Consider the following 121,896-nt stretch of genomic DNA (forward strand, 5'->3'; position numbering starts at 1 on the left):
AAGACCCACCTCCTAACCACACCCTCTTTTAGGTAGGCACCTTGGGCTAGATGCCTACCCAAAAACAGTAGGTACCTACTGAATAAGGTGCCTACCACCCAATTCATTTTAATTTTTGCCAATGATGAGCTCTTTATTGCTCATTAACAGTGCCAATTAAACTCATTATAAAATTAAGTTAGGCATCTAGACACTGATCTAGGCGTCTAACTTCAGGCACCATTTATAGAATCTGGAACTTAATGCAGAGAAAAATGTTTACCATCTAATTCTATAACCTTAGTACCTAGTTGTAAGCATCACATGCACACTAAGGGCTGGATTCTGTATAGGACCTAAGCGGCTTTTAAGAATCAAACATGGGCATCCTATATAGAATTGCATCTGTAACCAGCTAAATTCTCTAACCGGTGTCCATGTCTCAGGCGCTGGTTAGAGAACTGCATTTCCACTGAGCTGATCGCAGCAAGGGAATCACCCTGCCACGATCAGCTCACGACTGCGGAAGGAAACCTTCAAGCCGTGAAGTCATTCGGTGGGAGGGATGCCCAGTCTCTCCTGCTGGAATCCCCCTTACAAACATGCTCCCACCTCAACATACCCAAGCCCATATGGACCCCTCCCCTGTACCTATCTCTTGCAGGCTGCTGGAGGGATGCTTACTCCCTCTAGCCGACAGGCCTGCCTCCACAGAATGGCAGGTCTTCCCTTCCCAGTGCATCCTGGGACCTACATTTCAGGCACCTATCAAGGCCCTGGGGAGATGCCTAGGGCTGCCTAAGCTCGCCTAAGGCCACTTCCGGGCAAATCCATGCCCATGCGTAGCCTTGGGCAAGCTTAGGCAGCCCTACGCGTCTCCCTAGGCTCACAAAATGCCTACAATGTAGGCTGCCTGACTTGGGGGTGGTTTTTTTTTTTAAATGTGTGTTCCAAATGGCTGGTTAGACAGCGATAGGACGCCTAGTGCCACCTACAATCTGGACACCGTTTATAGAATTAGCCCCTAAGATTAGAGAATATGAGCACTTATTTGAATGAATGTCACCTTCACATTAATTAAGTGCTATGTGCGCACACAGTAGTATTCTATAATGTGAGCATAGAAGTCACAGGCCCAGATTCTGTAAATGCCGCCTATATTTGGGTAACAAAAAATTAAGCACTAATTTTCCTAAAATCCTATCTGTAAACCCGAGAGAGATGATAAAAAGGTACTTTATGGAGATATTTAATATTCCTGAGGAATCATTGCCTCCTCTCACTCGAGTATATTATTTGCCTATGAACGTAAGGGGCCAACATTTGGAGGATAAGAGACAGGAAATACAAGACATACAAGACCTTCAACAAAATTTGACAGCAATTTTGGAAACATCAGATAAAGATTTGGTTAAACCAGCAACTCTTTTACTATCTGTGGCTTTGTTGCCGGATAAAGATTGGATTTTGAAATTGTTTTTTAGGAACAAGAGTAAGGAGTTTCTGGATTTGAAAATTCAAATGTTTCCAGATGTTAGTAGAGAAACTCAGAATCGTAGACGTCAGTTTCTTTTGTTGAAAGCAGGAGTTACACAGCTGGGTGGCATTTTCTTTTTACGTTTCCCATGTAAATGTATAGTAAGATATCGAGATAATAAGTATGTGTTTTTTGAGCCATCTCAACTTACAGCTTTTCTGACACTGAAACGTCTGGAAAAAGAGGGTACAACAACAACTACCACAATAACAACTATGTAATTGTTGGACTTGGTAATAGAATAATTCCTCAAGTCAGACACATGATACTGTTCTTTATTATATAGAATTTATAATTGATTTCCTTAAAAGTTCACTCTCGTATATATCTTGGATCACATAATTATTGAGGACTTGAGATTGTCCGATTAGAATTTTGTTCTTATTATGTTAATGATTTACTTATTATTTTGTGTTCGATCTGACAATCTTTCTGTACAAAATGTTTTGATTTTGTTAAATTTTTAAAATGATAAATAAAGAATAAAAAAAAAAAAAAAAAAAAATTAAGCACTGAGGCCCAGGTTCTATAAAAGATGCGTAAAAGGTGGGCACCTAGGTCGGCGCACCTAGCCGATCTAGGCACCTAACTTAATTGTTTAAAAAGCACATAATTACATATAATTAGATGGTAAGCGCCTACCATTTTGAGGTATGCACCTAGCCAAGGTGCCTACCTGAAAGTAGGCATGGTTAAGGGCAGATTGTGGGTGTGTTTATCATGTAGGAACTTGTTTTGGACTTAAAGGGAAAAGGAGATGAGACTTAAATACCACTTTTTCTATGTGGTTTACACAATCAAAGCGGTTTGCATATTTTAGACAGGTACTTGTTTTATACCTGGGGCAATGAAGTGTTCTGTGACTTGCCCAGAGTCACAAGGAGCTGCAGTGGGAATCAAAACTCACAACTTCAGGTTGCTGAGGCAGCCATTCTAAACTAGGCCACTCATGGCATAAATAGGATGCACCTAAGATTAGGATGCCCACCGGCGCCTAAGCCCACGTTAGGCTTCGCTAGGTGTGATTCTATAAAACGTGCCTAACTTGTGATTGACATTCGTTAAGTGTTGTACTCCTTGGGCCCAAGTGCTATTCTCTCAACGGTGCTCTGAGTTGGGCACTGTTTATAGAATAGTGCATAGTGCCGAGATCTGCGCCTAACTATGGGCACAAGGATTTATGCCAACTGAAACCTGGTGTAAACAAGGCAAGGAATCCTCTGAATTCTATAACAGTGCCCACTTTAGTGGATGCCCCAGACCTGCCCATGCTCCTCCCGTGGCCACGACCCCTTTTCATTTGCACGCTAAAAGATTTATGTGCAGATCCTTATAGAATAGCGCTTAACAAGATGCATGTGTAAATCTAAATTGTTACCAATTAGCACCAAAAGTTGATTATTCATGCCCAATTATTGGTGCTAATTGGCTTGTTACTCAATTATGCCTGAACCCAAATTTGCAGACACAATTTAGAACTCTATATACATAATCTAGGGCAGGGGTGCCCACACTTTTTGGGCTTGCGAGCTACTTTTAAAATGATCAAGTCAAAATGATCTACCAACAATAAAATTTTAAAAACAAAGCACACTGTACGCAGAGAAAATATTAATTATCATTTATATTCCATGGGTTTTCAAAGAGGTCAAGGCAGATGATTTTATGCAATGTCACCTCAGTAACAACGATACAAAAATAGACAAGTAGACCCCCCTCCCTTTTTACTAAACCGCAATAGCATTTTTTAGCTCAGGGAGCTGCGCTGAATGCCCCGCGCTGCTCTCGACATTCAAAGGCTCCCTGCGCTAAAAACCGCTACTGCGGTTTAGTAAAAGGGGGCCGTGGTGCAAACTATAGACAGCAGATATAACTTCTCAAAATGGACACATTTTGATCACTAAATTTTTTTTAAAAAAATCTTTATTCATTTTCAAACTTACAATAAGTGTGTCAATAAGTTAAAAAAAGATTAACAATAAATATATCACTTAATAATCATCAATGGTACAAATGATATGCTCTTATCTCCCACCCTTCCCACCTTTTCCTATCATATAATCAAATACCTTGTACAATATGTAATAATAAAATTACTCCCTCCCCCCTCATAATTGAACCTGTAAATTTAGGGGGAAAAATGTCATCTAATCAGTACAATATTTTGTTAATGGCTCCCACACATCTTGAAATTTCTTGAAACATCCTCGCTGTATTACAATAAATCTTTCTATTTTATAAATATGACATAAGGAATTCCACCAGAAATTATAATTTAATCTACTCCAGTTTTTCCAATTATACGTAATTTGCTGAATGGCAATCCCAGTCATTATAAATTGAAAATAAAATCGTTTTTCCTACCTTTGTTGTCTGGTGATTTCATGAGTCTCTGGCTGCACTTTCTTCTTCTGACTGCATCCAATATTTCTTCTCTTCTTTCAGCCTCCTGTATGCTTCCTCTACTCCAGACCTCATTCCCTCCCCAAACTTTTTCTTCCTCTCTCCCTGCCCCCTCCCCTTTCTTTATTTCTCCCTGTCCCCTTCTTTCTTTCTGTCTGTCTTTCTTTCTGTCTCCCTACCCCCTTTCTTTCTGTCTTTCTCTCTCCATGCCCCCATTCTTTCTTTCTGTCTCCTCTTTCTTTCTGTTTCCCTTCTTTCTTTCTGTCTCCCTGTCCCCCTTTCTTTATTTCTGTTTCCCTTCTTTCTGTCTCCCTGTCCTCCCTTTCTTTCTTTCTGTTTCCCTTCTTTCTGTCTCCCTGCCTGCCCCTTTTCTTTCGTTATCTTTCTTTCTCCCTGCCCTCCTCCAAGCCACTGTTGCCGCCATCGGGGAACAAGCCCCCAAGTCTCCCGCTGCTGAGTTCTGAGCTCTCCCTGCTTCCCGACACGGTAAACAGAAGTGCAAGGCCGACCAGCCTTCCACCCGATGTCAATTCTGACATTGAAGAGGAAGTTCTGGGCCAGCCAGGCAACAATTGGCTGGCCTGGAACTTCCTCTCCGATGTCAGAATTGACGTCGGTGGGGGGGGGGGGGGGTGAGGCGAAGCTGGTTGGCCCAACGCTTCTGTTTACCACATCATGAAGCAGGTAGAATGCGAAGGCAACGTGAGTCTATCATAGAGCCTGGGATGGGCTCCGCGATCAACTCGCGTTGCCTTCGCGATCTACTGGTCAATCAGGATCGACCTTTTGGGCACCCCTGATCTAGGGGATAGCATGTAACTGCAAAGCACCAAATATCCATGAAGGGTAGCATTGGAGTGATTGTTGAGTTTATCAGAATCTCAAGTTGGCACCTCAGCAGTGGCATAGCGAGGGTGAGAGGTGCCCCTCCCCGCCCTCATCTCTGCACCCACTCCTTTCCTGACCCCCCCCATGCAACATGCCCCCTTCCCTTTCCCCGTACCTCTAGTTGTTCAACATCATGAGCAACAAGAACTTCAACATGCTCCTTTAACCACATCGGCTCTTCTTCTGATGTCACTTCCTACGCACGTCACCCGGAAGTGACATCAGTGGGAGAGATGACACAATTGTGAGGAGCATGTTGAAATTGTTGCTCACAGCGGTGAACTAGAGGTACGGGGTAAGGGAAGTGGGGCATGCGCATGGCAAGGGGAGGAGTGAGAAGAGGTGGGGTGCGTAGGGAAGGAGGGGTGCTGGTGCCCCCACCAACATGGCGCCCAGGGCAGACCATCCCCCCTAGGGTTACCAGATGTCCGGATTTCCCTGTACATGTCTCACTTTGTCTGGGTTTTGAAAAGCTTTCCAGGTAGAAGTGACGTCGTGACGGCATCTGCACATGCGCGGATGCTATGCGATGATGTCACATACATGCGTGCGACATCATTATGTCACACCAGCGCATGCGCAGATGCCCTTCCGACAAGTAGCCAGGTTGAGGGGGGATGGGCTGGCGGTGGGGTTGGAGGCAGGTTTGGGGGCAGAACAGGGCATGACTCAAGCGGAACGGGGTGGTCCTGGGGGCGGGGCCATGGGTCCGAAATTTTGTTCACCCAAATCTGATAACCCTGGCCCCTCCCTTACTAAGCCTAGCACCTCAGGCCTATAAATCAATTCAGAGGGGTCGCACAGCTAGAGTTTTTCTTAGGGCAAGCCCTAAGCAAAAAGAAAGTGGAGTCAGGAAAGAGGACAGTCAAACCAGGATCAGGAACAAGAGTGGAAGAGGGATAGATGAGGGAGCAGAGAGATTTTTCTCTGTTCTGTTCTAGGTTGCCCCTTTCCTCTTTTCTTCCCTGCAGGCTGTCTGAAAACAGTGGCATAGTGAGGGAGGTTAGTGCTGCCCCTCCCCTCCCCCACACACAACCATTCTCCTCTTACTATGCCACTGTCTGGAAGTCAGAGGATCAAGCAGAGCACCCCTGCTGCTCAGAAGTCTTAAAACAAGTGGTGGATTTGTGCTCCAGGCCGTTCCCCCAGAAATTAAGCCCTGGCCTTGTGCTGGTTCTGCTAAATTATAAAAAGATTTTGCCCATTTGTACAGAATTAGAGAAATCCATATATAGACTTTGCTTGTCACATCTTGCAAATGTGTCTGTGAGTTCCATTTAAAAATGATTATATTTGCTGACCTCCCTATCATTGGTGTGTACTGCTATAAAAGTCACACTTGTGCAATTAGTGTTCTTGAATTTATTTAATACAGCCTTATTAATTACCTTGGAACACTAATTCTATGACCCATAATTAGTAGCAGGCAGCATGTATAGGCTTCCAGAATATTTCTAATAGATACCATTTGCCACAGAGATATTGCTCAGTTAGCATGGTTGATTAAACTATTTGCAGAACAGAATAAACAGAAGCAGTTTATAGATAACCACCATATTAGTCTTCATACTCTGTGCATTATGAAGATAAGTAGATTCACTATTATTATCTTTTGAATGTGCTTTCTAATTTTCAGATTTTCCATATATACTGCAACACATTTCTAGACAGTCTTGAGCTACTCAGAAGCCAGATGATATATTTAATAAAGCAAGATCACCTGCTGCAAATGTATTGTAGTTCTGGGCAAGAACCCTAACCCTCCTTTGCCCCAGGTACAAAACTTGCATTGCAAAACTTACCTCCCTTTTTACAAAAACAACAAAAGCAGTTTTTAACGTAGGCTGGTGCTCACAGAGTTCCTATGAGCGTCGGGAGCAGTGCAAAACATTCAGCGTGCCAGCCTGTGCTAAAAACCACTTCCGCGGTTTTGTAATAAGGGGGGGGGGGGAGGTTAGCCTACTAGGGACAGAAAAAATGCCTGAAAGCAAAATGAAAACTGCTTTGCTTGAATCACAGCACAGCAGTATACAAAATATCTAATAATACTAAAAAAATTATATTTAAAAAAAAATGATAAACAGCAATCTCCATTAGGGATAGGCAGCCAAAAATTTTGCATGTTGTTTTGTTTTTTGGTTGTTTTTTTTTAAATCATTCCAGAATGAACATCATCAAGAGTAAAATTCAAAAAGTCAGGGAACAGAGGAAAAATATCAAACCATAAAAAAAAACTCTCCATTAAAATTGCACCAAAACAGCTGTGTCAATGAAGTCTTTCAAGCGAAAGAAAAAGCCTCAGATAACTGGAGAGGTGATTCCACACTCTATTTTTGCAGAGAAAGGACTATTAGGTGAAAAAACAATGAAACTTTAATGAAAAATAGTTAAAGGAAACTAGCCCCCTCTTTTATGAAACTGCGATAGCAGTTTCTAGCGCAGGGAGCTGCACTGAATGGTCCGCGCTGCTCCCGACACTCATAGGAACTCAGTGAGCGTCGGGAGCTGTGCAGGCCATTCAGCGCGACTCCCCGCACTTGAAATTGCTATTGCAGTTTCGTAAAAGGAGGCCTAGGTTTCTCAATAATCACTGCAAAAATCATGAACACAAGGTCATGACCGACGATCGTTTCGTGGCAACCGCCACGGCTTCAGGGTCACCAAATCAGCTAAATGTTCAATAGATAAGATGTCAGTTCAAAGTTTTCTTCCACTGCTTATAAGCATGCTTTGAAAAATAGTGTGATTTTAATGTAGGAATACTTTGTACTGCACATGAGTATCTTCCTAAGTGTGCCTATGCTAAAAACCATGGGAGCTACTAATATTGTGAACAAAGGTCTGAAGGGAAACATTTTTGATATGAAATGCAAAGTGTGAATATGTAAAATCCAATGACTATGTGCTTACAAAAGAATGTATAAATCAGTACCTCATTTGTTAATTTAAATAATATGGACTAGGAAAGAGGAAACTAGGTGACAGCTCAAAAGCGCGCTACGACAAAGGCGTGATGAAAACCCAGCGCAGACAATTGAGCGCAAGGCGGAAGCGCGCCAAAGAAAAACAGTATTTTAAAGGGCTCCGACGGGGGTGGTGTGGGGGGAACCCCCCCCCCCCCCACTTTACTTAACAGAGATAGCGTCGGCTTTGTGGGGGGTTTGGGGGGTTGTAACCCCCCACATTATACTGAAAACTTCACTTTTTCCCTAAACAAGAGGGAAAAAGTTAAGTTTCCAGTAAATGAGGGGGGTTACAACCCCCCAAACCCCCCACAACGCCCCTACAGATGAGAACATAACATAAGAATAGCCTAACTGGGTCAGATCAATGGTCCATCATGCCCAGTAGCCCATTCTCATGGTAACCAATCCAGGTCACTAGTACCTGGTCAAAACCCAAACAGTAGCAACATTCCATGCTACCGATCCAGGGCAAGCAGACACTTCTCCCATGTCTTAATAACAGACTATGGACTTTTCCTCCAGGAATTTGTCCAAACCTTTCTTAAAATCAGTAACGCTATCTGCTTTTATCATAACTTCTGGCCACTTCATTTTTAAGCTTAGATCTTTCCTTCCAAACAGAGACCTTGCTATATGTCAAATACAGAAAGAACAAGGTAACTTCACAAGGACTTAGCTGTGCAGGAAATGTGAATCTCCTCATACACCCACCATATAGTGCAAAAATGTGCAAAGATCTGGTTTTTTTCTTTCGATCACTACATAGCCTAATGCCACACAAGCAACGCTGTTACAAACATATTCTGAAGGTCAATGATAAGGTTAACAAAGTTTCCTTCCTTGGACCACAAGGAGATACTGACAAACCGCTGGAAGAGATCCCAAAACAACTACCCAGGCACAACACCCAAAGACCCACTCAGTGTGTGAACCAGTTGAGTGGAGTAGACTAACTGGGGGGTGGAAATGGGCCCGGAGTTTGCTCAGCAGAATTTCCCAGACCACCTCTTCCTCTCAACACATTGACACGCTGCCACCACCACCACCATTAGGAACACCTCACCGGGTAGGCCAGCAATGCTTATAAACTTTATAAAACACATTATTATATTTTCTTATAAAGCACATATTTTAACTGAACTCTCTGACATCCTCAGCCTTGCCATTCACAAAAATAGAAGGAAGAAAAGTTCCCGTTCCTGCTGTCTCATGTCCCCAGCCTATACAATATTTTTCTTCTGCAGACCCTTCAAAAGTCTGACCAAATCCTCGTTTCATTATAAAGTACTAAGGATGACATCTCTCCCCATTCCCAGGTCCTAAAGTCTAAGACAGTAGCTCAAACTAGTGCTGCCCGATTCAAGAAAAAAAATAATTTTTGATTCGATTCAGCCTATTGAATTGGTTTTTCGATTCAACTTTCCTGCCCAATTGGGTGTTTGTTTGGTTTTTTTTCAAACATCCTGGTGGGTTTACTTTATAGCTTTTTCACCCCCCTTTGGCTTCTCCTAACCACACTGGCGCTGTGGTGTAAGTAAAATAAAGAAACAAAAAGGACTTTTCCTCTCTCTGTTAAATCCTAGCTCACGTTTGCGGTCTAACACCAGCTCTGGCAGGATACATATTTCAAATCTGACATATTGTAATCACAAAACAGAAAACAAAATTAGTTTTTCTACCTTTTGTTGTCTGGTTATTTTTCAAATCTTGTTGTTCCAAGGCTCTGGTTGTCTTCTGATAACTTGCTTGCCAGGGTCTCCTTCTTCCTTCTTTCTGCATGCTATTCATCCATCTGCCATCTCTGTCCTCCCCATTTCCCTTCCCTCCCCAGGAGGTCTGGCATCTTTCCTTTTTTCGTCTCCCTCCACAGATCCATCTTTTCTTAACTACCCTTTCATCCAGCATCTCTCCCTCCTTCCCCACCACCACAGGGTCCTCCATCTCTCCCTTTCTTTTCCCAACTACCCTCCTATCCAGTAGTATCTCTATCCCCCCCTCCACACCATCCCTTGTGTCCAACTTCTCTCCCTTTCTGTTCCTTCCCTCTCTAAAAACCATGGTCCATCATCTCTCTCCGTCTTCTCTATTTTCAGACCCATTATATCTTCCCACCCAAAGTCCGGCATATGCGCGTCTCTTTGAACCCCCCCCCCCCATTACCTCCGTGTATTTCTACACCAGGGCCCCCCTCCCTGAAGGCCTGTCCCCCCTTAAAGGTCTGCATCCAACCCCTCAAGACCTGCATCCCCCCCGAAAGCCTGCACTCCCCGAAGGCCTGCCCCCCCGAAGGCCTGCCTGCCTGCCTGTCCCCCCTATGAAGGCCTGCCTGCCTGATCCCCTTGAAGGCCTATCCCCCCCTTGAAAGCCTGTCCCCCCCTTGAAGGCCTGCACCCCTCGAAGGCCTGTCCCCCCCCCTTGAAGGCCTGTCCCTCCCTTGCAAAACTGCCTGCCTTTCCCCCCCCTTAAAGGCCTGTCCCCCCTTTGAAGGCCTGTCCCCTCCTTGAAGGCCTGCCTGTCCCCCCCCCTTGAAGGCCTGCCTGCCTGTCACCCCCCCTCCCCCTTGAAGGCCTGCCTGCCTGCCTCACCACCCCACCCTGAAGGCCTGATGCCCCGACCCAACCCGAAGGTCCGCTCGCCCCCTGGCCTCCCCGCACCACGTACGAAGCAGCCCGCAGCAGGATCGCGATGCCAGCGATCCCTGCGCTGCTTCGGAGCTGCTTCCTCTGCTGCGGTCCCGCCCCTCCTCTGATGTCAGAGGAGGGGCAGGACCGCGGTGGAGGAAGCAGTGCCGAAGCAGCGCAGGGATCGCTGGCATCGTGATCTCGCTGCGGGCTACTTCCTAGGTGGTGCGGGGAGCCCATGGGGGCGAGCGGTTCTTCGGGGGGATGACTGAACGCCAAGGCTGGGAGCACCCCCTCAGGGCTTGCACCCGGTGTGGAACTCCCCCCCACCCCCCCTTTGGTATGCTACTGCATTCTGATAATGTTCGTCCAGAGTATGTGCAAATTTCTAATTTAGCATAACGCTGAATCTGTTGGAGCCAGCAACCAAACTGAGGGGAGTGAGATGATGACCAGCTCAGCAGAAATGTATGTAGCAGAGAATAGTACCAGGAGAGTTCAAAGGCACTCACCTTTCTTTCCGATTTTTTTTTTTCCAAACCGTTACGGGCCCCGGCATTGACAGCAAGTAAGAAGATCGGCAACGGGCCCTCCGCATCAACAAGATGTAAGATCAGCAACGTGGTGCTCAGCCCAAAGCTTCCCTCTGACGCAGCTTCCTGTTTTCGCCCAGGCAGTTCATGTCAGAGGGAAAGCTTTGGGCTGAGCACCGCGTTGCTGATCTTACATGTTGATGCCGGCGGGCCCGCTGTTGATGCTGTTGATGCTGGAGAGGGGGCCCATAGCCGATCTTAACTACCCGGCGGGGGGGGGGGGGGCATAGCTGATCTTACTTGCCATAGCCGTATGAGAAAAAAAAAAGTGAGGTGAAGGGAGACGGTAGGACAGCTGCTCTCTGTTTGTTCTCCTTCAGCGGGGCCCCCTGAAATTTCGGGCCCTAGGCACATGCCTCCTGGGCCTATTCATTAATCCGGCTCTGATCATGATCTAAATCTGAATCATGAAATATAAAAAATAATGATAAAAGAAACAATATAATTGAAACCTAGATATATTTTTGAGAAGGTATAATGAGAAGTGTTTAAATCATTATATAATTAGACTGAACATAACCACAAGAGTAAGAATATAAAAAAAGAACTAAAAAAAAAGAAAGAAAGCAAAAAAGAAGAAAAAGGAGAAACAAGAAAAAGAACCATGCATTGAGTATTCATACCACTAGACATCATTTCTAGAGAAAATGTATCAATTCTAATTCTGCATTTAATCCTTTTGGATTCACAGTGTCATATTCGTATATTAATCTCTGCTCATTTCGCCAAAGTCTAATTCTGCATTTAATCCTTTTGGATTCACAGTGTCATATTCGTATATTAATCTCTGCTCATTTCGCCAAAGTCTTAAATCCATATTTCCGCCTCGCCAATTTTGTTTGATCACTTTGATGACAAAAAACTTCAAATCAGTTATAGCCTAGGCAGCGGAACGCTGCTTGGTTTGAGGGGGACCCAGGAGCTCCGCCCTAGCCCCGCGGATCCTACGGTGCGGACTCTCCCCAGCTCCCGACTCCCCACCTACCTCCTCCCGGCGCTGTACTTTTAAATCTTCAGGCAGCCGTTGTGCAGCGTCAGTGAGCAGTTCTGGCCCCGGAAGTAGAGTAAAGTGCTCCGGGGAAGGCTTGGTCACTGACGTTGCGCGCCAGCTGCCGGAAGATTTAAACATTAGAAAACCAGGAAGCGGGTGGGACGGCGGGCACCAATCTTTGGAGAGGCCAGGGCCCCTGTAGCCTCCCCCGTTCCAACACCTATGAGTTAAGGTATGGTTATTCTCTATCCAATGTTTGACAAGAGAATCTGACTCTATGTGTATTTATTTATCTCCCCCCCCCTCCCCTTTTACAAAAGTGCAGTAAAGGTTTTAAGTACCGGCCAGTGTGCGGAATGCTCTACGCTGCTCCAGCGTGAGCATCGGATAAGTGCAGAGCATTCAGCACGCTGGTTGGCACTAAGGGCTCTTTTAACGAATCCGCGTTAGCGGCTTTATCGCACGCACCTTTTTAGTGCACGCTAACCCCCGCGCTAGCCGAAAAACTGCCGCCTGCTCAAGAGGAGGCGGTAGCGGCTAGCGCGGCCGGCAAATTAGCGTGCGCTATTAAGTGCGTTAAACCGCTAACGCGGCTTCGTAAAAGGAGCCCTAAAACGCTCTTCTGTGCTTTTGTGAAGGGGAGGGGGGTTATTTTCTTATATTACCACCTAAAGCAAATGCATGATCACAGATCAGTAAACAGGTTCCTAGATGAACTATATGTCAACTATTCTTAATAAGCCAGAAAGATATATGATACATTGAGATACAATTAATAGTATGTTTTCCTTAGAGTATTTCCCAAGCATACAATAATGCTACTAAAGTGACAGGCTTTTGTTTTGCTTAATAGCAAATATTCAGTTGGACAGAAAGTAATCAAGTTTTCATTCTGCAGAGGCAGATGCATTTGTGGTTTAGCAGCGAAGGCTCTAATAATTAACTTTCTGCTTTGAAAATAATTACTGTTTAAACATCTGTACTTCTGAACCCAGCAGGCTGCACACAGTGTTGATTTTTGTTTTGTGGGTTTTTAAATAAAATAAAATGTCATTCTGTAAATTCTCAAGTCACTAGTAAAACCCAGAGCCCTGCACTGTACTGCTGAAGTCTTCATGCAGGTTAATGAGCTGATATGAGGCACCAAAGAATTAATAAAATGGCAGAGATTTAGTCACTTTCAGTCCTCGACATTTGACTGGAAACAAAGAAAATCAGGTAGTACTACACAGCATCTGGTGTAAACATTTTGGTGACTTACTGTCAACATATTTACTTTACACAAAGAATAGATTAAAGCATACTCTTCATTTAAGATATATATATTTTAAAGGGGACCCAAATCATTAGGGTCTGCATGCACTAAAGATAGTAGTTCCGACTGGATCGCTGTTGGCTGATTCTGAACTAGCAATCAATGCACTACCAATGCAGTGAGCAATTGACACATGCACAGAGTCCTAACAGCAGTGACAGGGGAAGCAGCCTCCTGTCACTGCTGTTAGGCACAGTGACCCCCCCCCCCCCCACACACACACACATATGGCAGCGAAAATGACATGAGGGATGCCTCCTGCCAATGCGACTCCTCCCCCCGAGGCAGTGATGCAGCAGGAGGTATGCCCACTCCCTCCTGCTAATGTGGCTCCCCCCCATGGAAGCAATATGGCAGGAGGGATGCCCATTCCCATGCCAGGTGCCCCCCTAAACATTCTGTACCCTTTCTCTCTTCCCCCCCCCCAAAAAAAAAAAAGGCATGAGGGATGTGCATGTGTGCAAAATATCTGTGCCATGCGGTGTACAATATATAATACACATTAAGAAAGGAACTCCATTTAAAAATAGGATAGAAAAGAATAAAAGCAAAAGTTAAACATTTGGGGGGGGGGGATCTGGCATACGTGTATAGCTCTGACTAGTGGCTTGACTGCAGTCTGGATTGATGGGACTGAAGAGATTGCTGCCTGTTTCATATGAGCATGTATCCAGACCCATAGGTGTTGGAACGGGGGACCACAGAGGCCATGGCCTCCCCAAATTTGATGGTAGGAGGTCAGAAAAGTCAGTTATGGCTCTCCTGACTCCCCTACCTACCTCCTCCCTGGCCATTGTAATTTTAAATGTTCGCGCAGCCAACCGCGGCAATGAGGTGAGCCTGCTGCCATCGGTCTGCACCAGAACCCATTATTCCATAGTTTCCTGCCTATGTGGGAACAGGAAGTTGCTGCAGAATGAAGATTTCTGGAGCAGGACAATGGCAGCAGACTCACTTTGTTCTTGCTGCCCAAAGATTTAAAATTACGGCAGCCAGGAAGGAGGTTGGTGGGGGAGTTGGGAGTTGGAGAGAGAGGTCATGCCACAGGATACTGCTGGGAGTTGGGAGGAGGTTGGGAAGGACAGATGCTGCATGGCTAAGGGGTTAGGAAGAGAGGGACTAAAAGATGCTGCATGGTTGGGGTAAACCGCTTAGGTTATTATAAGCAGTATGTCAAGCACCAATAAACTTGAAACTTGAGATGCTATTGATGGGGGATGGAATAGAAAAGGAAAACTGTTGGACATAGGTGCATGGAGTGGGAGGGAAAGAGACGGTATATATGGGGAAAGGAAGAAAGAGGGAGAATTGTTGCACATGATAGTGGTGGAGAGGAGGGAGGGAGAAATATTGGATGTTGTGGGAAGAGGGGAGCGTGGGACAGATGGAGAGGGATACAAGAGGAATGAATGTTGAACATGGTGGTGGAGGGAAGGGAGGAAGAGATGCAGCATGGGGTTGGAGAGGGCTGATAGAAGGAGAAATGTTGGGCATAGGGCTGATAGGGAGGAACAAAAGATGCTGTACAGATTAGAAGCCAGGGGATGAGAGAAGGAGAAATGTTGGCTTTGGCAGTAGCAAGGGTAGGGGAGTTATGCCCTGGATCTCCTTCTCTCTCTCTCCTTTCCCACTCCCTTTGCAGCAAGGGAGGGAATGTGAAAGAGATGATGAACAGTGAATGAGAGAGAGAGAGACATGTTGTACATAGGGGTGGAGGAGAGAGAGAACGAAATGCAGAAGACAGAAAAACCAAAAAAAAAAAAAAAAAGAGAAACTGGAACTGACTTGGTAGAGACAGAAAGCATCAGAAAACTGCATCTTGCCAGCACAAACAAAATGTTCAAGAGCCATAAAAAGGCACAAAGTTATTCTTCACCATCAGTCCAAAAAAAGACGTGGCTTTACCTAGCCTAGGGAAAGAAAGTGAGCAGGTCCATCACTTCCATACTTCTCACAGAAAGAAGAGGCTGGTAATGTTCTTTGGACAAATTCCAATTTTGCTACTTTGGGATAGATATTGTAGTGCAATAAGGCATTTATTGCACTATGAAAGTGTCTAATGAGCAACAGGTATTCTGATCTATGACCTAACACACAATAATTGGGGCAATCCTAGCTATGATAAATGTCATCACAGTTGCCTTTGTAAATATGGTAAAGGGCATGCAAATGAAGAACAATGAGCAGATTAGTGCATGCCTGCAGAATGTCTAAAGTTTAATGGGCATGGAAAACTTCTCATATGCTGACAGGCTGAAAAAGCTGGGGCTATTCTCCCTGGAAAAGCAGAGACTTAGAGGAGACATGATAGAAACCTTCAAAATCCTGAAGGGCATAGAAAAGGTAGACAGGGACAGATTCTTCACACTGTGGGGAACCACAAGTACAAGGGGGCACTCGGAGAAATTAAAAGGGGGCAAATTTAGAACAAATGCTAGGAAGTTCTTTTTCACCCAGAGGGTGGTGGACACATGGAACGCGCTTCCGGAAGCCGTGATAGGTCAGAGCACGTTACAGGGCTTCAAAGAGGGTTTGGATAGGTTCCTAGAGGATAAGGGGATTGAGGGGTACAGATAGGAGTTGAGGTAGGTTATAGGAATAGTCAAGGCCCATTGCACAGGTGATGGGCCTGGAGGGCCGCCGCGAGAGCGGACCGCTGGGCGGGATGGACCTCTGGTCTGACCCAGCGGAGGCAAATTCTTATGTTCTTATGATGTTTGATATTTAAATCATAAACTAATCTCTCACTATGGAGAGTGGTAAAAGCAGATTGATAGAGGAAGAAAAGTCCATACCTTATTGGTTTGCCTCTTTTACTTTAATGAAGACATTTTATCTCCTCAAACATTTGTTTGAGGAGTTTCAGAACCTGAAGATCAGTGACTCATACCGCTAGTCTGTACACTAAGAGGGAGACACTTAAAAGCGTTCTGTGGAAGTCAGCGGTTGTAGCCAGTCTTACTTGCAAGGCAGCTCAGCCTCTAATACTCCAAATGATTCTTATGGGTTTCTATTAATTGCACCAGCAGCCACCGAGAACCCTATGCAAATGCTTTGGATTGAGCTCATTAGTATTAAAACGAGCATTCCTTGTAATGCACAGAAGGGAACATCCACATCTTACCAGGCAAAATTTTTCGGCAGGTCTGGAGCTGCCAATAGATGTTTGCGCATCTGTTGCGCATGTACATCCCGCGCCTATGGTCAGAGCTGTTAGACACGGGACACACATTCACACAACAGCTGTGTCCATATTGTGTGTGAAACAAAAAAAAGACACAAAAATAAATTGCTTATGAGCTCCGGCGATCAGGAAATGTACTGGTTCTGTGCAGAAGATTTGTGCCTACTGCTTAGCTCTTTTGCTCAGGCGCAGGGCACAGTTCCTTCCCCTTTTACTGGGCTACTCAACACAAATAACATGCATATGATTTGCATGCTATTTGTGCTGAGCATGCCCAGGACAATCAAAACCAACCCGATATTTTTTTACCAGATTGTCAGAGCTTTATGCATCCTGCCCTAAATGGTTTTGTTTCCCAGCAATGCAGGTCACTTGAATGAATATCTGATTTAGGAGAAAGAAATCCCCCCTATTAGCACTGATGGTATTGAAGGTGGCTGCCACGTCTAAACTTTCATTTATATCAACACAATCTTCCAGCTCCTTCAGCATTAGATTTTCTATCACCTTTGCCAGAAAAAGGAACAAATAAAGTGGCTGAAAATTGTCAGGATGCTGGCTATCAAGTTTTTCATTTTGCTAAGAATGGATGAGCAAACCTTTTTTTCAATGCACCAGGCATATCATCTTTCTCAAATGATAGGTTAATAGGGATGACCACAGAATCTGCAATATCTTCCTTTGTAGAAAGAAGTAGAACTTAAGTGTAAAGGACTGGATGAATAAGATCATTCATGGGATACATGTTTTACTTTTTGTATTGAGCAGCCCTTGCTAATGTGGACTTGGCATAAGTTTTAACTTTGAATTTTAAGTTGTTTCCTTCAAATGTTTTTTTTTCTGCTTTTCCTGATTTTTGTTATTGATGTAACAAGTGTTAATAAAATATATAATAAGAACATAAGCAATGCCTCTGCTGGGTCAGACCTGAGGTCCATCGTGCCCAGCAGTCTGCTCATGCGGCGGCCCAACAGGTCCAGGACCTGTGCAGTAATCCTCTATCCATACCCCTCTATCCCCTTTTTCAGCAGGAAATTGTCCAATCCTTTCTTGAACCCCAGTATCTTACTTTGCCCTATTACGTCCTCTGGAAGCGCATTCCAGGTGTCCACCATACATTGGGTAAATAAGAACATGCCCCTTTAACCAGAGTACCAGAACCCGGGCATGGCTCCCTGCCGGGCGCCCACCCCCCCCCCCCCCCCCCCCCCCCCCCCCCCCCGCTCATCTCCTGATGAGCTCCACCATACCGTAGCTCGGGATAACCGCCAAACGAAACTCTGCTACCTCCCAAACCAGACAAATATGGGGCGGGAGGGTGGGCAGGAAAAGCTGCCTCGGAGGACCCAGGAAGACGCCAAGTCCTCCGAGGTCCTGGCTTTATAAACTCCGCCCCCTCCGTTAGACGCTCGCCTCACCTATCAGGAGGCAGCCCCGCGGCGGGAAAAAACCCTGCCTATCACTAAGCTGCCTCCTGCCTCTTACCCCCACCCTCGCGCAGAGCGCTCATTTCCATGGGAGGCTGCGCGGGCCCTCCATCCCCGCGTTACAGCCGCCCATTGAGACGAGACTCTCGGGCTCTCCTTTGCAAATGCAATGTTGTGAATGTTTTATTTATTTTTTTTGTAAGCTGCTTAGAGGTGTTAGATTTGCAGTCTATAAATACTGTAAATAGGGGGCTGTTTACAGTTGTAAAACACCAGGAATGAGAAACAATAAGAACTCCACACGTGTTTTACAACTGTAAATAGAGTTCTTATTGTTTCTCATTCCTGGTGTATCTTTGTGGCGTACTTCACTTTAAATCAATAATTGCAAAAAATAAATTAATTCTGAAAGTTGGTTCCCATGTTTTCAAAGTAAAAAGTACCCACAGACTGTGCAGCAATGTGAAATTGCCCTCTGCATGCTTCCTTATTCTGATATGCGCAGGGAGGTGTGCCAGCTGTTAGACTACAAGTCTGAGTGCAAAGATTGTATGTCGACGCACCCCATACAAACTGCATCTGAAAACAAAAATTCTGGAAAAAATGAGATAATCCCGGCACTGAATAGTCAGGAACTTTGATGATGGTACTAGAAAAAGGTAATTCTAAAGCAAACAGATGTACTATGAAGGACCTATTAAAAGAAAGAAAATGTTTAAGCCAAAGCTTGGAAGTTTGATAACCTTACTATAATTTTTTTTTGTGTGCATTTATTAAATCATTATAAGTTACAACAACAGAGTAAATTCCATCATGAAAACATTAAGAAAAAAGAAAATGATAAAAGAATAAATACCGTCTAATGATTGTTGGAACCGTGGACAAGATGTTGGCTCCTTACTTCATATGATATATGACTGTCCTTATGTATTACAATACTGAAAAGAAGTTTGGGGTATTATAATGAAAATCCGTGGAGGGGCATAATTTAAAAAAAACATCTAAGTTCCCTTTTGGCCTAAGCCCCTAAACACTGAAAGTAAAAGCAGGAAAAATGTCCATTCTCAAAAAAACCATCCAAAATGAGGGCTTTTTTGAGAAAGACCTACCACTACATTCAGCAGTTTAATTGCTCAGACCACCATTGCATCTAACCTTAAAACACATTATCAAGCAAAAAATTGTGCAAGTCCTAAACACCCAAAACAAGACCTTTTAGGCGAAGTAGGGGCCATTCCTTCACTTAAAATCTGGATTCTGTAATCTGGATTCTGTCAAAAACAACACCGGTTACAGAATCCCCCCCCCCCCCCAGCACAACGATCACAGCAAGAGAGATGTCTAATCTCTCTTGCCACAATTGCAATCCAACCCCCCCCCCCCCGAACTTCCACGAACCACGGCAGGAGAGATACCCAAGCTCTCCTGCCAGAACCCCAACCCTCCTGACAATACTGGCAGGAGGGAGCCCAAGCCCTTCTGCTGAAGCACAGGCCCCCACCCTCAGATTCCCCCCTCAAATAAGTGCGTACCACCTAACCCCCTGATTGCCCCCCTGAACTCTTGATTACCCCCAAACCCACAAACGGCCTCTCCTAACCCTCCTAATTCCCTAACCCCTCCCAACTTACCTTAACATTGGCCTGCCAGGTCCTAAGCCCGGCTGGCCTACAGGCCCGCCAACCTCCAAATGGCAGGCTTAGGGCCTGATTGGGTCAGGTACCTAAGGCCCCACCCATAGGAGGGACCTTAGGCGCCTGGGCCAACCGGAATTGGCCCAGTTGCCTTAGGCCCATCCTGTGGGCGGGGCCTTAGGCACATGGGATGGGTTGGCCCCGTGTGCCTAAGGCTTAGCCTACATAAGGGGCCTAAAGCAACCGGGCCAATTCCAGTTGGCCCAGGTGCCTAAGACCCCTCCTATAGGTGGAGCCTTAGGCACCTAGCCCAATCAGGCCCTAGATCCACCATTCGGAGGATGGTGGGCCGGCCTGCTGCCAGGCTTGGAACCTGGCTGGCCGGCCAACGTTAAGTTGAGGGGGGTTTTGGGGGGTTAGTGGGGCCATTTGGGGGTTTGAGGGTGATTGGGGATTTGGGGGTGATTGAGAGAGCCACAGGGGTTTGCCATGGATGGGAGGGCCTGGGATCCCTCCAGCCCATATTTGAGGGGGTGGGGGTGAGGGATCGCCTTCTGGCAGGAGGGTTTGGGCTCCCTCCTGCTGGTATTGTCAGGGGGTGGGGTTTGGGGGGCCTGCACCTCTGCAGGAGGGCTTGGGCTCCCTCCTGCCGGTATTGTTGGGAGGGTTAGGGTGCCAGCAGGAAGGCTTGGGCTCCCTCCTGCCAGTAGTCACGGGAGAGTTTCGGTGCCGGTAGGAGAGATTGGGCATCTCTCCTGCCGCGCTTCATGGCAGTTCAGGGGGGGATCATGATTGCAGCATGAGAGATTAGGCATCTCTCCTGCTGTAATTGTTGAGGTGCGGGTTGGGCAGGTTGCCGGGGCTGCTGAGCTGTTTGGTCTAAGTCAAAACGCATAAGTTCCAACTGGGCAATCTCGTTAAAGTTTTGGTTATACTTGCAGTACGACTAAGTCTAGGTCAGCCCACCTCCCGCCCTTTCCCCTCCTCTAAAAATGCTTCTTTTCACTCTAGGCATTCAGAAGCAGGATAAAGGCCTAAGCTGGTTTTAGATATGTTTAAAACCAGCTTTGATTATCAGTACTTGGATGATCTGTCTTTTTGATCATCCAAGTACCAATTTAGGCCTTCTTTTTGAACATTTTCTTTTTATTATTATTCTGAGCCCCTTAATATCCAATCAGACATCTCTCTTTCTATAGTAATATTTAAATCTCATGCTTCAGGAATGTTTCTAACTGATGATTACACTAAACCTCTTGATATTCTTCTCTCCAGGACACAGTACTATTCAAAAGGGTCCAGAGAAGAGCGACTAAGATGGTTAAGGGGCTGGAGGAGTTGTACAGTGAAAGATTAGAGAAACTGGGCCTCTTCTCCTTCAAGCAGAGGAGATTGAGAGGGGACATGATCGAAACATTCAAAGTACTGAAGGGAATAGACTTAGTAGATAAGGGCAGGTTGTTTACCCTCTCCAAGGTAGGGAGAACGAGAGGGAACTCTCTAAAATTGAAAGGGGATAGATTCCGTATGAACATAAAGAAGTTCTTCTTCACCCAGAGAGTGGTAGGAAACTAGAATGCTCTTCCGGAGTCTGTCATAGGGGAAAACACCCTCCAGGGATTCAAGACAAAGTTAGACAAGTTTCTGCAGAACCGGAATGTACGCAGGTAGGGCTGGTCTCAGTTAGGGCGCAGGTCTTTGACCAGAGGGCCGCCTCGTGAGTTGGCTGCTGGGCACGATGGACCACTGGTCTGAATTAGCAGTGGCAATTCTTATGCTCTTATGTTCCATAGCTCTTAAGTTAATTCTTTTAAATTGGAAGTCAGCCAACTCTCTTTTATCACACCATTGGTGGCAGTCTTACAATACTATACATATGAATTGGTTCTTGCCAAAAAATTTGGAACCACAGTCTTTTTCAATAAACACTGGCCTTTGCAGGTATACTTGCAATCACTGCCCAGCAGTGTTTCATGCTGATATCTCAATTTATATTAATTCTCTATGTTCTCTTGCATTGAATGTAAGCATATAAACAAATATAGAAACATAGAAGATGACGGCAGAAAAGGGCCATAGCCCATCAAGTCTGCCCACTCTAATGACCCATCCCCTTGATTTTACCCCTCCTAGAGATACCACATGTGTATCCCATTTCCTTTTAAAATCTGACATGTTGCTAGCCTCAATCATCTGAAGTGGAAGTTCATTGCAATGATCGACCACCCTTTCGGTGAAGAACTTTCTGGTGTCGCCATGAAATTTCCCACCCCTGATTTTCAGCGGATGCCCTCTTGTTCTGTATTGATTCCTGCATTGTAGTAATGTGAATTTCATTAATGTTAAGTTTTATACTCTCTTGTATTTTTCAAGAACTCAATAAACTTTCAGGAGAAAAAAAAAATCTCTTCCTTAGACCACTATCCCTATAGGAGAGAGGAACTAGAAATTAAAGGAGAATTTTTACATTAAATTTCAGGAAAAGGCTTAGACGTTCTAACCTTCAGCTTCTATAAATTATTTCTCATCTGGAACCACCGGTCAACTTCTTAAGGTCCAAAAAATATCTTAGATGTTCAGGGAGGAAGAACACATATCTTATACTCAAATATTTAACTACACATTTGCAGGGATAAGATAGCAGGAAAGTAGCACCCAGTTTTCTTATTTCTTATAATGTGAGATGAAACCTTACTATAATTGAAGGAAAACTAGACATCTGGCCAAATGTTACTATAACTTCTGAACTTAACTCTAATATTATTTTCATTCACTAGGTTTCTGTTAGAACATATACATGTTACTCTTTATTTCCCAAAAGAGATTGACCTAATCTATCTTCTAATTACAGAATACAAGCAGAATTATTGTGAGAACTTAAGAAATCTCTAGTGGTTCTGACTTTCTAAATTTTCCCATGGATTCATTGTTGACAATTCCACTCTCAAGTTTCCACATTCATTTGGTTTCCTGACTCACACAATGTAAACACCGTACATTTTTATAATCGTACTTGGACAACAAGCACACAATATTTTTAAACATAAATATATATATATATATTCCTAGATAATTGCAATGAATGACTTACACATGGAGTTGAAGGAATAATATGGGGAAATCCCTATAGGTTTTTGCTAGTAAAGGTTTGTGATGGTGTAACTTAACTTAAGACAAGTTCTGAAAGCTCAAAGGAATCATAGAAATCTGCCAAACTGATAACAGATACAGTATTCTCAGACTTGCGTTTCTCAACATCAGATTGTTCTGGAAAACTCAGGTGGAACAGGGTTGTAACTATGGAAACTGCCATTATGTAGCATCTTATAAAATGAACAATCTGGTTTGTCTTTGGCTATCAGGAAATGTATTTGTTACAAATTAGTAAGATTATAATAAATTAGAATTTGGTATATATTTATTTGTTTATTGATCTAACTTTTGTACTAATACTCTCATGGACAAAATACTGTGTATTAGAAAAGAGATGTACATAATAGTTTTCTGTAAATTAAATTGTAATATCCTTAAGAACATAAGAATAGCCTTGCTGGGTCAGGCCAATAGTCCATCAAGCCCAGTTGCCCATTCTCAAGGTGGCCAATCCAGGTCACTAGTACCTGGCCAAAACCCAAGGTGAAGCAATATTCCATGCTATCAATACAGGGCAAGCAGTGGCTTCCCCCTGTCTTTATCAATAACAGACTATGGACTTTTCCTCCAGGAACTTGTCCAAATCTTTACCAACACCTCTGGCAATGCGTTCCAGAGCTTAACTATTCTCTGAGTGGAAAAAAAAATCCTCCAATTGGTTTTAAAAGTATTTCCCTGTAACTTCATCGAGTGTCCCCTAGTCTTTGTAATTTTTGACAGAGTGAAAAATCAATCCACTTGTACCCGTTCTACTCCACTCTGGATTTTGTAGACTTCAGTCATAGCTTCCCTCAGCCATCTCTTTTCCAAGCTGAAGAGCCCTAACCATTTTAGTCTTTCCTCATGCGAGAGGAGTTTCATCCCCTCTACCATCTTGGGCGCTCTTCTTCGAACCTTTTCTAGTGCCACTATATCTTTCTTGAGATAAGGAGACCAGAATTGACAATTACCCCCCAAAATGTTTTAGCTCACCTACTTCCAGCTGCGGAAGTCCTGTATTGGCCTGGTGCAGAACTTCCAGGTCTCCACTGCATGGTTTCTCTATGTCATTTCAGTGATCCTTCTTTCCAACAAAGTATCTTGCTTGTACGCGGCTTCTTTTTCTTCACTCTTATTTAGCCAATAAAGGCACTATGTTTTCTAACTTTGCTTCAAGTGATCTACTTGCCAAGTGTATAGGTCCAATAAACACTCTTTGCATGTTATTGGAAAAGGGGGGAGGTGGTCTGCTGTCCATTTACTGACGCCCTTCCTAGAACAAGCTGGTTTTCAGCCAGTTTCAGACCTATGTCCCAGACAGTGTCAAACCACAAATGAACCAAAGGGTTCATAGACAAGTCGGCGAAAGACAAAGGCATGCGCCGACAACTGAGCGCAAGACGGAGGCGCGCGCTGAAGAAAATTACAGTTTTTAGGGGCTCCGACGGGGGGGTTTGTTGGGGAGCTCCCCCAGTTTATTTAATAGAGATCGTGCCAGCGTTGTGGTGGGTTTGGGGGGTTGTAACTCTCCACATTTTACTGTAAACTTAACTTTTTCCCTAAAAACAGGGAAAAAGTTAAGTTTTCAGTAAAATGTGGGGGGTTACAACCCCACACACCCCCACAACGCCCCCACAACGTGGTACGATCTCTATTAAGTAAAGTGGGGGGGTTCCCCCCAATCCCCCCCCATCATAGCCATAAAAACAGTGATTTTGTGCGGCGCGCACCTCCACGCTGCGCTCAATTGTCTGCGCGCGCCTTTGTCCTGGCGCGCTTTTGACCTGACACTGAACCAAAGACCTTGATCGGGGTCATTTTCTACCCCTGCAACCTCTAGAAATCTCTTTTCCGAAGCACAAGGCTCAGAGTTACTCTGTCCATGCTAAGGTCAGTGCGGTTCCTGCGTTGGAGAAAATCTGGGGAGGTTTGTGGAAGATGAGGGATAGTTGGATTTTGCAGTGTTACTATTGTTATGCTGTCTTTCAGCATTCATGGTATCTGCATCCATTATCTTAATCGATTGGACAGAACCAGTACACGACCAAGCCATTAGATACACGATCATGCCATGAAACTAGGACACTAACCTCTTAAAAGGTATACACACAGCCATAACTTTGACCAACCCTCTTCTGGTGGTAGGGAGAGGGAGAGAGCTGCAAATGTAGGTAACATTAGCCTCCATATGAATAGTGACGTTAACATGTTCATCTGAACTTTATTTCGTTTTTAATGCCAACAAAAAATGCAATACTATTTATATACAAATAATGATAATCAACCAAGCACTTATAATCAATCAGTATCTATACAAAAGATAAAAATTCCCTCCCCCATCCATCATTACCATCAGGAATAATACCAAAACAAAAGATATACCCTCGTCCCGCTCCCCCCCTCCCCCGGAAGTGTGAGTGAAAAACAACGGAAAATAAAGATAAAGATAAAGGACAACTATAGCAAATCTACAAAAGACGTCAATGGACCCCCAAACTAATTTGAATATCTTATTATGCCCCAGCATGTCAGTATTCATTTTCTCATATTTATAAGTTAAACATAGGTTCGCCCACCTAATATCCATGCAGCAGGGGGGATAGCGAATAGAATTAATTTGAGGTCCTACAGATCTTTCCAAAGCCATGAACAGAATAGAGTTTTCCCCTAACAAACCCCTACATCAAGGCTGAACAAGTTAAGATCTTAGATAAATAGGGGTATGTAGCTATAAAGCTCCCAGAAAAAAATGTATCTTTATATGTAACTCTTCCAGTCGAAGTTACAACAAAGTCAAAGAAACAGTTACAAATTAAATGGGAGTTACATATAGGAGAGGAGGAAAAGACTTCAAGAGCTCAGTGAGACAGTCCGTAGAGCTTATTAGCATTCATGTACTGCTCACATACATGGAGCCATCATTAGTCAGAAAAACAAAAAACCCTCTCTCCTTGGTTTATTGATATATCTTTTTTTTTTTTTTTATCCTTTTTTTTGTTCTATTAATAATAATAAACCCTAAGCGCGCATCTGCACTTTGGGTTTCATGATCCCTGCCGCCATGTTTTCTGTTCCCTGATCAAATTCTATTATAGAACACGGCAGCAGGGAACACTCCGGAGCTTCCCCCCTCCAGCCCTCACTCAACAATCGCTGCTGACACCTTCAAAGGAGCCTGGTGAGGATTGCGGCCGGCTGTAGCAAACTTCGCAGGCCGCACAGCACCTCGGTAGCATGTTTCCTCAGACGTACGTGATTGCGTCAAAAGGAAATTGCTATTGAGATGCAGAGCGGCCTGCGAGGTTCACAAAAGCTGGCCGCGATCCTCACCAGGCTGCAAACGACCATGCTGGACCGGGGGAGCAGGTAAAGGGTGCTGCTGGACCAGGGAAGCAGGGAAGAGGGACAAGGGGAGCAGTGAAGAGGTGCTGCTGGACCGGGAGAGCAGGGAAGAGGGACGGGGGGAGCAGGGAAGAGATGCTGCTGGACCGGGGGAGAAGGGAAGAGGAGCTGCTGGACCAGGGGAGCAAGGAAGAGGGACGGGGGAGCAGAACCTGGGGGAGCAGATAAGGGATGCTGCTGGACTGGGGGAGCAGGTGAAAGGGACAGGGGGAGCAGGGAAGAGGTGCTGTTGGAGTGGGGGAGCAAGGAAGAGGGACAGGAGGAGCAGGGAAGAGGTGCTGCTGGACTAGGGGAGCACGGAAGTGGGACCGGGGGAACAGGGAAGAGGTGCTGCTGGACCGGAAGAGCAGGGAAGAGGGACAGGGGGAGCAGGGAAGAGGTGCTGCTGGACCGGGGGATCAAGGAAGATGGACAGGGGGAGCAGAACCTGGGGGAGCAGGTAAGGGGTGCTGCTGGACCAGGGGAGCAGGGAAGAGGGACAGGGGAAGCAGGGAAGAGGTACTGTTGGAGTGGGGGAGCACAGAAGTGGGACTGGGGGAGCAGGGAAGAGGTGCTGCTGGACCGGAAGGACAGGGAAGAGGGACAGGGGGAGCAGGGAAGAGGTGCTGCTGGACCGGGGAGCAGGGAAGAGAGATAGTGGGAGCAGGGAAGAGGTGCTGCTGGACCGGGGGAGCAGGGAAGAGGTTCTACTGGACCGAGGGAGCAGGGAAGAGGGACAGTGGGAGCAGAGAAGAGGTGCTGCTGGACCGGGAGAGCAGGAAAGAGGGACAGGGGGAGCACAGAAGAGGTGCTGCTGCACAGGGAAGTGGGGTGGGGGAGGGTAATGCTGGTGCTGCACATGGAAATGGAGGGGGAAGGTATTCTGCTTCTACTGCACAAGGAAGTGGGGTAGGGGGAAATGCTGTTGGTGAGAAAAGGGGGCTTGGGCTGAAAGGGAAAATATGGGAGAAGGGAGCTGGGGGGTAAAAATGGGTTTGGAGCTGGAGCTGGGGCTGAAAATAGGGGACATGTGAGGGAAGGAGGCTTTACTAGCACCTGTTAATATAATGGGCTTAAACACTAGTTTTTAATAATAAGATAAATTATCCAAGGATACAGAGAAGGCTGTATCTTCCATGGCTTTTGTTAAATTTAACATGTGAAAAGCCAGTCTGCTGTTGTTTGAAGAATGTCTTTGAGCAATGAATCCCGTTTGGTGCATACTGATAATATAAGGGAGAGCCTTGGCCAAGTGTAAAGCTAATAACTTCATCAAAAGTTTTCCATCTACATTAATCAAAGAAATAGGCCTGTAATTTGAAACCAACATAGGATCTTTATTTAGCTTCAGCAAAACTATAATTAAAGAGTCTGCCATAGTACCCATTTCAATGCCAATTGTGACTCCAACTCTTTAATATTTTGCTCCAAATTAGAAAATTCCTTTTTGAGTTGTCTTCTAATGTGTGCCGAATATGAGATTACTTGTCCTCTCATAGCAGCTTTAAAAGCATTCCATAATGTTTCTAAAGAGATTTCATCTGAGGCATTGAGTTGAAAATATTCAGTAATTTTTAATTGAAATTCCTCAATAAAGTTAGAATCTGCAAACAATGTATTATTGAATCTCCAAACAGGTCTAACTACAATCTTGTTCATCAATTTTAAATTCAATCCAAATTCCACCATGGTCTGACAAAATGATTGGATCTATGGGGGCCTTTGTAACCTGCTGCACAAAATGATCTGAAACAAATATATAATCTATTTGTGAAAATGATTTATCTACTATTCAATGCTTCTGTGTAATATCAACAAGCATAAATTCAAAAGCCTCCATGATTGTAGTATGACTCTAGTACCCACTAGTTAGAGTAGAGAGGAGTATTGTATTGCTCCTTTGGGAAAATCTGGTAACCCTATTCTCATGCATATCCTGGGTGGACACTGTCTGCATCTATACCTCTCCTCATTCCCAAAAGTGCCTGCAAATAGCCACACCTCACTTTGGTATACAACATTTTGTTGAGGATCAAGGTAGTCCCCCTTACCTCTCTCTATATTGGCGAAGCATTAAGCTATGCAGATACCAGTGAGAGAAAAAGATTACAGCTCTGTGACCATATAAAAACTGTAAGAGGGATTTAATTGATGCTACCAAAATGACCTGATGCAATAATGATGATTAACCACAATTTAGTCAATTTAGAACCTTGAAAAAAGCTCCCATGAAGAGTGGAATTTACTTTTACATACAAGGGCAAATCAAAAAATAAAGACAATTGTTAAATTACATGATAATTGGAACAAAGCTGTCAAAATGCAACATATGTATTTGTACATTGCCTGTTGGATAGTGCAGCGGTCAGGCTATAGTCGTGTGGCAACCACGACATCAGAAACATGGATGCTCCATTGCAAGGTTGCACCATCAAAGAACAACTTGCAGTAGTGCACTTTCTTTGGGCAGAGGGAGTGGAAATTCACTGTAGGATATATGTATGGACATAGCACGAGCAAACTGTGAACATTACTGTGCGTTGCTGCAAAATGAACTTAAACCTGCTATTCGCAGCAAAAGAAGAGGAATATTGTCCAAAACAGTCTTGCTGCACCATGACAATGAACGTCCTCATACAGCAGCAGCAACAGAAGAGACAGGGCAACAGTGATTATCACATCTTTGGTCCACTTTGGAGATGCCGCGAGGTTGCAGATTCACTTCGGATGAGGAAGCAAAGGAAGTGGTGCTCACCTGGTTTGGGGAGCAGCCGAAAAACTTCTCTGCAGAAATGCAGAAGCTAGTTGAACAATACAACAAATGCGTCATCTTGCATGGGGACTATGTGGAAAAGTTATATGTTCAATTGTTCACAGTTACTTCTACTAAAGCCGTTAAATGTATTTTACCCACTCCCTCCTGCCACCAGATGCTCCCTTCAACTCTCCCCCCCCCCCACCAAACTTAAATATGGCAAGAGGAATGCCCACTCCCTCCTGCCACCAGACGTTCCCCCCCCCCAATGCTGAACTTAAATATGGCAGGATGGATCCAACTCCCTTCTGCTATCAGCTCCTCCCCCCATGCCAAACCCCGCCCCCATCCCTGCCATGCCCACATATGTCTGTTAGCAAAGCCAGGCAAAAAGGCTTCTTAGAAGTATAGTCAACGATTCATTTTTGAAGGGACCAAGAGTTAGGTTGGGGAGGGGGATCAGGGTGTTTTTTTTTTAAATCCCTCAAAAGTTATGCAGGTCCCAGCTTATATACCATCAGGACCTACATAAGCCCTGGGAACCAGCATCAGAAAAATTAGTCCCAGATGTTCAGTGCTCTATGTATAGCTAGGCTCCCGCTGTCATCCCTCCTTTTTTTTTTTTCAATAATATTTTGAGAATGGGGGCTGCCAGTTCTCTTCCCATCAAGGCCTGTTCTAGTCTGTGATTTTACTCCTATTGCATTTGAAGCCTGGTAGCTTTTAGAGTTATTAAGATGGGCTCTGGCCCTCATTCTATATAAGATGCCTACAGGTAGGCACTTAGATTGGGCACCTACCAATCTGTGAGGATTCCGCTCTGTGGGTGATATTCCTAACTCTAAGGGCTCCTTTTACTAAGCTGCGCTAGCAGTTTTAGCACGCGCACTAGACGCTAATGCCACCATTGAGCTGGCGTTAGTTCTTGGTGCATAGCGTGGGGTTAACGCACGCGGCAATGCGGCGCACTAAAAATGCAAGCACATCTTAGTAAGAAGAGCCCCAATTAATTTAGAATTTTAATGGTAGCCAAGATGACTGTATGCTGCTTATTTTATTTTCATGGTGCTTTTACATTGTATTTAAAATTGCAATGAATCATGATTGTCATTTTGACTGTAGAAAGTTTTTATAGGAGTATTTTATATTATTAAGTAGTGTGCTGCTTTTGTAAATGAATACAAACATTGTGCAAGGAGTTAGCAGTTCTCCAAGGGATTCACTCTCCTTCCTGGATTAAAGCCTCCTTCCTGACCTTCCTGTCAGAACACCTGTGAGCATCTCCTCACAACTTAAATTGAATAGGGTCTGAAGGATCTATGGGGGTTGGTGAAGCCAAAAAGGATTGCAGGATGGGCTGTCAAAATCTCCTTTGTGCAACAGATTCTTAAAGTCAAGATGGAGGAAAGATCTAGAAAGTATCCTCTACAACATTTATCTGAGTCTAGGAGACAGGAAGGCTCCTGCACAGGGCTTGCTCCCTTCCTCTCTCTACCCCATTCCACCAACACACTCACACAATTTACTTAAAACGTAGAAAGGAGGGCAATTCCACAGAGGGCTAGAAGACTCCCATATGACATATTCCTTTTAGTAGGTTAGAGGGTAGATGTTCCTAGATTTAGACCTATTATTGTTTCTAGATTTGTCTCGTCAACTTGGGTGCCTAATGCTGAAAATCTGTGCTAGCTGTCTAACTTTTCTTGCCCAGTTTAAACCCAGCCCTGGGCCAGCCAAGAATGTGACTGGCTAACTTCAGCCACCTAATAACATTTAAGGCTTTAATCTAGAGCAGGGGTGTCAAAGCCAATCCTTGAGGGCTGCAATCCAGTCGATTTTTTCGGATTTCCCCAATGAATATGCATGAGATCTATTTGCATATGCTGCTTTCATTGTATGCTAATAGATCTCATGCTTATTTATTGGGGAAATCCTGAAAACCCTACTGGATTGTTGCCCTCGAGGAGGGACTTTGACACCCCTGATCTAGAGCTACTATGGCTGGGGTGGGCAACTCCGGTCCTCGAGGGCTGGAATCCAGTTGGGATTTCAGGATTTCCCCAATGAATATGCATTGAAAGCAGTGCATGCAAATAGATCTCATGCATATTCATTGGGGAAATCCTGAAAACCCGACTGGATTCCAGCCCTCGAGGACCGGAGTTGCCCACCACTGTACTATGGGGTCCACATTTAAAGCTATTTAACTGACCGGAAAGGGCGATCTACTGATATTCAGCAGCACTTAACTAGTTAGTACTGTTGAATATCACCCACAGACCACTAAAGTGAAAGCCGGATATTTTTTGGATGGTCTGGAGCTGAATCAGCATTTCTATGGTTACGTGCCAATATTTAGTATTTAGCAGCCTATGTTAAGTAGCCATTTAAGACTGCATAAAAATTATTCCTATCTTTATGTGGTGTCACTAGGTAATTAAACCCCTCCCCCCCCCTTTTTAAATTTTTTTCACTAAGCTATAGTAGAGGTTTCTACTGTGGCCCGGAACGCTAAATGCTCCAACGCTCTTAGAATTCCTATGTGCATCAGAGCAGCATCAGAACATTTAGCGGTAAATATATAGGGTCCATTCACGTCTTTTGTTGATCTATTGTAGATTTGATTTTTATTTATATATTATGTGCACATCCAGGGGGAGGGAGGGAGGGTGGATTTATTTTTAAATGATTCTCTGAATTCTTGTAAAATTAATGTATGGGTTTATTTATTAGTGCTTATTATCTCTTATGGATATGAAATGTATATCATAATGAGCTTTTTGAAGATTTGATTATTAAATTAAAAATTTATAATAGTTTTTGGGATAGGGTGGGGCGAGGGATATAGATTGATTTGTTTCTTGAAAGAGTATTAAGTGATGTCTTAAATATAAAATGTATTTAATTTGTATCGCACTTATTGAAAATGTTGAAAATGAATAACGAATTTAAAAAAAAAAAAGAACATTTAGCGCTCCAGCCCACAGTAGAAACCTCTACGGTGGCTTAGTAAAAGAGGGCTTAAGTGCTGAATATTACACTTACCCCCCTCTTTTAGTAATGCATAGCGCAAGTTTTAGCACCGGCAGCGACGGTAACTGCTCCAACGCTCATATGAGCATCGGAGCAGTTACCGCCGCCACCGACACTAAAACCCACGCTATGCATTCGTAAAAGAGGGGGTTAATTGCATAAGCGATAGCCAACCACAGAAACTCAGATATTCAGGGATGGTAATGGTAACACTAATGGTACCAGTAAGTATTTGTACTCCACCAACTTCCATAAATAGGTTCAAAGCGGATAACATAAGGTTAAAGCTAATCAATATGGAACAAAAATTACATTCAAAACTTTTTTAAATAAGTGAGCCTTAAGGTGATTACGGAACAACAAATAAGAATGGATAAATACCCTAGAGGAAAGGAGAGACAGGGGAGATATGATTCAGACGTTCAAATACTTAAAGGGTATTAACGTAGAACAAAATCTTTTCCAGAGAAAGGAAAATGGTAAAACCAGAGGACATAATTTGAGGTTGAGGGGTGGTAGATTCAGGGGCAATGTTAGGAAATTCTACTTTACGGAGAGGGTGGTGGATGCCTGGAATGCGCTCCCGAGAGAGGTGGTGGAGAGTAAAACTGTGACTGCGTTCAAAGAAGCGTGGGATGAACACAGAAGATTTAGAATCAGAAAATAATATTAAAGATTGAACTAGGCCAGTTACTGGGCAGACTTGTACGGTCTGTGTCTGTGTATGGCCGTTTGGAGGAGGATGGGCAGGGGAGGGCTTCAATGGCTGGGAGGGTGTAGATGGGCTGGAGTAAGTCTTAACAGAGATTTCGGCAGTTGGAACCCAAGCACAGTACCGGGTAAAGCTTTGGATTCTCGCCCAGAAATAGCTAAGAAGAAAAAAAAAAAAAAAATTTTTAAATTGAATCAGGTTGGGCAGACTGGATGGACCATTCGGGTCTTTATCTGCCGTCATCTACTATGTTACTATGTATAAATTCCAAATCGACACTGACTAATATGGAAATGAAGTTGATAAATATATATTTTTTTATATTTTTAAACCTGAAAAAGAGAGAAAATAATTGAAATGAGTTATCTCCAGCCTGTGAAGTCAATGGGGAGAGAGGAAATGAAAAAGGGAAAATAAGTATTTTGAGCTCGTACCTACAAATAACTTATAAGTCCAACATCATAACACCGCCAGCGGTTAAGAAAATGTTCAACACTGTCAGCTGAAAATTTACTCCCAATGCCTTTACTGTGCCAGTTAGATACCATGGAATCTTTTCTCCAGTGTGCCTTAAAAGATGTGTCAGTCAAAGAAAAAGGACAAAGAGACAAGAAGTTGAAATAGGGACATAAGAAGGAAAAAAAAAAAAAAAGCTACATTTTTCCAGTAATCTAAACAGTATTACTGCTGAATCACTCACATTTGCAAATGAAATGATACTGATTTGTCCAATGCCAATTTCTTTCCTTTCAGCATATACAAAGATCCGGATTTAACATCTCATGAGCTTTACCGGTAGCCTCACTGACTGTTTTGCATTCACCACAGTATAAGACCCCCCCACCCCCCCCCAATATAGACCACTCATCATCAGCAGTGACTAGTTATCAGCTAATCTCTTTTGCTTTCTATCAACAGTAGTATTTAAGGCTTCTGATTTACATTTTAGCCAGACTGATAATGCAGCCCAGTTTATAAAAAGAGATGTTTACTACCCCTCCCGCAGCTTTTCTTGAACCCTCCACTCAGTTTTTGGACTTTTTCCAAGCTACTCAAATCTATTTACTTGACTCAAAAGAGAAGATAGTGGCAGACAAACACTTCATTTTTTTGCACCCTCATAGAATCCCAAATTTACAATTTCTAGACACCTAAAAATACAGTAGAAGCCCTGGACATACTAATTAAAAAAATCTGTGACAAACCTTTCCAGCTCTCTGCTTGGATTTCAGAACCATGTTTTTGAGCAGCACCAAGCCATGGTTTTAGTCTAACAATGGTCGCATTCAAAATGCTATTTACATTTCAAAAATAGACAAACAGGGAAGTAGTAGCAGGATATAAATTACAATAAGAGAAGTCTAGCCGAGCTCGATTTTTATCTTTCCTTTTGCTGTTACTAAATGATAATAATTTTGAACATTGCCAGCACTTGCTCTGCTAAATGCTCCAATGTATTTTTACCATATGCATGACTGACAGCAATGAATTCATTTTCTTCTTAAAATCACAATTTTAAATACAACTTTATGTCCACGGGGAATGAAAATATGTAACAGGAACTTCAGTTTATGATAATTGACCACTTAGACCTTTTTCTTTATTACTTTTCTAGCTAATGTAATAAATAAAGCGTTGTTTTAACTATATAAACTGCAGATTAATTACTGTGCTAGGAGACCAGCTAGTTACATCTATTAGGCTTTTTTGTTAACACACTTCTTCATCATTAATATGTTAGTAAATTAGAAACAAAATGCTCCAAAAAGCATGCAGGCTAAAAATGAACTTTATCTGTACTCAGATTAATACGAACCCCTACCTTCTGAGGAATAAGGTCATCGTAATGGGCCACAGTCATTGAAACACCTCATTGCAGAATATTCCACATGCTTCATCTAGTGCAAATCTAAGTAGCATTTGACGGAAGAATGGATTTAATCCCTACTGTTGACGTAAAAATTCACCATTCAAGGCACAGATAAGCAATGAATAAATCATTATAAAGACGGGCTGGCAATGACGAGGAAGATAAATGTCTTTCATCTTAAATCAACGCCAAGGCCATGAAAATAAACAATTCAGCTAAAGACGAAGATAAAATGCAATTCACTGGCCCACGCCCACAATGTTGTTCCTGTTGGCAACAGACTGCAAAAACTTTCTGTTACTATAGGAAACCTCTTTGCTATTAGGAACTCGGGAGGATTAATTTTGTTTAGACTGGGTGTACGGCTGGGACTTGGATAAGCAGGCACAGTTAGGATTTTGCCCCACATTTTTTTTATTCCTCTGCCTGGGCCCACTTTGGAATCCGACTCTACTAAAATGACTTAGAATTACTATTTCACTCTGCCATCAGGGTAGAGTTGCTCAAAATGAGCAGTTCTAGTCTCTGATTTTACTCTCATTCCTTGTGAAGCCTGGTGGCTCTCAGAGTCACTAAGGGCTCCTTTTACAAAGGTGCGTTAGGGCCTTAATGCACGGAATAGCGTGCGTTAAAATACCCCGCGTTCTAGCCACTACCACCTCCTCTTGAGCAGGTGGTAGTTTTTTGGGGTAGCGCGCACTAATCCGGTGCGTGCGCTAAAAACGCTAGCGCACCTTTGTAAAAGGAGCCCTAAGATAGACTCTGGCCCTGATTCTATAAAAGGTGCCTACAGGCAGTGGCGTATCAAAGATAGGAGGTGCCCAGGGTAGAGTTTGTGCATGGATTCAGTTAGGCACCAGTATTTTAGACCAAGAAAAACCCTGGCTTAATATACCGGTGCTAAGTCGATTTAGACGCCACTTGGCCCAATGGTGTCTAAATTTGATTGGCATGAGGTAAGTGCCATTTTCCTAGGCCCATACTGAGTTAGACACCATTTATAGAATTTGGCCCTGTGGTAGCTCCTTCCATAGGTGAACAGCTACAACCTTATGACCCTTTTGGTGGACATATACTGCCGATACACCTGGATGGTTAAATAGTGCTAAGCGATTATAATAAGTGCAAGAAGGCCACTAAATATTAGCACTTAGTCTGTGACTGGGCTAGCTTCTATGTTGCACGACACAGCTGGCTATGTTAAATGCGACTAAAAAATACCAGAAATTCAATGCCGGCTACCGGATATGGCCCAACACTGAATTTCCGTGTTCATCGTCGACCATGGCAGATAGCTGGGCTGCCTCTTATGGTCTGAATGCCCATAATTTCTAAATTTTATTTTAAAATTTCTTGCCCGCCTAACACCTAGGTGGGTTACAATTAAATATACACAGTTCATTTACAGACAAGACAACAATTACAACTATGCACTTTGACACATAAAACGTGTCTTCTTTTATAATAAGCTCAGCAACAAAATATCACTCCCAACTTAATAAGTTTTGAGCAGTTATCTAAAATGCACCACATTTTTACATTTTAAGAAAATTAAGACAATATAAGGATCCGATGACGAGAGGAGGTGTAAAGCCACCTACTATGAAGATTTATTGAGTGGGGAGGTGGCCTCGCTGAGGATCATGTGAGAAATTTTGCAATTGAAAAAGATTTAAGTATATAAGGTTTGTAATCCCTTATATATTGAGACTGGGAATTACTATTGCCTTTTTCTTTAAGAAGTTATATGAGTTGAGTGCCTTTGAGTCACATTTTTACATAAACATAAATGACTTAGTTCAGCAAAAAATTTCCTTCACGAACAAATAAGTCTTGAGTAGTCGCCTAAATTGTTCTATATTCTTACACAAACGCACTTGGCCTGGCAATAAATTCCCCAATCTGGCCCCTCCTTTTGAGAAAGGTGCCTAGCTTGTTGACATATGGAGGGGCATAATCGAAAGGGACGTCTAAGTCCGTTTACGTCCATTTCACAAGTCGTCCAAAGTCAAAAAGAGCCTAAGTCCCATTTTCGAAAGAGACGTCCAACGTCTTTTGACTTTCGAAAATCGTCCAATTATACGTCCTGAAGATCTGATCGTCCAAGCCGCTAAAACGTCGATCTTTAAAGCACATTTCCGTCCAACTCAAAAACGTCTAGAACAAGCCCTTTTGGACATGGGAGGGGCCTGCAAAGTGATGGACAGAACACCCAGACAGGGCACCTAAATAGTGGGGTACCTTACAGGGCACTGCTGTGAACTTCACAAACAGGGTGCCATGGCTTCTCCTCACTACAGCTCCCTTATAGGTGATGGTGAGCCCCCCAAACCACCTCCAGAATCCCCTAGACCCACTTATTTGCCAGTTTCACTAGTGGCCAGATCGGGAGCCCTTTCCAGCAGGGCACCTAGCATCATCTACACCCCTCCCCCGTTCCAGCAGGGGAGAGAACTACAGGAGGAGCAGCGCTGACGGTGCTCGGCATCAACTGCCAGTTTCACTAGTGGCCAGATCGGGAGCCCTTTCCAGCAGGGCACCTAGCATCATCTACACCCCTCCACCGTTCCAGCAGGGAAGAGAACTACAGGAGGAGCAGCACTGACGGTGCTCGGCACCAACTGCCAGTTTCACTAGTGGCCAGATCGGGAGCCCTTTCCAGCAGGGCACCTAGCATCATCTACACCCCTCCCCCGTTCCAGCAGGGAAGAGAACTACAGGAGGAGCAGCGCTGACGGTGCTCGGCACCAACTGCCAGTTTCACTAGTGGCCAGATCGGGAGCCCTTTCCAGCAGGGCACCTAGCATCATCTACACCCCTCCACCGTTCCAGCAGGGAAGAGAACTACAGGAGGAGCAGCACTGACGGTGCTCGGCACCAACTGCCAGTTTCACTAGTGGCCAGATCGGGAGCCCTTTCCAGCAGGGCACCTAGCATCATCTGCACCCCTCCTCCGTTCCAGCAGGGAAGAGAACTACAGGAGGAGCAGCGCTGACGGTGCTCGGCATCAACTGCCAGTTTCACTAGTGGCCAGATCGGGAGCCCTTTCCAGCAGGGCACCTAGCATCATCTACACCCCTCCACCGTTCCAGCAGGGAAGAGAACTACAGGAGGAGCAGCGCTGACGGTGCTCGGCACCAACTGCCAGTTTCACTAGTGGCCAGATCGGGAGCCCTTTCCAGCAGGGCACCTAGCATCATCTACACCCCTCCCCCGTTCCAGCAGGGAAGAGAACTACAGGAGGAGCAGCGCTGACGGTGCTCGGCACCAACTGCCAGTTTCACTAGTGGCCAGATCGGGAGCCCTTTCCAGCAGGGCACCTAGCATCATCTACACCCCTCCCCCGTTCCAGCAGGGGAGAGCCGACAGAGGAGAGCTGCAGTCTGACGCTCAGACCAACGATCGGATCAGGAGCCCGTTACAGCAGGGTACCCAACACCATCTTCACTCCTCCCCCATTCCGAAGGATCTACCTCTGAGGATCTCGCATCATGTGCGGCAGCGGTGGAGATTACCTTGCCAGAGATGTCGCCTGTTCTTGGAGGAAACTCGGGACCCAGATGATAGCCATTGGAACTGGGGTTGACGGCAGTTAAAGAATAGAATGGGAATGGTGTTTGAAGTGAATTGGGGTGGAGATGGAGGTGGGTATGGAGAGGGATAGGGATATGATGTATCCCGGAAAGGCATTTAAGATCTGGTGTTAAATGATCATAATAATTATAAGTCAAAGATCTTGATGCTTTTTTGGAGTGTGTTTCTGTTTCTCTCTTTGCTTATTTTTATTTCTATTTTGTTTACTTTAATTATTATTTTAATTCTATCTTTAAATTATTTATTCATTACTTGTTGGAATATTTCATTTCTATCTCTATCTCTACCTCTGTCTTTTTTTTTTTCTTCATACTGTTTCTTCAGGTACTTTAGTTAGATTGTGAGCCTTTGGGACAGTTAGGGAATTTCCAAGTACCTATCTTATTTATTTAGTTTTTATTTATTGTATCTTTAATGCATCATTTTTGTAAACCACTTAGAATCCTCACGGTTATTAGTGGTATATAAGAATTAAATTAAATTAAATTATCTAACATAGAAACATAGAAAGATAACGGCAGAAAAGGGCTACAGCCCACCAAGTCTGCCCACTCTACTGACCCACCCCATTAAGCCCGAGTGCTAATGACCCAGTTCCTTAACTCGACCCTCGTAGGGATCCCACGTGGATGTCCCATTTATTCTTAAAGTCGAGCACGCTGGTGGCTCTGATCACCTGCTCCGGAAGTCTGTTCCACTGATCCACCACCCTTTCTGTGAAGAAATACTTCCTGGTGTCACCACTAAATTTCCCTCCTCTAAGTTTGAGCGGGTGCCCCCTTGTGACCGAGGGTCCCTTGGGAAAGAATATGTCATTTTCCACCTCGACACGACCTGTGACGTACTTAAATGTCTCTATCATGTCACCCCTTTCCCTGCGCTCCTCTAGAGTATAGAGCTGCAATTTGCCCAGTCTTTCTTCGTATGAGAGACCCTTGAGTCCGGAGACCATCCTAGTGGCCATCCGCTGGACTGACTCAGCTCGAAGCACATCTTTACGGTAATGTGGCCTCCAGAATTGCACACAGTATTCCAGATGAGGTCTCACCATGGTTCTGTAAAGTGGCATAATGACTTCAGGTTTGCGGCTAACGAAGCTTCTATTGATACATCCCATCATTTGCCTTGCCTTGGATGAGGCCTTCTCTACTTGTTTGGCAGCCTTCATGTCTGCACTAATGATTACTCCCAAGTCCCGTTCTTCTGAAGTCCTAGCTAGTGTTTCTCCATTCAAGGTGTATGTTCTGCATGGATTTCTGTTGCCGAGATGCATGACCTTACACTTCTTAGCATTGAAGCCCAGCTGCCATATTGAGGACCAGTTTTCCAACGTGATCAGATCATGCATCATGCTATCCTTGAGATTGCTTTCACTTACTGTATTACACAGTTTGGCATCGTCGGCAAACAGTGCTACTTTACCCTGAAGCCCTCGGGTCAAGTCCCTTATGAATATGTTGAAAAGGGATGGTCCCAGGACTGAGCCCTGCGGCACTCCGCTGGTCACCTCCGAAGTCTACCACCCCAATAGCCCTTATGGCTGCAGGAGCCACTTATATGCCAGTAAAAAAGGGTTTTGGGGGTGTATAGGGCAGTGCACATGTTTAAGTATCAATGCAGTGATTACATGGGCTTATGGGCATGGGTCCTCCTCTCTATGGGTCCCTAACCCACCCCCAAGACGACTTAAGCTGCCTCTGTGCTGGACGACTAGGCTTTCCTATGCTAGGCAGCCAGGTGATGATGGTCTGGAGGCTGAATTTTAAAGTTGTGATTAAAATTTTTATGGGGGGGTCGATGACCACTGGGGTAGTGTGTGGGGGGGTCTGTTTTATGTGTTTTCAGTGCATATCTGGTCAGTTTAGGTGGGTTTTTGTGACTTAGACCATGTTTCAAATGGTCTAAGTCACAACGTCCAAGTTCCGCCGATCGTGGGCTGTATCACTTTTGGTTATATATGCTGTATGACTAAGTCTAAGCCAGCCCATGTCCCGCCCAACTCCCGCTCTTGACACGCCTCCCGAAATGCCCCGTTTAGCTTTGGACATTGAGCGGCACTATGAGGGCCTAAGTCATTTAGAAATACGTCCAAAACCTGGTTTGATTATGGGCACTTGGACGTTTTTGAGAAATGTTCGTCCAAGTGCCGACTTAGGCCGGTTTTTGGACGTTTTTCTCTTTCGATTATGAGCCTCATAATCTACTGGGTCCACCAACAATTTCATTGCTGTGTCTGACCTTAATGATCTTTTTGGCACATACACTGCTAATGCTTTTTTAAGATACTCTGTTTTCGGCCATACAAAGTCTGGTGAATTATAATTAAAACCTTATATTGAACTCTACATTTCAATGGCAACCAATGTAGTTGCTTCAAGATTGGTGTTATATGCATTGAATGGTTACCACCTACTAAATCTCAGGCTGCTGCATTTTGAATTAACTTTACATTTTGCCTATGGGAGTGGCCTCAGTTGCATGGGCCAATCAGAGTCTTAGGCACAACCAAGTGCATTCCAAGGTGCACCGGGAAGGGGAAGGCACACCATTTTGAAGAGATGGTCCTAACGGCAGGAGGGAGTGGGCATCCCTCTTGCCGGTCTTCCAGTTAAGGTGTTGGGGAGGTCATTCAGACAGGAGGGACTGGGCATCCCCACTGCCAATGTTTCAGCAAAGGTACAAGTAGGAGTGTGGGAATGTTGGGCTTAGGAGAGGGGTCTCTCTTTGAAGGGGTATGGAGGGATCAGTTGGTTGGTAGGTGGGTGGGTGAGAGCGAGAGAGCGAGAAAGTAAGAAATCGAGATCTCCTGCCGATTCAGCTGATCACAACAGTTTTGAGGAATCCTGCCGGCTCAGCTATTCAGGGATTCTTCTGCCGCAATCAACTGATGGCAAGCTGTGGATTATTGTGATCCCCCAGCAAAGATAAGTGCAAGAAATGAAGGGCAGGGTTTTCCAAGCCTACATTTCTGATGCCTATCGTTGCATGATTCGCACTTATATAGACGCTTTAGGCTACCAAATGCCACTTCTGGTGTTGGCCATGACTACTTTGGCATTCAGCAGCCTAAAGCACCTATGTAGGCGTGATACCAGAGTGTTTTATTTAGGTAGCAGTAGTGCCTCAACCTTGCCTTTTTTGCCATTTCTAATGGCATTTTTAAATTAATTTAGGCATTGGTAGAGCGCCTACTGGCGCTTATATTTAAGTGCCAGTTTTAGGAGATCAGGTATTGATTTCAATTTTAGAAGTTCCGGAATTGAAGCACACACAACAAGTTTTAATTGAAGCCAATTAATATATTGATTGGCTGGTAGATCCCATCCCATCTTAATCATCTTAACTCCATCCTATCAACTATCATAGCCATTGAAGCCCTCCCCGGACCGTCCTTAACTGAATTTCCATATACAGGACACAGACCGTGCAAGCCTGCCCAGTACTGGCCTTAGTTCCTTCGATGTATAACCATTATTTTCTGATTAGAGATCTTCCGTGTTCATCTCATGCTTGTTTGAACTCTGTCACTGTTTCTTCTCCACCACTTCCCTCGGGAGTGTATTCCACGCATCACCTACCCTCTCCGTAAAGAAGAATTTCCTAATATTACTCTTGAGTCTACCACCCCTCAAACTCAAATTAAGCCCTCTGTTTTTTACCATTTTCTTTCTCTGGAATAGATTTTGTTCTACGTTAATACCTTTCAAGTATTTGAACATCTGAATCATATCTCCCCTATCCTTCCTTTCCTTGTCTAGGGTATACATATTCAGGGCTTCCAGTCTTTCCTCATACGTCTTCCGGTGCAAACCTCCTACCGTTTTCATTGCCTTCCTATGGACTGCGATGTCTTTTTATGTCCTTCACCAGATACTGTCTCCAAAATTGAATATAATACTCCAACTGGGGGGGCTCACCTTCGATCTATACACCTTCTTTCTTCTACTGGTCACGCCTCTCTCTATACAGGCTAGCATCCTTCTGGCAACAACCACCGCCTTGTCACACTGTTTCTTTGACTTTAGATCTTCAGACACTATGGCATAGATTCTGTAAAGTGCACCTAATTTTAGGCGTGCTTTAGGCGTCCGGTTTAAGTGGATAATGAGCGATTTAAGGGTCTTAACAAGCATTAATTGGAACTTAGATGGACTTAGACATCCTTTATCTAGTATTCCTTGAGGCCCAGGCTGTGAAGGGCGGAGGGTGGCAAACAGGGTAGCTAGCATATCTCCTGCTTCACAGCCTGCAACTAGCATAATATTTGAGAACATGAGATTAGATGAGAGGTAGAGAGGATGAACCAGGTGCCTTAACTTGGTGGCTTCCATTTAGAATTGCTATGATTTTATGGTTGATTCTGTAGCACAGTGGTTAGAATGAAGGTTGGGTTATGAGCCTGGTCTGGGTTTGACTCCCTCATGTCCTTCAGCTGACAAAATACTCATTTTAATAAAAATGTACAAGCTACAGACCAATCACATCTAATTTTCATCTTAAACAGCACAACACTAGCAATACTAGAAAACAATCTATTCCAAAAGTTGAGTTTGCATGTGATACAAAACAGCAGTATAGTATAAATATCCTTTTAAACATGGTATACTGTGTTTTTATTATCCTTTTAATGATGGTATACTTTGGGTTAATTATGTTTAAGCTTACAGTCCTGAAATAATGATAACAAATCAGTAAAAACCAGTAATATAACATCAGTAATAATAAATCAGTAATAATAAACCAGTAATAATAAATCAGTAAAAATCAGTAATATAACATCGTAAGGACGTCTATCTGGCGTCTATATGGGGTTTTTGGGAATGTGTGCCTCCTCAGATACACTTAGTGCATTAGAGACTTCTAGATGATGCCTAAACAGTGCCTAAATAACGCTGATTGCCATTTGCGTTACAAGGGCGTTTATAGCACACCTAACGTTAGGCGCCCTTTACAGAATCTAGGCCTATCACTCCAAGGTCCCTCTCCCCATCCGTGCATATCAGCCTCTCACTTCCCAGCACATACGGCTCCTTCCAATTTCTAAACCCCAAATGCATTGCTCTGCACTTTTTTTTGCATTGAATTTTAGTTGCCAGACCAGTCCTCTAACTTTTGCAGATCCTTTTTCGTGTTTTAGCAAAGTCTTGTTACCTCAACCCCTTTTCAATATTAAACAATTTATATGTGGCCCACTAAGCAAAAAGGTACCAAAAGTGAGAATGAGACTTGTTTACACCGCAAGATAAAACATAAAACTTTCAAAATTAAAAGTTACCCCTTCAAACTTTTAGAGCATTTATCTCTATTTGTAGCCCTGCTTTTGTGGTACCTTTTTGCTCAGCGGGTCACAATTATATTTTGTTTTATAATATCAGAATATAAGAGATGAAGTTAAGAGGTGATAGGCTCAGGAGTAATCTAAGGAAATACTTTTTTTTTACAGAAAGGGTGGTAGATGCGTGGAACAGTCTCCCGGAAGAGGTAGTGGAGACAAAGACTGTGTCTGAACTCAATAAAGCATGGGATATCTTAGGGAGAGGAGGAGATGGTGGATGCTGTGGATAGGCAAACTGGACGGGCCATTTGGCCTTTATCTGCCATCATTTTCCTATGTTTCTATGAGAGCTTCAGTGTAGAATTTATATCAATGTCTACTAGGATTTTAGAAAAGTGCTTCTGAGCCATGCCAAGTCATGGTATCATAATAACAAAAACTGCATATTAGACCCTACTCACTACTCAATCTGACAAACAGGAAGCAATGGCCTATTAATGGCAGATCTTTTTAATACAAGGGTGTATTGGCAGGGAATGAAAAATTAATAAACCTCCCAGCTTCAAAAACAGTTTCTACTATGATTCAAGAGCGGATCTTCTTAATTTTGCTAAGCTACTGTTATCAGAGCAGCAACGGTGCTATCACTCAATATTGTTTGTCATTCAAATACACATTACCTCTGTTTTTAAGTGCTATGGTTGCCAGGGCAGGTGAGATCCTGTTTAGATAAAATTACAATGTATCGTAAATACAACTTACTATAGTTTATTATCAGTGTTGTCGGCATTAATGATAAAAATGATGAGGATAACTTTCAAAGGGATTTTCCTGAGTAGATTTTCCAAGTAATGGCCTCACTCACAACAGCAAACAGTACTTGTGAACTTTCACAGTGCACGTGCTTATAACTTGTCTAATAAGAAGCATTCTTGGGGGCATATTTATATCAGTGGATAAAAATTGTGATGGGACTGACGCAGAAAATACCCAGACAAATCTTTCAGTTTAAAAATTGTTCCCTCCTTGAGGGCCAGAAAAATGTTTTTTTATTCAATTTCTATACCGTTCTCTCAAGGAAGCTCCGAACAGTTTACATTCATTTATTCAGGTACTCAAGCATTTTTTCCTGTCTGTCCCGGTGGGCTCACAATCTACCTGGGGCAATGGGGGGGGGGGGGGGTTTAAGTGACTTGCTCAGGGTCACAAGTTGTAATGTGGGTTTGAACCCACAACCCCAGGGTGCTGAGACTGTAGCTTTAACCACTACGCCACACACTGGCCAGACAAAATTTATCTACTTTACCTGGTTGGAGTTGGAATTGGAGGCTGCCATGGATGAAATTTGACTTTAACTGGATGGTGCTAAGAAAATTATCCAGTTTAGAGTGATAGTTACTTAAGGGCACCGAAGTTCAGATTCTCCAAATGGCGCCATTAATCGGCGACCGCTTATAAAAGTGGCGCCAATCATGTGCCAACCATGCGATGGCGCAGTTTGAAGAATTGAGACTATCCCTCTCTTTTACTAAGGTGCGCTATGCTTTTTAGCGCCCGCTAAATATTAGCACACGCTAAACACACGCTAAACGCTAACACGGGCATGTTATCCTAAGGACTCATTAGCGGTTGGTGCAAGTGTTGATTTAGCACGTGCTAAACGTGTGCTAAAATGCTTATTGCGCCTTAGTAAAAGAGGGCCTATGTGAACGGTAGGCACCGGAAATGTAGGCCAGGGTTTTAAAGAGCTACATTTCAGGCGCTTACCTTTGATGAGAATTGCATATAGAGAGGCATCATTAGGTGTCTACAGTCACTTCCAGCATTAACCACACTTCCAGTGGCCTTAGGCACTGCAAAGCGCCTCCTTAGTTCGGACAATGGCGCCATTCTTGGAGGCACCTATGGGCGCCCCCATTTCCTAACCCATTTTTTAAATGACATTTTATTTGGGTTTTTTGTTTGTTTGTTTTTTAATTTCTTTATTCATTTTAAAGCCATAAGTAAGTGCAAAATAAAATACAATCTTATAATTCTATAAAAGCACTTAAATACAATTACAATTATAATCTATGACAAAAAGATTATTCCCCCCCCCCCCCCCCCCCATAATTATATCTAAGAACAACACTCTGAGAATTGAAAAATACATTCCAACCCGCCCTCTCACCCACCCACCCTGGACGTGTATGACTTCTTATCCTAGGTGCCCTGTTATAGAATTACCCTCCTTGTCCTGTATATAAAAATCTATAGAATTTTCATTAAATTTATTTATACTCCTGCAGAGTCTCCAAAATCATAACAATTACTAATTGGTAAATTAGTTTTTAGGGACCTACTATGTCAGCTTTGAAATTGTTTATTTGTTAGCATTGATGGGTTTACGATAATTAGTGGAGACCAAGTTTGCATATTAAAATATATAAAGAAAGTATTTCCTTCTAGCTATACTTAAATTCTCATCTTTTTCATTAAGGCATCTATGAAAGTCCAAAAGAGTATAACATTACCCTTCTAAATAATTAGTATAATTGCATAGATATAAATTATATGCAAAAGGATAATGTTCAAAAACTTTTAGCTGACATTCTGATATCGTTATGTGGCATTAGCTGTGGTAAAAGTGACCTTAACGTACCCCTATATGGATCTTTCCCATGTGCTAATGCCATTTTTACTTCATCCTTAAAAATGGCTTTTTTGTATGTTGCTGCTATCTTGTGCAATTACCAAAGCCTAACTCTCCCCATAAAAGAGAGGAAGGTCTCACTATAAAATAGTTTAGAAGTCACCATTCAAGTTTAAATATAAAGGATGGGACACCCATCCTTTAAATATATTTTTCAATTTTTGCAAATGTTATATAAATCAAAAATTCCCACAACCAATTTTATCTTAATGGCAATGCAAATTTTTCTTTAAAGCACTAATGCTGTACTTATCTTCTTTTTTTTAATTCAAATTTATCATAATAACAACAAGTCCAAATACTTGCATAAAGATTAGAAAAAATATCAATCAGACATGACTATGGTTGATAGATCAAGAAATTTGAAGATTAATTAATTAATTATTTAGTTCACAAATTCTTGGATCCAAGAACAAGGAAAATATGAAAAGAAAAATAAATTAACCTATTTAGACAGAATTGGGGACGTAGATGACCCCCCAGACACACTGTGGATAATACAATTACATAGTGACATAGTAGATGACGGCAGATAAAGACCCGAAGTGTCCATCCAGTCTGCCCAACCTGATTCACTTTAAAAAAAATTTAATTTTTTTTTCTTCTTTGCTATTTCTGGTGAACCAAAAGTAATTCCTCCTCCTTCTCTGGCCATAATAAATTCAAGCAATTGTTTCGGTTCAAAAAATATAAAATTCTTTCCTTTTAGTGAAACACAATGGGCTCCTTTTACGAAGGTGCACTAGCGTTTATAGCGCACGCACCGGATTAGTGCGTGCTACAGCCTGCGCTAGCCAAAAAACTACTGCCTGCTCAAGAGGAGGCAGTAGCGGCTAGCACGCATAGCATTTTAGCGTGCACTATTCCGCGCATTAAGGCCCTAATGCGCCTTCCTAAAAAGAGCCCAATATTTTGCAGGAAATTACTTTACTTATCCTATAGAAGTTCAAATTCCAAACAGTCCCATTTCAAGGACGGGCTCAAAGATCCTCCAGTCTTCTGTGAAAAGACTGAGGAAGTAAGCCTAAGAAAAACCTTTGTAGCGTTAAGCTATGTATGAAAAGTTATGGCGATGTGCTTTTGTTTTTAAATTCCCTGACGCAACAATCTAAATCAGTGGTTCCCAACCCTGTCCTGGAGGAGCACCAGGCCAATTGGGTTTTCAGGCTAGCCCTAATGAATATGCATGAAGCAAATTTGCATGCCTATCACTTCCATCATATGCAAATCTCTCTCATGCATATTCATTAGGGCTAGCCTGAAAACCCGATTGGCCTGGTGTTCCTCCAGGACAGGGTTGGGAATCACTGATCTAAATGATCGCGAAACACTGACAGCATCAGAGTTTGTGCAGCCACTTTTGAATATCTTTTGGATTCTAGATTTTATTTTTCGCAGTTGAATAGACTTTTGGAACAAGAACTGTTTGCCATCTGAAGAGTTGAGGATCTTTGAGCCCTTTCTTGAAGTGGGACTGATTGGTATTTGAACTTCTATAAGATAAGTACAGCATATCTGCTTTAAAGAAAATTTTGCATTGCCATTAAGATAAAATTGGTTGTGGGAATTTTTAATGAATAAAACATTTGCAAAAATTTAAAAAATATATTTAAGAATGGGATTTTATGCCGATGACTGAAGAATAGGAGCTTTTGAGATTCTGGTGGCTCCTTGACTCCTTTACAATGCTCTGAGGCTTTTCCTATCCTTTATATTTAAACTTGAATGGTGACTACTAAACTATTTTATAGTGAGACCTTCCTCTTTTTTATGAGGAGAGTTAGGCTTTGGTTGGTAATTGTACTATAAAACTTTTCACTTATCCCTTTGGTTAGTGGGATTTTTTTGCTGTTAGCTTGTGGCCATTTTGAAAAATTGCAGTGTGTGCCCTCATGCCCAAATTCTGTATATGACACTTTACGTTGTGGACACAAATCGGTTTACACAGTCAATTTGCATGCACAACTTAATTGTTGAACAAGCCTAATTGGCACCAATAATTGGCAATTAACATCTCATAACTGATGCTAGTTGGCTCTAATTAGAAGTGATGCGCACAACATGGTAGGCGCATTCTATGAAATGCTGTGCGTCAGTTCTAATGTGCGAATCTGAAAAGGGGAACATGGCCAGGGGAGGAACATGGGTGGGTCATGGGCATTCCTAACATTTATGTGCAGTGTTATAGAATGTCTGGTGCCATAGAAGCTACCGCAGCTGTCCCCTTAATGTCAAAAACTTTAGTGACAACAGAAAAATGTTTTCAGTCAAGTTAAATTACCAACAAATGTGTTTAAAATAAGGCTTCATCCATTTGTTGCATATATGACAAGAGGAGGTATTGTTTTAGTATGTTGCTCTTGTGAAGGGAACTTGTTCTCTTTCCCCAGCAAGCAGTATGCTATAAGGACTAGTGTAAAATTTGCAAAAGCTGCCTTTTCATAGACTTTGTGGTCAGTTCCAAGGAATGTGGCTACTAGGGGGTTGGGTTTCTCAGTGGTCACTCTACCCCTTAAGGATGGCCCTCATTGCATGTATCTTGTTGTAAACCTCTTTGAACTTATGGTATAGCGGTATATAAGAAATTAAATTATTATTATTATTATTACTACATGAGAGGTTAGCATTAGGGGGGGGGGGGGCAAACAGGGCTGTTGCCCTAGGCCCCATGGCTTTAGGGGACCCCTGAAGGCCGGCATGTCTTCCCCTTGTCTCCATTCCTGTCCGCTCTCCTCCTCACCTTCCTGGTCTTATTTTAAAATGTACTTATGCTTGGTAGAGGATCACCAGCACTCCAGTGAAAACAGAGGAGGAGAGAAACATAGTAAAATGACGGCAGATAAACACCATATGGCCTATCTAGGCTGCCTATCCATGCCATCTACTATCCCCCTCCTCTCTCTTAGAGATCTGACGTACTTGCCCCAAGCTTTCTTGAATTAAGATACATTTTTTAAAATCTCTACCACCAGGAGGTCGTTCCAAGCATTCACCACCCTTTTGTGAAATAGTATTTTCTGAGGTTACTTCTGAGTCTATCCCCTTTCACCTTCATCCCATGCCCCCTCATTCCAGAGTTTCCTTTCAGTTGAAAAACTCGCTTCGTGCACATTTATGCCACATAGGTATTTAAACATCTCTATCATATCTCCCCTCTCCCACCTTTCCTCCAAAGCCACGGTAGAGGTTTCTACTGCCGGCCAGGTAAATGCTCCAACAGTCATAGAATTCTTATGAGTGTCGAAGCATTTATTTTGCTGGCCCACAGTAGAAACTCTACCACAGCTTTGTAAAAGGGGGGTTTACGATTTTCCTGAAGAGACTCTTTTTTTTAAACAAACTTTTAATCTTGAGATTGTAGATGAAGGAGGAATACACTAATGATTTTGCAGACCACAATTTTTTTTTTAAGTACTCTAGTACTATATATGTTTGTGTAAATTGCTGTGATCTGTCAAATATCGGGACAGTAAGGGAATTTTTAAGTACCTTCTTACTTCTCATTTATAATCTTAATGTATATTTTCTTCAAACCGCTTAGAACCTAACGGATGTAGCGGTATATAAGAAATAAATTACATTACATTACATATTTCAAATTCAATAAAATGTAAAACATTTTTGTCACCTCAAATCAAAGGTGTTCCATTGTCCCTGTGAAAAAAAAAGTACTACAAAGTTCCATCTTATCAGCACATGTACATACCTACTCGAATATTCAGCCATGTAAATTGAGGAGTCTCTTTTCAAAGCTGAAGAGCCCTAACCATTTTAGTCTTTCCTCATCAAGAGGAGTTCCATCCCCTTTACCATCTTGGTCACTCTTCTTTGAACCTTTATCCACATGTTTATTCACACCTTCAAAGAAGTCAAGCAAATTTGTGAGGCAAGATCTCCCTCGGCTGAACCCATGCTGACTCTGTCTCATTAAATCATGTTTGTCTATGTTTTCCCACAATTTTATTTTTTATAATCGTTTGTACCATTTTGCCCAGAACCGAAGTGAGGCTTACCGGTTTGTAATTTCCCGGATCTCCCCTGGAGCTCTTTTTTAAAAATCGGAATAACATTGGCCACCCTCCAATCTTCAGGTACTACAGACGATTTTAGCGACAGGTTACAGATCACTAACAGCAGGTCAGCAATTTCATTTTTGAGTTCTTTAATACCCTGGGAAATTACAGGCCACGAGGGAGCTTAAACCTCCATACTTTCCAGCCAGTTCCAACTAAATCAAAATTAGTTAAATAGCAATTTGGAATACTAAGACTTTTATAACTTCACTTGGATTTTTATATGTACATTAAACAGTATATTAAGGAAGTTTTTCAAATCTTTGCCCGCTGTCTGTTTAATCAGCAACACAAGGACAGATGGGCTATGTTTGTCTTGGCTATCAACCAAGATTCATGAAAGACTATAAATAACCTAAGGAAAAACAATTCTATTCAACATATTCACATTTGCTCCTGCTTTCTGGTTTGTAATCATATGGAGCTATTTTTTTTTTTAATAGCCTATGGTAAAATGTTTTAATGGCATAATATTATGTTCTTTTTCTTTCATTAAAACTGTATAAATTTAAAAAGTTCAACGAAGGAGGAGTAAACACAGTAAATCATCATATTGGAAAATTTCTCTAATTCCCCACTGAATGATTATAAAATCAGATAAAAATAAGCAGTCTGCCATATCCTTACTCTCAACAATATTTTTTTTTATTTCTATAGCTCTACCAGGTGCACGCAGCACTGTACATTGTACATGCAAGAGATAGTCCCTGCTCAGAAGAGCTTACAATCTAATTATGACAGACACACAGAGGGGGCTAAAAGGTGGTAGGAGACTTTTAAGGGAATGACAGACAGATATGTTGGTTGGGTCAGTGTTTAAACGTAGCTTCAAAAAAGTGGGTTTTTAGTCTGGCTTTGAATACCTCCAAAGACAGAGCCTGACGTAGCAGGTTGTTCCAAGTATTGGGCACAGCAAAGTAGAAGGGATGGAGACAGGAGTTGGCAGTAGAGGAGAAGGGTACAGAGAGGAGGGACTTGTCTGATGAACAGAGTTCTCGGAGGGGAGTATAGCGAGTAACAAGAGAGGAGAGATACTGAGGAACTGCAGAGCGAATACACTTGAACATCAGTAAAAGGAGCTTGAATCATATACAGAGACGGACTGGAGGCAGTGAAGCAACCCGAGGAGAGAAGTAGTGTGGGTATAACAACCATGGTAGATGCTCAGCAGCGTTCTGAATAGTTTGAAGTGGAGAGATATGGCTTAGCAGTAGACCGGTGGGAAACACATTGCAGTAATCAGTGGCGTACCTAGGGTATGTGGCACCCGGGGCCCATCATTTTTTGACACCCCCCCCATGTAAAAAAATATTTTTTGTAATGACCATGAAACGGAATAAATGGTCAGAATAGAAACAGGCAGTGAAAATTTTCTTATATTCCAAACATAACATAACATAAATTATGTCTGAATTGTCATGACATCAGAAGTACATATGGAGTAGTTGCAGGTGATGCTTGGGACAGTTCTGATTGTGTTAGTTCGGTTTTATGTGTTTTTTGAATAGAAGGGTTTTTATTTCTTTTTGAAGGTTTTGCAGTATGTGGTCGATGTCAATTGGTTGTAGGGTTGGGGGTCGAGTGTTGCAGCTTGAATGGCTAGGAGGTTGTCGAACAGTTTTTTTTCTTTTGACGTTTTTGGTTGGAGGGTGTGTGAATGGTGCGTGAGTTCTCCTATGTCTGTTTGAAGTGGATTGAATTATTTAGCTGAAGAAATTAGTTACCCCCCATTCCACACACATTAATTCTCTTCCATTTTTGTTCCCATTATAAAAAACACTGATAAGTTCCCAGAAAAAAAATACATTAAAATAAGAAGTGAAAAAAAGGCCCCTACAGATGAGAACATAACATAAGAATAGCCTAACTGGGTCAGACCAATGGTCCATCATGCCCAGTAGCCCATTCTCATGGTAGCCAATCCAGGATACTAATACCTGGTCAAAACCCAAAGAGTAGCAACATTCCATGCTACCGATCCAGGGCAAGCAGACACTTCCCCCATGTCTTAATAACAGATTATGGACTTTTCCTCCAGGAATTTGTCCAAATCTTTCTTAAAACCAGCTACACTATCTGCTTTTACCATAACTTCTGGCCACTTCATTTTTAAGTTTAGATCTTTCCTTTCAAACAGAGACCTTGCTAGATGTCAAATACAGCACAAGGTAACTTCACATGGACTTAGCTGTGCAGGAAATGTAAATCTCCTCATACACCCACCATATAGTGCAAAAATGTGCAAAGGTCTGTTTTTTTCTTTCGATCACTACATAGCCTAATGCCACACAAGCAGCGCTGTTACAAACATATTCTGTAGGTCAATGCTAAGGATAACAAAGTTTCCTTCCTTGGACCAGAAGGAGATACTGATAAACCACTGGAAGAGATCCCAACACAACACCCAAAGACCCACTCAGTGTGTGAACCAATTGAGTGGAGTGGACTAACTGGGGGGTGGAAATGGGCCCGGAGTTTGCTCAGCAGAATTTCCCAGACCACCTCTTCATCTCAACACATTGGCACGCTGCCACCACCACCACTAGAAACACCTCACTGGGTAGGCCAGCTATGCTATAAACTTTATAAAACACATTATTATATTTTCTTATAAAGCACATATTTTAACTGAACTCTCTGACATCCTCAGCCTTTCCATTCACAAAAATAGAAGGAAGAAAAGTTCCCATTTCCTGCTGTTTCATGTCCCCGGCCTATACAATATTTTTTTTTCTGCAGACCCTTCAAAAGTCTGACCAAATCCTCGTTTCACTTGCATTATAAAGTACTGAGGATGCCATCTCTCCCCAATCCCAGGTCCTAAAGTCTAAGACAGTAGCGCAAACTAATGCTGCCAGATTCAGGAAAAAAAATTTTGATTAGATTCAGCCTATTGAATTGGTTTTTCAATTCGATTTTCCTGCCCAGTTGGGTGATTTTTTTCAAAACTCCTGGTGGGTTTTATAGCTTTTTCACCCCCTTTGGCTTCTCCTAACCACACTGGCTCTGTGGTGTAAATAAAATAAAGAAACAAAAAGGACTTTTCCTCTCTCTGTTAAATCCTAGCTCACATTTGCAGTCCAACACCAGCTCTGTCAGGATACACATTTCAAATCTGACATATTATAATCACAAAACAGAAAATAAAATTAATTTTTCTACCTTTTGTTGTCTGGTTATATTTTAAATCTTGTTGGTCCAAGGCTCTGGTTTTCTTCTGATAACTTGCTTGCCAGGGTCTCCTTCTTTCTTCTTTCTGCGTGCTAACCATCCATCTGCCAACTCTGTCCTCCCTTTCCATTTCCCTTCCCTCCCCAGGAAGTCTGGTATCTTTCCTTTTTTTCATCTCCCTCCACAGATCCACCTTTTCTTAACTACCCTTTCATCCGGCATCTCTCTCTCCTTCCCCACCACCCCAGACTCCACCATCTCTCCCTTTCTTTTCCCAATTACCCTCCTATCCAGTATCTCTATCCCTCCTCCACATCATCCCTTGTGTCCAATTTCTCTCCCTTTCAGTTCCTTCCCTCCCTAAATCTCATGGTCCATCATTTCTCTCTCTTTCCTCTATTTTCAGACCCATTATTTCTTCATCCCCCCCCAAAATTTGGCATATGCACGTCTCTTTGAACACCCCCTTCCCTCCGTGTACTTCTAAACCAGGGTCCCCCCCAAAGGCCTGTCCCCCCTTAAAGGTCTGCCTGTCCCCCCTTGAAGGCCTGCACCCCCCCTTGAAGGCCTGTCCCCCCCTTGAAGGTCTGCACCCCCCCAAAGGCCTGCACCCCCCTGAAGGCCTGTCCCCCCCTTGAAGGCCTGTCCCACCCCCTTGTAGGCCTGTCCCCTCCTTGAAGGCCTGCCTGCCTGTCCCCCCCCTGAAGGCCTGTCCCACCCCCTTGTAGGCCTGCCCACCTCCTTGTAGATCTGTCCCCCCTTGAAGGCCTGCCTGCCCCCCCCTTGAAGGCCTGTCCCCCCCCTTGAAGGCCTGCCTGCCTGTCACCCCCCTCCCCCTTGAATGCCTGCCTGCCTGCCCACCCGCCCCACCCTGAAGGACCGCTCGCCCCCCTGGCCTCCCCGTACCACCTATGAAGCAGCACTACCTATGCTCCCGGCCTTGCCGTTCAGTCCCCACCCCCCCCGAAGGACCGCTCGCCCCACTGACCTTCCTGCACCACCTATGAAGCAGCCGCAGCAGGATCGCGACGTCAGCTATCCCTGCGCTGCTTAGGCGCTGCTTCCTGCACCGCGTTCCCACCCCTCCTCTGACGTCAGAGGAGGGGCGGGACCGCGGCGCAGGAAGCAGCGCCCAAGCAGCTCAGGGATAGCTGACCTCACGATCCTGCTGCTTGCTGCTTCACAGGTGGTGCAGGAAGGTCAGTGGGGTGAGCGGTTCTTCGGGGGTGTGGGGGGACTGAACGGCAAGGCCGGGAGCACCCCTTCAGGGCTGGCACCCGGGGCGGACCGCCCCTCCCGCCCCCCCCCTTGGTACGCCACTGGCAGTAATCCAGATGAGAGGTGATGAGGGCATGGATAAGGGTTTTGGCAGCATGTTCAGAAAGGAAAGGACAGATTTTAGCAATATTATAGAAAAAGAAACAACAATTTCTGGCAGTCTGTTGGATGTGAGAGGAGAAGGAGTGCAACGAGTCAAAGATGACCCTGAGGTTGGAAGTTGACAAGACAGGGAGGGTGAGGGTGTTATCCACTGTTGTAGAGAATGGAGGGAGAGGCAGGTTTAGGAGGAAAGATAAGGAGTTCCGTCTTGGTCATGTTTAATTTTAGATGGAGGCGAGACATCGAGGTAGCAATGTCAGAGATGCAGACCGAGACTCAGGCCTGGATTCCAATAGAAATTTCAGGAATAGAGAAGTAGGTTCATAGACAACTCGGCGAAAGACAAAGGCGAGCGCCGACAACTGAGCGCAAGACGGAGGCGCGCGCTGAAGAAAATTACAGTTTTTAGGGGCTCCGCTGGGGGGTTTTGTTGGGGAGCCCCCCCCCAGTTTGCTTAATAGAGATTGCGCCGGCGTTGTGGGGGGTTTGGAGGGTTGTAACCCTCCACATTTTACTGTAAACTTAACTTTTTCCCTAAAAACAGGGAAAAAGTGAAGTTTTCAGTAAAATGTGGGGGGTTACAACCCCCCACACCCCCCCCACAATGCGGCGCAATCTCTATTAAGTAAAGTGGGGGCCCACGGCCCCCCCCCCGTCGGAGCCGTAAAAACAGTAATTTTCTGCAGCGTGCGCCTCCGCGCGGCGCTCAATTGTCTGCGTGCGCCTTTGTCCCGGCGCGCTTTTGACCTGACACCAAGAGGTAGATCTGTGAGTCATCATCATAGAGATGGTACTGGAACTCATGGGATGAAATTAGAGCACTGAGAGAAGTATAGATGGAGACTCTAGTATTTTATAAAAGCATATGGACTTTTATTAAATTTGTATAGTGCTATGACAACATATATTTGGTGACATGTGTATCCGGAAAATCCATTTTTACAATAGAAAATATCAAAAAAGCAGCATCATTTGGGGCTTTGTATGTATAAGAAGTGTTATTTACACATTTGGAGGGTAATTCTATATCACAGTAACCATTACACTGGCCAACACTCATTTTTGTGCCTCAAATGTTAGGCCTGTTTCTGGGTATATTTGACCTGCTGATTCTGAAAATGGCACCGGTTTTCTCCTTTCAGCTCTAGTTTTTGAAATACCGAACATGTGCCATATATAAAGTGACAATATGTCCCGTTTTGAACGGGACTGTCCCTTTTTCTGATCCCCTGTCCCATTGTCCCCACACACAGCTTCAGAATGCCTATAAGTTCCTGTTTTCAGCGACAGCATCCTGAAGCTCTGTGTGGGGACACTGGGACAGGCGATCACGGGAGAATGGTAATCTCCCTGCTTACCTGTGCGCCTCCGCAACAACAGCTGGAAAGGCAAATCCAGGCGCCGGCACAGAAGCCTTCTCCCCAACATCAATTCTGACATCGGAGAGGAAGTTCCAGGCCAACCCGGAACTTCCTCTCTGACGTCAGAATTGATGTCAGGGAGGCTTCTGGGCCAACGCCTGGACTTGCCTTTCCTACTGTTGTGGCAAGGGCAGAAAGTAGCAGCGGGCGACAGCAAAGGATCGGGGGGGGGGGAGGGGAGCAGAAGAATCGGGTAAGCTTCAGAGGGAGGGAGGCAGACAGACAGGCAGGAGTCCTGCAGGTCAGCTTTCTCATATTTGGCACGGCAGGGAGGGAGGGAGGCTGGCTGGCTTCGGAGCAGGGAGTGGGACAAAGGCTGGAAGGCAGTGAGAGGGAGGCATGCAGACAGGTTGGCAAGGGAGGGACACTAAGGACATAGGAAGGGGGCACTAAGGACATGGGAAGGGGGCACTAAGGATATGGGAAGGGGGCACTAAGGATATGGGAAGGGGGCACTAAGGATATGGGAAGGGGCACTAAGGACATAAGAAGGAGCACTGGGGGCACTAAGGACATGGAAAGGATGCACTGGGGGCACTTAGGGCATGGGAAGGGGCACTAAGGACATAAGAAGGAGGCACTGGGGGCATTAAGGACATGGGAAGGAGGCACTGGGGGCACTAAGGACATAGGAAGGAGGGAGGGAGGGAATAGAAAGGGCCAATTGTTGGGCCTGATGCAGAAAGAGAGAAAGAAATGAAAAAAAGGATGCACAGTCAGAAGGAAATGCAACCAGTATCATGAAATCATCAGACAGCAAAGGTAGGAAAAATGATTTTATTTCCAATTTAGTGATCAAAATGTGTCAGTTTTGAGAATTTATATCTGCTGTCTATATTTTGCACTATATTTGTCCATTTTTCTATAGTTACTGAGGTGACATTGCATATTTTAAAGTCATCTGCCTTGACATCTTTGAAATCCCCCCAATATAAATGATAATTAACATTTTCTCTGCATATAGTGTGCTTTGTGGTTTTTTAAAATTTTATGGTTACCATTATGAATTAAGATTATGTGTACATGGAAAATGAATGGAATAAATTTGGGGCGGGGCGAGGGCAGGTTTGGGTGGAGTGAGGGTGGGATTGGGTTGGGGCTAGGTCCGGATTGGGGGTGGGACTGACAATTAATAGATGTCCGTTTTGATGAAAAAAATAAATGGTCACGTTAGCCATATACCATTCTTCACTCTACTTGCCCATTAAATAATCAGGATATTTTAATGTAGTGTTTAAATTAATATCTTTTAAGCATGAAGGAAACACCCGAGTTAGGTGCCAGTAAATCTGGCCTAATATACCAGTGCCTACCTTTAGGACACCTAGCAATGCCTAAGCGCCACTAGGCAGGATTTTATAAATGGCGCCTAGCAGTTGATTAACAACCACGCCGAATGGCATTTATAGAATCCGGCCCACAGTGTTTTTAGGGTTGTAATTGCCACTCTGTGAAGGTTAACCCCCCCCCTCCCTTTTTATGACTATGACCCTCTTTTATCAAACTATGCTAGCAGTTTTTAGCATGGTGAGCTGCGCTGAATGGCCTGCAATGCTCTTGACACTCATAAGAATTCTATGAGCATCGGTTGCAGCGTGGGCCATTCAATGTGGCTCACCTCGCTAAAAAACTGCTAACGCAGTTTGATAGAAGAGGGCCTATGTTTTGCTTTCAGTGGAAATAATCTAAACTTGTATTGCCTCCTTTTGCTATATATGATTCTTCTATGGAAAAGGGACAAACAGCTATGCTACAAACTATGACCAAGAGCAAGATACCTTTTGGAAGACCTTCACTATTCTTGTCCTCACCACGTCCCACAGAAGACTATACCAGGAATTCAGTACCCTTTATATGAAAAACTATTTCAGGATGTTGCTTTTAAGTTTCCCTCCTTGCAATATCACTTCATGTACGCTAGTTTTGTAGCCTCCCCATTTTTTTGGAAAGATTTGTCCATTAATTCTTTTCAAGTATTTACATAAGAACATAAGCATTGCCCCTGCCGGATCACACCAGGCAGTCCACTCCCGCGGCAGCCCCCCAGGTCCATGGCCTGTAAGTGCTTCTAACCTAAAACGTTCATACCCTATTCACCTAATGTCCTGTAAGTAACCCTCTATCTGTACCCTGCAATCCCCTTCACCTCCAGGAAGTCATTCAGTCCCTTTTTGAACTCCACTATTGTACTCTGTCCTATCACCTCTCCTGGAAGCGCGTTCCAGGTATCCACCACCCGCTAAGTGAAGAAGAACTTCCTTGCATTCGTTTTGAATCCGTCTCCTCTCAGTTTTTCTGAATGACCTCTTGTTTTTGTTGTCCCCGCTAGTCTAAAGAATCTGTCCCTCTCCACCTTCTCTATGCTTTTCATAATTTTATAAGTCTCTATCATGTCCCCTCTCAGTCTCCGCTTTTGCAGGGTAAAGAGCCCCAGCTTGTCCAACCTTTCAGCATACGAAAGGTTCTTCATGCCCTTTATCATCCTTGTTGCTCTCCTCTGCACCCTCTCGAGTATTGCCATGTCCTTCTTAAGGTACGGCGATCAGTATTGGACACAGTACTCCAGATGTGGGCGCACCATTGCTCGATACAGTGGCAGAATAACTTCCTTCGTTCTGGTAGTGATACCTTTTTTGATAATGCCCAACATTCTGTTCACTTTCTTTGAGGCCGCTACACATTGTGCTGCCGGCTTCATTGTTTTATCCACCAATACCCCCAGGTCTTTTTCTAGGTTGCCTTCCCCCAGTACCCTCCCTCCCATCGTATAGCTGTACATGGGGTTCCCCTTCCCTATGTGCAAGACCTTACATTTCTCCACATTGAAGCTCATCTGCCATCTTTTTGCCCACTCACTCAGTTTGTTCAGGTCGCTCTGCAGTTCTTTGCATTCCTCAACAGTTCTGACCCTGCTGGAGAGTTTTGTGTTGTCTGCAAACTTGATAACTTCGCACTTCGTCCCCGTTTCCAGATCATTAATAAATATATTGAACAGAAGCGGTCCCAGCACTGACCTCTGCAGGACACCACTCGTGACCCCTTTCCAGTCAGGGTAATGTCCCTTTACTCCTACCCTCTGCTTCCTGTCCGCCAGCCAATTTTTGATCCATCTGTGCACGTCCCCTTCCAACTCATGGCTCCACAGTTTCTTCAGTAGGCGCTCATGGGGAACCTTGTCAAAGGCTTTTTGGAAATACAGATATACGATGTCTATGGGGTCACCTTGGTCCAATTGTTTGCTTATCCCCCTCAAAGAAATGCAGTAGATTCATTTGGCATGATCATCCTTTACAGAAACCATGCTGGCTTGTTCCCATCAGATTATTTCTTTCTACATGCTCATTGATACCTTCCCTGATCAGTGATTCGGCCATCTTCCCCAGAACTGAGGTTAAGCTCACAGGTCTATAGATCCCCAGGTCGCCTCTCGATCCTTTTTTGAAGATCAGTGTAACATTCTCTATCCTCCTGTCCTCCGGGTTTACCCCAGTTCTCAAAGATAGGTTGCAAATATGCCGCAGTAACTCCACTATTTCGTCTCTGAGCTCTTTCAGTATTCTCAGGTGGATCCTGTCTGGGCCCAGAGATTTGTCAGTTTTTAATCTATCTATCTGCCTGAGAACGTCTTTGAGGCTAACCTCCATGCATGATAATTTTTCCTCTTGTTCCCCCTTGAAGATTTTTTCCAGTTCCGGCACGTTGGATGGGTCTCCCTCATCCAGAGGTCCCACCTCCTCCCTCCCTGGCTGTTTCCCTTTCACATATCGGAAAAATGGTTTAAAATTTCTTGCTTCTTTAGCTAGTCTCTCCTCATATTCTTTCTTGGCTTTTCTGATCACTCTGTGACATTCTTATTGATGATTCCTGTGCTCTTTCCACTTTCCCTCAGTTTTGTCTTTTTTCCACTTCTGAAATGATTTTTTCATATCTCCTATCACTTTCTTTACTTCATTGGTTATCCATGCCGGGTCTTTTGTCTGATTCTTTTTGCATCCTTTTCTAAATCTGGGTATATACAAGTTTTGCGTCTCGTTTACCGTGTCCTTGAATAGGGACCAGGCTTGCTCCACAGTCCGAGCTTCCTTGGAGCTGTCTCTGAGCTTCTTCCTCACCATTTGTCTCATGGCATCTTAGTTCCCTTTCTTGAAGTTAAACGTTGTTGCCTTGGTTCTCTTTCCCTTTGATAATCCTACTTTCACTTTGAACTGAATCATGTTGTGGTCACTGTTTCCTAACGGTCCCATTACTTCCACTCCCTTTGCGGGTCCTTTCAGCCCGTTTAGGATCAGGTCCAGAATCGTTGACCCTCTCATTGGTGCCTTGACAAGTTGCTCCATGAAGCAGTCCTGAACGGCTTCCAGGAACTCCATTTCCTTTGTGCATTTGGAATTTCCAAGACACCAGTCTATCCTGGGATAGTTGAAATCTCCCATAACTATGGTGTTAGCGTTCTTGCATTCCCTCTTCAGCTCGGCTACCATTTCTGTATCCTCTGTTTCAGTTTGCCCAGGTGGATGGTAGAACAGTCCCATCTTTATCTCGGATCCTTTTCTTCCTGGTATTTTAACCCACAATGACTCCAGTTGGTCATTTGTCGCTGCTGTGTCCACACTGGTCGAGTGAATGGTGTCCCTTATGTATACTGCCAAGTCTCTTCCCTGAAGAAGCCCTTTCTGGAAACGTCAATCGCTCCTCCTAAACTTACTTGCTCCACTTCATCACTGACGCTGAAACCATGGATTGAAGACAAAGTTTTATTTTATTTTTCTTTCCAGCTTATGATTTATCTTTAATCTTATCTATTGTTTTGCCTTTTGTCTTTGTTTTGTTCTATTTCTATCATTTAAATTTCTCCAGAATTCTACTGTTCAACGGCTCCCCCTTCTGCTTCTATTCCTTTCTCTCCTCTCTTCTACCTTCCAAAGTATTTAGATCAATGCTGTCTTGTTAAAATGTTTATTTTATTTTTATTTTTCCTCTAACTCTACTTTTCACTTCTCTATTACCCTCCAGGTACTTTAGTTAGATTGTGAGCCTTCGGGACAGTAAGGGAATTTTTCAAGTACCTTTCTTATTTCTAATCTTAATGTATATTTTCTGTAAACCGCTTAGAACCTAACGGATGTAGCGGTATATAAGAAATAAATTACATTACATTACATTACATAGTGCTATTCCTCCTCCTTTCTGGTAAGTCTTGTCTTTTCGGTAGAGTTTGTACCCCAGCAGTACCATGTCCCATTTGTTTTCCTCGTTCCACCATGTTTCTTTGATCCCTATGATATCTAGGCTCTCATTATTGGCCATGACTTCTAATTCCCCCATTTTGCTCTTTAGGCTCCTTGCATTAGTGTACATGCAGTTCAAGTCCTGGCATTTTCCCTTCCTTGCTATTTTCCCTTGCATTTCATTCTTCTTTCTGAAATCCTTCCTGACCTGCCAACTCCTGAATGTTGTCTCTTTTGTCTTCCCTTTGTGGTATGTTCATATTGCCTTCCCCTTGTGGTGTGTTCCTATTGTCCTCCTCGTTCCTTCCCATCGTCCAGTTTCATGTGGACTTCCCCTTGCAGTATGTTCATCCTATCCTCCTCTTGCTTCTTCTGTCTCCGTTGTTTTTCCATAGCCTGTTGCTTGCCACATGCACCTTCCCAGCATTCTTCCCCCTCAATACCCTCACTGGGTACTGTCTCCCGAACCGTCGATACCAGGTCGACTGTCGGCTTTCCCTTTCTGCTTAGTTTAAAGCTTGCTCTATCGCTCTTCTGACATTATTTGCTAGTTGTCTAGTTCCCGCCGTGTTCAGGTGTAGACCATCCTTCTTGAAGAGCTTGTTCTTGCCCCAGAACATTGTCCAGTTCCTCACAAAGAGAAATCCCTCTTCCTCACACCATCTCCTCATCCACACATTTATTGATTGCAGTTCCGTCTGCCTCTTCGCTTCTGCCCTCGGCACTGGCAGGATCTCTGAGAAGGCTATCCTCTGGATCCTCATCTTTAGTTTCCTTCCTAAGATCTTGAACTGTTCAGTCAGTGCATTCTTGCTGTAGTCTCTCCTGGTGACATCGTTTGTCCCGACGTGGACTATCACTGCTGTCTCTTCCGTCTCTGCTCCCTCCAGGATTCTTTCAATCTTGTCGACAATATCCTTCGTTCTTGCCCCTGGAAGACAGGTCACTAGCCGATCCTCTCTCCCTCCTGCTATGTGACTGTCTACTTGCCTTAGGATTGAGTCTCCCATCAGGATTTCAGATTTCCCTTTTTTCAGCCTCCATTGCGGTCGCAGGTCTGTGTCCTTGGTGTTCTTCGTTTCTTCTCGCTCCAGGCACTGATAGTGTCTCGCCTCTTCCTTCAGCAAAGTTCCTCCGTGGGTATCCTCTACCTTGGTGTCAGATGTTTCTTGTCCTCCGCTCTGTGTGTCTTCCTCGTTTCTGCGCTTCTCATGTTCCTGTTCTTCCATTCTCCTGTAGGCATCTTCGATGAACTTCTCGAGCTCCCAGACTAGTTCCTCGATGCACCTCTCTCGCATGGGGTCTTCGGCTGTCTGGAAGGGGTTTTCTGAGATGTAGAGTCCCTCGAGCTCCCGGATCCTGAGCTTCAGATGACTAACTTCGCTCTTAAGGCTCTTCAGTTCCCGACATCGTCCGCACACATACGAATGTTTATGTTATCTCTCCTCTCTTCAAGAGTATTTTTCTCAGAATTTCTGGTCTAGACCCCATACCATCTTGGTTGCTTTTCCTCTTGTTATGACCTCCAAAACTGAATAAATGAAATAGTGGAAATGCAATGTTCTTGATACTCCTTTAATTCAGATAATCCTTGAAAACACAGTCCACATTTGTCTTTGGAGAACCCAACACAGGTCGTGTTTCAGCAGAACACGCCTTCCTCAGGGATCCTAAAATATTAATTATAGAAGAGTGTAATGTATGTGTTTTGATGCTCTAAGGAACAGACAAATGGTGCCGAGTGGGGTGAAGAGATCAATTGTGATACAGAGGTGCATTACGATTCTGCAAGTGGATTTTCAAAGAAACCGAAGAGGTGCCAAAACCGAATACAATACCCCAAGTGAGATCTCACCCATGACATAAAATTATTTTTGTGTGTGTATTGTAAACCCCCAGACAGCCTTAAAGTGCCTATTTGCATGCTTAGGATATTAAACGGTTAAATCAGATGATTTTCATACTGTATTACACAAATGATTTTGGCATCAAGAGATTAATTGTAACATATCAGGCAAGGAATTGTAAAAGATTTAACAGGGCAGAATAGGCTCGTACCTGGTTAAATTGTGTTGACTTGCTGATCCTCAGATTTTTAGTGACATATAATCAGATGGTACCACTGAAAATTCAGAGACTGCAATATCCTGCAATTGTTTATGTTTATTAAAATATGAGTACTTTATATAGCGCTTAGCTAACAAAAGATCAAAGCAGTTTACAAAAATTGTCTATTAATCATAAGAAAAATAGAAAGGAATTTCATTAAAATAGGAAAGATTACAGCCACACTAATGCAGATAACAACTCTGAAGCCAACTCTAAAATGACAAAAGACTGAAACAAAATCCAGCATGGGGGAACTGAGGCTGATGCCAGACTTCTATAGTTTGTATCCTGCAAATGTAGAGACAAGTGAAGCTTCGGCAACTCCAGTTTTATAGATCCCTTTATTGTCACAGCTCAGGAAGGAGGGAAGACATCTTGACTGGTAAGTTGAATATGGTCAGCAATACTTGATGATATGTGGTTATAACCAAGACTCCATCATATATAGCTGCCTATGTGGTTGACATAATGAGAATTTGAAACCAGAGTTTAAGCAAGGGTGACTGGAGCCACACAGAGAGGTGGGTGTAGCTCTGGCTTCTTTGTTGGGCAGACTGGATGCCGTCATTTACTCTGTTACTGTGTTTTATCTGAGTTGCCAAGGCAGTCCAAGGATGAAGCTGAAGTCAACGTGAAAGTTATTCAGGTACCATCAATAGTCAATGGTGGTGCCTGGGTAATTGAGCATGTAGGACCACATGACAGTACCATTCTATCTATGCTTGGCTAGTTGTTTGAGTACTACAGTAAATATCAACAGTGGTATAGTAAGGAAGGAGGAGGGAGGAAGAGTGCCTCAGGTGCAGTCTTGGCAAGGGGTCCCACCCAGCAGCAGTACAGCAGCAATATGACTGATGGAGCCCCGCCAGCTGAAGACTCCAGGTATCTTTCCTCTCCCTCCTCCAGCAATAAAGGGGGGGGGGGGATTCTTAACTGCATCCCCCTCCCCAGCACCTCTTAATTTCTTCTGTTATTCTTTGGCTGCTAATTCTGGCTTTGAGCCCTCGCTCTGATGTAACTGCCCATTTGTGGGACCAGGAAGTTACATCAGAGGGAAGACTTGATTTAGCACAAGAACATAAGAATAGCCTTACTGGGTCAGATCAATGGTCCATCAAGCCCAGTAGCCCGTTCTCACGGTGGCCAATCCAGGTCATTAGTACCTGGCCATGAATGTATGATGCAAATATTCACTGACAAATGCTCATCACACTCCACAGCAAAGAAGTGGTATGAAATAGAGAATGACACAGTGGATGTTGCCTGTGGCTAGCCGTGTTTAGCCACGGGTAACTCACCAAAACGGTGAAGAGGGAAAGGTGCTCACAGCAGGTACAGTGAAGCAGTGGATGGCCTTGTCCCTGCAGTTGAGGGAACGCATGCAGTCATTGATCGCACGCGGCCCCCTCCCTCCTTCCTACCTCTTACCTTAGCAGTGTGTTTTAAGGTTGCAAACTTGTTTAAAGCCGCCGGAGCGTACGTGCGGGTGTGGGCAGAAGCTTCTCCTCTGAAGCAACTTTTGGTTGCGTCAGAAGAGAAGCTTCTGCCCACACGCACACGACTGCAAGTACGCTCTGGTGGCTTTTAACAAGTATGAAACCTTAAAACGTGCCAAGAAGGTAATGGGGAGGGAGGGAGGAAGGGAGGGAGATGCACTGACCGCACGAGGGGTGCCGAAGGGCAGTGAGGTGGCGAGAGGGAAGGGTGGATGCTGCGGAGACCGGGTCGTGAAGGGGACGGTAAGGACGTGGATGGAGAGGTGAGGGGGACAGTGGGGATGGGGCAGTGAAGGGGACGGTGGTCCAGTGACGGGGACAGATTTTTCCCTGTGCCATTCTCTAGTGTGAAACTTTCAGCATGGAGATTTCCAGACTAAATATGCAGAAAGATCTGGGAAGCCTCAAATGGTGTCAACTCCTGAAACTGCTGACCATGTCCATGACCTAATTTTGGCAGATTGGCAAATATAGATTATATTAGGTGTATAATCTAGGAGCACCTGGGTATGCATAAGCTGTCAGCTAGGTAGGTGCTCAAATGTTTGAATGCTGACAAGAAACGACATCAAGTGGACACTTCCAAGTTGATTTTGCAGCATTTTCAGTGAAAGATTTGGGAGAATTTTTAAGTATCCTAAGACACCCTATAGCATTAAAAATAAGAAAACCATTTTTCCCTTATATGGTATTTAGGTCTCTCCCAATGCATCCCAGGATGCAGCAGGCAGGGGTTGGATGACACCATTTTCACAAGGGCGGTCCCAAAGACAGGAGGGACTAGGCCTTCTAATCCTCCCTGAGCTGATGGTTGGGTGGAATATAAGTGTATTAAATTAAACTAGAACACCCTCAATGCAAAAATAATTATAATAAGTATTTATTGGATAAATTCCTCCCCTATCCCTAATACTTTCATTCTTTCCTTTGCCTATATTGCCCCTCTCCCCTTTTCCGCAAAAGCGGTTTTTAGTACAGGCCAGTGTGCTGAATGATCTGTGCTGCTCCCAACACTCATAGGAGCTCTATGAGTGTTGGGAGCAGTGAAGATCATTCAGCGTATTGGCCTGCGCTAAAAACCGCTTATGTAATTTTATAAAAGGGGGAATTGAATTCTAAATTTTTTATTTGTGTCTTTTATGTACAGACAACTCCACAGCTATGCAAATGTATGTCTGATTCCACTGGAAAAGGAAACCAACAGTTGTACCAGAGCCACAAACACGCTGATTTCTTTTATTTTTTGCACTATCAAAATACACCCATTAGCTGGAAAATTAACACTTAAATCTATATTTTTAAACACGTCTATTTATAATTATGTCACCTTATTTAAGATATTCAGTAGGAGAAATATAATAAGCCAGATCCAAACACCTAACCACTAAAAATAGATGCCAAGATCTGAATATTAAGCTATTCATCATTATACTGAGGCTTGCTCTGTTCTTTTGGATCATTTTCATACAACCTTCCAAAAAGTGTGACAGTTAGAACTGATTTGGTGGATATGCTGCTTTTGCTTATCAAGCGACCATCACTTAATACCTAAAAAGAATAAAAGAAAAATAAGACACGATCAGTTACAGTTATTTGTTTCATAACTATTAAGGATGTCAGGTCAAAAGCGTGCCAGGACAAAGGCGCGAGCAGACAACTGAGCGCAGCGCGGAGGCGCGCACCAAAGAAAAAGACTGTTTTTAGGGGCTGCAACGGGGGGTTTTGTTGGGGAGCCCCCCCACTTTACTTTATACAGATCGCGCCGTGTTGTGGGGGTTTTGGGGGGTTGTAACCCCCCCCATTTTATTAAAAACTTAACTTTTTCCCTGTTTTTAGGGAAAAAGTTACGTTTTCACTAAAATGGGGGGTTACAACCCCCAAACCCCCCACAACGCCGCCGTGATCTATATTAAGTAAAGTGGGGGGGCTCCCCAACAAAATCCCCGTTGCAGCCCCTAAAAACAGTCTTTTTCTTCGGCGCGCACCTCCGTCTTGCGCTCAGTTGTCGGCGCGCACCTTTGTCTTCCATGTTACTGTCTATGAACCCTATTAAGAACACCACGTTACAATTGATGTAGTTTTAGTTACAATTCAACACTGGAGAACTTTTACAGAATTCACATGTTTTAAAAGATCCTGTTTGATATGCTGTGAGATTTGGGAGAATTTTGAGGCACCTTAAAACACAAGCTGCCCAATATTCAAAGTGACAAATGGCCCAAAAGGCTACTTGCCATTTGAATCACTTCTCCATGAATATTTAGCAGTTCTTCTGAGATCTTTCAGTCTGTCTCCACAAGCTTTATGTTGGAGACAACTGACCATCATAGTACCTACTCTCAGGACTGACTCTATCCTGTTTATATGTTTTTGAAGGTACTGTCTCCAGAATTGTACATAGTACTTTAAATGGGGTCTTTACTTGGAGCTCTACTCATGTAACTGACAGGATACTCTTAAGTTATATTAGGGCCTGCTGCATTTACATAGCCACAATTATACAAGGTCTATGACTGATAAATATTAGGCATGCCAATAACAGGTTATATTAGTATTTAATAGATAATGCTACGAGAATTTGGGCCCTCAGACACAGTTATAGAATAGGTTCCCACCATGTGTCCTAAACTGCATGCTATGGTTCACCTGAATCTATAGCAAGATAGCAGTGTGTAATTATCTTATGGTGATTTTCTTTTGGTTTTTTTTCTCCTTGAGTGTTATTGGAGTCACCTCTAATTGGTGGACTTTGTTCAACCCAGGTTTTTGGTTTTGTTTTATTATTATTATTTTATTGGGGGCTTTTCCTTTACTCCCTTGGGCCGAGATTATAGTTGCTCTACAAGTATTTTGCTTGGTGCTGTATATGAAAATGCATAAATATAAAATTTTAAACTAAAAAATCCCCAGGTTTTCAATTTGAAAAGCAAACCCATTTTGAGGAATCTTCTTTCAGGTGGTAAACTTTGAAAATCAACATATCCAGTCAAACCGTGTACATTGGCTTGTAATACTGAAATGCTACAATATATATGCAATAAATAGAAAGTGAGGACATTTTCAGTGATACTTTATATCTGTGGGCCTACAAACTGATTTTCAAAGGAAAACTCATCATGGTATTTGCATTTTAAAATCCTTCAGCTGCCAATACCATGGGGACACCTTTATGAAATACACTTTGCAAGTGTAAAGTATACAATGCAAAGAAAAAGCCAGGGCTTGAAGTTGAATCTGTGCGTGTGGTTCTGTGAGCCACCACTCCCAACATTATCTTTTTCCCTACAGGGAATAGGTTTGGAGAAGTTCCTGGAGGAAAAGTCCATAGTCTGTTATTGAGAAAGACACGGGGGAAGCCGCTGCTTGCCCTGGATCAGTAGCATGGAATATTGCTATACCTTGGGTTTTGGTCAGGTACTAGTGACCTGGATTGGTCACCGTGAGAACGGGCTACTAGGCTTGATGGACCATTGGTCTGACCCAGTAAGGCTATTCTTATGTTCTTATGTTCCTATAGACTATTTTCAAGGCTTATGTGTGATCAAACAACTATTTATCTGTACAAAATATATCAGTATGGAACACTGAAAAAAAAGCCACAGCTAGATGGCTGAAACACTGTCAAGCAAACTTTGATTCAGCACCATCTAAACAACTGCAAGAACCAAGAAAAGTAGGATCTTACTGGAGTTTAAAAGGGAAATGTCTGCTTGAAGGCAGAGTTGACCAGCTTTGAGAAGCTGGCTTGGAACTGGTTACATCAAGATGACAATGTTTTGCAGTTATGCTGAAACAGGAAGGGTTTTTGTTGTTGTTTTTTTAAATACCATAATGGTCTCCAATATTTTCTATTTAAAGAGCCACAAAGTGGACAAGAGAAAGCTCCAGGGATCACCAAAATATTTTATTTATACACTACCTATTAATTGTCTAAGTGGTTTACATTCAGGTACTCAGTCATTTGTTCCTATCTGTTCCAATGCGCTCACAATCTATCTAATGTACCTGGGGCAATGGAGGATTGAGTGACTTGCCCAGGGTCACAAGGAACAGCATGGGGCATCAACCCACAACCTCATGGTGCTGAGACTGTAGCTCTAACCACTAGGCCACTCCTTCCTCCTTAGGAATTTAATTTTAGGCTTACAAATTTAATTGTAAATACTAATTTTGATTCTACTAGCATACCACCATCCTACAATGCAACATCATGCAGGTAAGTGTAAGCAATGAGGGTGCACTTAACATAGCCACTGTATTCCATTTCTGCCTGTCACTCACCTTGGTGCAAAGTATCACAGACCTTTTCTCTAATTTTCAAACCTATCAAGCCAATATTAAAATGGGAGGTATGTTCAACGGCAACCCATTAACCTGTAATTCCGCTTTGCTTAGATTTTCAAGGCTGAGCTGGAACAGAGGGGCTCTGTTGAGAGGTTTTGCCACTACAGCGGAGAGAGAAAAGTCCCCGTTAAGCTCTGCTGGGTTGTATGCGACTGCACAGTCACATTAATGCACATTTGCACAGACTCATGGGGAGAGGCGAGTCAACTGGCATTTGTGTGTGAGGGCACAAGCACATGCATGTCAACGTAATCATGCAGGCATAATTAATCCTCGAGGCTCCAACCTACCCCAGCTTTAGAAAACTACTCAAAACACACCTCTTCCAAAGCCACGACACTTAATGGCCCCCTCCTCATAGATCCCCTCTCCCCCCCTCTATCTCGCCCCTCCTCCCCCCCGACCCACCTTTTCCTTCTCCCCAATTTTATCTTCTCCCCTGCCTGCATCCCTGCTCCTTTCAACACCTAACTCCACGCAACTCTTTTCAACTATTACTTAACTGCATGTAACTATGTTTAATTTATGTGAATCGCATGTAACGATGCACGTAACTATACTTAATTTATGTAAATCTGTTCAACCAACTCTTAACTGCAAGTAATCCATGTTTAACCTATGTGAACCGCCTAGAACTCTCTGGGTATGGCGGTATACAAGAATAAAGTTATTATTATTATTATTATTATTATATGGGACTCAGCAGAGCTTCACGGGTCCTTTTCTCTACCTGCAGTAACGGCGGGGGTCATTGGATACGATGGCCATAAAAATGGATTGCAGGGGCCACTGCCTTACAGAATGAAGCCACAGAGTTTTAAATTAGAAGGCAGAGACTCACTATGAAGTTTATCCTATACATGTAAATGAAAGCTATAAATGGAGTCTATATATCCAGCCTTCTGTCTAAAAATATACCCCCCCTTTTTACTAAACCACGATAGTGGATTTTAGTGCAGGGAGCCGCGCTGAATACCATGTGCTGCTCCCAACGCTCATAGGAACTCAGCGTGGCTCCCCGAGCTAAAAAATACTATCGTGGTTTAGTAAAAGGTGGGATAGTGAGACAATGAGTTTGTACCTTCAAGAGCTTACTAAGAATGATTGCTTCCCTATATCTCTATGTTTTCACCTAATTGAGCTGACCTATTTTGAAGCACCTGGAATCAGTGACAGTCACATACCTGAAAGTCTGCAGGTGCCAGGCGAATCCCACTGAGTAAGACCTCTGGAAATACATAGCTGGTGCTGAATGTACCACTGAGGGAGAACTCATCAAATATGGTTAAACTGTTCTCTGTTGGCTCACCACAAGATGTCAAATTTGTGCTTCTACACTTTAGCAGTGTACAAATCTGAATGCAAGGAAACATAAAAAATGAAATATAATGACAGAAAGACTACAAGACCCATTTACAGTCGTTTATCCAGCTTGATTCCTATTGCCGTGCCTTAGGCCTCAGTTCTCTTTCCTTCATCTCCTCCATAGCTACAGAGTCCATGTCTTCTTGAATTTGGTTATTGTTTTTTTGCTTCATCTCCACCACTGGAAAGTTGTTCCATGAATCCACCACCCTTTTCTTGAAGAAATATTTTCTAACATTATTCCTGAGTTTACCTAAGTTTGACCCTTACCCAGTGGCGTAGTGAGGGTGAGCGGCGCCCGGGGTGGTGGCCACCAACTTGCTGCCCGTGTCGGCTTCGGCATTCTCTCTGACATCACTTCCTAGTGACATCACTTCCTAGTGGGTCCCGGAAGTGAGATCAGAGAAAGCGCTGAAGCCAATGTGGGCAGCAAATTGGTGGCTGCTCGCACCAAAGTTAAAAAGGTACAGGAGAAGGGAAGGAGCCACACGCGTGGCAGGGGGAGGAGTGGGAAGGAGGGCGGAGAGAAGGAGGGGTACCTGCATCTGAGCAGGATGGCACCTGGGGCAGACCAACCCCCCTCCCCCTTACTATGCCACTGCCCTTACCATCATGGCTTTTGTTCCTGAACTTTCTCTTCATTGCAAAAAGGGTTGCTTCTTATGGATGCATCTCTCTTTCTCTCTCTCATGCATATTCATTAGGCTTAACCTGAAAATCTGATCAGCTGGTGACCCTCATGGACCTCACCTACTTCTATGGTGTGTATATTTAGATAGTTAACATCTCAAAAAAAACTCTTCCTCTCCCTTTTACGAAGCCGCATTAGGCTTTTCTTATTGCTGTCCGTGGTGGTATTAGCTCAGACGCTCATAGTATTCCTGAGTGTCGGCGCTAATACTGCCGTGGCCGGCAATAAAAAAGCCTAGCGTGGATTCGTAAAAGGAGCCCTTTATCTTTACTAAAAATTTATATAACCATCAATACCAACAATTAATGTTTATTCATAGCAGTTCACAATTAAAAAAAGAAAATACATAATAAAACACAATGAAGGGTCCAATATTTGGGGGGAAAAAGGAAAAAGCTGAACATCTATATTTTGGCTTCTAACTATGGGGAGTGTGTGGTGCAGTGGTTAAAGCTACAGCCTCAGCACCCTGAGGTTGTGGGTTCAAACCCACGCTGCTCCTTGTGGCTCTAGGCAAGTCACTTAATCCCCCCATTGCCCCAGGTACGTTCGATAGAATGTGAGCCCACTAGGACAGACAGGGAAAAATGCTTGAGTACCTGAATAAACTCATGTAAACTGTTCTGAGCTCCCCTGGGAGAACGGTATAGAAAATTTAATAAATAAATAAACTTAGTGGAGGAGTGACCTAGTGGTTATTGCAGCAGCCTTTGATCCTGGGGGACAGGGTTCAATTCCTACTACAGCTCCTTGTGACCCTTGACAAATCATTTTATCCTCCATTGCCCCAGGTAAAAAAAACAGACTGTGAGTTCTTTAGGTACAGAGAAAGTACCTGCATATAACGTGCACAGTGTTGAATAACTCTAGAAGTGCTATACAGTATTCCCCCGAAATTCACGGGGGTTCCATTCTGGGAACACACGCAAATTTAAAAAAGAAACAGAGGGCAGCTGGGGCGCCAACAGGTGCAGTAAATCATATCCGGTATGCTCCAAAGGGGGGGGGGGGGGAAGAAGAGGAGGAATCGGCTGTGCAGAAGGCTGATTCGCAGAATCATCCCCTGTATTTTCTGACCGGAAGAGGCAGTCAGAAAATACCGCAAATAAATGAGTCCGGGGAACACTGTAGAAATAATCAGAATTATTAGACTCCTAAATCTGTGCCCTATTCTCAGCCAAATCAGGAGCCTAAGGAGTCAATATTCAAACAGCAGCTATATGTTATACATCATGATAAATATATAAAATCTTTTTGTAAAGAATATCTGGAGGTACTATACATATACACCCAAATTCTATATATGTTGCCCAAACTTGGGCATACAGTGTTGAGCACAGATTGCAGGTATGCTTGTAAATTAATTGGCGATATCAATAACTGGCCTTAACAAGCGCTAATTGGCACTACTTACTGGTTACGCATGTATCTGCTCTGTGCTCACTATTCTACAGCCTGTGTGCAACTCCAAAAAGGGTGTGGCCAAAGCAGGGGCATGGGCATTTTCAGGATTTAGGCACAGAGTTATCGAATATTTCCATTTGTGTGCCTGGCAGTAAAGAGGCACAAGCATTTAAGTCCAGCCTTGGCAGGCATAAATGCTCACGTCCAAAGTTAAGTTGAGAAAATGACTTAGGGGGAAATTCAACAACAGGATATGAATCCAGCAAGTCTTTGTAATGCCTAGAGATAAAATAGCCTGTACACAAGAAAACAGTTTTAATCCAGGGAAAAATCCCTTCTTGACTGCATATCAAACTCTGGCATAAGTGATGTTCTAGAATTCCTGTAGGTGAATTTTTTGAGCTTTGCCACACTCAGTGTTTCTCTGTTTCTTTGCAAAGGAACATTTAATGAGAAAGCAATGGATAGCCCTCTGAAAGTACATTGGGGCCGATATTCAGATCACGGGAAGCAGCCCAGCTACCTCCCCTGGTCAGTGGAAAACCTGGAAATTCAATGCAGGCTCTACAACCGACCACCGGCATTGAATTTCCAGCCTATGTTAAACCGCACGGCCAAAGATTAACTTGCGATTTAGGCAGATCTATCTGGCTGCTAGACTTAGCCAGTCAGCCAATGAAGGAGTGTGACACAGTGGTTAGAGTTACAGCCTCAGCACCCTGATATTGCGAGTTCAAACCCTGTGTTGCTCCTTGTGACCCTGAGCAAAGTCACGTAATCTTCCACTACCCCAGGTACATGAGATGGATTGTGAGCCCACTGGGACAGATAGGGAAAATATTTTAAGTACCTGTATGTGAACTGCTTTGCGTGTGGTTGTATAACTACAAAAAGGTGATATACAAGTCCCAATCCTTTTCCCTTCCACAATGAATATTAGCTCTGACTGGCTACATCACGTGGCATAGCTGGTGACCAGCCTTGCTGCTGACCAGGATATTCAACAGGAGACAGCCTGTTCCTGGTCAGCTAAATAGCACTGGATATCAGGCAGTTTGATTTTAGGCTTCATAAGATAGTTTCGGGTTGAGTTGCTTGGAAGAGAATACAGATTTCTTTATGAACGGCCATTATTAACAACACAAATCAGTCTTCTTAAACACTACAGTATGTTTATAGGTTTGAATACAGGGCATAAGTAAAAATATTACCTGCAGATAGTATTTTCCTTCAACAACATGAAGCCCATTAAAAACCCCTAGTACATAAGCTTCATCTTGGCGCTTCTCTACCATCCGGTAACTCAAGTGACAGCATAGGTCCTGCTGGCAGACACTGAGACTTCCTTTAGCATCAACGAGTGTAGCGAATGTGTATTCATCGTAGAAAATAGTATCAATGAAAACATCAGTGGTTGGCGAGAGGTCGGCGATGCTACTGGCATATGAAGTCCAATTGATAGCAGTGTAAGAGGGTGACAATCTGGGATGAACGTTCAGTTCAGAGATCAGCAGCTTACCATCCTCTGTGTCCATGTTGTAGTAATAATCTATAGGCTTATCAGGGGCATATATGCCACTTCCTGAGAAAGAACACAGAATTAACACTTATACCACCTTGCTTTGTTGCATTTTAGAAAAAGAAATAAAGATAGACTTATATTCCAGAAAACATTTTTTAAAATTTCTCCACACGAGGTCAGTAAATCTAAGGAAATACCTTTTATTAAAGGTGGTAAATGCGTGGAATAGTCTCCAAGTGGAACTGGTGGACACAAAGAATGTGTCTGAATTCAAGACAGCATGGGACAAGTACATGAGATCTCTTAGTGAGAGGAGGATGTAGTGGATGCCTTGGATAAGCAGACTGGATAGGCCATTTGGCCTTTATTTGCAATCATGTTTCTATGTTTCAATGTCAGGCTATGTCCAGACTTCAGCACTGAATAGTCATTTATGTGGAACCAGCTAACGCACAGCTGATTAAATTGATATTACATTACATTAGGGATTTCTATTCCGCCATTACCTTGCAGTTCAAGGTGGATTAGAAAAGAATTATCAAGGAAGTATTACAAAAAGATCTTATTCAAAGGAAATTTGGTCATTTTCAAGGAGAGTAAGAGATGAGTATGGCTAGTTGTTTAGGGTAGTTGGTTTTAGTGAGAGGCAGTGTTTGAAACATGCGGTGCTATTACTTTTCCAGGGATTTATTGAAGAGTATCGTCTTTATTTCTTTTCTAAATGTTTTGTAGTCTAGGGATGTCGTCAGTAGATTGGCGATTTGATTGTCTAGTTTGGCTGTTTGAGTGGCTAAGAGGCCATCATATAATTTTTTTCCGTTTGAACCTCCTTAATTAGGGGGTATGAGAATGGGGTGTGAGCTTTCCTATGTCTGGTTGAGCTGTTGTGGATGAGGCGGTTGTTCAGGTAGTTTGGGTTGTCTCCGTATAAAGTCTTAAATAGTAGACAGTAGAATTTGAATTGTATTCTTGCTGGGATTGGAAGTCAATGCGATTTGAGATATGCTTCTGTAATGTGATCATGTTTCTTCAGTGAGTAGATTAGTCTTAGTGCTGTGTTTTGGATAGTTTGTAGTTGTTTTGTTATTAGGGCAGGGGAGATAGAGGATATTATAGTAGTCTAGTAGGCCTAGTATTAGGGACTGAACTATGAGCTGGAATTGTGTTTTCTCGAAGAATTTCTGAATTTGTCTTAAGTTTCTCATGACTGAGAATGATTTTTTTATTGTTTTATTGATTTGCGGTTGCATGGTGCAGCCTCTGTCGATTGTTATTCCCAGTAATTTTAAAGTGGGTTGTATGGGGTAGTTGATTGCGTTGATTTCAATGTTGGTTATGGTTGGTATTTTGTTGTTTTCGAGGAGGATGAAATTAGTTTTGTCTGGGTTCAATTTCAGTTTGTGATCTTTCATCCAGGTCGCTACTGATTTTAGTGTTTGGTGTATTGTGTCTGTCATAGAGAGTTTTGGTTGATCGAAGGGTATGAGAATGGTGATGTCATCTGCATAGCTGTAGGAGGTTATGCCTTGTTTGTCCAGCTGCTATGGGTTGCCACATAAAGATAGTACTGATCTTACATGGTCCTATTTAGGCAGTAAACCGGAATGCTCCCCAAATAGCCGGTTTTCACTTACACACTAACTACTAATTTTCAGTAACAATAACTGCTCAAGTGCCACTGAACAAGCAATTTAACTAGTCACAGGTCATTTCTGGCCAGTTAAATCCCTTTGAATATTGACCCTGACTGGGGTCCCCTCCCCCCCTCTGGGCCAGCTCTGTCAGTTTCTTAAGTACACATGGTAACTGGTGCCTCCATCACAGACAGAAAGGTGAGATTTCTCTCCCTTCTTTCTAGGAATATCAAACCAAATACCACTGTGAACATGTTTTTATTAGGATTTCAATCCTCTGTCATCTGATCTACACTGACAGGTTAATCAGAACAGCGGAATCACTCTTTTAACTTCTTTTAACCTCAGTCCTCTTTTGGTAGAGACCTGTAATTTCAGCCTTGCCTAGCAGTAAGAAAATATCCATTCTCAATAAGAATAATTTATATATTAGATTTCATATATAATATTTAAAATATTACAGAATATTAATTTGTAATGAAATGTTATACTTAATGCATATATGAGAGTTAATCAAGTGTGTATCTTTAAGTTCATATGAGTTTAACTGCTACACTTGTTGTAACATGCAAAAATGAATAAAGAATTTAAAAAAAAAAAGAAAATATCCATTCTCTCTAACACAGAGGGAGCCAGAAGAAATCTTTATGGTACAGTGGCTGTACCTCAGAATTACTGTTTTTAAAATAATATGGCATGTTGTAAGCAATAAATATGAAAATGACTGTTCTTTCAATATCGATCGCCCCTAGCTCTCAGCAAATTAAGACCATCAAAGTGGAGGGGGGGGGGAAGAAATAATGGGGAACGATTTCATGCATGCACCAGCCAGATATATCTGGGAAGAAAAATTAATGCTGGTTCAAAGCTAGCATTTTTCCAGGAATAACATATTACATTATGCATAATAACAAAGTGTTTTTCTATTGTGGGTAAATAGAGTTTGAAAATTTCTAATTCTGATTTTAATCTTTTCTGGGATGTTCCTATTTTGCTATGTTCCCTGCTTCAGATTTCCAGGAAGAAGCAGTGGAATAAATGAATGAATAAAGGGATTGATATTTAATCTGGATTAAGCAAATAGGAGAGGTTCATCTATATTCATCAGTACTTAAAAATAAAGTGTAACTAAATATTGGCTCTGACCATTGCGGTACAGTTTAGTTAGAGCTGGGGGGGGAGGCACAGCTGGTGATGCATTGACAATTGCTGGTACCAGCCATATTTAGTGCTTGTGCAATAACTAACAATTCGGATAGGAACACACAAAAATCAGTTCTGATCAGCTAACAGCCACATAACTTCCAGATCAACAGTTGACCTAGATATTCAATGCCGGTGACAAACACATGATCCCACCAGTGAATATCTGGCAGCAGTCAGCAGTTTTGAAAATAAGAGTTGCCATACTGGGACAGATCAAAGGTCCATCAAGTCCAGTACTGTTTCCAGCAGTAGCCAACCCAGGTCACAAGTATCTGGCAAGATCCCAAGCTAGGGTTATCAGATGTAGGGTTATCAGACATTCGGATTTACCCAGGCATGTCCTCTTTTTAGAGGGCATGTCTGAGCGTCCATACAGCTTTTCAAAACCCGGAACTTTGTCCGGGTTTTAAAAAGTAAATTGCATCAGGAGGAGCATCCGGGCATGTGCGGATGCCCTCCCAACTGAGATGAGTAGGCAGAGGGGACGGGGCTAGGGGCAAGGCTGGTGTGTGGTGTGTGTGCAACGGGGCAGGGATAGGTGGAATTGGGCAGGCCTGGGGGCGGGTCTAGGGTGTTCAGATTTTACATACGTAAAATCTGGTAACTCTAACCAGATGTCCGGATTTACCTGGACATGTTCTCTTTTTAGAGGAATGTCTGAGTGTCCAGATGGATTTAGAAAACTCGGCACTTTGTCCAGGTTTTGGGCAGCCCCAGCTCTGCCAGAACTCAGGGCTGTGTCTAGAGGGCCCTCCATGCATTCACGGATGTGCCGCAATGACATCACATATATACATCACATTCATGTATGCTCATAGGCCTTCCAGAAGTGGCCCCGAGCTCAGGGAAGAAGAGGCTAGGGGTGGAATGGGGCAGGGCCACTTGTCCTTTTTTTTTTCCCATAAAAAAATATGGTAATCCTCTCCCAAGTTGAAACAGGAACTGATTACAACCATAGACTGACTATTGGGTAAATCATAAATAAAAATAAGACTTACTCTGCTTTTTTCCCCATAGACAGGTTTCAATAGCAAGGTCATTAAGCAGTAATCTGACTAGATTGCCAAAGGTAAAGACTGTCACTTACTGAATGGGTAAAAACATGGAGCAGTCTAGAGTAGAGAATGACACGGTGACAAAATTCATCACCGTTCCCGTCCCCGCGGATAACCGCGGGAAATATTCCCGTGTCATTTTCTAGTGTCTATTTCAAACTTGGTCCTTCTACACCAGCATTCTTCAAAGCAAAGCTTGTGGGTCAGTGATTGTGCCCAATTATACTCTGATTCTTTCCTCTCTCCTTAAAGAATGACATGAAGATGGTTTCCCCCGGTTATCCGCGGGGAAGGGAACGGTGATGAATTTTGCCACCGTGTCATTCTCTAGAGGCAAAAATAGGACAGGAACCAGTGGTCCATCTAGCTCAGTAGCCCATCATCAAGGTGGCCAATCCAGGTCATTAGTACCTGGCAAAAACCCAAATAGTAGCAACATTCCATGCTACCGATCCAGATTAAGAAGCGTCTTCTCCCATGTCTGTCTCAATAGCAGACTATGGACTATTCCTCCAGGAACTTGTCCAAACCTTTTTTTAAACCAGCTACGTTAACTGCTTTTACCACATTCTCTGGCAATGCGTTCCAGAGCTTAACTATTCTCTGAATGAAAAAAATATTTCCTCCTATTGGTTTAAAAAATAACTTCATCATGTGTCCCCTAGGAAAGGGGCAACAAATTTCAACTCTTAATATGTATTTTTGATTGCACAACCAAGGTCTGCAGATAATCTTGTATCCATGTACCTTTCAGTTGGTTTTCAAGGGGAAATTACTTAAGCCTTGTATCTGCATAACAAGGCCAGTGCAAGGATTTTAGGTGAGCATTCAGTCTGCATTCCCCCCACCTCCAAACCCCAATTATATTTCAGGTCCTCTAGGCCAGTGTTCTTCAATTGCCGGTCCGCGGACCAGTTACGGTCCATAGAAATTTCCTGCAGGTCTGTGGCCGGAACGTGCCTTCGGCCTGAGGAGATCAGTTGACAAAGCTGTGGGAGGTGGCGGCGGCTCCTATGCGAGTCCTGTGCCGGAACGGCAGCCTTCTCTCCGACACCACAATGTCAGAGGGAAGGCTTCCGGATGATGTGCGGGACTCGCGAGGAGCTACCACATATGGCTTTGTGAACTGATCTCAGGCCTGAGTCACGTTCCAGCCGCAGACCGGCAGTAGCATGACAGCATAGCCCAGCATGACAGCATAGCCCAGAAGAGAGTGAGCGGCTATGGAAATAGCAGCAGCGGCAGCTGGTTCTGGCCTCAAGTTTTCCTCCTTTCTATCCCCCATGGCAGCGCTGGGTGGCACATCTGGGCCTCAGCTGCTTCTACCACCGCTCCTCTGACTCTGTTCCTGTTCGGGCGGGACATGGAGGAACGGGCCTGTCAAGCTGCGCCGGAGGAACTAAAGGTGAGGGGGAGAGGTCGGAGGGGGTACAGGGGAGGGCTGCCTGCATCGGGTTGGGGATGAGGAGTACAGGAGGACGGAAATGACAATCCCAGCATAAGAACCAGGGCAACCAGGGGAGGGAAAGAGACAGAGCAAAGAAATGCTGAAGGAGGAGGTAGCATAGGGATAAGGACATGGAATAATGCTGGAAAGGGGAGGAATAAAGATACAGAGATGTGATACTTAATGGAAGGGGAGGAAATGGTACACATGGATAGTGAAGAAGAGAAGAAAGATTATGCACTTTGGAGGGCCCTGCCTGCCTGCCTGCCTGCTTGTTGCCTCGGGGTGGAGTGCTCTGCCTATCACTAGGCCACTAGGCCTGCCTGCCACTAGACTTGCCTGCCCTGTGCCCTATCCCTGCCTACCACTAGACTACCAGAACGGGGACAGGGTACAGAGCCTGGCATTGAGGGGGGAACAGGGTGCAGAGCCTGGCAGGGAGAATTTGGTTCAGAATGGGGTTTTTTCTTGTTTTCCTCTCTAAATCTAGGGTGCGTCTTATGCTCAGGTGCATCTTATGGAGCGAAAAATACAGTAATTTTATAAATAAGTAAACTTAGCTTTAATAGAAATATTCTTTTAGAATAAATTCATAAACAATTCATTATTTTTAAACTCGGTTCAAGAGGGTTGGACCCAACATGTTTCGCATATCGCTTTTTCAAGAGTCATCCCTAAAAATCAAAAAGAAAATATCAGTACTTGTAACCCGTCTACCCAAACTAGAAAAAGCAAGCCTCAAGCACCTAACAGTCATTAAAAAGAGACTATAAATTTCTTACTGCAACCGCTGGTATCATTCACCCCACTTAATTTTTCAGAGTAAAGATGGCCACGGCATTCTTTGTATGACGTATTTACATAAATGTTAAACTAAACCATACTAAATTCCCCTGCCCACTATTAGTCAGAGATCAACCAATCAAAGAACCCCATTCGATTTCAGCATTCAGCCCATCAGGCTCTACTGTAGCTAACCGGTATTTGATGCGGGGCTGAGGCTCAGTAAAGACAACTTTAAAATTGGATGTCCACTTGGAGAGTTGGTTATAAGACTGAGACCTCCCTCCTGATACCTCCAAAACTTTAAAAAAAAGAAAAAAAAAATTGGCAGGAAGCCCATTCCCTCCTGCCTCAACCATCTGGAAACCCCCACATCCCCGAACTTCCTACATTTAAATTGAAGATTGGCAGGAGGGATAACCACTACCTCCTGCTGCTAGAGTCCCCTCACCAATATATCTAAATTGACGATTGGCAGGAAGGATGCCCACTCCCTCCTGCCAGCAGTCCCGCTTTTTCAAAATGGCAAGCCTTCCCCTTCCCAGTGCTTCCTGGGATGCCCTGGGAGGTGCCTAAGACTCTGATTGGTTCGGATACCTAAGGCCCTTTATATGGGAGGAGCCAATGAGGGTCCTAGACCCCTCTCAGTGCATCCTGAAAGGGAAGACCTGTTAATCTGAATAGGTGGGCCTGCTGGGAGGAAGCAGTGCAGTCACTCTGTAAAGTCCAATTGAATGACCAAGGTATAATTCATATCCTCTCCTAATCGAACTCTGCTCAAAGACATGAGTTCTGACACGTATTGAACACTGCAGTGATTGGGTGGTGAGGCGGTGGTAACTGCCTTCATGTCTCTGACCAGAGTTCGATTAGGAGAGGATATGAATTATACCTTGGTCATTCAATTGGACTTACAGAGTGACTTCCCAAGAAACTGTATTATTCATTTGTAGTCACTCAACTGATAAGAATTGTTGAGTTTATTGTCCCTTGAGTATATTTTTTGACTGAGGAAGGAAGCAGTGGGCATCCCTCCTGCTGATCTTCAATTTAGAGGTATGGAGGGGTCGTGGGTTTGCAGGATAGAAGGGGTCCCGGTGGCAGGAGAGAGTGGGCATCCATCCTGCCAATCTTCAATTTAAAGGTGGGGAGGTCAGGGGTTTGAGGAGGTCCAGTAGCTGAGGCAGGAGGGCTTTTCAACTGCCAATTTTTTTTTAAGTTGGGAGAGTGGTGTGAGCCATCATTGGGGGGTTCATAAGAACATAAGAAGTTGCCCCCACTGAGTCAGACCAGAGGTCCATCTTGCTCAGTGGTCCGCTCCCGCGGCGGCCCATCAGGCCTAGTGCCTGAACAGTGGTCCCTGATTAATTTTGTAACTTACCTCTAATCCCATCCCTATAATCTACCTTTACTCTTATCTGTACCCCTCAATCCCTTTGTCTTCCAAGTACCTATCCAAAGCTTCTTTGAACCCCTGTAGCGTGCTTCTGTTTATCACATCCTCTGGTAGCACGTTCCATGTATCCACCACCCTCTGTGTGAAAAAGAACTTCCTGACGTTTGTTCTAAACCTCTCCCCTTTCAATTTCTCTGAGTGCCCCCTTGTACTTATTGATCCCCTTAATTTGTAAAATCTGTCCCTGTCTATTTTTTCTATGCCCTTCATGATCTTGAAGGTTTCTATCATGTCTCCTCTAAGTCTCCGCTTTTCCAGGGAGAAAAGCCCTAGCTTTTTCAGTCTGTCAGTATATGAGAGGTCCTCCATGCCCTTTATTAGCTTAGTTGCTCTTCTCTGGACCCTCTCAAGTACCTCCATGTCCTTCTTGAGGTACGGCGACCAGAACTGAACACAGTACTCCAGGTGCAAGCGCACCATAGCACGATACAGTGGCAGGATGACTTCCTTTGTCCTGGTCGTGATACCCTTCTTAATGATACCCAACATTCTGTTTGCTTTCCTTGAGGCCGTGGCACACTGCGCCGACGCCTTCAATGTTGTGTCTACCATCACTCCCAGGTCTCTTTCAAGGTCGCTCACCCCTAGCGCTGATCCCCCATTTTGTAAGTGAACATCGGGTTTTTTTTCCCTATATGCATGACCTTGCATTTCCCTATGTTGAAACTCATTTGCCACTTTTTGGCCCATTTCTCCAGTGTTGTCAGATCTTTTTGGAGATCTTCGCAGTCCTCCATGTTATTGACCTTGCGATATAGTTTGGTGTCATCCGCAAATTTAATAACCTCACATTTTGTTCCTGCTTCCAGGTCGTTAATGAATATATTGAATAGGAGCGGTCCCAGCACCGACCCCTGTGGAACTCCGCTCGTGACCCATTGCCAGTCTGAGTAATGTCCCTTTACTCCAACCCTCTGTTTCCTGTCCGCCAGCCAGTTTTTGATCCATCGGTGGTTCCTTCATGACTTTTTAAATTATTTTTAATGGGGACAGATATTACCTCTCTGCTCATTTTTAAAAAAGCTGCTATTCAGCACTTTATTAATACTACCGACAACTTCAGATTTGTTGAAAATTTCAGAGCGTTATAAAAAGCATTTCATTTTGTGCATCATCTAGGCATTAATCGCAGTGCTCATTTTAATATTGATGAGCTCGTTGTAATTTATTTACATACAATTATCAGAGGCCATTTTGGGCCTCTGATAATTAGCCATTTTGGACATCGATAGCTGAAATACTTCAACGTTAAACAGGTTAAAACTGGTTTAGTGTCAATTGTTAAAGGTACAGTGAGTTTTGAGCATATGGGCCTGTGATTGAGAGGAGGAATTTTTCTTACTGCTGGGCAAGACTGTAGTTATAGGTCTCTGCGAAAAGAGAGCTCAGGTTAACAAGAAGCTAATATCACTTACTTTTTGGCCTTTCAAAAAAGTTTGAAAGCCCACTTTTTTCAAATGGCATTTTCAGATTTGGGTATTTTCTAGTTTTTCTATTATTTAGTTTATTTATTTACAGATGTTTTTGAATTGTATATTGTATGGTGATGTTTTACGTTGATCTGTCTAAGTCTGTCTAGTTTTATTATGCATGCAATGGTGTTATCTGCCCAGAAGTTTGATTTGCGGACTACAAATGTTTTAAATAAATAAATTTTAAAAATATATATAGAATGATTCCTCTTGTCTGATAAACCTGTCGGAGTAAATCAGATGACAGAGGACTGAAATTCTTTAAAAAAAAAAAGTTCACATTGGTATTTGGTTGGATTTTCCTGAGAAAAAGGGAGCAAAATCTCATCGCCAATACATTTTTGCCATGGGTCGAGGCACCAGATGTTAAATGTACTTAATAGACCGACAGAGCTCATAAGGGACCACTGTCAGATCAGGCCCCAAACTATATCCACTTAGCCAGTTAGTGGACTGAATATTGCTACTAACTGGTTAGCTACCTTAATTGAACAGTGCAGGGGCAATTAATGTAAATTGTATACTGTTCTGTTAAGTGCCACTGAATATCTGTGATTATGAGCCACAAGTGATTTAACTGGGCAGGAGGCTTTTCTGCCTACTTAAATCACTTTGAACGTCAACCTCAATGTTTTTAATGTACTTTTAATTACCATTTAAGAACAGTAGCATAAGTAGGAGTGAAAAATAAATCTCTGCTATTTAAAAATGTGCTTTTGGGTGAAAATATGATATCACCCACAGGTGGTAGGTCTGCCTATGTCAGACTGTGAAAATTAATTCAACAGTATACTGAACATAACAAATAAGTGTAATTAGATCCCTTGTAAGCAATAATCAGATTTAAGTGAGGACCCAATAATCAGATTTAAATGAGGACACTTATTGAAAACTCTACAATATACTGAAAGCCAAAATACATGCTCTATGATTTCTATTTCAGAGCCCAGGAAAGTAAAATAAAACTCTTTTTGCCAGGTTCTTTACTGCCACCTAATGGTAAAATGAATTTTGCTGTGCCAGGATGTTAAAGACTGCAGCTCTGTTGTCTCTGACATTGTGGTATATATTTTCCTCACAACAAATGAATGCTTCTTGGCTGAATTTAGAGACAGAATGCTTACAATTGGCACATGAATATAATACTCGCAAGGGTTGAAGATCTGGCAAAGGTGACAGAGATCAGGCATTTCAAACTTGTGTCAATTCAACCATATTTCTACATGTCATACCTAGCAAAGCAATGATATAGTATTTGGCTTCTCTCATGGACAGTGTCTCCAAATCGGTTAGTTTTGTGCATACCATGATAGAAAAAAAAATTCTCATAACAAAGCCAGGGTATGTGGAGAGTGATCTCAGTATGATCTCAATGGAGAGCTATAGTACATCTATCTTAAAGAATGATACAAAGACAAATTTTTCCCCATCCCCACAGAAACTCATTTTCTCATTCTGTCCTGGCGAGTTCTTTCCCTGTCCTCGCCCCATTCATAGAAACATAGAAACATAGAAAGGTGACGGCAGAAAAGGGCTACAGCCCATCAAGTCTGCCCACTCTACTGACCCACCCCATTAAGTCTGAGTGCTGCTCGACCCACGTAGGGATCCCACGTGGATGTCCCATTTATTCTTAAAGTCGAGCACGCTTGTGGCCTTGATCACCTGCACCGGAAGTTTGTTCCAGTGATCTACCACTCTTTCTGTGAAGAAATACTTCCTGGTGTCACCACTAAATTTCCCTCCTCTGAGTTTGAGCGGGTGCCCCCTTGTGACTGAGGGTCCCTTGGGAAAGAATATATCGTTTTCCACCTCGACATGACCTGTGACGTACTTAAAAGTCTCAATCATGTCACCTCTTTCCCTGCGCTCCTCTAGAGAGTAGAGCTGCAATTTGCCCTGTCTTTCCTCGTATGAGAGACCCTTGAGTCCGGAGACCATCCTAGTGGCCATTCGCTGGACCAACTCAGCTCGAAGCACATCTTTACGGTAATGTGGCCTCCAGAATTGCACACAGTACTCCAGATGAGGTCTCACCATGGTTCTAAATAGTGGCATTATGACTTCAGGTTTGCGGCTGACGAAGCTTCTATTGATACATCCCATCATTTGCCTTGCCTTGGATGAGGCCTTTTCCACTTGTTTGGCAGCCTTCATGTCTGCACTGATGATCACTCCCAAGTCCCGTTCTTCTGAAGTCCTAGCTAGTCTTTCTCCATTCAAGGTGCATGTTCTGCATGGATTTCTGCTGCCGAGATGCATGACCTTACACTTCTTAGCGTTGAAGCCCAGCTGCCATGTCGAGGACCAGTTTTCCAACTTGATCAGATCCTCCGTCATACCACTGTGAGATTGCTTTCACCCACTATATTACACAGTTTGGTGTCGTCGGCGAACAGCGCTACTTTACCCTGAAGCCCTCGGGTCAAGTCCCTATGAATATGTTCCTGCAAGCTCCGTCCTCCTGTGCAGAAGCTTCAAACACTTTAAAATCATAAGTGTTCGAGGCTTGTGCGGTTAAGGCAGAGCTTACAGGAATGGGGCAAGGACAGGACAGCAACAAAACTCGTGGGGACAGGACGGGGTACTGAAGGGAATAGACTTAGTAGATAAGGACAGGTTGTTCACCCTCTCCAAGGTAGGGAGAACGAGAGGGCACTCTCTAAAATTGAAAGGTGATAGATTCAGTACCAACATAAGGAAGTTCTTCTTCACCCAGAGAGTGGTAGAAAACTGGAATGCTCTTCCGGAATCTATTATAGTGAAAACACCCTCCAGGGATTCAAGACAAAGTTAAACAATTCCTGCTGAACCAGAACATACGCAGGTAGGGCTAGTCTCAGTTAGGGCGCTGTTCTTTGACCAGAGGTCCATCGCGTGAGCGGACTGCTGGGCACGATGGACCACTGGTCTGACCCAGCAGCGGCAATTCTTATGTTCTTATGTACCTGAAAACTAATCAATCTTGTCTACTTAGGGCCTCACGCTCCTCTCCAGGCCACCCATCAAAGCCTACTAAGCTTGTTACCTACTGGCAGGTGTAATATTTCATCTCATCCTAATATTGAGAAATGGCAGCGATTAAAACTCTTCACATGTTTGATCAGCCTAACCCCTCAAGCTTTCATTTGCTGTGACCTCTTTCTAGGACTTCCTTTCCAGCAAAATATGCTCATCTCATTGATACACCTCAAAGTCTTTCTCGTATCCTAAGCCTCATCTCCTGAGGCTCACAATTCAGACTTTTGCACCACTTTTATATGCCTCCGCTAGACTCTCTTCCAACTGACATCTTTTGAAGGCATAGCCCCCCAAATTAGACACTCTGCATAAAATTTTCTCAAGTATGTTAACTTCCAACTTTAAGAACATAAGAATAGCCTTACTGGGTCAGACCAATGGTCTATCAAGTCCAGTAGCCCATTCTCACGGTTGTCCAATCCAGGTCACTAATTCCTGGCCAATACCCAAGGTGTAGCAATATTCCATGCTATCAATACAGGGCAAGCAGTGGCTTCCCCCATGTCTTTCTCAATAACAGACTATGGACTTTTCTTCCAGAAACTTTCCAAACCTTTCTTTAAACCAGCTACGCTATCCGCTTTTACCACATCCTCTGGCAACTCATTCCAGAGCTTAACTATTCTCTCAGTAAAAAAAAATTTCATCCTATTGATTTTAAAAATATTTCTTTGTAACTTCATCAATTGTCCCCTAATCTTTGTAATTTTTAATGGAGTGAAAAATCGATTTACTTGTACCCATTCTACTCCACTCAGGATTTTATAGACTTCAATCATATCTCCCCTCAGCCATCTCTTTTCCAAGCTGAAGGCCCTAACCCTTCTAGCCTTTCCTCATACGAGAGGAGTTCCATCCCCTTTATCATCTTGGTCGCTCTTCTTTGAGCCTTTTCTAGCACCACTAAATCTTTCTTGAGATATGGAGACCAGAATTGATTGCAATACTCCAGATGAGGTCGCACCATGGAGCAATACAGGGGCATTATAATATTCTTAGTCTTGTTAACCATTGCTTTTTTAATAATTCTCAGCATCCTGTTTGCTTTTTTGGCCGTCACCACACATTGGGCAGAAGGTTTCATCATATTGTCTACAATAATACCCAGATCTTTTTCTTGGGCACTAACCTCCAAGGTGGACTCTAGCATCCGGTAACTGTGATTCAGGTTATTCTTCCCAATGTGCACCACTTTGCATTTGTCCACATTAAATTTCATCTGCCATTTAGACACCCAGTCTTCCAATTTCCTATGGTCCACCTGCAATTTTTCACAAGCCGCATGCATTTTAACAACTTTGAAGAGTTTAGTGTCATCTGCAAATTTAATCACCTCACTCGTCGTTCCAATTTCCAGATTTATGGAACTCTTTGCCTTTCTAAATTCATGGAATTACTAGTACGTTTCCTTTTAACAATCAGCTTAATATGTAGCTTTTGTTTTAAATCGACTGCTTGTGGAGAATTGCAGTTTGCTAGAGATTCAGGGCCAGATTCTCAAAACTCACTGGTAAAATCCGGCGGGTCGATATAGTGGCTGTAGTGGGAGCAATTTTTTTCTTTTACTAACGAGTCTCGGCATAATAGCATGCAAATTATATGTACACTATTAGTGCAGAGAATTGCTGGTAAAAGGGGGGAGTTGAGAAACTGTATCTGGTGCTTTCTCGGAAAAGTAATCGCTAGGTACAGCAATAATCTCTGGGTCCCTTAGTTCCACCCCCCCCCCCTACTCCATATCATTTTACTCATATCATCTTTTTGATACACCACAATGTCTTTCTCGTATCTAAGCCTCATCTCCTCAGGCTCACAGTTCAGATTTTGCACCACTTTTATATGTAGAAACTGTAGAGCAAGCCTGGTCTCTATTCAAGGGCACAGTGCAAGAAGCACAACATATGTACATCCCCATATTTAGAAAAGGGTGCAAAAAAAACCGAACAAAAGACCCCGCATGGATAAACAATGAGGTGAAGAAAGCAATAGGAGACAAAAAAAAAATCATTCCGGAAATGAAAAAAGGACCAGACTGGGGAAAACTGGGATGAACACAGGAAAGGCCAAAGAGAATGTCACCAAGTGGTTAGGAGAGCGAAAAGAGAATACGAAGAGAGACTGGCCAGGGAGGCAAAAAACTTCAAATCATTCTTCAGATATGTTAAGGGGAAGAAACCGGCGAGGGAGGAAGTAGGACCGTTGGATGATGGAGATAAAAAGGGAGTGATAAAGGAGCAAAAAGAGGTAGCTGACAGGTTAAACAAATTCTTCTCGTCAGTCTTCACAAGCGAGGACACATCCAATGTACCGGAACCCGACGTGATCTTCCATGGTGATCAAGAAGAAAAACTGTCGGCAATAGAGGTGAGCCATGAGGATGTCCTCCAACAGATAGATAGATTGAAAAGCGACAAATCACCAGGCCCAGACGGAATCCACCCTAGGGTACTAAAAGAACTAAGAAATGAGATAGCGGAAATACTCCAACGAGTTTGCAACCTATCCTTGAAAACTGGAGAGATACCGGAGGACTGGAAGATAGCAAATGTTACACCTATCTTTAAAAAGGGGTCAAGAGGAGACCCGGGAAACTATAGGCCGGTAAGTTTGACATCGGTTCCAGGCAAGATGGTAGAAGCACTGATAAAGGACAGCATCTGTGAGCACATCGAAAAAAATGGGCTGATGAAAGCGAGCCAACATGGCTTCTGCAAGGAAAGATCATGCCAAACAAACTTACTGCACTTCTTCGAGGGGGTAAACAGCCATTTGGACAAAGGGGAACCTGTAGACATCATCTACCTTGACTTCCAAAAGGCCTTTGACAAGGTACCCCATGAGCGGTTACTTAGGAAGCTGTGGAACCACGGGGTGGAAGGGGACGTACACAGATGGGTCAAACACTGGTTGGCAGGCAGGAGACAGAGGGTTGGAGTGAAGGGTCACTACTCGGGCTGGAGGAAAGTCACGAGTGGAGTTCCGCAGGGGTCTGTACTTGGACCGCTGCTGTTCAATGTATTTATTAATGACCTGGAAACAGGGACGAAATGTGAAGTTATAAAATTTGCGGATGACACTAAACTCTGTAGAAGGGTCAGAACTACGGAAGAGTGTGAGGACCTACAAAGGGACCTAAGCAAACTGGAGGAGTGGGCGAATAAATGGCAGATGAAATTCAATGTAGAGAAATGCAAGGTCATGCATATAGGGAGAAAGAACCCGATGTTCAGCTACCAAATGGGGGGATTAGTATTAGAGGGAAGTAACCTTGAAAGAGATTTGGGTGTACTGGTGGATACAACAATGAAGTCAACGGCGCAATGCGCAGCAGCCGCGAAGAAGGCGAACAGAATGTTGGGTATTATTAAAAATGGTATTACGACCAGAACAAAAGAAGTCATCCTGCCGTTGTATCGGGCAATGGTGCGCCCACACCTGGAGTACTGTGTTCAGTATTGGTCACCGCACCTTAAGAAGGATATGGCAATACTTGAAAGGGTCCAGAGGAGAGCGACACGAATGATTAAGGGCATGGAAAACCTTTCATACACTGAAAGATTGGAGAAGCTGGAGCTCTTCTCCCTGGAAAAGCAGAGACTCAGAGGAGACATGATAGAGACCTACAAGATCATGAAGGGCATAGAGAAAGTGGAGAGAGACAGATTCTTCAAACTTTCAAAACATAAAAGAACAAGAGGGCATTCGGAAAAATTAGAAGGGGATAGATTCAAAACAAATGCTAGGAAGTTTTTCTTTACTCAGCGGGTGGTGGACACCTGGAATGCGCTTCCAGAGGATGTAATAGGGCAGAGTACGGTACTGGGGTTTAAGAAAGGATTGGACAATTTCCTGTTGGAAAAGGGGATAGAGGGGTATAGATAGAGGATTATTACGCAGGTTCTGGACCTGTTGGGCCGCCGCGTGAGCGGACTGCTGGGCACGATGGACCTCAGGTCTGACCCGGCAGAGGCATTGCTTATGTCTCCACTGGACTCTCTTCCAACTGACATCTTTCTGAAGGTATAGCCCCTACAAATTAGACACAATCATCCAGGGAAACAATCATAAATGCCTCCAGGCCTTGTATAAGGGTAAATTTAATAAAATGTTACGTTTATTATTCTCTCCCACCCAAAAACTTTAAAACAAATCCTACCAGACTATGTTTTCCACTGCAGATTTTCATTGTACTAAGACCTTGACTGTGTTTTGTACTTCATCTGCTTTCCTATAAAGGGTAATTATATAACTAGGTATCTACTATGGTTCACAGTCATTCTACTATAGGTGCTAGTTATGGTCCCTATTGAAACTTATTCTATACAAAGAGATTTCTTTTCTTGGCAGAAAAAGAACAAAACATTATTATTATTATTTTTTTTTTTTTGCAACAGACTGGCTAACCTACCAAAGAAGGCTTTTGATCAGAATAATTGGGAATGGTAAACAAAGCCCCCCCCCCCCCCCCGTAAGAGCTCATATAAGTAAAATATTAAATACCTCTGCACAAATGGGGAAAGGGGCAACAATTGGAATACAGTGCATACCAGTCATTTTCACTCACGTTTAAGTCGGATTCACTTTGGATCCAATTACCAGGAAAACTGCCAACTTTCTCACTATGCCAGGTCACAACCTTGCTGAACAGTGTAGGTCAATGACACCCTCTCTACCAGTCCAGTTTCAAAACTGTTTACTGGGCATATCCCCAATGAGGTGGGTACTTCAATGCAATCTCTTCAACTATTGAGCAATACTTTGTCCTTCAAGCATGTTGCATCCCCTCCCCTTCCCTCTTTCTGTCATGAACTTGGTTAGACAGGCAGAGTAGCAGAAACACAACCAGAATGATGATGTGGGTTATCCCAGAGGTCTCTAAGGGCTGCCATTGGCCTTGCACTGGATAACACTAGTATATATTTATATCTGTAATATGGGAAATAAGGTTCTGAACCTCATAGGCACCAAAATGGCGGGGGGGGGGGGGGCGCACAGGAGCCATGGCCTCTCCCAAAATTGCCACTTACTTTTATCCCTGGTGGTCCAGAGATGCAGTGGGCAGGAATGAGCTTTCCTTGCTCCTGCCCCGCTGCTGACCCGGTCGGTCGCGGCTGGTTTCTTCTGCCGCTGAGCAGCAATGAGCAGGAGCATGCTTTGGTGCTCCTGCTCGGCGCTCAGTGGCTTCTTTGACTGGCTCCCACAAATTCTTGCAAATCATGAGAATTCATGGGAACCAGTCAAAGTAGACGCTGAGCTCCCGCTATAATTCTTTTAAAAAAATAAATGTTAAAAAATAATCTGGTCAATATTTAGCCATAGTTTTTTTTTTTTTAAATGCTGCCCTCTATAGGCAGAATTAGAACATAAGAACATAAGAACTGCCATCTCCGGATCAGACCCATGGTCCATCGAGTCCGGCGATCCGCACACGCGGAGGCCCAGTCAGGTATACACCTGATGTAGTTTTAGTCACCCATATCCCTCTATGCCTCTCGTAAGGAGATGTGCATCTAATTTGCCTTTGAATCCTAGCACAGTGGATTCCTTAATAACCTCCTTTGGGAGAGCATTCCAGGTGTCTACCACTCGCTGTGTAAAGCAGAACTTCCTGACATTTGTCCTGGACTTGTCCCCCCTTAGCTTCAAACCATGTCCTCTTGTCCGTGTCGCGTTGGACAATGTAAATAATTTATTTTCCTGCTCTATTTTATCGATGCCTTTCAGTATTTTGAAAGTCTCAATCACATCCCCTCGCAGTCTCCTCTCTTCTCAAGGGAGAACAGTCCCAGTTTCTTGAGTCGTTCCTCATATTCCAAGTTCTCCATACCATTTATTAGCTTTGTTGCTCGTCTCTGCACCCTCTCCAGCAGTTTTATATAGGTTTTATAGGTTGGGAGACCAATGTTGGACACAGTATTCCAAGTGTGGTCTGATCATTGCTCTATAAAGCGGCAATATAACTTTCTCCGATCTACTCGTGATTCCTTTCTTTATCATGCCCAACATTCTATTTGTATTCTTTGCCGCCGCCGCGCATTGTGCCGATGGTTTCAGGGTCCTATCTATCAGTACACCCAGGTCCTTTTCTTGTTCGCTCTTACCCAGAGTTGCACCTGACATTCTATACTCATATTCCTTGTTCTTACTGCCTAAATGCATTACTTTGCACTTTTCCACATTAAATTTCATCTGCCATTTCTCCACCCATTTCTCTAACTGACACAAGTCACTCTGGAGTACCTCACTATCCTTCTGCGATCTGATTGCCCGGCATAGCTTTGTGTCGTCAGCAAACTTGATGATCCCACTGGATGTTCCTTCTTCTAGGTCATTTATGAAAATATTAATTAAGATATATATGTTAACACTTTTTATATGGCCAATATTACGATCATTGTGAGCAGGTTCACTCTGTATAAAGAGGCTTTGCTCAAAGGATCCTTTTCCCATTACATACATGTTGGTTGTAATTAACTAATGTTCAATTATATAGACAATCTTTTTACACAATTCTTTATACTTGGAGATATTCACGATATTATCATACACTTATACCTCCAAGTGACAATAAACTTATACCAACACTGTTAGCTTATACCAGTATATATGATCTTCAGAGCCTGAGTGCCACCACTCCACCGCTCAATTAAACTTTCATAGCGGCAAGCTTTACGTGCCAGATCGTCATAGGCTCACTTTAAATTTTATGAAAACCTTATATAATAAGCATTATAGCACAAAGTGAACATAAAAGCCCAGATTCCATAAACGGCGTCCCGATTGTAGGCAGCGGTAGGCATCTTACCACTGTCTAACCAGCCAATCAGGACACTTTTTTAAAAAAAAAGCGTCCCGAGACAGGCTGCCTACATTGGAGGCACCTCTGGGAGGAAGGCGCGCAAGCCCACCTAAGGCTAGATGTGGACGTGATTTGGCTCAGAAGTAGCCTTAGGCAGCCTACATTGTAAGTAGATGCGGCCACTGAGCTTATCGCAGCAAGGGATCTCCCTGCTGCGATAAGTTTAGCGGCCGCAACTGCAACTGCCCATCCCCTCCAAAACGATCGTGGCAGGAGGGATGCCTAGTCCCTCCTGCCCGACACCTCCTCCTTAACAATCACCGCAGTAGGGATGGCCAGTCCCTCCTACCCAGCAACCCCCCCCCCCCCCCGTAGATCGCCAGCAGGAGGGATGCCCAATCCTTCCTGCCGGAACCCCCCTTCCCCCCAGTAGATTGCCGGAAGGAAGGATACCCAATCCCTCCTGCCAGACTCCCCCCTGTAGATCGTGGGCATAGGCGCAATATAGGACGCCCGTCGGCTTCTGAGACCAGATGTCCTATGCAGAATCCAGGCCAAAGTGTATTATATAAGGTTTTGATAAAATTCAAAAAGAAAAATTTAAAGTGAACCTATGATGATCTGGCACATAGAGCTTGCCGCTATGAAAGTTTAAATGAGCGGTGGAGTGGTGGCACTGAGGCTCTGAAGATCATGTACAGTATACAGGTACTGGTCTAAGCTAACGGTGCCGGTATAAGAAGTTTTCTGGTCACTTGGAGGTATAAGTGTATGATAATATGGTTGCAATTACCTGTCATGCGCATGCTGGTATTGTGAAGATTGGATGCCAGAAAATTGACTCCCATTCCCGCAGCCCATGCTGAGTGGAATTCAATAGCAGACAAGTGCGGCAGGACATTCATCCATGCTGTTGGGAAGAGGATTGTATCCACGTTCAGTTTGCTCACTAGGGCAACAGCCGGATCATGGAACAGGATGTCAAAACAGATGAAAATGCCAAACTTTCCGAATGGTGAGTCAAAGATTACAAGATCTGGTTCTGCTGGTTGGTTAAACTGTTCTTCAAACATAAACAGGTTATACTGAAAAAAATATATATATATATCAGCAACAATTAATTCAAATGTACTGCAAATCATATATGCAACTAAAGATTCAACTATTTTAGAAGATAAGTCATGCAACTCTGTTGACCATCTCCTTTCCTATTTATTTGCATTTACAGTAATTTAGTTCGAAGGTACTGTTTAGATAGATTTACATTGTTATATTTAATATCTTTTTAGGTTCACAAAAATCAAACCAAGTTGCAACAAAATGATGTAATAATTTCATCATAATAATCAACTCTCTTCGCAATCCACACATTATGGCATTTTGTTCCATTACAATGCAACTAACCCTCCTCCCTCCTCCCAACCACCTTTCTCCAATTTAAGAATACCAATTATCCAAGGGAGAAAAGAAAGAATGCAGGCTGTACTGATAGTTCAGAATTCTGCTTCCGGCTGTGGGAGTAAGTGTCCCAAAAAAGGATCCCAGATTTGTTTAAACTTAACGCCCCTCAGAGACGTTATATCTGAGATTCCATATCATTTCATAGTTAACATACAAACCAGTTGATTGCGCCATATTCATATGTGGATTTCTCCTGAGAAATTAGTCTAAAAGTAGGTGAATTAGGAAAAGCCAAAGATTTATCAGCACCCCCCTGTACATCACAAAACCAATAATTTAACACACCAGGAAAACACAGCATTCACTTTTCAGTCCAAACAGCCAACAGGTTTTGTTAAATGCTGTCTATAGGTTTTTTAAAAAATGCACATATTCAGCTTCACATTGGTGGTTATTTTAGAATCACTACGAGCATTTTAGAACTGGGATCTTTTCCAGATAAGCCCCACCAAAAAGTTAACCCCCACCACCCAAAAAAAATTATAAAAAAGAAGCGCGATCTGTAGAAAGTAAAGTGGGGGGGTTCCCCCCATGCCCCCCCCCCCGTTGGAGCCCTTAATAAATGGTCGACAGTTTATCCTACTTTTTTATAATGTTAAGCTTCATATCCTCTTTTTTATAATCTTTTTTGGGTGCTCCGACGGGGGGTGTGGGGGGAACCCCCCCCCCCACTTTACTTTATACACATCGCGCCGCGTTGTGGGGCCGTTGTGCTGAGAACTTCACTGGTTAAGGTTGCGTGCGCTGGCAAAAGGTGGCGGGGCTTAACTTTCGGCGCGTCCCTTTTTCCATTAGTGGCGGGGCTCATCTGGAAAAGATCCTAGAACTGCACAAACTAGCTGATTCCAGAGCAACAGTGTCCGACATACAAAGTCATAGTTTCATGCCCTTGGTGACTATTTACTGGAAAAAACAAAAGTAAAGAATCCTTCTTAGCGCTTAACTTCTTTGGGACACATAGATGCAATTTATCCTGCAAAAATATGGGCCCAGGACAAACATTTAAGCTTGAACTGAGCTCTCCCTAGTGCAGCTTCTCTAAATGGGAAGAGATATGGAAGACCATTTTCGATATAACATCTAAATCTGAATTTAGACATTTTGTGGAAGACACACTAAAATCCAGTGCCAAACATGCCCATTTTCAAAACTGCTAATCATCTAGCTTGTTTTAAGTAACTAGCCACACAGACATCCCAAGCAAAGCAGTAGGGCACCTTAGGTCGGGTTACCTCTTTTGGGCATCCGGATGGCTTTTCAAAACCCGGCACTTTGTCCAGGTTTTGAAAAGCTGGTGAGATCGGGGCCGGGGCTAGAGTATATCTGTGCATGCGCAAATGCATTCCAGCCCTGGCCCAAAAGAGATGAGGTTTGCGTGGGGCTGGGTTTGGGGGGTGGAATGGGATGAAGCTGGGGACGAAATGGAGCGGACCGGGGGCAGAAAGGGGCAGTCCCAAGGCAGAACAGGGCAGGGTTTTTTTGTTAATCCATCTAACAATAAACAATATGATTTGAATTTCTTTACAAACTGTAGGTCCATATTTATTGTTTACATTATTATTTGCCCCTGTAATTTTTTTATACAGGGGCAAGACTACAAGAGATCTGAAGACCAGAATGTGTTAACACAAGTCAAATCTGAAACGGAACTGAAGTTCAGAGGTCATAGTAGAACACTGTGCCTTGTTTCAACACAGATTTCAGGATTTCCGATGCCTTGCTATTGATCAGAAGCCTAAGAGGAGGAGATAGGGTAAAAAGACTTAAACAAAAAGAACTAAGGTAGATTTACCTCTTGAAAAGTATGCATCCATATGGATTAAACACAGTAATGGATTGGTCAGTTTTCATTTAACTTGTTTCATTGACATAATGGTTCCGTTGCCAGACGAGTGAGGGAGTGTTTAAACCAATGAGAACACAACTACGTCACTCACCTTACTCTGCAAGTGTCAGCGTTCAGGCTATTATAAGCGCCATTTTTAAAATGCACTTTTATGGTTACAGCATATGGTGTGTTAACGCTAATAGTAAGTACGATATTTTTACTTTAACTGTTGTAATTATGGCATCCATAGCCTAATATTTCTTTCTGTCTTCAGTTGTTGCCCAATTTGTAAACCCTAAAGAAGCCGCTTGCTAGCAGCGAAACGGGTCCCCATTGGACATATACTGAATGGGGCTATATCGGCAGATTTTTCAATGCCGTGTTGACACAAGTTAAAGCAAAAAAGATATGTGCTTGACTTACAACTATTAACGCTGGTTGTGATTGTAAATCATAAAAGATGTTAATTTCCACATATTGATTCTCTGCTACATATTTCCAGTATTGAACTATAGCATTGAGTGTCTAGAACCGCTAATACTAGCTGAGACCCAAAATAGTGTTTTCTATGGTGTTATATGCACAAACTGATTGGTATCAGTAAAAAAAAAAAATATATTCTCACATATAAAAAAAGAAAAGTAAAAAATTAAGATAAAAAGGATATATTTAAATAATATTTGAGTAGTGATAATTTATTAAATTGTCAAAGTAGGTCATTTTTAATACATGAAGGTTTTGGATCGATGAAAGATACCCATGCCACAACTCCCTATATGGATAATATATTTATGATCCTTGGAGTGGCAATTCTGAGATTCGTTCCTTCATTTAGATATCTATTCTCCATTTGATTAACTTTGTGTAGATCTGAATTGTTTTTTGGTTAATCATTTTCATCTTTTCACCCTCCAAAACCCAGCCAAAATTTTCTGGATCCAACTGTACAACACAACAGTAGCCCTTATGCCTGCAGGTGTCACCTATATGTTGGTACATTGGGATATGGGTGGATTTTGGAAGGCTCACAGATTAGACCATATACGGTTAGAGTGGGGTATGGGCTCAAGTCCCATCTCTGTGGCTAACTTCACTGACCACCAGGATACTCCAGAAACCTGCTTGCTGTTATACTAGAACTGGCCATAATATCTGAAGGTATCATACAGGCAGGTTTGTACTGTTTCATTCATATCTTCGTGGGGTAGGAGGGGCTCAGTGACCACTGGGGGACTGGAGGGGGGTCATGTTTACATCCCTCCAGTAATCATCTGGTCATTTTGGACACCTTTTTGGCACTTATTTATTTAACTAGTATTTTAGCCCGTTACATTAACGGTTAGCCCGTTACATTAACGGGTGCTAGAATATATGACTGTGTGTCTTTATTTCTGTCTCTCTCTCCCTCCTGCTGACTGTCTCTCTCCCTGGCACCCTTTGTCTGTCTGTCTTTCTGTGTCTCTCCCTGCCCCTATGTCTTTCTTCTTTTCTTTCTATCTATCTGTCTCTCTCCCTGCCTCCTATGCAGCAGCATTTCTCTCCCACCATTTCCCTGTGCAGCATCCACAGCAGCATTCCCTCCCCCTCCATTTCCCTCCCCCCACATCACTTCCCTGTGCAGCAGCAGCGTTTCCCCTACCTCCCCTTTCCCTTCCCGCGGTCTGGCTGGCTCCCTTAGTCCCTTACCTCCCCCCCTTTCCCTTCCTGCGGTCCCGACAAACTGTGTCCTTAGTGCCCCAGTGCCTGCGTACTGTGTCCTTAGTGCCCCCAGTGCCTCCTTCCTGTGTCCTTAGTGCCCCAGTGCCTCTGTCCTGCTTAGTGCCCTCAGTGCATCCTATGTCCTTAGTGCCCCCAGTGCCTCCTTATGTCCTCATCATTATCTTCCAGATTTTGTCCCACCCCAACCCCCATGCCAGCCTGCCTGCCTGCCTCCCATCCCCCTGAGCAGCATTTTTCCATGGAAACTCCCCCCCTCCCGATGCCAGCCTGCCTGCCTCCCATCCCCCTTCCATTGAACCCTCCACCCCCATGCCAGCATGCCTGCCTACCTCCCATCCCCCTAAGCAGCATGTTTCCATGGAAACCCCTCCCCGATGCCAGCCTGCCTGCCTTCCATTGAAACCCCCCACCCCCTCTGATGCCAGCCTGCCTTCCATTCCCCTTCCATTGAACCCCCCCACCCCCCCATGCCAGTCTGCCTGCCTGCCTCCCATCCCCCTGAGCAGCATGTTTTTAACCTCCCCCACCCCCCCGCCGACCCTACCCGGCACACCAGAAACCCCCATTAACCCTCCCAGCCGACCCTCCCACCGCTACATGGCCGACAAACTTGGCAGCTCCAGCAGCATCCCAGGCACACTAAACACGCTGCTTCGGCTCTTCTACTGGCCTAATTTCCTCTACCGCATCCCTGATGACGTCATCAGCAACAATCAAATTTCAAGAAATCGTGTTTTTGGATATAAAGGTTATGAAGTGTCAACAGTTGCTATTGACCACTATTCATCGCAAACCTACAGATAGGAATAGTCTGCTATGGTTCCATAGTTTTCATCCTATGGGACTGAAAAGGAGTCTGCCTATAAGCCAATTTCTTCGCCTTAGAAGACTGTCATTTGTTGGATGAATTCCTAATTCAGGCGAAAGAGATGAAAGCACGGTTTTAGCAGCAGGAATACCCCAGAGAAGCTGTGTAAAAGGCGTATTTAAAGGCCAAATACACCCAACAGGAGTTATTGTTGCAGGACATCCTGCCGTTGTATCGGGCAATGATGCGCCCGCACCTGGAGTATTGTGTTCAGTATTGGTCACCGTACCTTAAGAAGGATATGGCAACACTTGAGAGGGTCCAGAGGAGAGCGACACGAATGATTAAGGGCATGGAAAACCTCTCATACACTGAAAGATTGGAGAGACTGGGGCTCTTCTCCCTGGAAAAGCGGAAACTCAGAGGAGATATGATAGAGACCTACAAGATCATGAAGGGCATAGAGAAAGTAGAGAGGGACAGATTCTTCAAACTTTCAAAACATATAAGAACAAGAGGGCATTCAGAAAAATTGGAAGGGGACAGATTCAAAACAAATGCTAGGAAGTTTTTCTTTACCCAGCGTGTGGTGGACACCTGGAATGCACTTCCAGAGGACGTAATAAGGCAGATTACGGTACTGGATTTCAAGAAAGGATTGGACAAATTCCTGCTGGAAAAAGAGATAGAGGGGTGTAGATAGGGAGCTACTGCGCAGGTCCTGGACCTGTTGGGCCGCCACGTGAGCGGACTGGTGGGCATGATGGACCTCGGGTCTGACCCAGTGGAGACATTGCTTATGTTCTTATGACAATCATGAAGACAGGGAATCCATGGAAGTGGCAGCATTCATTCAGAAATACTCCATACATGCCAACAAAATTAAACAAATAATTTTAAACCATTGGCACATAGTAAAACTGGCGAACCCAGAGGTGGGTGACAGCCCCATATGATCTTTAAGAGAAATAAAAACATAGGGGAAATTGTTAATTATTTTATTATGAGAGAAATAGTCCCCAAAATTCGAGGGTGTCACTCCCCCTGTGGCCAATGTCAGTGGTGTCAATTTACAAACCCGGGGGAAACATGGGAGCACCTGGATAATGGCAAAATCTATAAAGCTAGGTACATTACTGATTGTAGTTTTTCGCACGTTATATACCTTTATCCAGTGTCCATGTCCTAAGTTATATATAGGCCATACGACTCGTGCTATTAAAGTTAGATTAACAGAGCATAAATCGTGAGTGCACACACAGAATTAAGTGTTCCCTTTGGTACGTCACTGGAAACTATGTCAACATACTTTAAAAGACCTTAAATGGAGAGTTATGGATATGATCACTGTTGGGTGGGAGGGAGGAAATATAGAGAGGATCCTTAATATCAATGAATTGAGATGGATGTATAATTTGAACTGCATAGCTCCATATGGGTTGAATGAAACTTCGGACTGGATGGCCCAGGTAGATTCTAACTGAAAATAAGGGGTTTTAATTCTATTCAGTTAGCCTGCTTGATCTTTTCCGGTTTTTAAACTACTTGTCTTCGGTTATGATTTGGACTTTGTTCCATTATATTAATTAGTCAGCTGTTTAACTGGGATCCCTATTGGTGAATGCGGAAGCTGTACTCTGCCCCGTTTCAGGGCTGATGTCATGGGTTTTTTCCTTCTTCAGGGTGCTGCTGAACGCCATGGCCATTTTAGAATGCCAGCAGAAACATGTACTAAGTAGTAAATATGATGTAAGGTAAGGGCTCCCGTATTGGAATTGTTTCTCCCTTTTCTGTGTTACATTTTATGAAATAAGGATAGGGAGATAATGCTGTACATTTGTATGTTTGCTTTGTTGATTCCCCCGTCCTTGAAAAAGTATTGCGAAACACGTCAGCAAGGGGATATAAACTACATATAAAGCTAAGTCAAGATCTGTATTAACTATATTTATAATAATCTGAAAAGTATTTATTGAAAAAAAAAAAGAAACAAAACACTTAAAATGCTAGGCTGGGAGTAATGAGGATTTCTACCACCATGAAAATCCCTAATATGCCTGTGCATTGTTGCTTAGATTCTGATTTATAACACCATCTGAGGAAAAAGTTTTTTATTGGCATTTTCAAAACAGACAGATGTCTATCTTTTATTTTTTGAGAATGACCTATGTAGACGTTTTGGTCCTTAGTATGTTTATCTTTTTTGGCCATTTTCAAATATAAAAATGTCCACATGAAAAACACACAAAAACAAGTTTTTCTGACGTACCGAACTACCTTGTCTGAAAGACCTTCAGCTATCGCAGCATGGGAATCCCCATCAACTGAGCCGGTTTTGGTGCAGTCCTTCCAGCTCAGCTGATCATGGATTTCCTATCCATGATCAGCTGAATCGTCAGGGAGAAAAAAAATTATTGCTTCTTCCCTCACACCCACTGATCCTCTACACCCCTTCCTCTGACAATCCCCCCAATATCTCCACACCTTCTGAGATATCCCCCCAACATCTCCGGACCCCCTGACATCCGCCTAACATCCCTGGATCCCCCCAACATCCCCGGACCCCCCCCCCCAGTATATGTCAACACTCCCGTACCTTCCACTGACAAATAGATGAAGAAAGCCCACTTCTTCTTGCCTATAGGGCTACGTGCTCAGAATGTTGGTCCTTCCCCCTCTCAGTACGTCTTAGGATGCAGTGGGAGGAGCCTAAGGTCCTGCTTGGCGTCTTGGGGTGCTGTTGCCTCTGCTTCTTTCATTTCATGAAACTTAGGTGGAAAACCCTAGTTTTAGAGTCAGAAATAGGAAGGCTTGTTTCCTCATCTTCCCACATTGGGTTTAAAGGAAAATGAAATAAACAATAGAATAAAATAAATGGAATGTCTGGTAAATTAGTGATTCTTCAACTTGTTCTGGGGGACCCCCAGCCAGTTGAGTTTTCAAGATATCTCTAATGAATATGCATGAGGCAGATTTGCATGCCTGTCACCCAGGACAGGTTCAAGAACCACTGTGGTAAACAAAATGAACAAAAACCAGGCAAATAGAAATGAAATACTGAAATGATTTTGTTTTTCTGGAATTTTCTGAAAACTTATTTATCTGAAAAAAATGTATTACCCTCAGCATTATGTGGATCATTATAAATCAGCATTAAAGTGCATTCTTCTTTGTATTGTTTAGTATATAGGCAAGACAGACAGACAGACATAACAGCAGTACAGCAGTTCTCCTTCCCACGTTCTAGTTTCAAGTTTAATTTTATTTGATATGCCGCTTAAAAAGCTGAAGCAGTTTCCATACAAACTGTATATAATTATATTTTAAAAAATAAAAATAAAATAGGGGTAATGAACCAAGTAATTATTTAAAACACAAAGGACTAATATACATGACACAAAATGAAAAAAAAAAATGGTGAAAGGATACATCATGAAATAAAAAGGAAGGGAATGGGGCAAACCAAACGGGAATGGGGCAAAGGAGTAGAGATGGAGATGAAAGAAAAGAGAGAGAAGAAGGAGAAAAGGAAAAGAAAAAAAAAACATATTATATTACATTACATTCTCTATTACCTTGTGGTAACGTGTAATCAATTTTCCATCAGAATCAAAGACAACAGCAGTATTGTAGTGGTAATATCTATTATTGGGACAGCTGGGATCATTAGTATTGCATTTTTTTTTGTCTCCCATGTTTGCAACTACATATATATGGTTGCTCTTTGCCATACAACTCAGTCTTTCCTGGACTGGTGCCCGACCAAACCTAATGTATTGTGATAAAAAGAACAAATTAATAAGGGTTTTTATCAGTTCTGAACATGAATTCCAAACAAGAATACTGTTTAAAATGCTAATTTCAACCAAAGGTTCACAGTTGGAAATGAGATCGACTCAACACAGACACATACATAGCTGCACAGATTTTTCTAGCAACCCAGTCCATCCATTTTCCAATTACTCTATTCTCTAACACCCTGTCGGTAGATTCATATAGGCACATTTTCTTTTAAAAAGAAATACTTTATAATAACAGGTACTATAGCACTCAAGCCCATCTTCTGGTTGGCCCCTCCTAGACCACACAAGAAAGACTTCCCTCTGGCTCCTGCTTCATATCCCTAGAGCAACATCGATTGCCTGAAGTAGACATGAACTGCCAGATTCTATATATGGTACCCTAATTGTGGCCACCTAGAAACATCCCCTCACTGTCCCCACATTTTTCATCCCTGTCTCCTCACAGTCCCCATATTCTTAATTTTCTTCCCTGCATCTCCCCATTCAAAGCAAAAAAGAGGATTTTATGTTACTCTAGTCTAGCCTAATACACCACCAATCTCCTCTGTAATTAGAATGCACCTGTTACTGTAAATGACTCTCTAAGAAAAATAAAATCAGTATACAGTTAATGCTAGCAGAAAACACACACATACATAAAACATACACACATAACACAAATACACCCTCATACAGAATATAATAAGTGTAATCACAAACTAAAAATTGAAATTTGTAGACAAAAGTTAACTGCCAAGAAGCCAGACTCTACATTCACTGCAACACTACAGAAATAGGCACATGTCCCCTAATACTATGCAAAACAAATATATAAAGATAAAGATTGATGCAAATGTGAAAAAAAAACAGATGAACAACAATCACCACTTCATAAATTAACAAATAGAAATTTTAAAAAATGGAAAATAAAATATAAATGTATTAGTCCAATAAAATGTTTTTTCAATTAAATTTCAGAGGACAAAACCTCCTTCTTCAGGTCAGTACAGTATTCTGCTATTATGGTATCCTGTGATGACCTAAGGAAAGGTGTTTTGGTCTCCAAAAGTTAGTGAAATGTATTAAAATTAATCTAATAAAAATATTACCTAATTTCCATTTTCTATTTATAAGCATTTATCAATACTGCTACAATAATACTTTATCCTAAAGCAAAAGAAAAATGTATTTTTTCTACCTTTGTTGTTTCTGCTTTCCATATTTTCTCTTCATTCTCTTCCTTCCATTCAGCATCCACACTCTTTCTATGCCCCTTCCATCCACTGTCCGCTCTCTTTCTCTGCAACTTCCAGTCATTGTTGGCCTCTCCCCCTTCCATATGGCATCTGCCTTCTTTCTATGCTCCTTCCATTAACTCATTGCCCTCTCCCCCTTCCATCCAGCACCTGCTCCCCTCCATTCAACTTGTGCCCCCTCTCTCCTTTTTACATGATATCATTCCAGCTTCACCCCTCTCACCATTTTTTATCTCTCCTCTCACTTTCTCCACCTTCCCGTCCCACCATTCTCTGGCATCTCCTATGCTCTGGCATTTGACCCCTTCCATTTCTGCTTTCCTTCCCCCACCCCATCCCACTATCTGGCATCTCTTTCCTTTCCTCCCTTCAGGCATGGTATCTGTCTCCATAGCTTCCATTTCTTCCTTCCTTCCCTCTCTATGCTGCAGCCCCTGGCACCTTTCCCCTCCTTTATCCTTTCCTTCCCTCCCTCCCCCATTTCCTGATCTTCCTTCTACACTGTCTCCTTTACCCCTCCATCCCCCCAATTGGATGTGACATTTCTCTCCCCCTCCCCCCCATGGGTACCTCGCTCTCTCTTTTTCTCTCTCAGGACATTGCAGAAGGAAAGCTTCAGCTTGATTCCTGAGGTCCTAAGTAAATCTTCAATTTGGTTGGGACCTCAGTAGTGCCAGCAACTATCATACACTACCTGCACTGACCCGGAAGCTTCCCCTCTGCTGCAAAACAGGAAGTTTACAAGAGAGGAGAAGCATCTGGGTCAGCAGCAGGCAGTGGGTGGAAATTGCTGCCACTGCCAGGGACCCATTTAACATGAAGGAGAGATGCAGATCGTAGGAAACATGGCAGTAAGCATTGGAACTCAGGGAGATCTTCCCCATTGCTGTGGCAATGCCACAATAATGGTCTTCATTCCCGTGGCACCACCACAGAATGGTCTATCATTAGTGCTGTATTCCCAGGAGATTTTTCAAAGTTCTCCTCATTACCACGGTAATCATTCCATGTAGCTCTCTAGTAGGTTGTTTTGATTATTAGGATATTGAAGACCAGTCTTATTCTGGGTGATATATCAAGATATGTCTAGTATATAAATAATAAATACATTTGGAGGGGCATAATCGAAAAGGACGTCTAAGTCCATTTTCGTCTAAGTCGCAAGTCGTCCAAAGTAAAAAACAGCCTAGGACACATTTTCGAAAAATACATCCAAAATTTTTTTTGTTTTGAAAATCATCTAACTATAACGTCATGCCGATCTGATCGTCCAAGTCACTAAATCATCCATCTTTATACTATATTCTCGTCAAACTTTTCATCCAAGTCAAAAACGCCTAGAACAAGCCCTGTTGGACGTGGGAGGGGGGTCTGCAAAGTGATGCACTGCACACCCAGACATGCCACCTAAATAGTGGGGTACCTTACAGGGCACTTCTATGAACTTCACAAAAAGGGTGCCATGTCTTCTCCTCACTACAGCATCCTTTTAGGTCATGGTGAGTCTCCCAAACCACCTCCAGAATCCCCTAGACCCACTTATCTACCACCCCAACAGCCCTTATATCTGCAGGAGACAGTTATATGCCAGTAACAAAAGGTTTTGGGGTGTATAGAGGAGTGCACATGTTTAAGGATCAATGCAGTGATTACAGGGGCTTATGGGCATGGGTCCTCCTCTATATAGGTCTCTAACCCCCCCCCCCCCCCAGACAACTTAAGCCACCTCTATGCTGGATGACTAGGCTTTCCTATGCCAGGCGCCAGGTGATGGTCTGAAGGCTGAATTTTAAAGGTGTGATTATTAATATTTATATGGGGGGGTGTGGGGGGGGTCGGTGATCACTGGGGTAGTGTGTGGGGGTCTGTTTTATGTGTTTGCAGTGCTTATCTGGTGAGTTTAGGTGGGTTTTTGTGACTCAGACCATGTTTTATATGGTCTAAGTCACAACGTCCAAGTTCCGTCGATCCTGGGCTGTGTAACTTTCGGTTATACATGCTGTACTACTAAGTCTAAGCCGGCCCACGTCCCACCCAACTCCCGCCCTTGACACTCCTGCTGAAATGCCCCATTTAGCTATGGTCGTTCAGCGGCACTATGAAGGCCTAGGTCGTTTAGAAATACGTCCAAAACCCGGTTTGATTATTGGCACTTGGACGTCTTTCGTTTATGATCGTCCAAGTGCCGACTTAGGCTGGTTTTTGGATGTTTTTCTCTTTCGATTATGAGCCCTATACTGTATAAACAATTGCAAATTCCATTGTAGTCCTGTCCTTGGGAATGCTTCTTCATACAGCAGAGCAACTTATACATACGTATATTAGGCACACAATTTTATAATGGGTCTTTTCTATATCTAAAGCATTGCAGTACCCATGAAAATGCCTTAGAAAATGATTCTCACCCACTGCTGCTACTTGCAATTAAACCATAACTATTTTTCATAGTCCATACCTTTGGGGATCAGTGCACGGAATCCAATTGACCTGTGGATCTGGGATATCTTCCAGATATGGAAAAATAGATTCTCTTTTTAAATTCCAGCCATAAATGCCATCTTCTGGTGTCACGATTATATGTGCCCCCTATTGTGCATAAAAATTGACAATCTTATTTATAGATGCTTCCATGCTACATGGCAGTGTTTATATTCAGTAGGCCCACACGTAAAGACCTAGAGCCATAACATAATAAACATGATAAAGTTTGAAATTTGTCTCCTTTGTAAAATTGTGAAGCAAAAATTATCTCTTTCCATATATTTTATATACTGTAATATAAACACATACATACAACATAAGCCATTTGCCAATCTGTCTGTCTGCTGTCTGTCTATCTGTGCTACAGAATGAGCAACACACCCTGCTCCACTGCCTCACAAACCACATCTCCCAAATACTATTGCTCATTCAATATACACCTTACACTCCCCCTTCACCTACCAAACAGGCTTTACTCCCTCATACATCACCCATTCCTATGTATTCTTACCACCCACCACGCCGTCAAAAATTTCAAAGACTAGGGGACACTCAATGAAACTGCAGGGAAATACTTTTAAAACCATTAGGAGGAAATATTTTTTTCACTCAGAGAATAGTTAAGCTATGGAATGCATTGCCAGAGGTTGTGGTAAAAGCGGATAGCGTAGCTTGTTTTAAGAAAGGTTTGGACAAATTCCTGGAGGAAAAGTCTGTTATTAAGACATGGGGGTAAGCCTCTGCTTGCCATGGATCGGTGGCTTTGAATGTTGCTACTCTTTGGGTTTTGGCCAGGTACTAGTGACCTGGATTGGCCACCATGAGAACGGGCTACTGGATTTGATGGACCATTGGTCTCACCCAATAAAGCTATTCTTATATTCTTATGTTCACATACCCTATATATTTCCACCCGTCTTCCACAAATCCTATGCCTCCCAATCTGCCACAAGCTACACAGTAAGTAATCCCCTTACTTACCGCACTTCACTTCAAATTAGTACAACAGTTTTCTGCTCCTTTCCTACCTCTTCTTGGATGTGCTATGAAAAGTGAGGGTATTTTATTCATAGCAAGGAGAGCTATTTTTTCAGTGGAGCTTTTCCCATGAATAAATAGCAATGGACCTGCATTAAAAAGCTTTGAAATTTTTCCCTCAATAATGTTTTAGTAACTCACAAGTATGTATGTCTGTATAGTCATTAGCCTTTACAAACTGTATCGGGTCCTTACAATAGTGTTCCCTCTGTTCAACAGCTGATTGCCTTTTTGCACTAACAGGGTGCATGATTTTCACTCTCTCATTACTATCAAGATGTTAATCACAATTCAAACTAAAAATCTGATATACTTAAGGGATTTCCCATGAGTTTTCCATTTTTTTTTTCCCCACAGAAATTTGCTATGAAAATTTGCTCACAAGGAAGAAAAAAAGATAGCACTCATGAGCTGTAGAATCCTACTTAGTGCCAATTTTATTTCGAAAACAGCCTGTGAACATAAGAGCATAAGAGTTGCCGTAATGAGTCAGACCATAATTATTGTAATGGGGGAGGCCACAGGGGCCGTGGCCTCCCCAAAAATTGCCAATTATATGTGCCACTTTTATCCCTGGTGGTGCAGAGGTGCAGCGGACAGGAGCAAGCTTTCCGCACTCCTGCCCGCTGCTAACCCAGTTGGTCATGGCTGGTTTCTTCTGCCACTGAGCAGCAATGAGCAGGAGCGCGCTTTGGCGCTCCTGCTCAGCATTCAGTGGTATCTTTGATTGGCTCCCATGAATTCTCGTGAATCATGAGAATTCATGGGAGTCAATCAAAGAAACCGTTGAGTGCCGAGCAGGAGCGCCAAAGCGCGCTCCTGCCCGCTGCACCTCTGGACCACCAGAGGAGGAGGGTGCAGAGGGAGGGAGGGAGGGAGGGTGGATGGGTGCAGAGTCTGACAGGGGGAGGGGGTAGCTGGGTGCAGATTCTGATAGGTGGTAGGGGGTAGCTAGGTGCAGAGTCTGACAGGGGGGCTGGGTGCAAAGGAGTATGGAATTGGGAAGGCAGGGAGGACAGATGCTCAGGGGTTGGGAAAGATAGATACTGCATGTACTGAGAGAGTGTTGGGAAGGACAAATGTACAATGGATAAGGGGGTCCTGGATACACAGTTAAGAGCACAGACAGAAGGAAGTGCAGCCAGAGACTGGGAAAGATGGTTTGAAAACCAAAATCACCAGGTAACAAAGGTAGGGGAAATGATTTTATTTTCAATTTAGTGATTGAATTGTGTCAGTTTGAGAAATTACATCTGCTGTCTATATTTTGCACTGTTCAGGAAGAAATGCATTTGTTTCTATTTCTCTGGGGGTTGTACTGCATGCAGAGTCTTGCATCTTAGGGTTTTGTTTGTATCTCTATAATAAAACCCTAAGCCGCGCATGCGCACTTCTACTTGCGTGTTCCGTATGTCCATGGCCTGAAGAAGTGCGCGTGCGCGACTACAACTGCCCCACACTCGCAGCACTGTTTGCATTCCAGTGGCAGCAACTGAGTGGTGGAGAGCAGCCCCGCTCCGCCCGTTGACCATCCACAAACCTCCCAGCTCCAGCGCATAGGCAGCACCAGTGGCAGCAACTGAGTGGTGGAGAGCAGCCCCGCTCCACCTGTTGACCCTCCACAAACCTCCCGGCTCCAGCGGCATAGGCAGCACTATAATCACGTTGCTTCGCGCCCTTCTACTACCGATTTCCTCTGCCATGTCTCTAATGACATCATCAGAGACAGACGCGGGAGAGCAAATCGGCAGTAGAAGGCTGTGAAGCAGCATGTTTAAAGTGCTGCCTACGCGGCTGGAGGCCGGAGGTTTGTCAGCGGTGGGAGGGTCAGGCCAGATCGAGCAGGACAATGGCAGTAAAAGAAGGAGGAGGGACCGAACGGAGCAGGGAAGGGTAAGGGAAGAGAAGGTAAGAGAAGGGAAAGGGGGGTGGGGGAAAATGCTGCTACTGCTATACAGGGACTTGGAGGGGAAGGGAAATACCGCTGCTGCTTCTGCACAGGAAAGAGGGGGGGGGGGATAGGAGGGAAATGCTGTTGCTGCTGCATAGGGAAGTGGGATGGAAATGCTGCTGCTCAGGGAAATGGGGAAAAATGACAGACAGACAGCGGAAGGGAGGGAGACAGAAAGAAAGAAAGACACAGGGGCAGGGAGAGGGACAGAAAGACAGACAGAGAAAGGGGGCCAGTGAGAGAGAGAGAGTCAGTGGGAGGGAGAGACAGACAGACATATATTCTACCACCCGTTAATGTAACGGGCTTAATGACTACATAATAAAACCCTAAGTGGCGCATGCGCACTCCTACCTGCGTGTTCCGTATGTCCGTGGCCGGAAGGAGTGCACATGTGCGCCTACAACTGCCCCACACTCGCGAAGGGAGAAGATACAGAAACAAAGAAAGACTGACAGACAGCCAGGGAGAGAGACAGTAAGATAGGGGGCCAGTGAAGAGACAGAGACACACAGGGGGACAGAGACAGAAAGAAAGGGGGGCAGGGAGAGAGATAAAAAACATAAAGTAAGAAAGAAAGAAACGCCTCAGCGACCCATTGTGCTAAAAGTCTACACATCTATTCTAGCACCCGTTAATGTAACGGGCGTAAACACTAGTATAATAATACTTTTAGTTTGTGGTCCTGTATATGCATAGGGGTTATCTGCATGTGTGACCAAGGCCAGGTGTTCTAATAGGAATGAATGCTGAGAAACATGTATGCTTTGCATAGTTTAATTCTGTGGTTAACCATTATGTACTGTTTTTTTTCCATGTTTCAAGGCATTTTGAGCAATTTTCTGTCACGTTCCCTTTGCAAAATAATTTTTCAAGTTAGTGCACTGCCTTCCAGGTGTGATAATTTATGCAAAAAGTATGAAAAAAATCAAATAGGTGTTACCTTTTGTGCTGCTTCTACGACTGCTTTTTCCAAAATATCTATGTTTTTGTTCATCTGCATCAAAGCTTCTTCAGGAGTGACAGGATTTTCAGTGACATCTGGCAGTATAACAGTATGTTCATATACAGCTGCAATATAGGTATCCAAGGCATGAGTCTTACAGACTACAAGAAGGAAAATGAAAAGGTAATGAAGTAGCTGAAAGGAAAACATGACTAAAAGGTGCAGTCGCTGAGAAATGAATGTGTTGATTTCATATACCGGTAATCCAATTCTTAGTGGAACAAAGTCCATCTGTTATCAGTTCCACTCAAGGTTTTATTAAGTGCTGTGCACATTATCATCGAAAGCTGAAAAATCCTTCATGCCCTATTTCAGACAAAGGGGTCATGAAAATGGGAAACTTTGTGCAAATTTCTATAACTGAGAGGAAGATTCTCAAAACTTACCATGGCCTTAATGGTATTCCTGTTTCAGACGGTTTAGCAACATAGTAACATAGTAACATAGTAGCTGACGGCAGATAAAGACCCGAATGGTCCATCCAGTCTGCCCAACCTGATTCAATTTAAAAAAAAATTTATTTTATTTTTTTTAATTTTTCTTCTTAGCTATTTCTGGGCAAGAATCCAAAGCTTTACCCGGTACTGTGCTTGGGTTCCAACTGCCAAAATCTCTGTTAAGACTTACTCCAGCCCATCTACACCCTCCCAGCCATTGAAGCCCTCCCCTGCCCATCCTTCACCAAATGGCCATACACCGCCACAGACCGTGCAAGTCTGCCCAGTAACTGGCCTAGTTCAATATTTAATATTATTTTCTGATTCTAAATCTTCTGTGTTCATCCCACGCTTCTGTATTTTAGTGGCTAAATCTTCTGTGTTCATCCCACGCGTGCATGTATTTTAGTGGCTAGTTATCAAAACGGCTAACCGCTTGTCCTTTTCTGAGTTTTCAAGCAGTCTCTGACTCTGCCATCCAAATGAAGTACAACAAGGTCATTAATATTAAAATGGGCTCATTAGTATTCAAAGGAGCACTCCAGGCGATTCTCTAACATCACCCTGTGATTCCCCAAGTTTGGTGCCGGCTTTTGGTGACCAAAACTCACCGACTGCTCCAGGGGTGCTGGTACTGTTTAAATCGCATCTCAGGCATGTTTCTGGCTGCGGCTCATGATAAAATTTGATATTAAAAATAAATAATAATAATAATTACTAGATTCACATAAAGTAGTTTGGTTTATTGGGGGGTTTTTTTGGTTGGGTTTATTTTTTTTTTTTGGGGGGGGGGGGTGAAATCAAAAGCATGCATAGATTGTGCTCCAATAAGGCACACATGTGCCAATCGCTATCAGCAGCATCTCATCACATGTAAATTTAGTGTCCCTTTATAAACCTCCGTGAACCTCATTTGCATGTGTGGTTTTTTGAGAATGACCCAGATGTAACAAATCATTACAATAATGGCAACAACAGTGAGTGGCCCATTGGATTTTACTGAGAATATTAGAGAATCTAGCCCTGAATATGCTAATTGTATACAGACAAAAGTTGCTGTTGACTGTGAGCTTTGTAATCTGTCTGAGCTTGTCAAAAACCACAAGCTGCTGTGACTGGGGGCAAGTCACTTAATATTTCATTGCCTTAGGTACAAAATCAGTACCTACCTTAAATATGTAAACTGCTTTGATTATAACCACACACAGAAAAAGTGCTGTGAGAAGCTGTGGCAACTATTTTCATAAGGTACCTGCAAGGACTCATTCCTACCCCCACTGGACCACCTGGGATAGAAAGTAGGCCAAGGGGAGACGCTATCTGAACCAGAGGGGTGGTGTTGTTATTCTCTCAGGCTGGAGGGTGAGCATAAAAGGCAGGGGGAGGTTCATCGGGGGGCAGATGAGGAATTACGGTACTTTAAAAAAAAAAAAAAGTTATGAAGGTCCCAGCCAATATTCAGTGCTGGGACCTGCATAGCTAGCTGGCCTATTTAGGTTAGCTGGCCTTGGTAGGTTAGCTATTCAGGTCCTGGCATTGAATTTAGACAGAATCAACATAACCGCCAGCTCCTCTCCAACACTCCTCCCTGTACGGTCCCTGACCTGACCATTTGTTGTTGTTTGTTTGTTTTTTGGACAATTAAAGCCAATATTTAATGGTACTGCCTTGTTAAATGCCACTGAATATCAGCATTTCGGTAGACCCAGGGGATTTAAGTAGGCCAGAGTCTCTCCTACCAGCTTGAATTGCTTTCAGTATAGGCCACCAGTCTCGGCGGCTGCCTAAGAAACAGTTGAGAATCGGGTACTGGCGTCCTATGCAGAATCACATCTGCCCTAACAGACACCTAAACCCCCGATTCTCTAACCAGCACCCACATTATCAACACTAATTAAAAACAAACAAAAAAACGAGCCTTAGCCTGTTCACAAAGATAGGCGGTTCAGCTGCCTATCTTTGCTGAGGGATCAGCTGAGCCGGCCGGACTCCTCAAAACAGCACTTCAGAGAATTCTGTCAGCTCAGTTGATCATAAGAATAGCCTTATTGGGTCAGACCAATGGTCCATCAAGCCCAGTAGCCCGTTCTCACGGTGGCCAATCCAGGTCACTAGTACCTGTCCACTGCTTGCCCTGTATCCCAATTAGTTTCCCGCCAACTTCATAGACCACCTCCATTCTTCTTTGTAAGAACGGAGCTGGTTCATGAAGCTGGCAGGAAACTAATTGGGATCTCATCTTGAAAAAGCTCCAGCGAAACATGTCGGCGGCCTGAAAGATCCCGATAGCATGAGACCACTCATTAAGCTAAATTCTCTATTAATGCTTCAAATGAACTTTAAATGAATTAAAAGCACTTTATATTTAAAATATTTAAAAATAATAAATTATTGGCTCCGGTGAAGAACAGAGACGTGAAGCTTAGGGTTATGAATGTAATGAGCCCAGAATGGTGTTCTGAGGATCCAGAAAAACTGAATTACTGATTAGCTTGAAAATAGGTTTCACTGAAAGGTGTTACACTGTAGTCTATGATACATTTGTATATTCAAGCTAAAATATTTTTTCTGTGCTAGTATTTTGGTATGTGAAAAAATGCATACGAGACACGCTGAATAGCGTGTGAAGAGAAAACCAAAATATGGCTTCTCCGCTCCGTAGAAAACAAAGAACTGATGGTCCCACAAGCTGCCAGTTAGCGATATGGACAGTCTTTTTTTATTTTAAAAGTGACAGTTCACTTTGCCAGTCCTCTTCCAATGGACTGCACAACAAAATAACTTATCTTCAAAAGTCAGCTGCTAATTTCTCATAGGAGATTGCTAGTGGAAACTCAACCTTGGATTTAGCCTTCTGCAATTCACAACTGCCAAGAAATTTTGAAGTCTAAGAAAGCTTTTTAGAGTTCAAAATTTCTTGGCAATAATTTTAGCCAGTTTTCTCCATTTTCTCCTACCTACAACTTTAGGGTTTCTCACCCATTCCTGATCTTGCCTAAGTAAAGTATTTAATGCTTTCAAGGTATCCAGGTAAACCAGGACACTGGCATTTGTCCTTACCTCTTCTGTTTTCACTGAAGGGTGATCTCTATCAAAGTCATTTCTAACCCCTCACATCAATTTTTTACCCAGGCATTCTGAGATTTTTTTTTTTTAAATTTATCTAAACATACTTTTTCACTTAACTCCACATCTTAAGGGGAAAAGACCCGCAAAGGAAGCAGTGGGACAGTTGGATGATCATGGAATAAAGGGAGTGCTAAACGAGGGCAAAGCCATCGCCGATAAACTGAACACGTTTTTTGCATCTGTATTTACTGAAGAGGATATACACAACATACTGGAACCCGACAGGTAGGCGAAAATGGGAAACTGACAGGGTTGACGGTCAGTCTAGAAGAAGTATGCAGGCAGATTGATAGGCTTAAGAGCGACAAATTCCCGGGACCGGATGGCATCCATCCGAGAGTCATTAAGGAACTGAAAGGGACTATAGCTGAACTGCTTCAACTAATAGCCAATCTGTCGATCAAATCAGGAAGGATTCCGGAAGACTGGAAGGTGGCAAATGTTATGCTGATCTTCAAAAAAAGTTCGAGGGGAGATCCGGGAAACTAGACTGGTGAGTCTGATCTCGGTACCGGGAAAGATGGTAGAAGAGCTGACAAAAAAACGCATCATTGATCACCTTGACAGACACAATCTGATGAGGACCAGTCAGCATGGCTTCAGCAAAGACGATCTTGCTTGACAAACTTGCTGCACTTCTTCGAGGGAGTAAACAGGCAGATAGACAAGGGAGACCCGGTCAACATTATATATCTGGATTTTCAGAAGGTGTTCGACAAGGTTACGCATGAATGACTACTTTGGAAAATTGAGAGCCATGGAATAGAGGGTGAAATACTCACGTGGATTAAAAACTGATTAGCGGATAGGAAACAGAGTGGTGGTAAATGGACAATACTTGGACTGGAAGAACGTCATCAGTGGGGTGCCACAGGGCTTGGTGCTTGGACCCGTGCTCTTCAACATATTCATAAATGATTTGGAAATGGGTAGGACGAGTGAGGTGATTAAATTTGCAGACGATACAAAGTTATTCACAGTAATGAAGACGTAGGGGGATTGTGAAGACCTACAACAGGACATAAACACGCTCAAGAAATGGGCAGCAACATGGTAAATGAGATTCAACGTGGATAAGTGTAAGGTAATGCATGTTGGTATCAAAAATACCATACACAAATACAAGATGTCCGGGACGGTACTTGGAAAGACCCTCTCAAGAAAGAGACTTGGGAGTACTGGTGGACAAGTCAATGAAGCTGTCTGTGCAATGTGTGGCGGCGAAAAGGGCGAACAGAATGCTAGGAATGATTAAAAAGGGGATCATGAACAGATCAGAGAAGGTTATCATGCCACTGTACTGGGACATGGTGCGCCCTCACCTAGAATAGTGCATCCAGCACTGGTCGCTGTACATGAAGGACACAGTACTACTCGAAAGGGTCCAGAGAAGAGTGACTAAAATGGTTAAGGGGTTGGAGGAGTTGCTGTACAGTGAGAGATTAGAGAAGCTGGGCCTCTTCTTCCTTGAAAAGAGGAGACTGAAAGGAGATATGATCGAAACGTTCAAGATAATGAAGGGAATTGACTTAGTAGATAGAGACAGGTTGTTTACCCTCTCCAAGGTGGAGAGAACAAGAGGGCACTCTCTAAAGTTAAAAGGGATAGATTCTGTACAAACGTAAGGAAGTTTTTCTTCACCCAGAGAGTAGTAGAGAACTGGAATGCTCTTCCGGAGTCTGTTATAAGGGAACACACCCTCCAGGGATTCAAGACAAGGTTGGACAATTTTCTGCTGAATCAGAATGAACGCAAGTAGGTCTGGTCTCGGTTAGGGCACTGGTCTTTGACCTGGGGCCCGTTGCGTGAGCGGACTGGTCTGATCCAGCAGCAGCTTTTCTTATGTTCTTAAGCACATAAGCAATGCAAAGATAATCCTATAAGATCATCCTTTAAAAAACTCTCACTAGGATCCTAAACTTGCATGGGCCCTCAAAGATGCCAGCATTATACTCAATTATGGTTTCATAGTATATGGCTTTATGCATCAGGTCCTCATCGGGTCCGATATTTACCAGTGTTATAAATGAAATAATTAAAGTGAACCAACATTTCTCAAAGATGTTTGAAATATTTGAGTACTTAGCTGTAGTTTACGTGGTCAAATTCACAGGGACTAATCAGCCATGTTTCACCCTGGGGGGGGGGGGGGTTCAAGGCTATTATCCCTACGGAGAACAAAAGTCATAATTAATTTTAGTTTAGTGTCCCCTGTTCCTTAATCACTCAGCTTCACAACTAACCTAGATCCACAAATGGTTTCATATAAATATAGAATAAAATAAATAAATACCTTTGTACGGCTATTGCCCATATATCGACCACTCGGTGCATATACCAAAATGGCCGCGGTGTTTGTTTCATGCAAATAAGTACCTCCCGTAGTCAGCTGTTAGTGACGTCAAAAGGACGTAACCAACCACCTAGCGATGGGGGGGGGGGGGGGGAGAACTGCCTTAGACTATTGATCTTTTATTTTTAATATTCCTAATGCTCTTCCTCTTTAAATGGACTAACTACAAAAGTCCCGATGTCTCAGACCCCCTCACCCATCCATCTCATAATAATGTTTGCCATTCGGGTTCTAAGTTTAGACTGAAAGGGGTGACTGTATTGAGCCGATAGATCCACATTTGTTCCATAAAATTAAGTCTCTCTTCGTTGTTACCCTCATTCTTGGGTCCTGTCAATTTTGCAACTACCCTCCATTTAATTTGATCCACTGAATGTCCACACCGGATCCAATGCTGGACCAGGGGGACTTGGAGGGTTTCTGTTGTGATGCAGGATTTGTGCTCATTGAGTCTCAGCTGAATCGTCCGTTTGGTGCGGCCGACATATACTAAAGAACAAGGGCATATAATGATGTAAATCACCCAACCAGATTTGCAATTTGTGTTGTCCCTTGCTACAATGTGATGTTTTGTTTGTGGATCTTGCCAATGGTCTCCTTCAAAAGTTCTATCGCACCATTGGCATCACTGACATTTAACGTGCGTGCCATGGCTATTTGATATCATGCAGTTTCAACCAGGAGTTATTTTTGCAATATCTTGCATTAGATTTTCTATTAATAGAAGGTTGTATTACTAAGTAAAGATCACCACCAATTATAACAGGAGACTCATTAATGGATGCTAATATATCAGCAACTGAATCAAAAAATTCCAGATCATTATTAGGTGCTTATTCATTGATAATGTTTAGAACCTTGCCCTTAATCTGAAACTTTGCCACAATCCACCTTCCCATCAAGTCATTAATAGATGATATCAATTTTAATATCTGGATGTTTTCTTATCAGGATAGAGACATGATTTTTCTTACCATCGGCAGGAGAAAATAAAGGTGCAATAGACCAATTACTAACCAATTTAAATGCCTCAGTAGTATTCAGATGAGTTTCTTGTAACAACACAATCTCAAGTTTTTGATGGGTTAAATAAGAGAGAAGTTTGTGTCTTAATGGGATTTTGTATACCCTTCACATTAAATGAAACACAACTAATTGGCATCTCTATGCAATTTATCCTGATCAGAACTAAATAACCCCCCCCAAAATTCATAATGTATATCCATGCTGAAAAACATCTCCCCTTGGAGAAAACACCAAGTAAGAGAGAATAAACCTTGGGTCAGCGAGTAACATGAAGGAATACTCAAAACAGAACCCACAAGATATAACATCAAAATTATCACATTAACAACACATATCTACACTCATTAAACATAACCAGAGATTATACATGACATAGAATTATATGGCATAAACAGTTATCATAACAGCGCAAAATAGCTGTATGAATCTAAAGCAATTCATTTAACAATCCTTTTAAGATAAATTATAGGTGACATTGACAAAATACTAGCCTACTAGGATAGAATGGCATACCATCACTGAACAGCTACTTGGCAATCACTGTTTATCATAAGTTGTCATATCAACACAAAATATCTAGCATGACAAAACCCTGAATGACATTCACATTAGAGAATGACATGGGGAGCGATCCCCGCGGGGAACCGCGGCGTGGCTGCGGTTTGACTGCGGGCTATGGAGACTCCATAGCCAAATCACTGCAGACACGGGAACAAAATTTTTCACCGCCCGCAAAAACGGTGAAAAGATTTGTCCCCGCAGGCAAATGTATCCCCTTCTACATACCGCGATTTACCAGGACTTCACCGTGTGTTCGGTTCACTTCGGGATGGGTGTCTGATTTTTTTCCGGCGGCCATGCTTGTCGGCCATATGGTCTCCTCCAACTCGTCTCTCTCCACCTGACTTGCACGTTGCCTGACTCCGCCCCCTTCAATATTCTGGCTCCTCATTAGTCAGTTCTTTCCTGCTCAAGAAGGGGACCAATTGCTACTGCCACACATGATATTTAATGGGTTGCAGTAGCGATTGGAAATCGGGGGATTTCGAAGCTGAGAGGCAAGCCCAGGATTTTTTTTGGAGTCGCTGCCTGGATTGGAGAGAAGTCACTACTGCAGACTTGGAGGAGCTGAAATTTCATTGAAAACTTCAGCGCTACAAGTAGAGGTAAGGTGCACACTTTCCTACTACTTGCCTGCCCAGGGTTGGTGGCGGCAGGGGTGGGGTGGGATTCTTTGACCGGTTGGGAGACGGGAGTCTGGCTGAGCTGGGAGCTGGTTCTTTTTTTTTTTTTTAAATCTAAGTACTAGTGTAGTAGTGTGCTGTGTCCATTCCCATGGGTTACTGAATCCTATTCCTGAACATGTGCTGCAAGAATGGAGGAATCCAGCACATGTTCAGTATGTAACCCATGGGAATACGTTAATAAAGATAAGTATATAAAATCATACCTGTTTGAGGCTTTTATGCATGCTGCGGTGATGGTGACGGGGTGGTGGATGGGATGGCAGTGGTGGTGACGGGGCAGTGAAAGGGATGGCGGTGACGGTGACGGGGCGGTGAAGGGAATGGCGGTGACGGGGCGGTGCAGAGGATGGTGGGACGGGGCGGTGACGGGAACAGAATTTTTCCCCGTGTCATTCTCTAATTCACATTACATGGCCTTACATTCATAAGTTGTCATATCAACATAGAATAGCAAGATAAAACTAAAAACATCAGCATTTCACATGACAAAACGAGCTAATCAAATAAAGTAAGCTTGTTAGGGCAGACTGGCATATCAACACTAAATAGCTGAATGGAGCTAAATACATCAGCTATTCAAGTTTCAAGTTTATTAGGTTTTTATATACCGCCTATCAAGATTATCTAAGCGGTTTTTACAATCAGGTACTCAAGCATTTGCCGCAAAGTGCTTTTCCTGATTCGTTTATGTTTAAAATTTTTGCAATGTACTGTTAATATTTGAAAATTAATAAATTTATAATTAATAATTTAAAAAAAAAGAAGTACTGAGCTGCTGTAAAAAAAAACCCAAACAACCCCCCCCCCCAAAAAAAAAAAAGAAACAAAAAACACAGCATTCTCAAAGTAAAGGTCACAGCAGAATTTCCATCAGGCTGAATGAAATTATAGACATCAACATTCTCAAAGCCAGGTAAAATTGTCATTACAACATAACAAAGCATAACGTTTGTCTATAATTCAAAATCAAATCAAATAATGTACACAAAATGAAGCAGTAAAATAAACCCCAGGACACATCTTGTCAAGGCAGACAGACACAACCATACTGAGCAGCAGAACAAGCATCTAAATGAGATGTAATAACTTCACAGGACACAATCTCCGAAGCTAACTTTCACAATAATACTGGATACTGGATAGACAAAACATCGCACGTAGCATGTATTGATAGATGACTTAGAATAATGTTCCAAAGATCTTCCTAAGGCAGAGTAGTATGACAATACTAAGCATCTAAAATTTAGGGATATTAGCAGTCACATGTTCATACAGCCTGTTAAGTCAACTATTAAAACATCACTGGACAACTAAATGAAGCAGATGACATCAGCGTTTCCATAGTAAGCATTCCTAAATGGAATAAATTGACACTCACAGCTAATTTGCTGGCAGGACAGAATATTTACATAACAGAGGCAAATATACAAGCAGCATTCATGCCAGGCAGTTGCTGACATTCAAAATGAACATTCCATTCAAACAGCTGAGCAATTAAATAATGCTGAGCAGCTAATGAAACCAAATACATTCCATTTAAACAGCAAACGCAGGTCACAAGTCAATCCATTCATCAAATCTCACATTTATAAAGCCGTCAATTTACCCTTCAGAATCATTAGACAGGCAAACAGTAACACACATACCAGATTCAACCAAGTCACAATTAAAATCATGCTAGAAGAAAGTAAAGTAGAAAAACATAAGATGAAGTGAAGTACAATAATAACACCAGTTTCAGTCCAATCCACACATTATTATTGCATGTTTGATATACCGCTTAATCTGATGTACAGATCTAGCTAAATGACCCCCCAAAACTTCTCTCCACAGGGCTCAGGGTTCTCCAAGAAGCTCACACCTTCTGCGAGCTACTGCCTTCATCATCAGTCATGTAATGGCAGTCCAGACAGTCTGAGGGAGGAATCAAGGCTTAATAATATCACTCAGAGAGAGGGCTGGGCATATTTTCCAAGTGTCTCCATGCCTATGAACGGTAGCAGCACTGTCCTGTATACTCACCCTACCAAAAGAGCAGATAGAGCCAAAATAGCTAATGCTGTCGGCATCATTCTTCTGGGTTTCCTACTCATCATATGAACCATAAAATTCTTCTGCTTTGTCACCTTATGATCACACATCCTCTGTCTCCTTCCCTTTAAGAACTTCATTGGAATGCTTTTATGATTCACTTATGTGCTCTTAACACTGGCATCTTTTTCCTTAAATCATTCAGACAAGATGAAGGGTTTAACTTTTTGAAACCTAGTCAAAAATGTATTATCACTTTAATAAAAAAAAAAAAGTTATCACCTCATATTCTTTTTGTTAATTTGCTTTAAAATAGACTAACACAGGAACCACACTACTTTATCTTAAGAGATTAAAAAGGCATCTTCCCACTTACAAAGCTAATGACATTTTGTACTGAAGTGAGCTGCCCTGCACAGAAGGCTCAATTGTCTCACTAAATAGGGCTGGTGCAAGGGTATTAGATGCCCTAAGCCTGGGGTGGGCAACCTTTATACAGAAGGCTGTACTATTCCCTAGAAGGCTGCATACAGAACATGAATAGTTGTGTCACATAATTCACTGCCAACAAATACAATGTGGTGACTGAATGAACATTATGTGAATGGTCTGCTACTATATACTTTTTTGTTATTCCTTGCAAAATACGGTATTTAAAATCACCAAAACTCTGGTTAATTATATTTGTGCTGGACATTTTCTGTGTACATGTCCCATGGTCTCACAGACTGCATAAAATTCAATGGTGGACCTCAGGTTTCACACCCCTGCTCTAAGGGAATCTTTAGCTTTGCAACCCCTTTCTGGTCCCCTACTCTCCTAGAATATGATAATAAACGATCATCCCACCACTCCTAAAGAAAGAAAAAAAGTAGAGATCAAGGAGATGTTTCTACCGGGATCTTTATTTATATTCTAAATGATACAACTGACTCAATATGGCCAGCTTTCTCCAAAGCAGCGTGTTTTTTTCGGGTGTTGATCTTCTGATCTGAAAATTCCATCTACAATTGCTTGAAAGACTTCTGAAGGCATTTTTGTGCCGAAACACTGGCCGTATTAAGTCAGTTGTATCATTTAGAATATAAATAAAGATCCCGGTGGAAACATCTCCTTGATCGCTACTTTTTTATTTCTTATGGTTTCCAATCACGTAGAGATCTTTTTCTTGTCCCTCTTTTGGATACATCCTGCCAAAACCAACTTGTGAAAATGCCTAACTGAATAGTAAAAAAAATCAGCTTTTTATCTATTATATTTCATATATACAGCATATACAATGTT

At 43.2% G+C, this 121,896-nt stretch overlaps 1 protein-coding gene across 2 annotated transcripts; it reads right to left on the bottom strand.

The window, feature by feature from the left end:
• Window positions 1-66,082: 66,082 nt before the first annotated feature.
• On the bottom strand, window positions 66,083-120,476 carry LOC117357548 (pantetheinase-like). Of its 2 annotated transcripts, XM_033938314.1 has the most exons (8): window positions 120,359-120,476; window positions 110,327-110,490; window positions 106,369-106,499; window positions 102,451-102,643; window positions 93,853-94,144; window positions 73,876-74,246; window positions 70,389-70,559; window positions 66,083-66,408 (listed from the first exon to the last, which is right to left on the bottom strand). In XM_033938314.1, the coding sequence occupies exons 2-8, from the start codon at window positions 110,384-110,386 to the stop codon at window positions 66,277-66,279; spliced, it is 1,350 nt and encodes a 449-aa protein (XP_033794205.1). In that variant the 5' UTR covers window positions 110,387-110,490; window positions 120,359-120,476; the 3' UTR covers window positions 66,083-66,276. The 2 variants fall into 2 exon arrangements, with proteins under 2 accessions (XP_033794205.1, XP_033794204.1); XM_033938313.1 differs by lacking the exon at window positions 120,359-120,476 and having other exon boundaries at window positions 110,327-110,607.
• Window positions 120,477-121,896: the final 1,420 nt, after the last annotated feature.

This window comes from Geotrypetes seraphini, chromosome 3 (assembly GCF_902459505.1).
Source record: "Geotrypetes seraphini chromosome 3, aGeoSer1.1, whole genome shotgun sequence".
In the NCBI taxonomy this organism is placed as follows: Eukaryota; Metazoa; Chordata; class Amphibia; order Gymnophiona; family Dermophiidae; genus Geotrypetes; species Geotrypetes seraphini.

Coding starts and splice junctions, on each gene's coding strand:
- LOC117357548 (XM_033938313.1), bottom strand. CDS start 110,539: ATGTTTTCCTTTCAGCTACTTCATTACCTTTTCATTTTCCTTCTTGTA. Junction 102,644..106,368: donor CCGTGCACTGATCCCCAAAG/GTATGGACTATG, acceptor ACAATACATTAG/GTTTGGTCGGGCACCAGTCC. Junction 74,247..93,852: donor TACCAGCATGCGCATGACAG/GTAATTGCAACC, acceptor GTTCTTTCTCAG/GAAGTGGCATATATGCCCCT.